At 34.7% G+C, this 122,765-nt stretch overlaps 2 protein-coding genes across 3 annotated transcripts; one reads left to right on the top strand and one right to left on the bottom strand.

The window, feature by feature from the left end:
- The first annotated feature begins 36,592 nt into the window (after positions 1–36,592).
- Positions 36,593–91,181, top strand: LOC129789673 (opioid-binding protein/cell adhesion molecule homolog). Of its 2 annotated transcripts, XM_055826671.1 has the most exons (12): positions 36,593–37,410; positions 38,490–38,816; positions 61,462–61,559; positions 67,503–67,643; positions 68,120–68,186; positions 68,922–69,080; positions 70,075–70,203; positions 70,370–70,504; positions 71,653–71,802; positions 79,692–79,787; positions 88,251–88,355; positions 90,069–91,181. In XM_055826671.1, the coding sequence occupies exons 2-12, from the start codon at positions 38,732–38,734 to the stop codon at positions 90,260–90,262; spliced, it is 1,359 nt and encodes a 452-aa protein (XP_055682646.1). In that variant the 5' UTR covers positions 36,593–37,410; positions 38,490–38,731; the 3' UTR covers positions 90,263–91,181. The 2 variants fall into 2 exon arrangements, with proteins under 2 accessions (XP_055682646.1, XP_055682647.1); XM_055826672.1 differs by lacking the exon at positions 88,251–88,355.
- A 3,759-nt stretch (positions 91,182–94,940) lies between these two features.
- On the bottom strand, positions 94,941–116,634 carry LOC129789691 (opioid-binding protein/cell adhesion molecule homolog). Its single transcript, XM_055826694.1, has 9 exons — positions 116,416–116,634; positions 106,142–106,239; positions 105,736–105,943; positions 101,851–102,009; positions 98,687–98,815; positions 98,471–98,608; positions 95,912–96,061; positions 95,218–95,349; positions 94,941–95,083 (listed from the first exon to the last, which is right to left on the bottom strand). The coding sequence occupies exons 1-9, from the start codon at positions 116,501–116,503 to the stop codon at positions 94,956–94,958; spliced, it is 1,230 nt and encodes a 409-aa protein (XP_055682669.1). The 5' UTR covers positions 116,504–116,634; the 3' UTR covers positions 94,941–94,955.
- Positions 116,635–122,765: the final 6,131 nt, after the last annotated feature.

The following is a 122,765-nucleotide window of genomic DNA, read 5'->3' as shown; positions in this document are numbered from 1 at the left end:
ACGTAGTTTGGTATTTTACGTAAGCGCTACGCGCTTGACCATAGCAATTTGAGTAAAAGAAAATACTTTTTTACGTAGTTTTGTACTTTACGTAAGCGCTACGCGCTTGACCATATCAATTTTAGTAAAAGAAAATACTTTTTTACGTAGTTTAGTTTTTTGCGTAAGCGCTACGCGCTTGACCATATTAATTTTAGTAAAAAAAAATACTTTTTTACGTAGTTTAGTTTTTTACGTAAGCGCTACGCGCTTGACCATATTAATTTTAGTAAAAGAAAATACTTTTTTACGTAGTTTGGTATTTTACGTAAGCGCTACGCGCTTGACCATATCATTTTTAGTAAAAGAAAATACTTTTTTACGTAGTTTAGTTTTTTGCATAAGCGCTACGCGCTTGACCATATTAATTTTAGTAAAAGAAAATACTTTTTTACGTAGTTTAGTTTTTTACGTAAGCGCTACGCGCTTGACCATATCAATTTTAGTAAAAGAAAATACTTTTTTACGTAGTTTAGTTTTTTGCGTAAGCGCTACGCGCTTGACCATATCAATTTTAGTAAAAGAAAATACTTTTTTACGTAGTTTTGTACTTTACGTAAGCGCTACGCGCTTGACCATATCAATTTTAGTAAAAGAAAATACTTTTTTACGTAGTTTAGTTTTTTGCGTAAGCGCTACGCGCTTGACCATATCAATTTTAGTAAAAGAAAATACTTTTTTACGTAGTTTTGTACTTTACGTAAGCGCTACGCGCTTGACCATATCAATTTTAGTAAAAGAAAATACTTTTTTACGTAGTTTAGTTTTTTGCGTAAGCGCTACGCGCTTGACCATATTAATTTTAGTAAAAGAAAATACTTTTTTACGTAGTTTAGTTTTTTACGTAAGCGCTACGCGCTTGACTATATCAATTTTAGTAAAAGAAAATACTTTTTTACGTAGTTTAGTTTTTTGCGTAAGCGCTACGCGCTTGACCATATCAGTTTTAGTAAAAGAAAATACTTTTTTACGTAGTTTTGTACTTTACGTAAGCGCTACGCGCTTGACCATATCAATTTTAGTAAAAGAATATACTTTTTTACGTAGTTTGGTATTTTACGTAAGCGCTACGCGCTTGACCATAGCAATTTGAGTAAAAGAAAATACTTTTTTACGTAGTTTTGTACTTTACGTAAGCGCTACGCGCTTGACCATATCAATTTTAGTAAAAGAAAATACTTTTTTACGTAGTTTAGTTTTTTGCGTAAGCGCTACGCGCTTGACCATATCAATTTTAGTAAAAGAAAATACTTTTTTACGTAGTTTAGTTTTTTGCGTAAGCGCTACGCGCTTGACCATATCAGTTTTAGTAAAAGAAAATACTTTTTTACGTAGTTTTGTACTTTACGTAAGCGCTACGCGCTTGACCATATCAATTTTAGTAAAAGAAAATACTTTTTTACGTAGTTTAGTTTTTTGCGTAAGCGCTACGCGCTTGACCATATTAATTTTAGTAAAAGAAAATACTTTTTTACGTAGTTTAGTTTTTTGCGTAAGCGCTACGCGCTTGACCATATTAATTTTAGTGAAAGAAAATACTTTTTTAGTAAAAGAAAATACTTTTTTACGTAGTTTTGTACTTTACGTAAGCGCTACGCGCTTGACCATATCAATTTTAGTAAAAGAAAATACTTTTTTACGTAGTTTAGTTTTTTGCGTAAGCGCTACGCGCTTGACCATATTAATTTTAGTAAAAGAAAATACTTTTTTACGTAGTTTAGTTTTTTACGTAAGCGCTACGCGCTTGACCACATTAATTTTAGTAAAAGAAAGTTTTCTTTTACGTAGTTTGGTACTTTACGTAAGCGCTACGCGCTTGACCACATTAATTTTAGTAAAAGAAAATATTTTTATACGTAGTTTAGTTTTTTGCGTAAGCGCTACGCGCTTGACCATATTAATTTTAGTAAAAGAAAATACTTTTTTACGTAGTTTAGTTTTTTGCGTAAGCGCTACGCGCTTGACCATATTAATTTTAGTAAAAGAAAATACTTTTTTACGTAGTTTAGTTTTTTGCGTAAGCGCTACGCGCTTGACCATATTAATTTTAGTGAAAGAAAATACTTTTTTACGTAGTTTAGTTTTTTGCGTAAGCGCTACGCGCTTGACCATATTAATTTTAGTAAAAGAAAATACTTTTTTACGTAGTTTTGTACTTTACGTAAGCGCTACGCGCTTGACCATATCAATTTTAGTAAAAGAAAATACTTTTTTACGTAGTTTGGTACTTTACGTAAGCGCTACGCGCTTGACCGTATTAATTTTAGTAAAAGAAAACACTTTCTTACGTAGTTTAGTTTCAAAACGGCGGACAGCGGCCATTTTGAATTTTGAGAATGCCAAAAAATGACCTTTTTCACCCACATTTATATAGAAAACTTCAAATCGGATGTCTCTATCTGTCACCGCTCTCGAGTTATAAGGCAAAAACTTTCCACCACCATTTTTTCGTAGTATGGGATGTCTAAAACGTGCTTATATAAAGTTTGAAGCCGATCTGAGATGGTCGGTTTTTTCGATGATTACAATACTTGGTATGCCACGATTGTGGTATACCAACTAAGAATTGACTTTGGCATGTATATGGAATACCAACTACTTGATTTGACATGTTTACATTTTTTTTGCAAAAATATGTATTTTAATGCAAGTTTTTATGTTTTATATGAATAAAAGTTATAATTCATTGCATTTGGAGGTCATAAAATCATATTATTTGATAAATTTTTAAGATTAGAAAAAAAAAATTTCCCGCCTAAATGTTTCAAACATTCATGAAACCAGATGAAACAGGCTTCATGAAAATGCATTAAGATGTCCCATACGTCCTCACACCCGAAATTTTTCTCGAATTAAACATTTTTCATAAAATATTTTTTATATTAAATAAATTAGATAGAAAATTTCTTAATACCTTAAATGAAAGTCCATTAACTAAAGTTAATGCCTGGCCAAGTACGATTTCTGTGGGTGCAGGAATAAAGAAATGGTGGCCAAATGAAAATCGTCAAAATGGGCCAAAATCGCATTTTCAAAATTCAAGTGCAGGAAAACTAGAGCACCTAGGGAAAAACCGGAAGTAGATCTGGACTCAGGAAGTCAAAATCTACAAGATAGCGTTGAAAGATCTTGCGCACGCTAATCGTGTTCTCCTGTGTTATCGTGTGCTTTTTAGTGGCTTTTTTTTCTTTCCTTAAATTCCATTTGAGGGAGGGCTTTTTATTATACTGATACTTTTTTTTTTGGAAGGGAAGAGATTCTTGGTCAGTGCCCCTTAATTGAGACTTCAGTTTTGCGGGGATTTTCGTGAATTTTCATGGTGGGAAACGGTGAAATATGGATGTGGTTTGCTCTGTGGTTTAACTGCCACTGAAACGAAGAACTTTTCACAATGACTCCCTTGCATGTGTTTACTTTAGCCCTTCTCTGCGCATCCTCGTGCTATGTACCATCCCCGCCACATTTATCCCCACTTCAATTCATACCCCAAATCGCCCCAATCATTCTGCTATAGTCGCATGCACCTTTTACACACAAAAGCTCCCCGAGCGAGAGAGAGAGAGGTCAGGGGAGATGGCGAAATTGAATCTCACTCGGTACACTTTCTAATGTATTTCTAATGATGCTTCTTTGATTTTGGAGGGTGCTTGCATAAGCTCTCACCCCTTCACATGGATAAATTTAGTATTCCCCTTGACACCCACACACTATATACGGTGCAGTGCAAATAGAAGAAGTGGCGCCAAAAGAGAAACTCTTGCTTGGTAATATATTACGAAGGGAAATGCACGCTAAAGCCCTTGATACCATCCCCAACTTTTGAGGAGGCAAAAGGGGTTTATTCCATACGGTTGAGTGATTCCTAATCTCTCGATGCACTACCTGGTACAACTCTGTCACGGCTAATTGGTTTCAATACTCTCCTCTTACTCCAATTTTCACCCGTTTTGCCTTTTGATCTCCTTCAATTTTGCAAACTTTCTTCTCATTTCTGCATGATGTTTTTCAGAGTATAAAGGTTTCTTCGTTAAATTGTTTATATTCTTTATTTCTCAGACATTTTTAATTACAAAGACCTCGCGCTTCTTTTTAAATAATAACACCTCCTCTAATTAATATTTACTTTTTCTGCGATACAAAAGCTGTCTGGCAGAGTTTTTTTTGTTGCTTTTTAATAGCGCAAACAGCGTAGAATCTAAAAATATATATTTGCATAATTGACTGCTTTCCTCTTTGACTCTCCTTTTTTATAATTTTTATTAGAGACTAATCTTTTTTTTATGTATTCAAACAATCGAGTACAAATTGATTTAATTCAATTTAATCGTAATGATTTCACACAAAAATAATATTTGTAAGAGATCCCAAATATAATTGGTTCGATTAAATCAGTTTTCTTTTGATGTAGTTTTAGGGGGCTTTTGGGAAAGTAACGAGAGGGTATTTTTAATTACGAGTGCATGTGTATTAATCTCTCACACAAACCAATTAATCAAAAATTAAGATTATTTGAGATGTTTGAGAAAAAATGAATTAAATTATATGCGTATTTAATTCCATATGAAGTAATTAAATAAATTTTATATTTAATTTTAGATGGTTCATAAAGCGCTACAATTATTTTTAATCAATATTAATATTATTTTAAAATATCAATTACATACTACGGATAGTACACCTACCTATTTTATCATTGATATTGATATGTACAAGTTTGATTCGAGAGCAATTAGTTTTAATGCATTTTTGGATATGAGGTATCCAATATGTACTTGGAATTTATATTAGGTATGTCATTGTTTGTAATCTAATAATAATAAATAATTAGGTACGATAAAACTAGCTTTCATCAGTGTCACATTTCACTATGGGAGTTGCATGAAATTCAAGCAAATTAGAGTTTTAATATTATGGAATTTAATTTTGAACACATTAAATATTATACATAGATGGGTACTAAACTATTTACATTTAAAAATTTTTGTTAGAAAAAAAAAATTGAATAAAATTCCAAAATTGTATTAAATCAATCCGTTAGAAAGGATATTATTTAGACTTTATTATGCAGACGATGTGAACAAAAAATATCTTCGGGGATATCATCTTCTGGATGGAATGCGTTTAACCCGTATCTTGTTAACAATCATCGACGGAAGCATTAGCATGAATGTAGACAGAAACTTATTTTTAATTTATGGTTTGGACGAAAATTATACAAATTGATTGAGACGAGATATTCTCCATTGATCATTCCTGTATATAGGCCTGTCAATTTATATATTTAGCATCTTTGAAGAATAATATCATAAATTATTTCCTAGTGCAATACCTTCTTGTCTTTCTCCCAAGATAGAGAATGTGAAGAATAAATAAATTATAAACAAAAAAAAATATTCACTACCTTTCATAAACATATCAAAAAAGTTTCCGTATTGTTTTGCTCTTCAAAGCTGAATAATTAAGTTCTCCTCGACACGCTTTTTCTCTTTGATAGATACGATAGATATATTCTTTTTCGCACCAAAGAGGAAAACTATACCGAAAATAGAGGAACAGAAAATGGGAAAACAAACGCAGATTCTCACAAATGGGTGAGTTACAGGCGGGGGGTGGAGATCATGAGGAGTTGGGCTTGTCGGTTGTTGTGTCACATGGCATTGTGTGAAAGTTTGAGGAGCTTTCTCGCCTTCCTCGCAGTTGTGAAAGTTTTCTTTGTACTTTGTTTGCGATTCTTCTGCCTTTTGCCGTCTTGTATCGCTTTTTTGCTCTCATACTTGTCTGTTGTGAACTTCCATTCGTGTTACCCCCATAGACCCCATGCTCCCTCCCACTCCACTCGAAGGCAATATACCGCGAAAAGTTGCAAGCAAATGAAGTGACTTTGGGAGGAAACCCAAAAAGATTTTCGTATTTTCTGTCATGAGTGCTCACTTTTTGGACATCCGCTTTTCCGGAGGAATCACCCAATTTCTCACTCAATCCAACGTGATAGCTTTGGATGGGACTTTAGCATCATACTACTTCTGTTTTGTCCTCTCAGCGATTTTTCTGCTCTGCTAGAAACATTATTTTGGCACAATCAAATTTGACGCAGAGACGCAAACAGCGGAAGCAAACAAAGAATGGAAGCCTCTCTTTCGAAAGTTCTCTTGTACTATGTATAGGAAAAGGAAACACTCTTTGGAGTATCGACGAAAGCTTGCAACAAACCTTCGATGCCAGGGGCAAGCAATTAGCTGCAAACTATGAGAACTCTTTGTGATTTTTTTTCCTATCTTGTTCAGGATATGAGTTTCTCTATATTTTTTCGTGGTGCTTTTAGAATTCATTGCTTTTTTTATGTTATTTCTTTCAGTTTGTTCATTTTAATTCATTTAACTCTTTTTTTTTTAAAACTATATTCTTCTGTTCAATTTCGTTATGCTGCTGATACAATGTGCATAGATATTTTGTTTAACAAAAAAAAATCATTAAATCGTTCATTAACAGATTTTTCAAAAGAGAAATTAAAAAAAAAAAAAACTAATATAATTTTCTTGTTCAATCTTCTCTTGCACGAAATTTTCCTTTTTTTGAGGTAAGGGGTTTTAGTTATTGACCCAAAAATCACTTTTCACTTCCAAGATAAATCCTCTCTATAAATATAATCGGTCGGTAAGTCTTAAATATTTCACTGAATCGAATTTTCTGCTCCTTTCCACCCCTTACTCACACTCTTCTTTCTCTACTAGAACGTACACAAGTGCATGGAATATATTCTATGAGGTAGACACTCTTTATCACTCATCCACCTTCTTTGGTCAACAAACTCCATCATATTCTTCTCAAAATATATACCCTTGTCTGCATCCCTTTTGTTCAGCATATTTATTCTGTTCCCCAAGTGTTTAGTTCTCCTGATACTTTCACTCCGGATAATCCGGTGAGATTTTTCTGGCAGGACATAGTCCTCGATTTTTTTTTCGTTATGAAACACAAATGGGCAAAGGTTGGTTGAAGAGGTGCAAAAGTTATCGGAATGCATGTTCATGGTACGGCTGTAAGGGTGTGCAAAAAAAACAGCCCCAAGAGTGAGCAAAAGACGCGCGCGAAAGGAGTGAAAAATGGCAAGTCTGCCGTCCGCCCACCTTTGGAGGCAAAAGCAATTTCCACTCTCGATTGATTCATTACCATCCTCCCCAGGTGGGATGTATTACGTGCTAAATAAGCGGAAGTGGGATGATCCCGTCCGCGTGTAACCCGTGAGAAAGAATTGAAAATCTCACCAGTTTGCGTGCAGACGCCCATCGTGCAAAGCGCCGTGATTAGTTTTAGGCTGCCATAGTTAATCGACTGATCCCATCGGGTTATTCAATCTCAGACCACCCTAAGCTGAGGAAATTTGTGGGAGACAGACCTAAATATTCCCGTGAATACGTCCCATTACTCTTTTTATACATACCTTTACCTCTTTCTACGTAGTTTTATTAGATCGAGGGAAGGTTGGTTGGTAAATGCGGTATGTAACTTCAAGATGAATTAATCTAATAGTTGAAGGAGTCCTACTGCGACCAAATGAGAGAGTTTCTTTGATGCTGAAATTTTTTCTAGTGTCTTTAGGTGTAGTTTCTAGGGATTTTTTAGGAAGATAAATAATGAATCCACAAAATAACAAACTAGTTAATTAGAAATAATAAATAGATATTGAATTTTTAACTTGCCTTTTGTTTTCTTCAATTACAATTCAATTACATTTTTATTCATTTGCTAATTTATTCCCCCAAAAACCACCCACAATGTTATCATCCAATTACCATCTCATGAAAAATGAAACTGAAACTGACTCGAAATTGCTTAAATAAGTGAAAATGGAAATTTCATTAGAAAAAATATCTTTGAGCATTTCAGACTCTCAATTAAACTTTTGTGTAAATTCACTAAAAATTTCACTTCGTTAAATGGTGGGGTTTTATGCATATAATGGGGGAACGGGTTGAATGTTCCATTTGACGTTGGTGTTGCTATAGCTGAAAATTCTTCCATTGTTTCCCATATCTTTGAGCCTCCCTCCGGTTGGTGGTGCAACTTTCAAAATCCCTACAGCTATTTCCATCGCAACTGCAATTCGGGTTGAATCTACGATGCTACAATATTTGCTTTTCATCATCCGACTTGAGAAAATTATGAAAGTTAACTCTCAATTTTCGCAACAGAGAGCATGAGAAAAAAATTTATTTATGCGACATTCACCCCAATTTTTCTCCATTTTCGTCATGATTTTTTCATGAGCTTTTTTGCATTCTGGAATCTCATATCTCAAAGTATACTTTGAGGATGCACTTTACTTTTTTTTTCATTTCACTGCTGTCCCCAACAATTCCCTAATGAGAAGATGATGTTTCTTACATTTTTTTTTCGCCTTAATTAACTCGTTTGTGGAGTTGTTGAAGAAATTTGTTATGAGAAATAGTACATGATAAGATGAAAAACAATATGAATAAAATATTTAGAGTCGAAATTCAGAGTTATGAGACTGAGAGTCGAGGCTACTGGGGTAGTTGTGACAAGGCAACACGAATATTTTTTTCTCACATGTGAAAAAAAATCAATTTTCTTTAAAATAACAAAGTCAAATGAATTTTAAAGGTCACATTTTGGAACATCCTCCTCTGCGGATACAACTCCAATAGAAATGAGTATTTAAATATTGCTGTGGAAAGTCAAATTAAAAACATGCCTGTTGATTTTCTAGGTACATAATACAGTATGTAGGTTGTACAGTGGGGATCCGTAATAAACATGGCTCGAAGTAAATATGGCCCGTAGTAAACATAATTGAAACCGAGCTCGGTTGGCTCGAAGTAAACATTGTGTGACCACTGATCCGCTTTAAACATTGCAAGAAACGATAGTTTGCGATTTCCATATATCGAACCTAAAAATCGATATATAGGGAAAAATTACCTATTTATAAATATTGTAAATTTTTTCAAAAATGTTTTTTCATAAAATTTTGAGACATTTTCTGATAATGGAGGAGGAAGGGGCAATTTTTCAAGAATATTCGTAATAAAGTCGCTTAAAATTCTTATTTACTACTGAATAAAGAAAATTGTGGGTGTATTATAGGAGAAAGTTTTAAATTCTCATTTTTCACATTTTTAATCTCAAATTATATGGCGCTGTAGTTTTAAAAAAAATATTTTTATGGTCCTATTCACGAATCTCATGTCAGGAAAGAATGATGTCGGAAACATATGTGAGAGAAAGACGAAAGATAGGAAAATACATTAGTGGGAGTGAGATGGAATGAAAAAAAATGTCATGATCATTTTTTTTCACATGAGAAACGTGAATAAAATTTTATTATTTGTAAATGTTACAAAACCTAATTTCGGAGCTAAATAGAAAAAATATGAGGAATAAAAAAATTGTATTGAGAAAATAATTAATTTAAAAGCAAATATTGTATTTTAAAAATTGATAAAAAAATACGTTTCCACAAAATATTTAAAAATAAAAAAAAATGATAATTAATCTGTGAATTTGAAAAATTATGTAATTTTTGAATATTACATCGTCAATTCCTAGTTTAAAAGAACAATATTTTTATTTTTTTTTCAATTTCTCGAAAATAAACGTAATTATCTTTTATGCTGTAATAAAAAAATTTGGAAATTTGGAAATTTTTTCGTAAACTGAATGAGAATTCCTAAAAGTTTCATAAATTTTCAAACCTTGTTTTTTTGTGAATGACATATTCAAATATCAAGCCTCTAGCTATTATAGATCTGGAGTTAACAAAGAATAATGTGAAAATTACGGTTTGAAACCATTTTGAAGACACCCAGGGAAAGTAGGAGTAAGAATTAACCGATAAAGCTCTAGGGTTTCACAGAAATTGAGATTTAGTGCTGAGATTCCCAAAAATTAAATTTAATTAGATTCATGCTGAGTAAATCTGCATTTTGATGATACCTAACTTTTTCAAAAATTTTTTATTTATAATTTCATTAAAAAAGAGATAAATTCTCCTGACCAAAAAAGAATATTCTTCTGACAAATGAAAAAATTTACTGATCAAAAGATTTTTTCCCTCTAGTGGGAAGACGTATTCGATATATCGATACTTCGGAATTCATCGGGATGCTTCGGAATATATCGAAACGATTTGTTAGCTGATCGGATTTCCAAAATGAAGTTTGACTTGTGTTTTTGTGTTCAATTTGATCGACTACAAAATTTGTTAAAATTATTGTGAAAAATGCCTTTAAGTTTAGTTTAGTGATAAAAAGAAACTTCTAAGGAAGTCTAGGAAGGGGCCACAGTGATTTAATTCAGAGAAAAATGGCAAGAATTAGCTTTTTTTGTGCACTGTTTCCGAGATGTTTACTACGAGCCACCCCTTAATTTCAATTTTAGTGCTTTTTTAATATTATTTAGCTAAATAAATAATGTTTTTGTACCTAAGATCACTTTGTTGATCTTACAGAAGAGGCCTGCATAAATATTTTGGATATTTATCCACCAGTTTAGATTTTGGCCCGTAGTAAACATTCCGGAACAGAACCGATTAAATATTTACTACGGATCCCCACTGTATATTGTAAAATTGAATTTTCATTTCATGCCAATTTTGCAAATATAATGTTAAATTTCTTGCTGATGGCGCATAAAAGTCACGCCAACGTGTACTTTCGCATTGAAATCAATTTTACATGATTGTGCCATATCTGCTGAAATTAATCGGATGATGGCTTTTCACAGAAAATTACAGAGGAACTTCACAATTAAATCAATTCCTTTAACTAAAACATGTTGGCCAAATTTATTTCCTGGAATTATATCGTATAAGTACTTATTTAATGCAAATGAGAATTGATTTTCTGCAGGCAGTATTAAGTAAAATGTTTCAGTTTTGATTATATGGCTTCTAGCTTACAACCTACACTTTCATATATTTGAACGCTTTAATATCACCCAATAAATTTCACGATTCGCCAAAATCAAGGAAATGAAATCGAGTGAAATTTGCTAGTAGGATAAAATATATTTTGTATCATTAAAAAAAAATTCGATGCAAGGTTTTGATATTATAAAATGCAACTTTTCTAAACGATTAATTCTAAAACTTTTTTCTAAATTTTTGTGAATGCGTGCCTAAACTTTCGAAAAAAGACGAAAAGCTCTCAAAAAAAACGCGCCAAGATGTTTTCACACACATTCACCAAAATGTATAAAAAACGCGTAGAAAAATAGTACAAAAAGTTTGCATTTTATAGATTTTATATCACAATCTATCCAATGACTTTAAAATTTTAAATAAGATTTAAGAAGCATTAAGAGATCAAAAAACTACATTTACATAAAAGAAGCATATTGTCAGCGCTTTTCTCGCAGATTTAATTCTTTGAATTCAATTGAAATATTTTAAAATGTTTTTCATCACAAATTGAGCTATTTCATATCGAGAATTAATTGGCTTTCATAGTTTTCTCTCACGTGCACATCTGTGGGTGGAATTTTTCCGTAATGGACACTATATGGAGAACTTTTTTGTTGCTGGTGAGCAATAAGTGGAATAAAATTGTCACAGAATGGGTTGTAATTCTACCCTCACGTTCTTGCTGCCAGGAAGTGCATATTGACGTCAAGAAAGGGATCTTCGTGTGGCTCAAAGAAAAATCCACTTGTGCTCCATCTTCTTTTCGGAGGTGTGTGGCTTTTTGGCGCGGAAAGTATCTAGCGCGATGGGGGAGGATGGAAATGTGAGATATGACGTGAGAATGCCACACAAACCACGCTCTGACTGAAGAAAGTGTGCTGCAGAGATGAAATTTATTTCGATTCCCATACAATTTCGCTATACCCCTTATATGCGGGGGAGTGTGTTTGGCGAAAGGGCGAGACACTGACATGAGCTTATACTGGCGGGAGAAGAGGTGGAGATGTTGGGGGCGGGAGGAGTAAGAGAGATTTGTGCGATCAAAACGTCATGTTGAAAGTCACATAAGGAGTGACTTGAAGTGACAAATATCTCCCAATGGTTTTTCCACCGCACTCCACCCACCCCCAGGAAGAGTCAAGAAATTGTTGCCCCACACACACACAAGCCCTATGTATGTGCTCTCGCCTTCATCATCATCCCCAAGATAACGGGCTTTCCGGATATTTTTTTTGTGCTCATCCCTCATGGATGAATTTCCGATTGGGAGGGAAAATGTGCAATTGTCTCTAACATTTCCATTACATCATATATATTGCTATATGTAATTGAGACAATGCATTATATGGGGATGCGACCGGGGGTGTGAGATGAGAAAACGAGAAAATTGACAGAATCAGCGAAAATCCACGTGAATAATAAATCGAAATGGGGAAGCTATTGGAATTAAATGGGAACGAAGGAAAAATGATTCTAGTTTTGTGAAGGACAAAAAAACCAAGACTTCCATTTCATTTATTACATCCACCCCCTGTTTCCCATACCGAAAGTTTCATGTCATTCTACCCATATAGCAAACGTAGGTTGGATCCACCATTTAGTTGGATGAGATTATTTCATGTCAATTTTTGCACATGACGCGTCAGAGAAAATTGCTTTAGTTTCCTCATCTTACTGGACACAAATATGGTGTATATAGAAAATTCATAAACGCATGATTCTGCAGCAGAGCTTCTTCTTTTATAAATTTGAGGTGAATTTATTCATAAATTGGAGGTACCTATGTTATGTATGTTACGGAAGAACAAGAAAAGTACATCTTTATAGTATAACACTTGAAGTTGAATATATTGATGGTTCGTGTTGAGTTTATTCCTTTAAAGTTTCAAGTGTATTTTCCGCAAGGAAATTTTGACAGGAAGGAAAACGAATTTTCCTTTCAAGAACTTTTACTATGTATAAAGGATATTCTTGCATTTTACACTAATAAGGAGTAAATCTAAACTTTTTTTTTCTATATTCCACTAGTATAAGAATATTTTCTTCAAATTTATTTAAAATTTTACTTTTGATTAATAAGACCAATAATGACGTCATTATTTGCATTTTTAAGCAAATCTACGGCTATTTTTCAGCTGACTTCTTTCATTAGTGAGTTTTTATAATTTTTTAATATTTTTCTTAGAAGATACGCGTATTCTGGTTGTTTTCTCGAATGAGGGATTTTCCCATACAAATACGAATAAACTCCTTTGTATATTACAGAAAGATCATTATTTTCAAACTGTTTAAATTACGGTCCATCTCGACGCCTTAGAAAAAATTCTTTTAATTAATTAGTACATGGTTAAAGAATTTGTGAGAGATTCTCTAATTTGTTGTCCATTCTGTTTATCACTTTTCATCTCATGAAAGTAAATTTTCCATCCATCCTATGAATTATTCCATCGCTCTGGCGACCCAGAGCTTTTTGGTTGAAGCCGGGTGAGAAAAAAAGCTCTGTGTAACGTTGGAGGGAGAAATGGGGTGGATGTGGTGAATGCTCTGTGGGGCGATAAAGGGAAAATAAATGATGTGGATAGTGTTGAAAATTAAAATTTTCATAATCCACGGACATATATCTCGTGGCAGGAGGCATTCCCGGTGGTGGGTGTCAAAAGGATGAAGATTGCAAAGGGGCGGCCAGAATGGGGTGCAGAATGGGTAGGCTATTCCCATTCTCGGTATACTGTGGGGATCGTAAATAGGAGAAATATTTTCTGGTGTGAATGTGTGATTCGACTGGCTTTGAGCCAAATTAATTCTGTCTCACTCTGGCGCATCCACCTCTTGAATATATTTTGTGGAATCCCCTGTCAAACATATCATCCCGTCGGCAGGATACGTATGTATATACCAACAACGGCATGGTCTTTTCTAGGGCACAAAACCTTAAAAAGGAGATAATCACATTGAATTGTCATAGAAAATTTAATGTGGCACCAGCCGTTTCTTCCGGAAAGACAAAACATACAAAGACGCCAGATGATGCAAAATGCGCCGAAATTGTCGCGGAAACGAAAACACCCTAAACCCATTCCAATGAAGAAGTCAGCATAAGGCATGATCCTATACTGTGGGGTATGTGTGCGCACGCTAAGATAAAATTCCCATTCAGTTTCCTTTTCAATTCCATACATGTAAGATTTCATGAGAAAATTGCATTTTAGAGATGCCAGAGGGTTCTTATATAACAAGATTCTTAATCACTCAATCATGTCATGAGTATTGGTTGATATCTGTGTACATACAAAAGAAATCTCTTTAATGGGTTTTTTCCTTCGGTTTTGTATTAATTGGTAATTGGGGGATATTTATCGGTCATATTGACCTATTAGGAAAATCATAAATAGCTCAAACTTACTATTCTTTGAAGTTTCTAGGAATCAAGGGTTTTTGTAATGAAAAATTGAAAAGAATTCTTTCTGAGATAACAACTTTATCGATTTCCTCTATTCCAGACATTTTAGATTAAATTTTTATTTTCTTTTAATTAATTTATTTGTCAACTGCGATAACAACCTAGCACATAACAACTTTTTAAGAAACCTGTGTAAAAATAAGAGCACCTTTTTATAAAATATTTAAATTATCTATGATAATATGTATTTGGCACAAAATAGACAAATGGATTATTATTCTGTTTGTATTAAAGTGTAGCACCTGACTGACAAACTGATGTTGAATGATGTCCGCTTTTATATTGATGCTGTTTACTTCTCATTTCTTTTCTACGACAAGTTTATTATTATTAATTAATGTCTACTTAATTGAGGGTTATAAGTATGAAGAACACGAACTTTCTTTAACAAAAATATGCATAAAGTCTAGTATAGGGGAGATCGGGGTAAAAAAGTCAATTTCATAAATACATATCTGCAGGATTCCCCAAAGGCAAGAAATTTACCTCGGTATGTCATTTTTATAGGAATTTTCCTGGCCTACAATTTTGTCTCAGACCATTTTACTCTATCTCTCCGGGAAATATGAGTTTTTTAGGTTTTTCCGAACCTTTCCATATTTAATTTTCTTCATAATCGGCGGGTAAAAGTCACCAGTAATCAGCTTCAAAAAATTACACTTTTCTATCCACTAAAACAAAGAGATTTGTAATTTTCTCTATCACGTTATTTTGTGAATGGTTCTATAGGGTTCTAATTGAATTAATTGAAAAGAATTCTTCTCAATTAAGATCGTAAATTATTTTAATTTTTCAAAATGAATATAAATAAAAGTTTTAAACACAATTTAAATTTAGTATCAGAAATTTTGCAAGTTTTGAAATTCAATCAAAATTTGAGCTATTCAAGAATCAGGGAGTTTTTATGAAAACTGAAATGGGACACTAAAAATTTTAATATAAAGTTTACTTTTTTCTGACAAACTTTTTTCGTTTGTTCTCTGGGTTTGCTGTCAGTCGAACTAATATTGATGAATTCATTGCTAAAAGGTGACGCTTCCTGTACATTTAATATGTTTTCTACGAATTTATAAGTTTTTTTTTTGGATAATTTAGTACATGAAAAATATGCAGACAAAGAAACGGGTATAGAGGACAAATATAAGTGGTTTCAAATGTTGGAAGAAAAATTGCTTTCGTTTTTTTTGTCCAATGTAAATTTTTCATGTGAATTTTCCTCAATCCTCTGCAAATAGCACTCTCAACGGGGCTTTTCCGTTTTCCATTTCTCACCTTGTGTTTGATTTTTCTGCATTTGAACAAAAAGGTTTTTGGATGAAATTGAAACGTGCAAACAATAAGCGATATCTTGGCATTGGTTTCCCAGCACTGATGGCACACCCGAGCACCCCAGCTGGGAGAGAGCTTTTCTCGGGAAAAGCTCCGCACACCCAAACGGGGATGTTGGGGAGGATGAATGAGGCGAGACACTGGAAGCTATATCACGTTTTATTCCACTTGCTCCTCACAAAAGGTAATTCGCCCGATTAAGCATGTCAACAATTCTGTTTTATTCATCACTGAATGTAAATACGACACCCTGTGCTTTCACCCCCACAGAACCCCATCATGGCCATGAAATTCAAATACAAAATTTCCGAAGTGTACGATAGACGATCGTGTATGTGTATCACCCCTCAAATTTGGGCCTATTGTCGAGGGGTTAGCAAAATGCAAGTGAATATGCAAGGGATGCATTCAACAATGAATTCAAATTGTCGGAGATGCATTTGTAAAAGTGATACAACCGAGATGAGAGGCTACAAAACGTGGGATTTAATTACAACAAAAGCTCCGCGTGAATTACGCCAACATTAACGAACTTCTGCGTAGTAACAGATTAAGCTTCAACAGAGTTTTGAACATTGTAACCGTTCACGGGGTGAATGTCCAACCAAAACCAAAGAATTTCCTAGGGGCTTAGAAATCTATTACTAAAAGATGGTTTTTTAGTTAAAATCTTTTTTATTTAATTTAAAAGACATTTAACCTGAATTTATTTTGAGGCTGATTTAAAGATCTAAAAATCCGAACTATCTGGACTTTTAACGTGCTTGGCTCTCCTTGTCTGTAGGTAATTAAGAAAAGAAAAGTTGATTTTTTAAAATGATTTAAAAGAAAAATCAAACTGTTCTTCGATAAATTAAAAAAAGAATCACAGCTAAAAGATGCAAAATGTTTTATTGCAATGAAAGCAACGGGCTAAAGCATGCAGATTCTTCACTAAAAAAAAACTAGCACCCCTCGGTTTTTCCCATCGCAATGATGACACTCCACACCTCGACATTGATATGCGAGAGTGCAGATGGTGAGACGGCGACGTAATTCATTTCATCCACCCCTGGAGCTATTCTCTTTCATCACCAAAAGCTCCCTCACCCCTCATTCCATGGTAATATATCTATATGTAGTTGAGCTTGGGAACGGCAGCGAATGTTGCAATTTACACAATTCATACAAATGGCGAAATTGCTTTCGAATTTCTTCAGGCGCCGTGTGCATACAGTCATTCGAAGTCTCCTTTACTGGGATCCCACACACTTTTGACTCTGTCGAGATCAATCCGAGAGGAGCTTTCCGTGAAGGAAATTGGAAGTTTATCTATGTGTATGTGCGTCTCTATGTATGCCTATTTAATCTTCAGCTTGTATATAAATGCCACACCACTGCATTTGCTAGTCATGGAAATAACTTTTATGCAAATGAAAATTAGAGTTGTGGAAAGCCAATGATGATAAGATTAAGTCAAATTAATTCAGAGATGATCGCTTACATTTTAATTGATGATATATAATGCAATGTGGGTGGAAAAGATGTGAATACAACTAAATTATTTTTGCATTAAGCTAAAGAGGAAAATTGAAACAAGAAATCAAAATGGAAAGCACTAAAATTATGCCAATCCCCCATTGTTGTATGCGAGTGCATGAGAAAATCCGCAATATTAATTTAGTAAATGAAAATACGTCGTCTTGTTGGTGGAAAATGATCTTCTCCCTTGGAGACAAATTGCTTATCCTTACCCTCCGACTTTCATGTTTGCAGTGAAACTGCAAAATTAACTTTCCCATAAGAGGCTTCTAGCTTTGCAATCTGTGCAAATAAATCCACCCCGCAACGTAATGGCTAAACAATAAAATGCATAGTACAGCGGTGCGGTTAAACGTAATACCTGGAGGCTACAAGAAAATATTTTTGTGGTATGAGTAAAGCATACACTAAACATATGCGTTTCTCTTGTTTTTCTTTATACAAACTTTTGTGACTTTTCGCATGAAATAAAAATGTCGGTGTACAGCACAATATTTGCACTTTGTGTCCCTATTTTGCCATTGCAGGGACATTTCAATAAACAAACATTAATTAAGCTGCATATGACCCCAATTATCTTTATTCTCTCTTTGCCGAATTTATTTTCAAACACGGGAAATTTGTAGCTTCTAATTAAAAGTAAATATAGTTTTTCTTTACCCTTTTTTTTCCTCCAAATAGCTTCCACAGCAGATGCAGCTAAAAGACATTTCAACTCCCTAACATTGAAAATCACGAATGCAAAGTTTTTATAATTTTTTTCAATACCTAATCAAAAAACAAAATTATTAGGAGCATAAATAAAGAAAAATTAAGAAGAAAACTGTTGATTTGTGCCTAGGATCGTTTAGGAGTGCAAAATATTTGAGGAAAATTTTTATTAAGACTAAGAACATATGATCTCATTATCATTAAGTAATATTCGTCTCATTATGTTAGTATTTTTTTCAGTAAAGTAAAAAACAAGATTTGAGCTAATGCATTGCAATTAGGGGGAATCTTCAAATATTACGGGGGGAATGAAGGCGTAATGGATAAATCCAAAACCTCTCTCCATTTTAGTTATTTTTGCAATTAAAAAGTCTCCTGTTTGTCTGACTTTTTCACCTTTCCCTAAATGCCAAGGCAGGCGAGTAGATTGCACATAAATTACCCAAAAGCTGTCTGGTGCGGCAAAAAAAGAGTGTGGGAGGAAATTTAAAATTGAGTTTAAATGGTAAAATGGATGAGAAACACGCGTGCCACGGTGCTTAAGAAGAACAACCCTCTTTGCGCCAATGTGTGAACTAATCTGCAAATCAATCGACCGACAGTGAGTAATTTATGTGATCACGCTCTTCGAGGTAGCTTCCGTAAACCACGAGGAAAATTTAGTCTTTCGCGGAAATTTACAATACATTCTGTCACTCACACTGTGGAATGACGTGCAATTTATTGTGTGGTGGAGAAATGTGCAGAAAAAAAAACTAATTTTATGAACTTCAAAAAATATACAAATGAAAAGTATTTTATGGAACAAATATTCATTTACAAAAAATTTCATATTTCATTTGAATTCCTGCATCAAAAGTCATCTCTCTCAATTTTCATTTTTTTGTAAGGTATGGAGCATAAAAATTACAATCACTGTAGCTGCATCATCAGTGTGGAAGAATGAAGTTATTGAAGGGGGGTAGTTTATCAAAAGGAAAAATAATCACGTGCCTTCCACTTGAATAAAATCTCACAATTGCTCTTATCAGAATCTTCACGGTGTGTTCAAACGCAAAAAATATACTTTACCATTGTCATTTATTTTATTTCTCCCTTGTGCTTCTTTCTTTCCTGCAAAGGGATATTTTACAGTGGGTATTCAAATTATACAATCTACATGTAACAACAGTTGTTTAATTTCTATAACATTTCGGTGGTGTATACGTTCTTCCCCAGGTCTGTTAAATGAGTATTGATCATAGACAGATATCAAAAAATATATAATTTTTTAAATTTACTTTTAAGATTTTTTAATTATGTACAATAAAAATATTGCAGTAAAACACCACTGTAGCATAGAAAAAGTGCCTCACTCGGATTGCAAAAGATGCATAGGGGTGTGTTATGGTATGTACGTACATATGTAGATGGAATAAAAAAAGAAATATTAAATTTCGCTCTTTCTTCAACTCATCGCCCACCCCACCCATCCATTAGTTGGTAAATTCCAAAGATGCGCGTGCAGTCTGAGAGATGAAAATAAGTTCATCAAGTGGAAGGTAAATTCAATTTATTTGCCTTGTGTGAGCTAAATTTCTCCTTTTGCAAAATTCACTCATTTGTGAGGCTGTGCGGGGATGCACTAATTGTATGTATATAGGTGGGCCCCTCACACCCTCCAGGAGTCAGTGTTTGTATGCCAATTGCATTGAACACAACTCATCCACAAAAGGCTTCCGGGGCGGCAGGAGGGGAGGTGTATACAAGAAAATTCATATGCTAGAGGCGCAAGAGAACAAAATGAGATGAAGAAACACACCTCAAACCCAAACTTCGCAAACAGAGAGACTTCTCATGTATTTCTTTCCACCTCATTCCACATGGAGGAGCTCATACAAAAAACCCATCCTCCCACATTTAGTGGCGATGCAACTGCTGCTCGAGTGGAAAGTGACTTTTCTTCTATGCATCATACACCCACATAGTGCAGTGGAATTTAAAATTCAATTGGGAGCTTTTTTTACAGAAGGATTCACCAATAAATTGGTCAGAAAAGTGATTGTTGGTTTCCAAAATTGCTTCTATACTCTTTTACTGATTCTTTGGAAAAGATTGGATGTTTCTATTTCCTCCTGTAAAAGCCAAACAACGAAGAATTTAAGTATCTTCTTGCTTTATATTGTTTCGTGATTCTAATTGAGTAGGAACGATAGAAGTTTTTTTTTGTAGTTTTATCACTTTTACTCCAAGTGATTTTTTAGTTGTGATTCTTTCTTTTTATTAAATACCCTGTATAACTTTATTCTCGAGCCTGAATCCTTAAGAAAAGCTTAATTTAGGCTTAAACCAATCGAACTTTTTTTCTGATTAAAGTACTACGGGGATAATTATTTAGAATGCCTCTTGTGTGATTGAGATCATTTTCTTGAGATTGGAGATAAAAAAATTAGCTGGCAAAACCAATCAATGAAGAATTTAATAAGCTTTCTTTAATTTTGCTTACAAAAAAAATAATAAGGTGAAAAAAGAAATTCAAACGAAAGTTAAATAGCAAACTAATTTATGTTAAAGCTACTCTCGAGATTTACTAAATCCTTTTTGGGTAGAAACTATAAAAAAAACTCATATTAAAATTTAACTTGCTTTTTCACGGGAGGAATGTGTTAAAATACATACAACAAACCATCAATCTATTAAAGAAGTTTCATAACACTCCAACTCCTAGCAAAATATCGCTTTAACGTGAGAAAGTTTTTCTCATGGAAAAAGTAAAATTTCGCTGCCTTACTGTAGAAACTTTCTATCTCCTGATGCATTGCAATACAACGATAAAGGGGTTCCAGGGGTAAGTCGTCAATTTGCATATGGACAAGGAATTTCAACTATACAGAGTGCACCAATAAATTCTGTTAAACATGGAAGAGAAAGTTGTGGGGAGATTGTTGGGGTATTCTTTTGGAATTTTCAACCCCATAATACGGATGAATTCCTTTTCGAAATTCCACCACGCAATTTTCGAACCTTTTGACGCGTGTTCGGGCCAATTTTGCATTTAGTGGCTTCATTCGCAAGCATCGATGACCCGATGGGTTTGATTGTTGCCCGGAGTACCGTGGTGGGTATACGCTCTTGTGGTGCTCAACACCCCAACAAAAGTCCCCATTGTTGGGGGAAGTATGGTACACTGTACATAAGGCTTGGATTTTGAGATGGAAATTTCAGGCAATGGGCTCTTTTGAGAGACGCCAACACCCCGCGTGGTCGCTGTGTGCAACACTTTGGTGCATTTCGGCGGTTGGGGAGGGAGGGTGAAGTTCAAAAAGCACTATAGGAGAACATAGAGACGAATATTGTGAGCAAATCAACCGAAAGCCCACTGACATTCATTCATGAGATTCATGAATATCTCAAATAAAATTTATTTGTGAAATTTCTCTTTCAACTATTCATTTGTATAATTCAGCTTTATAAAGCCTTTGCACAGTGATTTTTTAAAAAAAATTTTTTAAACTCAAGAAAATTCCATTTATGGAGGAAAAGATGTTGATAGTAGATATTTTATTGGAATTTTGTACTGAATTCATTGAATTAGAATATTTTCTCTTTTGAAGAAATTCAAGAGAATCTAGCAAGAGATATTTTTGAATAGTTTCATAAAACGTACGGGGAAATTCTAATAAAAATGTTTAGTAAAAAGTTTTCTTTTTATTCCGCTCTTCTTCTCAAAGCTTACTATCCAGTCCGTGCTTTCTTCAACTTTTTTCTCCTTTTTGGAAACAAAAATGATGAATATTTTGTATTTTGAGTATATTGATTTTTAATGATCATTAACCTGTGAACTTTTGTAGTTTACAATTTATGTAGTTAACAGTCTTAAGAATAATATGATTTAGAGAAATAATTTTTATGATTAAAATAATCTTTTCTGTATTGATTTTTTAAAAATATTTTCCGTTTACTTAAACTTGGCATTGCCACGTATGTGGAATATCGATTAATACTAATTGTTATCACATCATAAAAAACATACTTTGCAACGTTGTCATAGTACGAGTTATGAGTCATCTCAAGAAAAATTCTTCACCCTTCAAGAAAGATCAAATGACTCCTCGTTCTTGTCGTACGAAAGTAATTTCGGACAGAGTTGCAGAGCACTTTGAGCTTTTTTACGGTGGGGGCTATCTAATGGTTTCGGCGGTGCTGTACTTTTGTGCAAAAATAAAAAAAAGTGGGGATGTCACAAGACCAAGAGTGTTTTAGCAATGAGGACATTGGAACATCCCTTGAATATTGATGCTGCTGAAATTAGGCTGAAAATCCATTTTTATGGGGGCACATGAGTTTCTTGTTGCTGGTGAATCTGGCACATGCGAAAGGATGAATTTCTAGCTTAATTTCACCCCCCGCGTGCTGGTGGGATTGCGCTCACCCATTTAGTTCATTTTAATGGTTGATGTGCACAAGGAGTTTGTCTCCTCTTTGCACGCGCGGCAAGTCTCGTCTTAGAACTTTATTTTAGCTTTTCCAGCACTTTCTCACCCGCTCTCTGTATATCTTTCCACCACCCACCCATGAAATATGTTATTATCATTCCAAAATGCATTTTATATGAATATGTGTGGTGCTTTTACGGCCTGGAGGGGTGTGCTATTTCTGGCTTCGCTGACATTGAATGAATTATTGTCCCAGAGTTATATAGTCAGTGAATCATAATAGTCACAAAATTTAAACCACAAATCGATATCCGATTGGATGATGAACTTCCCGGGAAGCTTTCAGATAAAGCTCATTTTGGTTGTTTTGTTTGAAAATAATAATTTGTGCAATATGTAGATTGTTTAAGCAGTACCTATAAAAATTATTTGCATATAGTCTATTGATTTATCTTACTGTTTGATCTCTCTGGTTGGGCCAAATATGGAGGCAAATGCGGATACATGACCAAACGGCTGGTAGTCGTTTGAAACAGCCAATAGCAACGTTCTAAATTCGTTGGATTAACAATTCTACCAGTAAGCTATAAAAGCTTCAGTGGCCTTTCTATGTCACTGAGTTCATGGATTTGATCATAAGATATTCATGAGAGAAAGCCCACCAAACCCTCGGCTGACAAACCCTCATTTTCCTTGCTCTTCACTTTGCCTCTGGGTGCACTCTCTGTAACATGTCTAAAGGAGAGTTGGGTGTGAGCTTTTTCTTTGGCGGAAGAGGCAAAAGAAAATGCATACACGCTATTAATTTGCATAAATGACTTTTGCTCATGGAAGATGTACAATGTGAATGTTGGAGGAATTTTCCCCACAACTTTTCTGCTATTGGGTGTATGTGTGGAAGAAAGTTTAATTCCACCACATCCTTCCCTTCCATCTACTTTTCTCATTAATGAGTGGAGTAATTATACAAATTGCTTATTTAATCGTTTTTTTTTATTCAAGTTTCTCTTCCGTCTCTATATGTTCATGTTTTTCACATTTTGATGTGATGGAAGTGGAATGTCTACTTTTCATAAGATAGTTTTCACGGAGTAATAATCCTTGTTGGCATGGTAGGAAGTACACAAATATGAGGAGGATCTAATGAAATTTTAATTTCTTCTATATCTGCGTTTTTTTTTAATACATATAAAACGTACTCTATTTTCTAGTAAAGCAAAAATTTTAATCATCCTTTAAATTTACACTAGATTTTGAGTCGGGAGAATACACAATTTATTCAGAAAAGGTCGATTTTACTTTACTCTACGGTTCACTTAATTCTCATCAAATTTTAGAGTTCTTTAAATTTAAAATTACGAACAAATATCAAACTTGGGTTAATAATTCTATTTTATAAATAGCTGATTCTATCGGCGTGTTGCTCCCACGACGCACATGATGATATTCTCAGATGAATGTTGAGAATCTTCTCCGGACGTTCAGACAATGCCCGAACGTTCCATTGCCGCACAGTCAAAGTCTTGAAGTCGCAGACGTCTCTGCTCCCATGACAATGCGGTTTCCATGTGGCCGCGCCGATCCTCCTTTTGGGGCTTTCTTGTCTACCCCATTGCCGTCGTCTGGTGGTGAAAAGGTCTCACGGATGCTCCCTCCAACTCTGAAGAGACTTCCGTCATTGTAGCGCCCCCAGGGCGGAGTACACCGGCTCACGGGTGACGATTTTCCGTTAGCGGGGTGCGTGCATTTTCCCCGTCGATCACCAAGCCCCTTTTTCTCCAGGGCGAGACCAATCCTTTCACAGGACCCAGTCCGGCTTTGAGGGTCCTCACAGAGCACTATAAAAATCACCCACATGGGAAATTAATGAAAGGCAATTAAATTTACAATAACCGCCGGCACAGTGACCGTGCCGGACGGTGATTCAACCCAAACTGATCAATTTTATCTTCGTGCGAGGCTGGTAGCTCTACTCGCGCTACTCACTTTAGCGGATTTCTTGAAAACTAATTTATTTCTTGCAGATTTGAAAAAATATAGAAAAAACGAACGTTACACATAGATTGTTAAAATTTGATTAATTTCCAGGCATTCAATATGAAAATTATTTTTAACAGAAAACTGTAATTCATTATCCCTACTTTCTCCTCTACTAGCATCTATGACCTGAAAGTAAAATTCAATAAAATATTCTTTTTTTAACCAGAAAAGAAAGAAAATATTGATTGATCTAAGATTTTTCTTCGGAAAACTCTTACGACATTTTAGGTCGTTGAAACTTGCAATAGGAGTATGATGAATGACTACGAGAATAAGGATAGAAAATGTGCTTTTCCCGTGACACTTCGTGTCTCTTCAACTTGTTAATTAATAAAATTAACTCTGCAGAGGAATTTGTAATAGAGAAAATTACCTTGTTCAGCATCCAAGATGGAAATTTTTGCTATGCTTTTAATTGGTAACTAACTACAAGTTAAAATTGCACGTGTTTTTGCTTAGCTGAGCATTTGAATTTTTCTCTCGTGATAAGACACGCGTTTTCGTTTAAAAAGTTTACAAGTAAAATTATATAGAAAGGGTTAATAATTACCTTTAGGTAAAAATTCAGAGAAAAAATGACATCCTTTCACGTTGGAAAATGGTGGAAAGGAGAGAATTGAAGATAAATCATTCCTTTTGAAAAGTTCGATTTTCTCAATTTTCCCCATGTTGTAGCTTTTCTTGAAAAAGTCAATAAGCATATGCAGTAAATTGCGGCAATTTTTCATATGGAATAGAATGGTGGTTGATGGAGGGCATAAGGAAACACCAACAATGCATCATGAGTTACAATTCACCATGTAGGAGTTGAGATGCACAAAATACTGAAAATTGGCTTGAGAACATTGGTTAAAATTGGTTACAGTGGCCTTTATCTCCATTTTATGCCATCCGGAAAATAAATTTTATTCAAGAAATGCATCACTGTATCGTCTTTGTAATACGAATATCTCGGATATGCTGTTTTATGTTAAAATGTTAATATTATGTTTGTAATGCAATAAGAATGGCATTATCCCACAACCTCGAGTTGGCCTTTCTGCAGTATTTGGCAGAGATTTTTCTGTATGGGATGCAAATAAAGCGTGTAATTGTAAGAATTTTCACTGCGGTATAAATCTTGGAAATATATAGCGATACACAAAAGACGACGAGAAGGCTGAAAAATTGAATTGGCATGAAATGATACTTCAATTCAGCCAAACCATAGTGTAAAACTGTAGATGCTAAGACTACAAAAGGGCAAATAAATGTTAATTCTCAATTCCAAACTTTTAACGTAAGATAAGAGTTGAAATGTGCTTTAGATATGACATTTTGAATTTGATTTACTTTATCTCATCAGGTATGAAATATTTTAGTACATTTCCTTAAACATTTCCGTGTAGAACACGATATACCTATCTATATAATAAAGAAAGGCCTGTTTGTTGGTAATCGTCGTTCCGACTTTTCTATACAAATCCACACCGTTTGTCCGATCGCGATGAAATTTGGTACAGAGACCCCTTATAACAGGCGGTTTCAGATGGCTGTATTCATTTTCCCCCCAAAGCCCCCCTTCAGGTAGCCCCCATAGAGATTTCATGCAGTTTTTGCAAATTTTTGAATTTGGCGCCTAAAGTATTGTATGAAAATGATTTCTTCTCTTTGCAAATTTTTTTCTTTTTCGTTCGATGAGAGCTTCCCATCTATATAATAAAGAAAGGTCTGTTTGTTGGTGAACGTCGTTCCGACTTTTCTATACAAATCCACACCGTTTGTCCGATCGCGATGAAATTTGGTACAGAGGCTCCTTATAACAGGCGGTTTCAGATGGCCGTATTCATTTTCCCCCCAAAGCCCCCCTTCAGGTAGCCCCCATAGAGATTTCATGCAGTTTTTGCAAATTTTTGAATTTGGCGCCTGAAATGTTGTATGAAAATGATTTCTTCTCTTTGCAATTTTTTTCTTTTGGGATCGATAAGTGGCCCAAATCTGCCTTTAAACCATCACAATTTATTATCTCTCTAAAATTTGCGCGAAGCGCAACAAATCCCCGCGAAGCGGGGCGAGGTAAATTGGAGCGAAGCGACAATTTACCTCGTTTGTCATATTTAAAGAAAAAAAAAAACACAAAAGTATCTCAATTGTGTTCCCTTTGCACTTTTGCGACAGTGCCTTCAAAATGTTTGAGAGAGTGTTGAGAAAACTTCGCGATTCAATGATCTCTGGCGCCCTCAAGATATTCTTCGAGGAAATTCATCTTGTTTTCTTGGCAAACTTTATCCAAATATTCGCCATACTAAATACAATAAATAACACCACACTCCTCTATCGTCCTTCATTGTGTCATCTCTCACATGCAAAATTGAAAATTTCTATTGCCAACGCATTTCTTTCACTATCTTTTGTGCTCCATATAGCACCAATAGATGACCCCCAAAAGAATCTTGCAACACCACCATAAATATTATTTATAATCTTCCAACCCCTTTTCATCCTCGAATTTCAGTTTTCTCTGCCAATTTGTGAAGGAGGAATATTTCAAAAAAAGTTCAATATAATATGAAAAAAAAATGTATATTCATGCATTTTTAAGTCTCATGCGGATAGCAACATTATTAATATCTTTCGTAAATAAAATAGATACTAAAACATAGAAAAAAAATGTAATGAGATAAATTAATTTTTTCCTTAGCCATAAACTTTCTTCTTTTGTTTCTTGGGGAGAATCATTCAACAAGGATAGAGAAAAAATTTAATTGAGCAATTTGCTCAAATGAAATAATCTGTGTGACTTTTCAATGAAAAATGGTTGTACTTTCTTGGCAAAGCGGCTGAAATGGTAGAATCATCCCAAAAGAATCTCAAGAGAGAAGTGTTAAAGGAAGAAAGATGGGAAGTGTGCTAATGAGGAGTGGAAGGAACACATATTTTGGACCACGATAAACACAGACAAGTGCTAAATTTCGTGTGCAGTGAATTTTGTTCATCTAATTTTCTCATCCTCTTTTCTGTGTCCTTTTTTGTAGCTCTCATTCAGATAGACTTGAGAGTATTATTGTAGGTAATCTATTAAATTTTCAGAATTCCACAAAATCCTCGTAGTTGTCCCGGAAGCATTAAATCCTCATAATGCATACATAACTTCACGTTTCAGCAGTTTTAAGAAATAAAGTTTCTGTTATTTATTCATTTCACTGTTTCTCACATCGTCAAAAAATGTAGATGATTAAAACAGCAAAATTATTAGAAATTTTTTTTTGTCATTTTAATAAGATCTTAAAGTTTAGGAAAGACATACATATAATAAAATTTACTCACAAAGGTAATCTCTGGTAAGAGAAAGAAGAGTTCTGCGAAACTGGCTGGTTTTCGTCTAATTTTTACCGCCAAACTCACTCTAACAAATAAATCAATTGGAGCCCTTACACAGGGTCCATGGGAAGAAGGGGCAAAATGGAAATTTATATTCAACATGGAATTCTACTGTAGGGAAAATAGGTGAGGAGGAGGAATAAGTGAGAAAGACAGGGGAAATCCAAAGGCAATTATTGGGCAATTACATTAATAAAAGACCAACCCTCTTTCGGCGAGTGAATAAGCCACGAAAACACGAAGAGTGAGGTGAAAATGAGAACTGTAATTTCCTCTCTAATCCAATTTCACCTGTCTTACGGTGAAAGCTCCCCCATTCCTAAGCAGAGGAAAATGCTTCCCAGTGATTCGTAACACTCGGCAGATTCATCCATTCGACATTCGCACCGATGGGGGGTAGACGCACTTTTATAGGCTTTCGCACAGCAGGAAGAGACAAACAGGTAGCCGCGCCAACAATCCCATTTAGATGTTCTTTCTCTTGTCTCAAACGCCCACCCATGGGGATATTTTATCTCACGATGTGTTACGGAAAGATATTTCACGAGAGTACCTCCCCTGTGTAGAGTTGATAAGGCATAGGAATACGTTTTTAGATTAAGGAATAGGAAGTATTGAGTGAATTTAAGTATTTGTATAACTCTGATTTAATATTGAATATTTACGTAAAGCTTCTTTGGAATGTCAAGAGTTCTTTTTTCAACCATAATAAAATAAAGTCAATCATAACGCGTCCAGTTATAAGAGTTGGTGTCCCACAACGTGTAAAAGTTTGTTTATGCGTTGTAATGCGATTTGTGAGCAGAATTAGTAGACAAATTTGATTTTTTTTGTAAAATTCGGCAATTTGATGGATAAAAATGGTCATATCTCTGGTTCTATAAGACCTACAGAAATTTCTTGACTAGTTTTGGAAAGGTGTTAAAACAAGCTATAAATTAACAAAAATTTCAATAATTTTCAAGGTCACCTCCAAAACAGAAAATGGCGGATTTTTGTTTTACGAAAAAAGTTTTTGGCATTTTTTGTTCTGAAGGAAAGGTTTTAGAGGTTTCTAATGTTCTAGAAAGTTGTAGAATTTTGTAAAACCTTTAATTTGATACTAAGATGAGTAAAATCGGTCAAGCGATTCAAGAGATATAGCTCTTAGAACTTTTCAAATTCAAGAATTTTTCAAATGGCTATATCTTACAAACGGCGACATAGATTTTCTTCATTTTCGGACTGGTGAAAGATAATAAGTCAGGCTACAACATATTAAAATTTAAAAGATTTGCCTAATGGGGATTCGGAGATATTGCCCCTTAAAGTTAGGCAATTTTTGTTTTTGAATTTAGCGTCTCTTGCGGATGTTTTTGAAACTTGAAATGTTTGAGACAGTTGTAGGGCATCGCAATACCTTTCATTTGATACCAAGATGGTCAAAATCGGTCAAGCCGTTCTCGAGATAAATCGAAAAAACACTTTTTGCTTTAGGCCGCCATATTTGCTAAACCGCTTGACCGATTTTCAAGTATGAATTGTTGATGAAAATGTCTCACTGAGCCCTACAACATACTAAAATTTCAGACCTCTGGCTATAAAGGAAGTGGTTGACGCTATTTCAAAATGGCGGATGGCGGCCATCTTGGATTTTGAAAATGCGAAAAAATGAAAATTTACACCCACATTTCTATAGAAAACTTCAAACCGGAAGTCTCTATCTGTTACCGTTCTCGAGATATAATGCAAAGTTCGGGCCAGACCCCGGCAGGCCGGCAGGCCGGCAGGCCGGCCGGCCGGCCGGATCAAAAATTTTCCACCACCAGTTTTGGAATGTGGGTTGTCTGAAACGTGCTCATACCAAGTTTGAGCCCGATCTGAGGTGGTCGGTTTTTCCGACGATTACAATACTTGGTGTTGGCCACGAAGTGGAACACCAACTAATTCTGACCCAAAAAAATCAAACATAAATAAATCTCCGAAAAGTCTATGAAACCTTATACAAAAATACAAACCATTAAATTGTAATAAAAAAAAAGAAAAGAAAAAGAAGAAATTTATAATTACAATAAATCCAATAAATTAATTAAATTAGATGAATTAAAAATAATAAGAAAGAACTCAAACAAAATTTCATATCTTTATGAATATCAACTCATTCTCCACAAGCAAAACTGATGGCAAAAAGTGTCTTTTCCTCCCTTCGAATGTTCCCTTTGTCGTGCTTCTATATGGGGAAATGAGTGTGGGTGGGATAACAAGACACTGAATGATTCTCCACACAATGTCCTCCCTCCGATTGCCACATATTTAACCTTTTGCCCTCACCATGCCATCGATTCTTGCTAGTCTGCATTGGGGTGAATGTGGTGGAGGGCCAAAAGATCGACGACTATTTTATGTTGTGGCACCCGTGAAGTGATTTCACATAAATTTGAATTGATATGAATTTTTTATGGGGCGACAGCTCCACCATAGGGAGAGGAAGACTCACTTTATCCTCGACAATCTTGTGTGCGCAAACAAAAAGAGGAGCACACGAAACGTCGGGGGTATATATGTATATAGAAAAAGATAGTCCGTGGTGGAGGAGATAGAAATATTTCCACATCTAAATGATCAACTGTGCTCAGTAGGATTTGATCGGAGAAATTGAAAATTATTGAATGTGCTTTTTACTCACGATTCACTGATCTATATTTCCCATCGCCCGCAGTTCACTCCTTTTTGGAAATTTATTCAAGAATGATTCAAACAGATTGCACTGAGAGATTATTTTGCGGAAAGTGAACAAATGGGATATGCAGGTGAATTTTCAACGAACGATTTAATCAATATTCATCAAATATTCAAAAAATTTTATTTGCCAGATATGAGCTTTCTATAAGAACATATTCTCTTTTTTTACCCAAAAAGTTTTATAATTGGTTCAATGAAGCTTGATAAAACTAATAATCACTGAAATTATTACGACAATATTGAAAAAAAATCCTAAAATTGCAAAAATTTTTAGAAAAAAATCTCTTCATGGTTTTTTAAAGTAAAAGTAAAATGAAAGTTTTGTAAATTAAATTTTCTTGTTTTTAGATTTCTCAGTAAAGATATTTTCTGTACGAAAAGAAACTTCTTTCCAGATAATTATTGCGAAATGAGATAATTGAACTTATATAAATCCAATTCACTGATCAAAAGAATGTCAAAGAGTGTGCCAATGATGAAGTGCTTTGTTTGTTGCGAAGCAACTCTTCCGTGGAAAAGATATTACATTGTGCAAGAGATTGTTTGGTGTCATTATCTTCCTCATTATTTCTTTGATTTTCATTGATAGTCATGATACAAGAATTGCTCCATCACCTGAAGATATTTCTCTCACAGAAAGTTCAAAAGGGCATGAATTCGTGCATCAATGACTGTTGACAACAGAAGCCATCTCAAACGTTTGAGACGTTTGAGATAATTTTAGATATGTGAGTGTTGGGGGTCAACGCATTCAAATTCACTTGAAGATGTTTGTATTTATCTTTTGGATTGGAGATTTGGTCTAGAAATCCTCTTAGAATGGCAAATTTAATGAAACATCGATTGCCTCCACATGTGGAAATAGTCATTTGTGGGTGATCTCAGAAGTTACACTTGGTAGGAAAGGGGAATATTGTAAAGTTTCAGGCGCTTAATTGAATGTGTTTGAAAATTGGCTCTTTGACGATTTGAGTGGAATATATGAAGTCCTTAGGAGGATTGAAAATTTCATTTATATGCAAGTTTCATGCGCAAAGGCAATAAAATTGAAGAGACCAATGATGAATTGTCTAGTAATGCTCTATGAAAATTTAAACAACATCCCTTCCTTCAACCCCCCCCGGAAAACTCAAACCATTTATGTTTTCTCTTTCTCCTTTCAAATTGGCAAATGCATGAATTTTCTGCTTTTGCATAAGAGCCCCCAAAGTAGTGCATTTCATTTCGTAACTCACATAGACTGTTTGAGAGCCACAATTATTGTATCCAGCAGACAACCTATATAGAGCGAATGCTCCCTTTTTGGGGCAGCTTTTCAATCTCAAGGTGTGTCCAGAGAATGTCTGCCTGCATTGAGATGGGCACGAAGGTATGGGCTTCATGTTTCCTAATTCAAATTGTAAATTTGAATTGATAAATCGGAATTTGAATACAGAACACCCCCTCTCTGTCCTACTACCTCCTTTTGCTACTATTTACTCACCACACAGCAGTGTGAGGGAATCGCCATGTCCTCAAACCCCAGTGAGATGAGATGGTTGGGAATTTCCCCCTAGGGTTTATTTGCCGTTTATCTCCTCATGATGTTTTCTATGCTGGATCGTCCCTTGGTGCCCAGCTTCCATTACACACACATACATAAGGATGGCAATAATGAATTGGATTTGGTAATGTTGGTAATATATACATGAATACCCATCAATTATGCAAATTTTGTTGTAGTACCTACATATATATCGTTGAACATTCCGCGCTCTCCCCTTAAAGGTATCTTTTGGTCTGTAACTTTTCCTCGGGGCTCACCATCTCAGAATCCCAGGTATTAGTGCTGAATTTGTATATCAAAATTTTATGGTGTTATTTTAATTGGTTGCCCTATAACTTTTGGCTACAGATTTAATTGAAAAATAGATAAAAATATAATTTTTAATAAGATTTTTCAAGACGATTAAGTAGATCGGGAAGCTTGGAAATGATTTTCTAAAATAATGAAAACTTGTTATGAATAATAATGTAATCTAAAAGATTTTTTTATTTATTGAAAAAAATATTTATATGTTCTTTTTTTATAAAACCTAAAACAACAAATTGAAATTTATTATTGTATATCTTGAAAATTTAAATTGACAATTCTTATGTTGTTACACTTGTAGTGCGATTCTAGTGTGGAATATTATATTCCTATACGATTTTTCAATATTTTTTTTACATTGTGGGAATGTGTTACCAAAGTTTTAATACATATAAGAATGTTAAAAATTAGAGGAATATTTTCTTTTACATTAGAATCTAACCATTCATTGGTTTTTCTCAAAGAATCCACAAATATATAATCATATCTAGTGTTTCTTCACGCCATGCTTCTCTGTGGCTTCACTTTTTGAAAGGAGGCAAATGAAAATTTCAACTCTTGTTCTTCTCCGACCACTTTGCGTCATGGTACTTAATTTAATTCATTACCCTTTCACCTCTCTCTCTCTCTCGCACACCCACTTGGTATTTCCTCCCTAAAAAGGGGGGATGAAATTGTCACCCCATTCTCCGCTTATGTCGTGGGTACGAACAAATTATCACCAGGTGGTTGAAATCTCTTCCGACCCCATCCGTTCCTTCACACAGAAAAAGCTCCCCCAATCGACTGTCGGGGCGGCACAAAAAGCCGAGAACGTTTGATAAATGCAGAAATTCGTTTTATGGACTTGCGTGCTCAAATGTCGTTCTGCAATTAGAGTTTTTTTCACCATATATATTTTTCTCATCCACTTCTATTGCTGGGGAGAAATTCAGGCCGTTTGGGAGAAAATTACTGCAACACCGGCACAAAGGTAAAACGTAGAGGCAAAAATGCCAATTTACGCATTCCCTTTGGAACTGAAATTCACCCATTTTCTCCAGAGACATTTTCTCACACACTTTGCCAGTTCCATGAATGACGACATTTTCCTGCCAAGGGAAAATTGACTCAATTTATTAGGGGCGCCCCTGTGCGCCGTGTGTGTGTGGCAAAAGAATTTTAATATCAAACTGAAGTGATTGTTTTATATGCACCATCATTGAACATGCGAAAGTGCATTAAATTTTAAGTGGAAAAAATTCTACAATGCTCCACAATGGTGGAGTTCATTTAAATGATATTTACAGTGCAAAAATGGGTGGAGAACACTAATTGCATTTTTCCCCAATAAATCGCCAACAAATTAAGCCCCAAGTGCTGCGAATAAAGTTAGACACACACGTGTAATTAGCATCTCTAAGTAGGGTATTTAACATGGATTTTATGGCCCAAGTGGTGCGTTTGTTATATCAAATGATCTTTATGAGGGAAATTAAATGAATCAAAGGAAATGCATTTTTGTAAAAACTAGTATCAAAAGTCTTGTAACACTTTTACATTATTTTAGGAAGATTCGAAAATGGATTAGAATTCATAAAGGGCCATAGAACCGGATTATATTTAACCCTTTCGCGTTGACACGAAGTACGAAAACATTGAAACCATTGAAATATTTGGTGTTTTATCACGATATTTATTCTGGAAATGCTCTCATCAAATATTTTGCAGCAAAAATTTCTTCATTGATTTTTTTTACAAAAATTAAAGTATTTTTTGTTGGGTTAAACAAGGTTTGTTAGTATACAGAATTTGCAGATTTTTTTATTTTATTAAGTTAATTATTTAATAAGACAATACACTCCACCATACGTTTAATGAAATCGTTAACTTTTCCATACTTTCAATAAGTGAGAAATAATTGAAACGAGTTCTGTGAAAATTCACTTCAACACTTTGTATTTCAAAGGATTACTTCGAGCCTGAAAATTCCGGAAATGAACATCAGGAATCATCCCTTAATGTCTTGAGGAACATTCCTGCAAGTTCCCTTTCAATTATCCTCCCGGGGAGAAAATGACAATTTAATAGGAGAAGAGGCGAGGAAAAATATATAAATCAAATTTCCACGAGGATTCGCTTGAAGAAACTTAATGAATGAAATCGGTGCTGGTGAGAAGTGGGATGAAATATCTAGTTAAAGACTGCAAAACGTGTTGAGTTTTGCTGTTGTGCTGTGTGCCGTGAAAGGCGAGCAAAAGCATCAGACACAAACACGGCGGGGTTGGGTGGTAATTAAAAGGCTGACTGGGTGGAAGAGTCATTATTAGTGAAACATTTTCTAATTCGCTAAACGCCATAAAACAACACGACGCGTGTTTAAATTCAAAAGAAGAGAACCTAACATACCAAACGTGGAAGAACGCTTGTATTATGCCAGGGAAAATGGAGAATGAAAAAAAGGTACGTGAACACTTTCTGAGCACAAGTTTTTCATCATTTCCGTGTGGGTTGGGAAAATGAAAGGGAAAATATTTTCCTGGTAATTTTAAAGACATCACCTGAAACGTGCAAATTCATATTACACATCTTGCTACAAATTTTAGCTTACCCATTACACTCACTTTTTCAACCCCTGGGGTTGTGAGGAAATTTTTTCCAATAAAATTTTTTTTTCGTATTACATACATATTTTGCAATTGTTCCACTGAGGCTTCTTCTCCCATCTTTTTTATTAACATTCCTTTCACACTACCACCATACCCATTCTCTTCCATCAGCCCCCTCTCTCAACCATTTCGCCACAACAACGAAGAAATGAAGAGGAAAAAAAAAGGAATGCATTAGAGAGTTGCTTTTCCATTACATTTTCCATACATGTAAGACATAATGCTGGAAAAATGCTCACGTTTTGATGGATTAAATGAAACTTCAAAGCTGAAAGTCTGCAAGTGAATGAACTTTTGCGTGACGCTGAAGCTTTTTCCATGCGAAGCGTGAGATTTTCGCATTCACCTCACACTTTACAGCCCCACGTTTGTGAAGAACACCTCCAATTTGTTACGTCTCACACTTCAAGTGCATTTTTTACATTCACTCACCTCGTTTTAAGAATTCTTCCGGCCTTTTTGCCTTTTTTCGTGGAGCTAAAGGACCATATGAGGTGCTCTCGGTGAAAAAATGTATTAACATTTGAATTAAATTAGTCAAGTTTTGATGAATTGGAACTCTAATGAACTTATTCTTTTTGGAATCTTATATATATATTCTTTTACATATTAGGACTTTCTTTGCTTATTTTAGTTTGATTGGAGTGTATGCATAATAAGTGTCCACACTTATTATGCTGCAAGACAGGTCTTTTAAACATAATGTTTTACGCTTATAAAAAAATAAAAACGTTTTCTTTCAACGGTGGAAGATATAAAAATTCATTAGGAAAAAAAATAAAAATATTAAATAGACTTTAAAGTCTTAAGTTCAAACTAAAAATATTACTTTATTTATTTTTACCTTATTTACCATTTAAAAAAAAATAGCCTTAGCATGTGAATTATGTACCTATAGGTAGAGATAAAATGAGGTTTAAGCAAAAAGTACCACATCGTTGCATTTTATATCAAATGTATCCAATTAAAGTGCTAAATTGACATCTTTTCCCATAGGGTCGATTTCGGTTGGTAGCATGGGGTGTAGGAATGCGGTTTTTGAGGGAGAGTTTCGTATGCAAAAAGTCAGAAAATTCACACTTTTGGTGTCTGTGGACTTGCTTTTTTGCTACCCTTCTTCGTGCGAGAATCAATTCCAATTATTCCACAGTCTTGCATGTTCCATTCCCCTTATTTGGCCCACATTTCACATACAGCCCTCCTGAATACTACGGTGCAGATGCACGACTGTCGGCATCTTGGTGCGCACGCCCGCATGCCACGAGTTAAGGGGTAAAGAATCATTCACAAAGAGGGGTGATAGCGCATCCAAAAGGGGACCCCGGGGTGTATGTATGTGTGTAGGCAAAAGCATATTTTTCTAATTGCAACCGAGTCGGTTAATTTAGTTGACTCGCAACCACGGTAGAAAGCAGCCAGAACCTGAGGAAAGCTCCCGCTAACTTGGAGGGAACTTTTTGAAGAGTTTCCAAGTTGACGAATCCATAGACACTGTTTCTTTTGTGTTTCCCTTTAACACTATTTTCCTTTTTTTCCCATTGTGTGCCACGCGACAGAAACAGTAAATCATCGTTGGAGCTTTTATCATTTAAAATACAAAATGACTCTTGAGACAAAAGAGCGGATTCACACGCTTTCATTAATTAAAATGCATTTGCATAAGCTTGTGCCGTCACAGTTGAGACGATAGAACTTGAAAGAACTGTGTGTACATTCGACCACTCTTCGGAAAATTCATCATTTTGTGGAAAGTCCTTTTTTTCTCACTGGGATACCAACTGTGTGGCATGATGCAGACTTGTGTGCTGTAGTATTAAGTGTTTGACACTCATTGGAGCAAAGACAAAAAATACATTTTAGAAGGAAATCCATGTGAGAAGTGTGGGAGGGTGCACAGAGCGAAAGAATAAAAAAACAGGCCGTGTGGGAAAAGCTCGTTGCGTTTAACTTTGTGGCGGAAGTGACTTGAAAGTCCTGTCGGAAGTGGGCAAAAGACACTCACTCACATAGTTCCAGGCATTATATCGCGGGTGAGGTGGAAAATAATTTCACCAAATGGAATATTATTATTTGTACTCTACAAGTCCATTTACTCTATTTGTGCGGCATCAGCACGAGGGGGTGTAAAAATAAACCCCCAAACAGTGAGTGGAAGGGCCAAAGGAGGGAGAAAAAATCTTTATTACGATGGAAAATAGAGTTTCGTGACAGTTGGTAATAAACAGAATGCTGAAGTGAGAATTACCCAAAAGCCCCTTTTGCCGAAAAGCACCCCCCCAAAAATCCGCATGTGAAAGTGGAAGTGAGACGAGAAATCACAAGAGAACACCAAGAGAAGAAATTGCTGTGCTTTGGTGTATCGAAGTGAATTGTGTGAGCAGAGTTGGAAGGTGATAATGAATTGTAATTGATAGATAGGATCATTGCAATGCACTCAGACAGATATTTGGCATTAATTTACGAGAGTCGTCTCTATGAATATATTGAAGTTAAATGTTTTGCTACATTTATCCCACTCTAATTGCATTCAAAATGCAAAACCGTCTGATTTACTCAATTTACTAAATATTAACAATTACAAATGATTTATTAGACTTTGATGATTATTAGTTAGGGATTTTGGTATATTATGTATCGTTATTGGATGCATTAGTGACTGTCAATTATCTTTTTTTTTGTTTATAATCCGTACATGTTTTTTTGTACCACCACTGGTTGACAACTCCAATTGTTAAACTGATAAGAAATTTAAATCTAGCTTAAAATTAGGAATAAAAACCTTGCTGTTTCGAAGGATTCTCAAATTCAATAAAAACATAAAATAAAGTTTTTTGCGATTTTTACTTAAATTTAAAATAATTTATTATCAAACTCTTACTCTTGGTTTCGTGTATTATCTTTAAAAATTTATTAAACGAAGCTACTAGAATTAATAACTTTTGACAATTTATTTGAGAAATTGAAGCATTTGACTTTTCTCCTTATTATTCAAACATTTGAACTTTTTATTTTATTACGTTTGATTTTTTTTCAAAGTTTGATATTTTAATAACTTTTTCCAAAAATTTATAGGTAGGTACCAAAAACCTTTGACTTCTTATGCTCTTTTTTTTTTTTCTTTTGAAAGATCGATTTCTTTTCAACGTTTACGTTTCTTTTCTAAAAGTTTTTTTTAAAAAAAAATTTTATATTATAAAAAAAAAATTTTTGACTTAAAGAAAAACTAATCTGTTTGAATTCCTAGTGTGTTTTTAGACACGTATATGTACCTAAGAACCTAATGATTTAAGTTTTACTAATTAAATTTTAAAATAAATTGTCAATTGATTTTTCCCTCAATTGTATTTCTTAGTAGTTTATTCAAAATTTGTTAAATAATTTTCAATTTTTTAGTTTGCTAAATGAAGTCTTTTATTTATGCTATGTGATCATATCATTTGCAATATTACATTTTCTATCTCTTATCTAGAAGCCAACCAACTCTGTTTTTGTGCGTGAACATTGATCTAAAAAGGAAAAAAAAAGTAGAGTGTGGGAAAGACTTTGTGTGTGCCCATCATCCTCCTCATGAGCCCAGAGTGCGAATTGTACAAGGGACTGAGCGTCAAAACCACCCAATACGATCATCATCCACCCCCTCATCGAAGGGTGACGACTACCTTAGTTTGAGCATCAAACTAACGACCCCGAAGAAAGACAAGGAGGGACGCTATGAGAGGGCTGAGTGAAATATTTTTTGCACAAACTCTTTTTCTACTTAATGGAATTTTTATGACCACAATACACGGAGACGAAGGTAATAATTGTATATAAATTTGCAAAAAAAAGAGTGCCAACTCGTAATTTCTCATATCTAATGGTCCCCATTTGCCATTGTGCGGTGGCCCATGCAAAGAAAATTGCCTCGAATTGACCTTTTTCTCTACCTCATACCCCCATGAGATTATCATGCATTTCCTCTAATTTAAGCCATAACCTCCCATGTCAGCCTAGTTCCCTATTCTTGCCCCTTTAATTTGCTTGTATACTATATCATAAGGAATTTCCAATAAAATTCCCTCCTGGGGTTATGCAATTTTGAGTGAATGGCTATGAATGCGCTCCCAGGAGAGAATTATTTGGGTGTTGTACTACAAGATATTTGAGGTCAGGGGTATGGAAAATTCCCCCGAGACCTAATCAAGAAGTTTCGTCAAGAAGATTTTTACATTATAGAAGTTCTCTCATCTCATCTCTGTGCACAACAAAGTATAAACATGAGTAGGATGCCATCAAATAAAACCAAACTATTTCCTCCTTAGAATCCTTTTGAATTTATCTATTCATTCTATGTGCGGGAATGATTCCCATAGAAACAGGCAAGACTAATAAATTCCTGCGTATTGAACTTTCAAAGGCAACCAAATTGAATAGTTTTTAAAATTCGACATGCCCATTGCACACTCAAAATGTCTGTTATTTTGCAAAATTTCTCAACAAATGAAATTACTCTTGTACACGACATTTTCGTTTTTCGTGCACATAAAACAAAGTAATAAAATGCATGGAATGATTCATAGTGGGGGTATATGCTAAAAGGATTCTCTATGCAACGACATGGAATTGTTCCGTTGAGTTTTCATGCAGGAATCATCAAGTAAAGTGATTTAAATTTGTCTATCCGGTGCTTGATGAACTTTCCTGAATTCTAATTCTTCGTAAAATGAGCGCAACTTAATTATTTCTCTCGTTCGGGAACATTTTCAAATTTATTTCATAATGAAATTTCGCATGAAAATCATTTTGGAAATAATTTTGGTTTTATTTATGGGAATTCAATCGCTTTTAATTTTATATATATTCTTTATGTTTTATTTGCTACACTGATCTTAATAATGAAAAGAAATTTTTAATGTTGTTATGCTACAATATGATTTAATTGTTCTTTATCCGCATCTCTTTGACTTTACTTTTTTTTTTTACATATTTTCCTATGAGAAATTATCTTCTTTTCACTTTGTGATTTCCACATAATTTTACCTTTACTGCTTCAATTTCAAAAATGATTCAAAACAAAACTTTAGAAAAAAGTCCTCCCGTTTGTTTCCGTATATTCATTTAGAAACATATTTGAAAAGTTCTCTCGCAGAATCCAATATTTATTTCCGTCGGATAAAATGTTGCAGCAGGAAATTAGTTTTCTGCACAAATAGATCGTCGCTAGAGAAAATTGGAGGAGCGCGTCACAAAGTAAAACAGAGATTTCGAAGTAAACTTTTAGATTGGTGCCTTTTAGAGAGGGTATCCACTGTGTGGGACCTTTATAATTGTTCTTTTCTTAACATTCTAGTGATGGTTTGTCTGTGTGCGAGATTATTAGCAAGAGAATAAAATGACGATTGGAAAATTCTCTTGTGATCTGAACTTTTTCTGTGTGGGGTGTGTGCTCCTTGAATTAATTGGGGGTGGAAAATGAAAATCAATTCTTATCGTCATGCCAAGGGTATCTTTTGAGTAGACTGCGGGGGTGGGTCTTTTCTTTCCAGTTTTGTGGGTGTAAAAGTCATTGGGGCATGGGATGGTTGAAAATGAAGAGGTTCCATCATTTATTTTGCCATTTCTTCCGTTTCATGGAGCAGAAGACGTGAAAAAGTTTGTGCAATAAAAGGCCCCGATAACAAATATTGATTCAAAAGTCATGGTGGAAGGTAATAATTCCACGGTCAAGTTTCTCTCAAGACGATTGTCACGAACATGATGTCTCCCCCCGTCCGCTCCGGATGCCAGGAGGAGAGAAAATTCCCAAACATCCCACCCGGAAAACGATCAGTGAGGTCGAAAAAGTAGGGTCGAAGTTTAAGAAGGAAGAAATGTTTTCTGGCAACTGCATGACTCCCATGTAATGGGCCCAAGATTAGGGGTGAAAATTTGTGACCTCTTCGCCGTCGGGACAGGCTGGGAGTTTTCACACACTAACACACATTCCCATTCCATGTGGGTGGGAAATTGATGAAACGGAAAATCCCGTGCAAGCTTCCCTACTATGCCCGAGAGGAACTCAAACCCAAACTCATACAAGGAGAATGATTTCAATCATTTAGGGAGGGAATTTTTTGGCATGGGATGGAAGTTGACGTTTAAATGTGGATCGCATTTATGTGATTTTGGTCAGAGGAAGTGATAAAATCAAATTTATTTATTTTTTCGTGTGTATACTGCAAACTCCCACTCCTTCCGTTATTATATGATATTTTATGATTTCCAACAAGGGGTCGTCTGTTTTGCACACCGCGCACATGTTTTCTCCTTCTTCTCACTCAACCTTTGATACACTAACTACCATTTTATATTAATTTGATGCGAGGGGATGGAAAATTTCTTTGGAAAAGTATTTAAATGGGCTGAAACTTTGAAGAAGAATCATTTAGGTTTTTTAGGGAGATTACAAAGAAAATGTTTTAGCTGTGTCGTTTCTCCTGAACATGTTCTTTTATTTTCACAAAATATGTAGGTACACAAATTATTTCACAAAAGAAAATTAACTATCGGTATATGTTTATGTACAACGATTTGTATATACAATACATATATTACCCTAAACAAGAACAATGCATTTAAATGCAGGTGCTGGAAAAGAACTTCCCAATAGGTTTTATAAATAATTCTGGCTTTGTTTCTGCTCCTAAATCTCTCCTCAACCGTGAAAAAAAACTTTCACTGCCCAGCAACCATTTGAATGAGTAACCTTTTTTGCACTTTTCACAGCATATACCAACCGTTAACAGGGCTTTCAGTTACGCTGAAAAATGCATCAGGAAAGTTCAGCGTTTAATTTGTTTGGCGGGAAGTATCTCTTTTCGCTTTGCAAAGCACAAAGTGACGAAAAAGCGTCAGGTTGGATGAAAACTCCGTTGGTATTTTAAATCCTCCCTATAAACTGTACGGAATATTATATAGTGTAGAAAGGGGTGAATATGACATTGCATTTTAAAGTTTTATTCTCAGCTACTATTCAATTTACCATATTTTCAGGAATCCGATGCAATTTATTTAGTTTTGTTTCTAATCATTTCATTGCATTTCTATTTACCCTAGTTTAGTAAAAAAAAAAGAATTTAACGTGAAAATAAAATACATTTTTGAAATCAAAATTAAATTCTTTTGCTGGCAATAAACAAAAGTAAAATATTGAGAAAAAAAAAGTTAAAAGCTGAAGCTTGAAATTGACATTTTTGGCGCTATTGATAACTTTTTGAACATTGGGGCGAGGATTTCTAGGTATTATTGTGTACAAAGTGAAGTAGAAGCGAGAGACATAACTTCTTGCCATATATACAACATTCTTGGAAAATCAGACTAAAGGGTGTGAGGAAACAAATAATGTTTCAAACAAGAGGGAAGACTGATAAAACTCCACAAAGATTTCTTGCACGAAGATTACTTCTTCTGGCAGGACTGTGTAGTAAGAAATAGCATCACAAGATGATAATTACCTGAGTTTAATTTCACGACAATCTCTCAAGAAATTCTGGCGTAAATCAAATATATGGAGAATGAACGAGAATGTGGGTGGAACAATTCCCGAGAGAGTTATGAAGAAAATCTTGTTCTTTTGCTATTGTGTGCTTTATTGACGGAAAGAGCTTTTTAAATTAAATGCCATGGGCTATTTTGATCTTTCTATCGTCCACCCACCCCCCATTCCTCTGCACCCCATCACCAAGTTTTATTCTGGCAAATTGTCGAGTCATTTCGTTACTTATAGCTCCTTCAATTTTCCCAAATGTGTTCACTCCGACACATTTTGGCAAGAGATATATTTGGTTTGCTGGGAAATTCAATCGGTTGAATTTCCGGCAATATTTCCGGACAGCTAAATGATTCCGCTGAAAGCTGCTGTTTCAACTAAATATTTTTCTTGCCTTATTTTAGGGTTGTTCCCTTTTTTAATAATCCATTTTGAGATCTCTATTAAAGATATTAAAGACCCATTGCCTAATAAGTTAGGGTATTTCGTGAAATATTACTTCTTTTTGCCTGTGTGGTTTATTTACGGATAAAGCAACGAAATATCCGATTTATTGCACTCTCTCAGCAACAATCCACAAAAGCATACTCAAAATCCCACTCAAACCACATTGCTTTAGAACTCCTCATAATGTTATTTATCCAATAAAATGTCTCCCCTTTTTCATTCCATATATACCCCTCTGTGTGTCTTTCAAAAATATGGGAAAGAAATGTGTCTGGGAATTTGCACGATAAAAAGCTGATATTTTACCCACTTTGCAGGATGTTTTACAGCACTGCCGTATATTTTTCTCCTCAAACTCGAGAGAATGAGGAAATTCCCTCAGCACCAAAGTTCCTACATTTACTTCTTATTCTTTTGGAAAATTTTTCCATGTGGCCATATTGCATTTGTGGAAAGAAAAGACTCAAGAAATGAATATCCTAGGGATATTTGTTAATAAAATAGATTTTCCCAATACAGTTACACAAGAACAATGTATAGAGACCCCCTCCAGTGCATTTGCCAACCGAGATAATTTATCGTGGAAATACAAAGCAAATTGTTTCTTTTTTTATTATAGAGATTTTTCCACTTGAGAAAATGTCATGGAAGTTATGGGGTATGTATACTTGGGACACATATACGAATATTGCAGAGTAAAGGCAGAGCACAGCGAAAAAAGTGCATTAATTGATCGTGGACAATGTGCATAAATTTTGCATAATTCCGAGTACAACAATTATTTTTGCTGGAAAAGCCTTTGAATGTAAATTGAGTGAAATGTGAGCGTGCAGAAAAAGCTTCTCATGGTGCGCGAGGAGAAAAAAGTTCAAAAGGGGAGTGAAATTTTAATGTATTTCTGGTGTTTTTGTCAAGTTTCATTGTCATTTATTTCACCTAATTTTTCCAGCACATAGTCTCACTCTGCGGGGTGATTCAGTGAGGGTAAAATTTTTAGTTTTTTTTTAAATATATACAGCATCATCATTCGTTGGTGGAGTAGTCAAATAGTAAAATGACATGGTGCATTTCCGCCACCACATGTATACTCCAAACAAATATTATACACGGGGCAAAAGCAACATGAATACAGCTTAATGTTCGTTGAGAAAATTGAGAAATTTTTTAATCTCACTTGAACTCATTTTCCAAGACAATTTTTCAATCTCATTCATAAAAAAAACTCAATCACAATTTAATTAATTTCTGCAGGCTTTTAAGATAATTGCCCCATTAAAGTGAAAGCTTCAGGGATAATTTCTTGGCAATTGGAAGTTTGTAAATTAACCAGCAATTTTTAGATCATTTAGATTATGGAATATCACAATTAAGAGTTTTTTTTTACAAAATAGGTAAAAAATCTATTATAGAAGAAATGTGTTGATTTTTAAGTTAGAGATGTGTTGAGTTAGTTGGTCTGTTTTTTTCCCAATGAAAAGTAAAAGCTAGTTCTATACACGGTCAATAACAATATTTATCTACTTAGACACCATAGCTTACGAGTTCTGGTGTTAAAAAATCCAGTTAAATAAAAATCTCAGTTAAAAAATCAGCTTTACCCTCAAATGCATCCATTTCACTTGACTCTCTGTGACATTTACTCAGTGACTTGCGATTTTGCAACATTTTATTTGATTTTCGGGGGGGTATGAGGGGGATAGATATGTTAACCCAGAAAATCATGAAAATGCGCGCTGTGATCCACCTTTTTGTATCCCGCTGCGTTCAAAATAAAAACGTGGTTGTGAAAGGAGAATTTTTATTGAGACTCGGGAACGAAATGTAATTTAATAATGCCAATAAAATTCCAATAAATAAGCGTGGAGTATGATGCACCGTCAAACGAATACCATGGGGTGAATTTTTATGGCAAAGCTGTGCGTGAAGTGAAATAGGAAAATCAGGGTGAATTCTTTTCTGTGTGGTAGTATGAAAAAGAAAAGATATTTTTTGTTATGTATTGAGTTTCATTCAAGTCAATTTCACCTGTCTTTGGGAGAATTAATCGAAATTAAGAAAAGCCAGATTTGGAAGAGAATTATTCACAATCAATTGACAATCCATTTATTGGTTAATTCTTTTTCTTGTTTGCTACTCAATGATAATTGACTTGGAAATGTGGGTAGTTCATTTCTGTGTTCATCTCAATTCCAGTTAATTTAGTATTGTGCCAAATCTTATGGCATTTTACGTGTGGAGGTGTTGCGGGGGATGGTGAAAAAAAACATGGAGACAAATAGAAGCAACATGAATCTCTGTTTGACTCGTAATTAAACCCTCTTCTCTAATTACCGCCACTTCCGCATAGCGTTGCGCGAGGACTTCACAGGCAACGTTGGAGAATAAATAAAATCATTTGTCTCGGATGTCAAACAATTAAAAGTTGCCCCAGCTTCCGGCAAAAAAGTCAATAAGGCGCTCTCATTATCCACTTCCTTTCCTGAACCTTTTGTAAAATGCAAGATGTCTAGAGATAGGTGTTAATTATAATACTGCTATTTTTGAGTTTGTTTGCAAAATGATGTCGTTCAAAGGAAAATACGATAATATATGTATGTATATTGAAAGAAATTTAAGACAATTTCTCGTCATTGCATAAATTAGAGATTTATTTTGTAATACGAGTTAATTAATGATTTAAATTGGATTTAATATCTCGACATTTTCCAATATTGCCAAAATTAAAGAAAAAGGCATAAAAATTATGAGCAAGATGTTTAGGAAAATTAATTGAAAACTTAAAGAAATAAAATTTATAAGGAAACCAGCAGTGAAAACCAATTGTAAAGCATAAATTAGGAATAAATAATTTTATGAGGTTGAGCTCCTGTATGCAGAGTCATATGCATTTAATAGAATCACAGGTAAAAGCTCTGATATAGATTTTGACAGTTGTATGAGAAATGTGCATAAAAGCTTCACGATAAAAGCTATAAAACATTCAAACCATAAGTTTATCCCCTCTGTCTCATATTTCATCATACAATTTTTTTTGTTGAAAATATGCAATTCGAGTAGATTTGCCAAAGTTTTCTGCAAACACCGTACGTGTTTCACTCTCGGAATTCCCGCCAAAAGTTTTTATTCCTGTGAAATCTTTTTTTTTTACAAAAATAATTTTCTGATAATCAATATTTTCAAAGCTTTCAATATTAGAGAATGAAAATTATTTCAATTGAATTATTTTGCATAAAAAAGCCATATAAGAAGATTTTGCATGAAAATGACATCATCCAATTAGCCGTATAGTCGGATATGTCCTTAAGGCATATAGAGCGCATTCACATCCCTTTATCTCTGGGAAATTAAACTTGGCACAAGGTATTATCTCGATGGCAATTATATAGGAATTTCAGAGATTATACAAACCGTTCTTGCAAAACGAGCCTCATCCAGAAAAAATGAAATTAATAAATTGTGCAGCATATTTTTTTCTGATCTAGATATAATTAGCTTTTGCATATATATGTATTTTATATTAATTCTTTTTAGATCTCATTAATTAGCTGGAGTTTTCATTTTAGTGGGAAACGTATATAAAAATCAAAATTCTGTAGGGTTTTGAGCAATTTACTCAATATTGCATGAAAAATATTATGTAATAAATTTTTCTTTATGATTTCACAAATATCCAAAATTTTCCAACAAAAAAAAAGTTGCAAAGCTGCTCAAAAATCTGATATTAAGACAGACAGTATAAGAACGTTCTGGTGCAAGAGCAAATCATTAAATCGATTTTCCTTTTAATCCCAGTTCAGGATTAGTTTTTTCCCCCATTTGGTGACGGTTTCCCTCCATCGAGTTAGTGTGCAGCATCCCCATATTGAGCTCACGGTCAGTGCTTTTTGCATGGCTATGCAAAAATTTTCCCCCCACAAATCCCTATGAATTCTGTAGAGAATGAGACACGCGACGGGGCTGCAAAACTCCATGAGTGGTTTGGTGTCGACCGCATGATAGTTGGCGAAGCGATCCCCAGTGGAGCAATGGGGGTGTGGGATGGGATGTGTATATGTAGCGAAAAAAAGCTGTGGCAAAATTCACCCACAGCAAGAAGTTCAACGCAAGGCGATGGGTGCAAAAAAAAATCCTCGCACTGATGTCGAGCAGAAAATCTGTAACGACAAAATGAAGCCAAATTACATAAAAACTCACAGAACTTCCACCTTCTCGCCGTTTGCGCGTCAATTAAAAATTTCTCATTTACCCTGATGTTCTTTCCACGAGGGATAAACTTTTTTTATGAGAGATTTTTGCAAATAGAATAATCTTTTTTCATTTTGTGATTTTTTTTGTTAAACTATTAATCTGTAATTTGATAGTTTTGATAAAAAAATGTTTTTGAAATAGGGGGCTGATTTGAATATAGTTGAAATATTAATTAATATTATACTTATTATAGCAATTAATTGGTATTTCACATAAGTAAAAACACCTTCTATTTATTTTTTAAAATGGAAAATATAGGTATATTCTGTGCAGCTTCAATAAAGATATAAACATGTTTAATTAAAACTTATCCACAGTTTTCCTTGTAACTCAATTCAGTTTTTTTTTAAATATCACAGTGAAATAATAGACGGTCCATTGAATGAAAATAATAATAATTTTTCTCTCACGGGAATTAATCTATTATACTAAAAACACTCGGGCTGTTCATTAAAATTATCTACCCATTGGAATACATATTTTTTGTGTATGAATTTTTGAAGTCAATACTTATATGTGTGGGGATGAATTTTCGCAAATGTGCTTCCATTGTTTAATTTTAATTTGTAATCATTTTGTTATATAGCCAAATAAACCTCTGTGTTGGCAAATGGAAATATTATATACAGTGGAAAAGGGACTTTTGTCTCATGGAAAAAAAACTCATTCCGTCGAACTGATGGGTGAGCAATTTCTAAAGGCATATTGTTTTCATATTAATGGAAAATAAATTGAGGTTCAATTGATTATACACCAGGGAGTCTTTTTTGTATCTTTCTCACTATACCATTGTTACATTTCATTCGGCGAAAAAAAAACCACCCAAAATAAACATCTCTCATTTAGGGAAAAATGTTTATTCAAAGAATTTTACTTTTTTCGTCCATCATCCCAAAAAAAAGGACATGAATATAAGCTTCCCTAGGCAACGTGGTATTTGAAGAAAATCGATTGATTTTGTTAAAATGTTTATTAAAGCATTTTGAAAAGTTTCTTCTTTTTTATAGCAACAACAAAATGTTGAAAAATTAATGCAGGAAATTTACCCATACATGCCTTATGGAGCCCCCGACCCAGGACTGAATTTATCAAGCTTGAGAGTCGGAAGTTTTGTGCAAAGAACTTAAACTCTGTGTCGTACGATCTGGAAGATGTGATTTTTAAATTATTAATAATATTACACAGACTTTGCTTGCATTTTAAGTACACCTCATGAACTTTTCTTTGAAGAAAATCAGCTTTAAGGCTTAACGTAAAATTATTAGAATTAAGTATGTTTAATTCCATGGGGATTATAAAACTGAGAATGTCAGATGAAGAAGGTCAACTTGTTAACATTTGATAATATCCTAAATCGATCAGCCTTAGGTAATACCTACTATATTCTTAATAGACTCTGAAATTGAGTATTTCAGAGCTTTTCTAAATCCATTTATTTCCTCAATTAATTAATTTTTTTAAACAGATAAATAAAAAATAAATCGAAAGAGTTATTTAATATTTAATTCTTTTGGTTAATTTACTGCTGATTATGCTAAATTTTGAAAATTCTTTTTATATGGGTATATCATTATGTTACAGTACAACTAAACCACAAGCTTCAATAGAACTCAAAATGAGGTTTCGCAAATCATTCTCCTATTTTTGGTGCTATCAATGTTTCGGTAATGCATCCAATAAATCGCGAATAAAATTTATTGTGTGCGTGGTGCGAAGGATGAAAACGGAATATAGTAGGTATATCAAAAGGAGGAAATAGATAAATTTACGCTGTTTCTAACACGAAGGTTTTTTTTTTGCTTTCGTGTGTCCAAAAGACAGCAGAAAGCTTCTCAAGTTCATGACTTCCCAATTGTCAAATCGATTCTCCGGGTGCTATCAAATATTTTCTTTCATATTTCCGTTTCGGTTATTATTGTTGGAATTGAGCGTGTAATTTTCTTATGGCAATTTCTATCTGCTTTTCGTTCCACCCCCGCCTTTGCTTGGTGGTGTCTCTCCTAAACCATAAATTATTGCTATAGCACGACGCACACCTCAAATATCGAAAGACACAGCGAATTATTTCTTTTTTTTTCGCCTTACTTCTTGGCATTTCCTCGAGGGAAAGGCGCAAAGGAAATATTTTCACTTTCACCCCTCATGATTTTTGTGGTGTGTGTCATTTGTGGGTGGAAACGAGTGAGAAGCGCCAAATTTATTCGACATTATTGGCAGTATTAACCTCGATTACCTCAATTCCTTTCTCGTTTTTTTTTCTCTCTCTCTCGTCCCCTAAAATCCTCAACCCATCACCCCAAAAAGATTGTGAGTCATTCTTCATTGTCACAGGGTTTATTTCGCTAAATAAAATTCTCGATGGCTGAGAACATTTTACCATTTTATTTCCTATCTCGTTGAGATTTCCCTTCTGCACTCACATAATTTTTCTCTATTGTTTGCGATATATTGTGTTTTTTTTCGGTACGTATAGAGTCAAAGAAATTCTTTCAATTGACATCGTGATGGATTTGTTATTGAGTGTGAATGATGAATGTTATTTTATCCCATAGCGAATACCGTCCTTTCAATTAAAATTTTCACATTTTGTGGATGTTTATACGGAATAGTAAATGAATCCCTGATTCGTAAAAAGATAAGTAAAAAAATCGTTTTTTATTGTATAAAGACAAATATTTTTTAATTAGTATCTTCATGTTAGTTGCTGATAAATGCGTAAACGTGAGTTAGAAAGAAAGGAATATAGAAAAAAATGTGGGTAAGGGTTAAAAGATCTAAAAGGTTTTGTCCTATTAAATCAAAAATATCAGGGTATCGTAAAAAAGTTAACTAAAAAAAATCATTTATTTATTCAAGAGAAAAAAAATTTAAGCCGTAGGCATTTACATGTATTATATTAACAAGCGTAACAAATTATGAAACAATTATAGTAATTCAATTGAATTCATTTTAATATATCATGTTTCCAGTTATAGATTCCTACAATATGTGTTTTTATTAAAATAATACAAAATTTGAATTTACTATATTAACCAATTTGTACTAAATATGAATATAATATGCAAATCAGTACCCACAAAAGTGGGTAAATATGCCTATACGTACAATATAATGATTAAAAATACTAGGTATTGTTAATGCTTTTACGTTTAAATTTAAAATTATTTTTCGGAATTGGAATAATGAAAGCGTTTTTGGTTGCGAGTTTTTAATACGTATTTCATATTATTTTGAGCCATTATATTTTATAATATCAGTTATTCATTGATTTAATCAGAATATCTATGAAAAAGGGAATTTTTCTATTAATTATCATTAATTTTAGGAATTAATAATAATTTTTCTTTTATGTTTCTCGCTTAACTCTGCTACATTCATGGATAAAATAAGACGCAAATTTTAACATCCTTTCTCTTGTTCTTTTCAAAGAAAAGCCACATTTTCAAATAAAGCCGCTTTTTTATACCAACTTGGGGAGTTGCGTTTTTGGTGTGGATAAAAAAAAGCTCCGCACATGGGGTGAAAGTAAGCACACTGGGTGGGAAAGTTTAAAGCGCCCACCGGAAAAGTTTTAATCATCTGCAAAACCACAAAATGTGAATGGGGGTAGGGCGAGAAGCAACATAATTATGCATTTTTATGACTTTTGAGCTCCTATCCTGACGCCTTGGGCTTGAGTCTCGTCGCGGCGGCGGCGCTTCTCTGTAAGGTCGACCTCAAGTTGCAAAATTTCAGCAGCAAAGTGCGGGAGCAGTTGTTGTGCTTAAATAATTAAAGACAATTACGGAAGCAGGAAGCGGGGTGTAAGAGATGTGATTATATTGTATATATAGAGCATATTTGTAGAGATTTTCCCCAGCCATATTCGAGAGGATATTTCACCAACACACTGCAGTATCAGGCTGAGTAAATTCAGAGAGTCACACACTCTGTGGCTGCCCAGCAAAATGTGGAGCAATTAACAAGCGCGAGATTCACGGTGTATCACAAAAGAATTTTAATTTATTTCAGACACCTTTTGCATGGAATTTCGCGATGTGAATGAAAACAAGATATTAAGAAAAGTCTGAACTTGCATAATTTAACTTAACAATTGCATCTCAATTTGCTTATATACAGTACAAGTCCACATCTAAGAATAAGAGAGTTACATCCCATTATTCTTAGATGTGGACCTCTACTGTAGGCATGAAAGAATTAGTACCTACTATTTAAATTTTGCTTGAATATTAATAATTCAATTTAGTTCTCTTTTACTTTCTTAAACTGAATAATAATCAAACATTAAAATGAATAATTAACAATTGATATTGCAGTTTTAGTCTATTAGGAAAATGAAAACAATAAAACTTTGACAGTAATTGAATCCAAAATTCATTTAAAATCACTATTTATTTCATTTTCCATAGAACCATTACTTAATCCTTTTCAATATATACATACATGAATGTGTAAAAATCGATAAAAATTAAATTTTTGGAATGTTATTAAAGCTGCTATATATTTTTAATAAATTAAACATGTAATGAACACTTGAATAAAATTTTATGAACTATGTGATAACTTGATATTCCATATTCCAATGGATTAAATTTCCATCGAATTGAATATCAAAAAAAAAATTTTTGATGTGTAATTATTTTTAAAATTAAAATAGTATCTAGGTGAAATTTGTAAATTTCATTATTGAATAACGGAGCTCTCTTTTACATAATTGAATTTTATGAGTTTGGAGAGTAGAAATAAAAAGAAAAAAAAACTGGACGTAGAAAGTAGGAAGTGCTGAGAGTACAGAAGGACTTGGACTGTAATAAAATTCCTACTTCAACAACTTTTCCGACTATTTACACTTTCAACAGTTCTGCTAATTTGATGGTTTGTTCCTCATTGTGCAAAATTATTTTTCCATGGGATAGAAAAAGCACTTTACAACTCGCGTGCTAAAATTCAAAGCTGCAACGAAACTTTATTGAATTTCCCCATTCTTCACTTCATGGAGTACGCGCTCCTGGAGTGTTTCGACGGGTGAGCTTGAATGGTTTTATGAGGAGGTTATTAGTGACGCATCGTTTCACATTGCGCCTCTTCTCTTCTTTTTGGAGAAGTCCCCAAAGGTGGGCAGTCTGTCGTGTAATTGCGATTTCTTTCCTAGTGCGGGCTCTATCTTCCTATGCTGCTATTACGAGCATACGCTATGCGCACAAGATGAAGATTCCAATAGGCCAGGAAGCGAGGGGGATGAGGGAGTAATTTAATCGGGGTAAGTGATGCTCATTAAAACTGGGAAAAAGTTGAGAAAGAGTTGTAAAATTGTCACTTTAACTTTGTTACGAGGTTCCCATGGGGGTTGGGAAGTATGGAGCACCATGGAGAAAAATAAACGGGATATAAGACAAAATATTATAAAATTGTATAATTAAACGCAGGGACTTCCTTTGTGTTACATACACACCCCAAAGGCAGACCGTGAGGAGAAAAAAATTATCATCCCCCGGGATCTCACGGGGAAAGGGGTAGAAACTTTCTCTTTTTACCAACCCGGAAAGATGGTGGTAAAACATATTTTCCCTTGGAAAAATATCATCCAACACTCGTGTGGAAAGTTCGTGAGTACGGCATGAAATATTGCACGTAATTTAAATTAATTACATAACACAAGTCATAGAAAATTATTGTTCAAGATAAGGGAAGACCTAAATTTGATAGTTGGTGGTTGGGCGGTGTTGAAACCCTATACGCCACCTCTATCAAACATCACTTCCTGGTGAGGATATACATATATATATTTTTTCACAGTCATCCCCCAATAGCTAAGGCGACAATATATGAGAAAGTTTTTGAATAACAAAAAGGAGCCCCCTGAAAGACATCAGTTTTCAGGAAACTTTGAAAAATTACCACGACAATGAGGTATTTCTTTTCTATGTATTCTTCAGAGTGCTATAGTAAAAAAAATACCCGGAGCACTATCCCGGAAGCACCCAAAAGGGGTGCTCAAGGAATTCCTTTCTGTCATATAGTCAATTTTTATGGGACGACCTCGAGATCATTGGCAAGATACTTGGGGATTCATGGAATTCTTGAGATAGTGGCGCTCTCATTTACAACAACCACACATTGTGAGTGAGTCAACTACCACTAGGGGTAATAAAAGAGTTATATGAGGCCAATGAAAATTCACTTTCAATCCCCAAAGTACATCCTTCACTTGGATGATTTAGTTATGGAAACACAATTTGCAAAAATGTAGTGGAAATAGTGGAGTTGTAAAAGAAAAGTGGTTTGACGTATTAAATCTAGCGACATACAAGAAAAAGCATTTTAATCCAAATGAAGTCCAATTTTCAATGAATAATTGTATAATAGCTTAAAGGCGAAGTGGGGTTGGTTTATAATGTACATAATTGTGGAAACTTGAAATAATTATAATAAGAATTATTTGACCATCTCTTGAATATATTTTCTTTAAACAAAATTGTTCATATTACCTACATTACCTTGCGCTAGATTGTGGGAAAAGCGAAATGCAAAATTCATCACATTATACACCACAATATGTACTAATTTGCTCATAAGGAGGACGACGGGAAGGTAATAATTTAATAAATGAAACTATATGTAGTATCTAAATAATGAGAGAGTAGAATATTCAATTTGGAGTACATTATAAGAGGCACTTTAGCATATGATAGAGTTCGTCAACTCGAGATGGCACAGCACGAACTCAATAACAATAATAAAATGAATGAAAAGGGGTGAATTCCGCGTGAGAATCCTTGGGTTTTGACGACAACCACCGGAAGGAACTTCCCAATGAATTTCATTCCCTTTAGGAGGGATGCCATAGGAAAATTTTACGATGTAACACTAATTAATGTCACTTCAATTTCTCTGGGAAAGTTCACTTAATTCAAAATATTCAACAGTTTTCCACCCCAATTCTGTACTTTATATATCCGTTTTCACAATGGTAAAATCACATTTTTTTTAGCTTCACCTCCATCCCCCAAAGCAGTGGCTTCTTTTGGCAGTTCACCCAATTTTCATGGCGGTTTATTGAGGGGTTTTCTTAATTTTGCAAATTAACTCTCGACTCGATTGCCAACTAATTTATTCTGCCGCACTCTTAGGGAGAATCGAAATTTTCGAGCAATGGGTATTATTACCATAAAATTCCCCGAAGCTCTTGCAAGTGACAAATTTCATCCGCAGTTCAAAATTCCTCTCTCTCTCTCCCTATTATTTATTAAGTTTCCCATACAGACCATAGAGAATGAATTGTCTGAGATGGATTTCCTGCCATGAATTGTCATCCTCTCATGGTTGGTATATTTTTGAGAAAATTGCGCGGAATTACATAATGATTATGCTGAAATTAAACTGACCCGAAAAAGGGCCATTCTTGCACTTGACTAAATTCGACGAATTTGTTTTTATTGACTTCGCAAAGCACAACAAAGAACGCTTTTCCCGCCAAACATTAAACTTGTTGAACTTTCTGCCTTTCATCCCGTCCCTAAAAGCTTTTTCCCATCCATAAGCGACAACAAATAAATCAATATTGAATTACAATTCATTATACAGCAGCAATCTATGAATTAATTTAATGGTACATACATATTGTTTATTTTATTGGAGTTTTTTTTAGAAATTCAAATAAAATAAGTTTCACTTACGGGCTGTGATTCTTCCTTCAGACGCCAAGTTAAATATATGTAAATGCAAAGTCTAATAGATAGCTGCAGAGTATGGATGAATCAGAAAAGGGAATGTACTGGTAAGTTTCACTTACGGGCTGTGATTCTTCCTTCAGTGATCAGTCTAAGTGTGATATTTGATATAAGTTTGGTGGTGCAAAACTCTGGGGGAAGGCTAACTCGCGCATTGGCTGTGATTCGTGGCGCGAGTCATCCTTCCCCAGAGTTTGCACCACCAAACTTATATCAAATATCACACTTAGACTGATCACTGAAGGAAGAATCACAGCCCGTAAGTGAAACTTACCAGTACATTCCCTTTTCTGATTAATCCATACTCTGCAGCTATCTATTAGACTTTGCATTTACATATATTTAACTTGGCGTCTGAAGGAAGAATCACAGCCCGTAAGTGAAACTTACCATGTACATTCCCTTTTCTCCTTAATCTGTACCATGTAGCTATATATATTTATATTTTACCGTTATATTTTACTTTGCATTTACATTTATATTTATATACCTTATATATAAGGCGCCCCGCTTCGCGGGGCGCCAAATAGTTAGCGTACTAATTAAACATGCAACTATATATATTTGTGTGGGCCTGGGGTGCAATGGATAGAGCGCTTGAGTGCGCATCCAAAGGTCGCCGGTTCGAATACAGGACCCGGCAAACGCACCCCATCCGCCAACGTGCAATTAGATCACGTTGACCGGTTGGATCAGGAGATTGATACACTCCTATCCGTAAAATGGCCCACACGTGGTAGTATCTCGCAAGCCGCCCACTACTTCTCCGCAAGGGGAACAACAACATAATAGGGTGGCCGGCCCTGTTCCTAATATGGGACGTAGTGCCAAAATATTTTTTATTATACTATATATATTTATATTTTACCGTTATATTTTACTTTGCATTTATATTTATATACCTTATATATAAGGCGCCCCGCTTCGCGGGGCGCCTAAGAATTTGTGTATTAATTAAATAACATATTAAAACCCTTATATCTCCTGAACGGCTCCATAGATTTTCTTAAATGACCTATCGTTGGAAAGGTATTGACCTCAGCTATAACATACTGAAATTTTAACGAAATGCATAGTACAGTTTTTGAGATAATTAGACTTAAAAATTTTGGATATGCAAAATATTGACTTTAGCGCCTCTTGCGGTCATTTCTCGAAATTGCAATGTTCTAGACATTTGTAGGGCTTCACGAAACCTTTCATTTGCGCTTGAGTTGATCAAGATCCGACTTGTAGAAACCGAGATATGACATGCCAACTTTGGAAGGCTATATCTCGAGAACGGCGACATAGATTTTCTTCATTTTTGGCATGGAGCTAGATAATATAGTCAGCTACAACATACTAAAATTTCATTCAAATCTATCGTACAGTTTTCGAGATATTCATCGAAAACTAATCGAAAATTTTGTTTTTGATTTTTGGCCCCCTAGCGGTCACTTTTGAAACTTTCGATGTTCTAGAGAGTTGTAGGGTTTGTTGAGAGCTTTCATTTGACCCCGGGTTGATCAAAATCGGTCAAGCCGTTCTCGAGTTATGATCGATTTTCGATGAAAATTTGTGACAGCCATACAGGCTAAACCGCTTGACCGATTTTCGAAAATGAGGTATCGTTGGAAAGGTCTTGATGGCCCCTACAACATATCAAAATTTCAGACCTCTAGCTATAATAGGGGTTGAGATATAGGCAAAACAAAATTCAGGGGTTATTTAAAATGGCGGACGGAGGGGTGGGGGGGTGGATTTGACCTCATAATTGGATGTCTTCCAGTTGATATTTAAACTTTGCCGTTTACCGCAAGTCTCTATCTATTACCGTTCTCTTGCAATTAAACTTTATGCCACGGCCGGACGGACGGACGGCCGGCCGGACGGACGGACGGACACTTTTTTTTGGAGCATACGTTTTTTGGAATGTAGGGACCCTAATTCGTGCTCATCCCAAGTTTGAGCCCGATCGGACAACATTGCATTTTAGGTGGTACACAGAAGCTGTGCTATTCTTTTCTTCGAAAGAATCACAGCTAAAAAATATTTTTGAGGATAATTGAAGCTGTTAAGCTCAAATATATAATTGTATTAATTTGATATGAAAATATTATCCAAAAAAAGTTAAATGAGTTGAATCAAAACAATGACAATATTAATATTATTACCTACACATATTGATTGACAATGTTGGAGATTCGGTCAAGTTGCAAATGTTGTGGGAGTCAAAACGCGGGATCTGACCTTTTGTAAATACTCTTTTATTATTTTTGCGACGTTTCGGAGCTTTATTTCTCCTTCCTCAGGCCTGCAAATACATTATGGACAATTTCTTTAATATAACTTTCTAATTTTCTTTAACACTTTGAACTATTTTTTTTTTTTTTTTTTTTTTTTTAAATTACATACATACAACATACTCATACAACATAAAAGAAGCATAAGACAAGCCAAAGAAGATGAAGACGAAAGAAATGATGCATCAGCATTAGCTACCCACTCACGGGGAAGAGGCCACAATTTTGAATTTGAGAGAGTGAAAGTATTGGATAGATGTGAGCAGAACAAAAAATTGGAGTACTTGGAGAGTCTACACATATATATCACAAGATCAAAAAATGTAAACAAGAGAACGGACACCAAGTACATCAGCACAGCATACTCATCCATTCTCCACAGAGTGAAGATGAGAGAAAACACCACGAGAGAGGATCAACAAGAGTTCTTCAGCTGTGATGAGGAGGAATGAAAAAAACCAGAGGGATCTCTGCAACTCAGTCCAAGTCAAAAAGCCATGGTGATGAGAACCGTAATTGGTGCAAAGTGGATGCAGAAAGTGAAAATTAATTTGACAAAAATACCCTCAATTATTGATGTAAGAAAAATAAAAAATCCCCTAATAATTCCCAAAATTTTCCCCAAAAATGTGAATCAATCTCAATAACAGAAATGTAAAAAAGCCTTGACTAGATTTATATAAAATCATTAGAAAAAGAAAAAAAAATTTTTCCAATTAATTTAAAAAAAAAAAAAAAAAAATAGTTCAAAGTGTTAAAGAAAATTAGAAAGTTATATTAAAGAAATTGTCCATAATGTATTTGCAGGCCTGAGGAAGGAGAAATAAAGCTCCGAAACGTCGCAAAAATAATAAAAGAGTATTTACAAAAGGTCAGATCCCGCGTTTTGACTCCCACAATATTGATTGACTTTCTAATATTTTCTTTATATGCCGAAAATATCACATGTATCAAACAAGCTTCCTAAGATAATGTTCTATTGAAGTTATATCGGTGTGATAAATGTGTTTGTACTTAATTAAGTGATGAAAGCATTTAATACCCAAAACCCATATCGAAAAGTCATTGCGAAAATTCCATAACGTTTATGCATGATAACCCAATTTCCCCATGACCTTACTATTCACCAAAAGTGGAGAGCATCGTGTGAAATTTTCTTCACCTCATTCATGTTCTCTATGAAAAACATACGAAAACTTTCTCTTTCCCCATATCAAAGAAAGTCCAGTTTGATGCTTGCGAGCATTAAAGCTTTCCCGTGCGGAAGAGATATGAAAGTTTATAAGAGCATCAAATTCACAGCTTTTTATGGTTAACTTTCTCATCAACTTTTCAATATTATGTGAAGAACTCACCCCCCCCAAACAGCGGGTAATCTTTTGGGGGTGGTATGTGTGTATAAAGTCCTTCGCAAAAGGGAGGATTTTCTTTGCACACCACACACTTATGAAGGGAAGGCATAATCCAAAATTACATTGATTAATTTACTTTTCTCACCCCAAAAGCGTGGGGAAAATTGAGGAAGTAAATATTGCTTCTGGGCGCGCTAGATGTATATGTGTAAATTATTAAACACGATATTTCATTTAATTCAAGGCTCCTTCGCGCTTTTCCTTATCCTCCGCCCACCTTATCACCTTTCTTTTCCCCCGTGGACTTTTTACGGGGTGAGAAAAGTATCCAACAAATCATGTTATTAGCCATAATGACTTGCCACTTGACGCTTAAACTTCTAATGCTCACGATGACAAAGCTCCACGGGTATATAGGCTTACGTTCACCCCGAAAAGCTCCTCGCAATGGGAACTTTTAATTCGTGCAAATTATATCCAATTTTCTTTCGTGCCTTTTCAACCCTCTCCTATACGTATAGGTGGGAGAGGGTTGTTGGTTTATTCCTTTTCTTTCCACTACATGCCAATTGTAAGGGAATATCTCAATAAAATTTAATTTATATTCAGAATAGAATATTATCAAATAATGCAGATCTCATATAGAACGTCGTAATCGTAAGATATTACTCGTGTAAAAAATAATTATAATCTGATTATTAATTAAGTAATAAAATATCTATTCTTTCTAATTCTTACTTTTATAATTTGTTATGTATTTTCTGGCGCTTTCACATGAAATAAAAAAACCTGAAAGGTACAAATTAAAATTAAATTTTTGTTATAAAGATTTAATATACCTACCTACCTATGTAGTTTATTTATTATAAATATTTTTACATTTCTAAAGAAAACTTTGTGGAGCCGAATTTGAAGCAATATCTACAAATCTACATGTTAATAAATAAAATTAGAAAAAGGATTTTCATACTACTAATATGCATAACGTGCAGAACTCACATTACATAAGGGACAATGTTCCCTAATATACATATATACATACATGTATTTGCTATATACATAGGTAGGTGGACTGATGTTGAGATTTGAATTTGGGACTAAATGAATAAAAGTGTTGCATGGATTTTGTGAGCGAGTAGAATGGGGAATTGTTTAAGCAAACGACTTTTAAGGGCTTTTGTTGCACCACAATGCAGTTTTCCGGAAAATAGGTCCTCTGGTGTTGTGGGAGATGGGGTTCTTTGGGACAAGGAAAAACTCTTGGGGTGCTTGGGAAATACTTGAAGACTCTCCTTGTGAGTCTCCAATCCACTCTGTTGCTGTGTCGAATGTGTGGGAGGGGGTGGGTGAAAATAGCAAGAGAAGAAGAAAATTTCTCTGTAACACTCTCGGTTGGATTTTAGTGGGTAACCGATACTTTGTTGAAAACTTCATTCCACCATCGAGCATCCTTTAGGGGAGGATGGAAATTCGCATCAAATGAATTTTGATGTGAAACTCCCTCATCTGAGCCAGTCTGTGTCAGAGAACAACAAGAATTCCCAACCCTATGAATGGGAATTAAAGAATTTGCATTTGATCCCCATATTCGGAGTGTCATTCATGATTTTTTTTTGCATCTCTACGCTTGGATTTCATACTTCCTTCTTGGTTGCATAATTAAGCCTTCGAATTCTTTTTCCACAAGTGCAAAAAACACCGCATGTCGAGAAAGTTTTTCTCTCAAGCAAACACAATGTGAAAAATGAAAATAAAAAACCTCTGTAGCACAAATCTCAGCGATTTTTATTGAGGAAACTTCTCAATTCAATTTTCCCATAAATAATTCTCTATGCGACCGCCGTGACTTTCAGCAAGAGTAGAAACAAGTGGATTTATGGTAAAAAATCGTCTTGCGTCGCTTCAAGAAATTTCTCCAAAACAAATATAGTTTTCTCAGCGTACAATCCGCATTGCATTTTTTTGTACATACCTACATATAATACTGCATGGAAAATTCTTGAGTTGAAGCACTCGTTGCTTTTCGAAAGTCAACAACTTAACAAAAAAAAAGAAGATTTTTAAAATGTATTTTAATGCTCATTACAAGTCTCGTAATTTTAATTCTGTATAAAAAATTATATACATATATCTATACTGTATAGTCCGATATATGTACTCTGGGCATATTTTAAATAAATTAATAAATAATAAATAATAAGAATATTTATCATGGCTACAAACTAGTAAAAATGATGTAGTAATCACTTTTTTTTTAAAAATCATTTTTAGTTTAAATCAGTAAAAAGCCGTGGAAAAATAATGTGTTGAAAATTGAGACGTTGGTGGAATCATGAGAAAAATTAACAAAATTTGCAAAATCCCATTAAATTTTCTCCGTTTTCTTCTCATGCACGTTTACTTCCGAAAATTCATACCTTTTTCCATTCACATTTTCCATCTCTATTATTTTCAATTTCACTTCCAATTTCAATTGTGTATTAATGCAGTGCAGAGGAAACGCCACTAAGAGAAGGAATATATTGAATGGCGAAAAAGAGGATGTTAAATCAATATCCAAAGTATGAGAGAAAATAATCTCAGGCACATATGCTGCCAACCCTCGTAGCAATTCCTCAGGGAAGGTACCACGTGACATAAGAAGAAGTATCTCCTGGAAATCCTATTGCCTCTACCATGCTCACGTGGATCTTTCATACTTTGGCAATTTTATGCTTCACTGCAGTGAAATAATTGTAGGGAGAAAAATGTCTTTTTTGCCCATTGATTTTTTTTTCGAGTATTACATGTTTTTCTATGTAGCACAAAGAATGAGAAAATTCCCCAACATATTTCGATAATTTTTCCCATTTCTCTCTCTCTCTCTTTGCAGATTTACCCAAATTTGGTGAACCCATACAGAATGTGACTGTTCCCATTGGTCGGGAAGCAACACTCAGCTGCACGATAGACAATTTGCAGACGTACAAGGTAATTTTTAATATTTTCCAAGCCATAGAATTGGGTACATAATGGGGTGAAGTGGAATTGAATGCAAATTATTCCGTTTTCTTGTATTATTTCCCCACAAAACGTCGTTCATTTGAGGTTTCCAATTTTGCAGTATTGGAGTTTTTGCTACGCTGCAGTGTCTCTTTGATTGCATTTTCACGTGCTGTATTAGAGCTTTACTCTACCTTTTGAAACTTTGAGCATTTAGACGCGACATTTTTGTTTCTTTTACCCAATATCTCTGGTTCTGCATTGTGATATTTTTTATTCATTAAAATAAACAAAATTGCTTCATTTCCATGTTATCACCCTGTATAGAAGGAAAATACAAATTCATAATGTCAATAAAACTATTTTAGAATTGCAAAGAAAATATAATTAACCCGGGAAGTTATATGAAAAGGAATCCAATTAACATCATGTTCAACAGTCCTCACATTTTCATTTTTAACCAGGGACGAAACTAGATTACTATTCAAAGAAGTGTTTCAAGAGATTTTTTTTTTAAATTCTAAATTCAGTGGTTTATGAAAACAGTTGAAAAATCGAAGTTTAGGAGTATTGACATTTTAATAAATTCATACTAAAGGCTATTGTTGTTTATTCTAACGTTTGACGTTCCTTTCCTGAAATTTGACGTTTCCTTTTAACATTCTACATTTTTTTACTGTTGGAAAATCCCATTCTTAAACTTGATTTTTTTTCTTTTTGGTGTTTAAAATTCCACGCATTCTCCTGGGTACGCCACTGATTTTTACCGCACATTTCTATCTCCTGTTGGCAAAGTATATTACATTTTTTTATCGCACTTCCTGATCCTGTTGCAGTTCAATACCGGAAAAAATCACCACATATCGCGTTATAAATTTAAAATTTGAATTAATGTGACAACATAATGGGACAAATGCGAAAGTGTTGGTGAGGAAAGCGATAAAAACCAATAAAAATGAAATAACAAAAAAAACATTTCATAACTTCCATTTGATGTTTTTTTTTGTAATTTTAAGGACTTTTTTTTTATCAAACAACCCTTAAACATTATTCAAACGTTTAATAATGAAACTTTCCCTAACCTATCGAAGCTTTTTGCATCTCCATCGTTGTGCTCCTCTTCGCACAATGCGTGTTTTAATCGTGGAGTTTTAATTGACTTTTTCTCAAACGCAATATTCATTCTTCGTCTATTGCCCTGCGCCTATTCGCTTTGGTGCGCCCCCATCGGGAAATTAAACGGAACTTCATGGGGGTTGGGTGGTGTTTTTTCCACCCTCGGAGGCACAGAGCAAACAATTAGTGTGGTAATTGGGGTAAAAATGTTTCAATTTGGCCACCAACACGCACTAAATAAATTCTTGAATCAAATTTAAATGAAAATTAATGACCGCCTCGGGCTGAGCAACGAATGAAGCATCAATGTGGGTGAGCCTTCGGCCCGATAATCATTTTTTGCACTCCACCGGCGAAATTCTTCCATCTCACACCCTCATTTCGCGTTGCAAATGAATCCGCGTGTTTATTTCATTTTCCCTTTCCATTTGGGTGTCTTTCACCCTCCCATGGATTGCCCTTTTCGAGGGTGATTCATTTTTTATGGTCAAAATTTGGGGGGTTTTCAGCAGAATTTTCAGAATTCTTCACACAAAAAAAAAACATTTTGTAATGTCTTTTGCTTTAAAATTAGATATATACATTATGGGCTGCATTTTTTGCGAACAAGACTTTGCCTTGCTTTTGTGTATTTAATAAAATGAAAAATAAACAAAAAATGTTCGTGAAATTTACCAATGATTGCCCTTTTTTCTCAAATGCCATCCCTTGAGGTTTGTCCCAAAACTCAGCTTTTGATATTGTTAGAAAATACCGGGGGAGCTAATTGAATTTATTAACATCAATTACAATATTCTCCCACATTTGAGTTATTCAACCCCATGTTTTATACCCTCTAACAAAAATATATTCGATGTGGTCTGATTTGTGGTAACTGTAGTATAGTATATGTAGTTTTAATGAAAATTTGGAAGTTATCAATTAAATGAGTGTGGCAGCTGAATTTCCATAAAATTAAACATCGATATGTTTAATTTGAAAAAATCAATATTTAAATAAAATAATTAAATATTCTTTCTGTTTGTAATTTTTTAAATAATCATATTTCATTCATTAATTTAATGAAATTGAAATATAAAACCTTTGAGAACTATTAATAATGCATTGGAATTTATTTTATTGCACATACAAGGGGATAATTTAACACATCCTGAAACATCATTATCAGATAACTTTATCACTAATATTCTGAACTATGTTTTTTTTAGAAATACTTGCAACTTTTTGTCAACAGTTTAACCATGAGAGGGAAGTTAGCAATTTGCACTTATATTCACGCAGGATTTTGTTTCAATTAATGTTCATTAAATTGCAAGTTATAATGTTTAAATTTATATATTTTATTGCACTTTTTCGTGTTTAAACAAATTACTTTTTAATATCATCATAAAAATTAATATCCTATTGCATTTATGGAGTGAGAAATTATTATCCATTTTGCAATATTGAAAATTAAAAAAAAACTGCATTCAATATATTTTAATACACTCTAATGTGGTTTTTATTTATTTTTAATTTACAAGTTAACATGGCAAATTAACCAAAAATACAGAAAACCATAAAAATGTTCACTGATTCGAAAATGTTTGCCACATTTTACTACAAGGGGTGACCGAATGAGCTGAATAAGGTTGAAAATTTATATAGAATAGTCAATAAATTTACAATTGGGCCAAGTTTGTCGGGTGCTACTGGGTGGGGAACTATATGTAGGATGTATAGGTACATTTTTCACCGTCATGGGTAAATGTTGAGTGTGGAAATTGCAAAATTATAATTGTAATCAACAAATGTTATTAGGTCTGTAAAATTGAAAATGCAAATTACTTTGATATTGTTACAAAACCACATAGAATTTCATTTTCATCCACCACAATTATTTTGCTTCCATGTCCTCCATATATACCTCAGTTTACCACGGCATTGGTGTGCCTATGGAAATGATGAAGGGGTTACAAGAGTGGTGAAAAAAGAGTCACATGAATAAAATTTCCATCATCATTCATACCGTCACAGTGTTTTAATATAAATTGAAGAGTACCCCCATCGTGTTGTTTGTGTTTTCGAGCCCTTGTACCAGCCAAATGAAAACCTCTTTATCTGCTGTATTGCAACTAATTATACTACACATATTTTTACTGATATTTCTGTTAATATATTTGAAAAAGTGAGATTTTTTTGTCTTTCTCTTGAAAATACTGACACATTGATTATCACTGAAAGCTCCACGATTAAATTCATAAATATTTTTTCTCTCAAAATGTAGTTAATTGAAATGTGCTTTTGATAGGAAAATCTAGAAAAAAGCTCATTTTTTATTTGTCACTTTAGCTTTAGCGGGTGAAGTTAACGAGTCTTGCATGTGAAGAAGAGAAAAATACGGTGGGTAAAAGCATTTTATGAGAGTCACCACAGAATTTTCCACAAAAAAAAACTTTTTATAACAGTTGGTTTTTCCTTTCAATTTTTTTCGTTACCTATATCAATTTTTGGAGTATTAATGTAACTTTAAAAATCTAGCTTTCAAAATTATTGTGAAATTGACGAGTAAAATTAATTTTTTGATTGACTTTTTAATAAATGCCATTTTAATGTTTTTATATCATTATACCCTTCATAGACTTTTGAGTATAATGAAAAAGAAGAATTATAGCTAAAATGGACCATTTATCTGCATGAGATTGAAATTATAGCAACTTAGCTAAAATGCAATTACACTACCCTTTAGCTACATAAAGTCCAGTCCAGATTCTCTCTAAAGATACAAAATAAACTTATATTACATCCACGTAATGACAAAAGTGTGCCCCTTGGCTTGCCACGTGAGTTGAAAATCATTAAAATATCATCGCCAATGGTGGAGCGTTTTTTGTGGCTGATAGAGAGTGAGAATTGCCCCCAAAGAATTGCTCGGCGATTCATCGTTGGTCTAGTGGGTGGTTATTTTCTCCGTGATATCAATTAGCATGGTGTATTTGGGTGGGAAAGTAGAGAGGTAGGGGGGTGAAAGCATATAATCAACAGGAAGACGAAATACTTCCTGTCATTCGCTCACACAAATTTTCGTCCGCGGAATTTCTTCCTCTTCATTTCCACCAAGAGGGTAAATTGAAATCCATTAGAGGGTGGCTCAACATGGACATGCCACCCGCCCCTAGGCCCTATATATTTTGGTTTTCCTCCGTCCTTGCGGTAGCTACATTCAATTGTGTGTCTTCCGAGTGGCGCCAATCTTGAATTTTCACACACCCACACACACAAAAACACGGCGCAGAGCTTAAGAAATCCCCAATATATATCTCGCGTATAGTGGGTGACAATGAAAAGTCATAAGGAAATAGTAAAAAAAAGGGCGGCAAGGAAAATGAGGAAAAACACAAAGCGTGTGGAAGGCTGGGAAGGAATTGCTGATAGAAGACCACGATAAGGGGGTGGAAGCGCACCCCAGAAAGAAATGTAATTAGATCAAAGTGCTTTTGTTCTTGTCCCTCGCACATTCTGCCTCCTTCTGGCTTTCATCACTGCCACCAAACACTTGGGAGACGCTGCCGGCAGAAAAAAAAAGTGAAGGAAGTCTGTGTGTGGGAAAAAACCTCAATGACCACCCACGCCAAAAACCCCCACATGAAGAGCGCGCCACAAGTGATAGTCAACGTAATTTAGATAAAGTATCCAAAATTGTTGTTGTCACGCACTGAACATAATTAATTGTTATTGAGTTTGTCATCACATTATCGCCATGTGAAGGGTATTGCGAGATCGCAGCTGTTGCAGTGAATGAGATTTTTGTTGGAGATGCTCCCCGAAGAGTGAGTGTGAGAACTGATACAGAAATCCTTAGTTTTTCTATTACACATTCTCGTGAGATTTTCCTTATCATGCGGAGTTTCGTTCTCGAGGAAGTTCTTCTTTAATGCAACAAATTAAATTACAGCAAATTTTGCGATATTCAATCGGTTTAACATTTTTTGCTGCTCAATATGGGGGTTACAAAAATTAATTTGAGTTTATTTTAGAGATGTTTGTGTTGAACGATTTTATTAGTTCTTATTTTTTTAATTTTCAATTATGTTTTTTTTAAATAAAATATTTAAGAGGTAAATGATGAAATTACATTTTAATTTCATTTTGGTAATTGTTTTGTAAATTTTGAAATTTAAAGCTAAACAATTTTTTTCAATAAGAAATAAAAAAACAAACGTTTTTATTTTCAGAGCTTTACAAAAGTGATTAACTTTTATCTGTGATTATACTCTTTTCCAATTTTCCTTTACAACGGAACCTGCAACGGAATACATTTTAAAATAAAACATAATGAAAATTGTAGGTATCAATTAAATAGCCACATTATTTCCATCAATACACTCGTATTATATTAATGGCATAGTTCCATGACGGATTGTTTGGCTTTCTGGCATTTGTGGTTGCGTGATATTTTTGAAAGTGCCGCGCAAATACAATTTGCTTTGTGTGTAGTGGACCACATTAATGGGACACTATCTCTTCCATGCAGAATGATGAGTGGGGAAAAATATTTAAATTCATGCGGTTTTTAGCTTTTCAGGAGAGAATTTGCGGAGCTTTATTGCGGAGCAAATTCATAGAGGTGGGGAAAATGTGTGTGTATGGATCAAAACCCACAGGATTTGTGGGTGATTCTGCCAGAATGAAGTGTGAAATTGATAGAGGAGTGTGGGTGATGGTGTGGGAAAATAGATTGAGTGGTGGAGTTTAGGTATAAATTAGATACCATGGGGTATTGGATACAAATACATTAAATATATATCTTATTTTGCTACCTTCCTTTCCTTTCAGATTGCGTGGCTCCGTGTGGACACGCAAACAATTCTCACGATCCAGAATCATGTTATTACGAAGAATCATCGGATGAGTATCACGCACGCCGAGAAGAGATCATGGGTTCTTAAGATTCGTGATGTTAAGGAGTCAGACAAGGTAAGCAATCTTATCAATGTTTTTCTTCACCACTACGAGATAACAAATTCTGATCAGAGTTAATCGTTATACAGATGAAAGATTATTATACTTTTAAAATACATGAGATAAAAAAATACAAGAACAACGTTGAATTCTTAAGAACCTTCCTAATCTGTACTATATTTTAATCAAATTGTTTTCATAGAACTCAATTCCAAACTGAAACTCATACGAAAAAATATAGATATGAGAATAAATCAGGATCATTATGGGGCAACCCAATATTTAATATGATTTTGGATAAGTTATTGTATTAGAGGGATTAGGGGTTAATTGCATCGAGTACAATGATTTTTTATCTAAAAAAAATTTCACTTATCAACTCTACATGCATTCCCTATGGCGCATAATACTCTATCATGGTCCAAGAAATTTTTCTTCTTACCCTCTCATGGATATTTTCTTCTCAATCTTATATATCTCTCACCTTGCAGGGATGGTACATGTGTCAAATAAACACGGATCCCATGAAGAATCAAGTTGGATACTTGGACGTTGTTGGTAAGTTCTCATATACTAGTTGATAAAATGGGCATGAAGAAAATGTTCATGAAAATGAAGGAAAGGAATTTTCCTATTTACAAAACACGTACACTACGATGGTTTTATTTCCCACCCACAAAAAATCCACTTTCTGTCTCTTGAATTTTGTGTGGCATTTCCCATTTAAACTCTGAAAAAAAAAAATGCTACTTGGGACTGAAAATCCTATTTAGAAGCTTATTTTCTGCATTATCCTGTGGGGTATATTTAAAACATTTACTCACTGATCTTTGTAAAGTGCTTTTAAGTTTTCATTTCAGCACAACAAAAAATTTCAGCATAAAAGAGTGCTTTTATTTATATGCCGCAAATAAACTTCCATTATGTTTCATGAGAGCATTTTATTGAATACAGCGGGGAAGAACAAGAGCTTATTGTTTAATAGCAAATGAAAGCTTTTATTGCAATTCCATATTGAAAAATTTATTAGAGGATTTACTTTTAACATTGCTCCCAATTCATTTGAGTTGCATTGTTTTATTTTAAATTCAAGAATTCCATTTTTTGATTTATTGCCAGGGTAGAAATAGCTGGTAAACAGCGTATAAACAATATTTCGTATTTCTCTGAATTTAACACATTAGCTCTAAAGTTTGAATATGAATTTATTAGTTTGATTTTTGGAAGAAAATTGTAATAACTTTACGTTAAATATCATTTTGTTTTGTGACTATATCTGACACATTCACGCAGTTCCGCCGGATATTTTGGACTATCCAACAAGCACGGACATGGTTGTGCGGGAGGGAAGCAATGTGACGCTAAAATGTGCCGCCACTGGATCCCCAACGCCAACAATCACCTGGCGTCGAGAGGGTGGAGAACCCATTTCTCTAGCTGGCGGAAAGGAAGGTAAAAAGCTCTATGAATTTAAACCCCTTCAAGTGCCAGTATCTGTTTCAATTTCTCTTAACAAACTAATTGTGTGTGTGTGAGAGGTTCAAAATTTGGCAAAATGGAAAAGAGATTAAGCAAAATATTTTAGTTTCAAAGGATTGGAAATGGCAGAGAAGACATAAGAGATTTCATATTTCTGCATATTTTGGAATTTCGGAGAGTTTTCGCCTCGCAACAACTAAATTATTGCATTGAATATAATTTTCAGTATTAACTGAAATAGAAAATCCAATTGAGGATTATGCCCTGAGAGGTTAATAGTTTTTGTGCTGGACTTTACAGTTGAAATGCATAATTTTATGATGCCGGATTTGCTTTCAATGCAATAGTTTTCAATGAAATTAGCCTTATTCTTACATTTATTGAGTTACTTTCATTTATTCTGTAACGAAAAAGCATTTATTCTGTGATGGAAAAGAAATATTAAACTGAATTTTCCTTTTCCATTAATGTTCTCTCAGCAAGGTTAGAAGGAAATTTTATTCCTTTATTCGAACTCAAAACAATTCTTCTGCTTCTTTTCAATTTGGTTTTTTTTAACTAAAATATTGACAGAGCTTTTTTTTTAATCATATTTTAAGCTACTATTTTCATTCCATCACATTTGAAAGCTTGGAAACTTTCATTCTTTTTGGTTTAAAATAAAATATTCCTGCCAATTTTATGACTTGTGTTGTGTTATTAATATAAACGATTTAGAAACAGACACAACCAGTTACTAAAACTTTGATCAATAAAACTTTAAAAGTTCATGCATGTTGTCAATTTTTTATGACGGTATGGTAAAATTCTCACAGCAAATTTCTTCAATGGATACACAAGCATTAACTAAAAGTTCCCCTCTAAATAATTCTTGATGATGGTTTTTGCTCTCACAATTTTAACCAAACACAATTCCCCCTTTGCGCACAAGAAGTATACGGATTTACCATTTGCTTCTCCTTTGCAGTGACCAGCTTCAATGGGTCCGTGCTTACAATTCCACGAGTGAACCGACTGAACATGGGAGCTTATCTCTGTATAGCATCGAATGGTATTCCACCAACAATTAGCAAAAGAGTCATGCTCATCGTACACTGTGAGTTCATTTGCTGTGTGAACCACTGACTGCTTATATACCGGGCGGTGTGGTGGAAAAAGCTCTGTATCCACGGGAATCCCTACCTTCCCCCGATTCAAAAAAATACCCATTACTGTGACTCTATATGTTAGTTCTTTTTCATAATCACCATCTCTTCCTGCAGTTCCACCAATGATCTGGATCCAGAATCAACTTGTCGGTGCAGCACTTGGTCAATCGATAACACTCGACTGTCAATCGGAAGCTTTTCCCAAATCCATCAACTACTGGATGCTCAACGATACAATCATCACTCCAGGTACACACTCTTTTGGCTCTTGCTTTTCCCCATTCACGATGGTATGCCCAAATGGTGAATTATGCAATGCAACCGAGCTGAAATAAATACAGCACACCGTCAGATCGTGGCTTGCAAATTTACCCACCATCCACCATCTGACACGAACTCATGTTCAGTGAAACAGAAAGCTCACTTCTATGCTAGATATATTGTACATATATCCTTATATTGCCTGGCGGCAAACTTCATGTAACATACTTATACAAAAAAAAATTCCTAAAAATATAATACATAGATACAAACAAATATTAGCTGAGTATGATAACAATTAAATTAAAGTGATCGAGATTACAGAACAAAAATAATAATTATTTCAGCCTAATTGACGAGGAACAGTATTTTGAACTTTTATTTGAATGAATAAATTTTATTTATGAAGCTTTCCTTTATGCAGATGTATGTAGGTAAGGTATCTAACTAAAAATATAATTTTCATCTATTTTTGTCTCAAATTCGTAAACAAACTTGAAAATATAAATAGGAATTAATTATGTATAAATACAGGGCATTTAGAATTAAATTTAGGAGTATTTTTGCATCCTTTACAATTACCTACTTCAAGCTAGAAACATTTCCTTTGTAGGTATTTGCCGTGAATGGAGTATTTCATTGACAAATTCCTCAACTTTTCGTGTTCTTTTTGCCTCCTTCCCTTATAAAAGCCGAGTTAGCTAATATGTGAAGGGATCTACTAAGGTATAAAAGCTCCATATCGTATCGCTTTTCTGCCATTCATTGAGAAACTCCTGTTGACTTTCTTCACCCACACTCATGCGGTATTCCCTTCCCCCATCCACGGGGGAGTCACTTAGTGATCATTCGAGCAAAGAACGAAAGGAAATTCCTTGAGGGCAGGAAAAATGAGCTCCTGAGACTGTGTGGTGGATAAAAGAGACGAAGAGTCACATTAGAAAATAATTTTGTGATGAAAACGATGGGATGGGGCTTGTTTTGCAAAAAAAATGAAGTATGAGGGCAGAATTATTCAAATGAAAATTTAATTTTCTTCCAGTTGTAGCAGAATTCTTTTCATGTCCTCCCCGTGTGCCTGTGACGTCTATTTTATATATATTATTTTTCTCCTGTGCTGCTTATCCATTTGGCAGGAGAACGGCACGAGCCCACGACGTACGAGAACACCTATCGAGTTGTGATGCGACTCACGATAAAGAGGGTAGAAAATGCAGACTTTGGATCCTACAAGTGTGTCGCGAAGAATTCACTCGGAGACACCGATGGAGCCATCAAATTATACCGTGAGTTTATCTTTTTCTTCACTCTCTTCTCCATCCAATCAATCACAGAAAAATAATTGATAGGAAAAAGTTTACCCAAAGGGGAGCTTTGTGTTGCTACATACATACTGTGATCAATGGATTTTTTTTCTGCTTCGCCACTAATGCAACACCTTGTTGAATCTCACCTGTTACGAGGTTTTACTTCATGTTATCCTCACCACCCAATGTCAGAATATTTTTACACATGTTTTCGGTTTTTACCCAAGCTAACAATATTACACAAGAAATATTTGGGTGAATGAGCTGGGAAATATTAGCCGGCGGAAGTTTTATGCAAAGTTTGAAATATAAGAAATGTTGTTCAACATTTGAAACCAAATTTTAGAATAAAAGCTTTAAGAGCTTTCAGGTGTTTTTAGAAGAGCTTTTATTTTTTAATTTCCAAAAGGTATAACGGGCGTTATGATTAATTATGAAATTCTCCTAACGAGTTTTAAGTCATTTAAGATCTTGTGTCAATAGATTCAAATCCAAATACTCAACTACTTAAATTACTAGGAAACTACCAAACTACATTGAGTATCTAAACAATTTATATACACATAATATATTTAACCCATAGTCAGCCGCTTGATGTTTGTATGGCTCTGTCGTCTGCATCAAAATCCACTTTGTTGAGGGAAGAGCAGAAATGGATGGAATGTGGTGGTGGGTGTAAAATGATGAAGGGAATTTGTATTCAAAGTTTGAAGTATAAGGACAACGTGAGAGTGGGGCTCATAAGGGGTGGATGACAAAAAAAGGGTGGATTGAGAAAAATTATATTTGAGAACATCATTATATTGTTACACATGACTTAGTACATCGTTTTGTTAAATTTTCATGAAGTACACGCGTCATTCTTGTCTGCCGGGAGGGCCAACAGAAAGCTTTTTTGCGCAGTGTGGGAGAGATATCATAATATATACCATAGAGGGATGTAAAAATGTGACACATCGAAAGGGGTTGGAGGGTGTTCTTTGTCGTGTTGTCTCATTCCCCAAAAGGAGGAAAAAAGTGAATATTTGCGTAAATTTAAATGTATATTTGCGTGATATGTTGATTCTCGTATGTCATTGTTTGTCCTGCAACCCGTATTTCCCAATTTTTTTTCTTTTCACTCATACCCTCTCGCATCAGTGAGCTTTTTTATTGCAACCCCATCCCACATAAAAATTGTCGTCCTCAAGCCACAACCCCAGTAATAATATTGTGGACCAAATCGTGTCTCTTTTGTTGTGTGTCAACAATAAAAAAAATTATCACTTCACCATGATGATGGTGCAAGAGCTTTCGAGAGAGCTTTTGCTGTAAATAATAGAGACCGCGTGAGAAGGCCGTGACGCCTGCAAATGCATTCGTGAATTTTTTAGCGCGAAGAAAACTCTTACAACTGAAGGGGGTGGACCGATCCAGGTCTGTCGATTGGTGAGTCCCCATGGGATGAAATAAAAATAGAAACAAATTTTTGTAGCAATTCCACTCAATGTGAGGGGGTATTTTTATTTATACAGAAAGTCCATGTTTATTGTTTGTTTATTAGCCACTAAACTCACTCACTACTTGAGCACGTTTCTAGGACACCCGTAGAAATGACCCTTCGCGCATACTTCCATTATACTGCAAACATGTCAAAGTGGCAGGTAAATGTCCCTGGAGAGAAAAAAAAGAGCTCTTTTCCCCGGCAAAGTAATATTTATCTCTATAAACAACATTTTCATTATAACATTAAATGATGTTTTTACTTCCATTTTAATAAATATTAATAATTTAATATTAATTCCATTCCAGATTATTATTTTTTTCCTTCTCAAATATTGAGCTTTTGTTTTGCGATGCACTGGGCTATGTAGGTTATTCAAATAGCTTAATTATGAATCTAGGATTCGCAAAATACCCTAAAAGCACATCGAAAAACTTTGAATTTCAGTTGAAAATATGGAAATGTTTTACAAGACTTGTAGCATAAAATATCTCAAATTATTATTGAACCTTGAGGGTTGAAAACGTTTAAAGTTTCTCCATGAGTGCTTTTGGATGAAATATGCAAAATATAAAAGCAGCAAAAGTATATACATACATAACTCAGACTCCACAGTTTAGTATTACAAAATTGCTGAAAATAATCCTTACTAAACCATCCATAATTGCGATTATTTTACTGCAAGAGCAAGGAAGTAGGAAATAGGCGAACGAAGCTTTCTCGGCTATATACTTTGTAGTAATATCCTCAAGAGGATGGAAAAGGCAAACTCCAATGGGTGGTTTTAGCTGAACTTGTATGCCGCATTGGACAGCCCCATGGTCACGAGATCAAGAGAGAAAGAGGAATAAAATGCTCTTCTAAACTCCACCACCATAATCATTCATTATACATGCGACGATGCGAATGTCGTCTCACTATATATGGAAGAGTTATAATACTAAAGTCCGCATACCCCAAATTTTATTATCATTTGCCATCCACAAAATTTACCCGAAAAGTCCAGCATCTCTGAAATTGTTTTTCCAGATGCACTCATAATGCTATGATGTATCCCATTTGCAATTTTATCCCATTGGATGTTTCTTTTGTACATATGTATGTACATATGTACGTACATTATTTCTATATGCGAAAACAGCAAAGCCGGCAACACTCAACTCACACAAAAAAATTAATTTTCAAACTCCATCCAAGTGCAATAAAATTCTATGTACAAGTGCAAGAAACCATACACATTAGGATAAGTTTATTTGTCTCTCCACACACGAAATTCCAATGGCTTTTTATTTGCACATTTGTTTCAATTCTATAGCAATTCAATGAGTATCTTCACCCCAATCGGTACCGCATGCTTTTCATCCCTCAGCCCCCCTCCTCACATCTAAATACAAATTTATGGTCAATTCTTTTAGTGTTCTTACATGCTAAAGAGGAACGAGGGGAAGAGTAGCGAATTTATGTTGCACAAATCCATTCAATCTATCTCAATTGAATGAATTTATATACATACAGTAAAGTTTGTGGGGGAGAAAATTAACTTTTCAATTAGCTTTAAGACAATTTGGGGATGAGGAATTTGTTGCCGGATTTTCTTCGTAACGTCGTGAAAATGCTTCAGGATTAAAATTGATGTTGCTGAATAGTAGGAAATTTTTTATGGGAATGAGAATTAAGAGATCAACATTTGAAGATTCTAAATCTTCCCCCAGGTGACTTTTCTAATATTATTTTAATTGCAACATCGACTTCATTTTTAAGATCCTTTAAATTCAATTTAAAATCCATATGAAAAAGTATTATTATTGTCTGTAGCTTTGTCAATTTGCTGGATATATTTTCAAAAGTGATTTAACTTTTTTTTAAATCAATAATAATATGAAAAGATATCCATTGTGCTTTAATTTTCACTTCAATTTACATTTTCATAGAATCCATTAAGTTCATTTTTACATTTATTTTTAGAGAAATGCAATTGGGAAAGACTGCAAACCACTCAAATAGAAGATATATTTTCATATTAATTTAAAGTCATTGCCATTTATTTTTAAAATTGTTCCCACGTCACTCCAAAAAATATGATTGTTTGCAGAAGAGAGCACAATAAAAGTTATTTTTGGAGTCTAATTATTGATGACTTTTGTCAGTATGATTATTTCATTAATAAAAATACCATATTTTGATGCCTAATCGCTGAATTAAAATTTGAATGACAGCTTTTTATCTGCTCGCTCCACTCAAAGAATATTTCTCACAATATATGTATATGTATGTATAGATGTATTTAAGTAGGTACAATACAATATATTGCATTTATCTCATTTATCAATAAATTTGAAATATTCTCTACATAGGAAAAAAGTTCTCTGTTTTCACTTAATTTGTGATTAATTAAAACCCCTGCGGTGGATCAATTAACTTTCCACGTTGTTCATTATGAGTTGAAAATGAGTAATAGTTAGCGAGAGCTAAGCAGATGGGGCAGAGAGATTCAAAATTTCCCTCAAACAGGAGGGTTGATGCAGGAAAATGGCTCAATCTGGGCGAAGTGGAATATGTGGGTTAAATGTTCCTCACCACACACACCCCCATATAAAATAAGAACAAAAGTCCAACTGCAGAGACACTTCAAGCGTAGTGCTTTCATATTGTTAGTGTTTGGTGCGCGGAAGTTGGTGTATATACCTTCATGGTGGGATGGGGATGGTGGGGCGAGGTGGTGTATCCATGTCTCGTGGAGTAATTTCACACGATGCGCATTTCAAGAGAAGCGCACAAGATTCATGCTCCCAAGCTCCCGTCCCACATTTTGGTGGCACCCCTTGATAGATGGAGAAGGCTACAAGCTGAATTCTGCAGATGTGGCTTCTCTACGGGAGCAGCAGCAGTGTTGAACTTCTTCTTATACCATTCACGCAATGTTCATTTTGCTTCTCAAACTTGCATGAACTCCGCACTTCCTATTCTATCAATTTTCCCACGATTTTCCGCTTATTTGAGCACCAAGTATATCACAAGAATGCTTTTCCATACCCCCACCCTAAAATTTTCCAGAAACTTGACCCCTATTTTCCTTTCCCTTTATAATTTATATGAGAGCGAGCTCATGAATATGCAAAAGTTCACAAATTTTTGGTTTTTCATCCCAAAAATTGAGTTTTCTTTTCAATCTCTTGCAATTACAAATGATGTATAATATGTATGAGTTCATCTATATACTTTGGGACTTTCTACAATCCAAGAAAAAAAACAATTAAAATCCCGTAAAATAATATAGAGAAAACTGCATGCTGAGAGCTGTGGGAATCAATATAAATTTTATTAGTGGCGCATGGATGGAGACTACTAAAGTATAATTGCAAAAGATTCCTGTTAATGTTCATTGCACTTGCTTAATCGGAATTTCCCTCCTTGAGTATTCCATAGAGCGGTATTATATGTATGTAGTTAAAAAAAAACTTTCGACATTTCGTTGGAGAAAACATTAAATATTTTCTTCTTATTGATGGAAAACTCTTTGAAAATTCTTTAAAAAAAATTAAAGATTCTCCATTTGAATGATGCTGAAAAATTAATCGAAAGAGTCATTGACAGAAAGTTCTATGAATGCAATGGAAAAGTTACCAAAGTTTGCTGCTATACTTGTACCAATTGTCAGAAATCATCTAAACTTTTATGCTATAATATTCAAAAGTATTGGCACAGAATTCTTTTTTTGCAATAAAGTGAAATTTTGAGATTTAAGAAAGAAATTCATGAGTTTTGCAAGAAATATTTTCTAAGAAAAGAATTCTATTTAATAAAAAAATCTGACACTAAAAAAATAATTTTTCAGCAATTTCTGGGAAAAATCATTACAATGAGTTTGCTTATGTACCAACCCAGATAGATAACATTTATTTAGCTTTTTTTTTTATTAAAAATTGGAACGAGTAGATATTATTCGCCTTGAAGAATATACTCTCGGTGTATTAGAAAAGTAAAATCTAGGTGAATGTCCTGAATGTCCTCATGCTCCTCATGAACTTTCCGTACACTTTTGCCATTAATCACCTGCACTCTAGTTGCACAAGTCTCAGATTGAGCTAACCCGCCCCGAAATATTCCTTCAAGTGTGTGCTCATGAGTTTTCCGGGAGAGCATATTTATGTGCATTATTTATCTCTGAGAGATTTTCCACGGGACTTTCTCACGCCACGGGGATTTTCCGGCACACCAGTGAGGCTCACAGAGGGGTGAAAAATATTCACCAGCTACTCTTGGTGTTTCTCTCCATGTCCATTCATCGCGAGGTATATACTTCATGTGGCGCCACAATAATAAAAAAAGGAGAGAGAACAGAAATTAGAGTGAGAAAATGCTTAGGGGTTGCGATGCATCACGTTCGACGCGAATGAAAGAATTCAATGGGGCAGGGGGGAGTTTCAAGTCGTTAAATTTGATCCTCTGGCTATTTTTCTGTGCCATACTCCAGCCGGACGCTCACGTCTCATACCGGCGTCACCATCAATGAATAGAATTTCTACACGACTCTTGTCTCGCAACCCTCTGGCTATGGAGCATCTTGGTGCATTCACGACGTCACCGGAACGAAGTTGCCGTGAAAATCTCTCCAACATTTCTCAACATAGCGACCTCGTCTTCCACGCCTCTTGGCGTGGAATTCGTGGAAGCTCAAGTGGCTGTGTGACTAAAATGAAAAATAGGAGGAAAAGCATCAGCGACACGGACCTTTCACTAAAAGTACATAAACTGAAGATTTTTCCGGAATGGCGAAGAGATTTATTGCTGAGGATTTTTAATATCCACATTTTAATGCACTTACACGGATTATTTGTGAAATCATTACACAGAGATTAATGCTACTACATGACGCTAATTCCACGATAAAAGCTTCACCAAAGGGCTAATAAATGGGAGTTAAGAAAAACTGTTTTTTTTTCTATAGCTCATAATTTTTTTAGTTGTGATTCTTTCTTCAAAGAAGTACAGTAGAAGTCCACATCAACCAACAATCGGATGTACTACTCTCGCGTATTAAAAATAATGCGCGAGAGTAGTGCATTTTATTGTTCGTTGATGTGAACTTTTACTGTACAGCTTCTGTGTATACTGCAAAATGCATTTTATCAAGTATTGAGTAAAGATTTGGAATAAAAACACAATGAAAACATTGACATTTCAAATTCTGCATTAAAACTTGGTTTCAAATGAATTTTTTATGAGTAATCTCTACTTGTTCTTCTTGGAAAATCCAATGAATATTAAAAATTAAGCTTAATATATTATTGGAAAAATGTGAAAATGACACTTAAACGCCTGCCATCATTTCGTATTAAAATCCATTGCATCGCCTAAAATGTATTTAAGCGCTTTAAATCATAAAGCTGTGTAAAACGATCGATGGTCAATTTGTGGAATATTCACAGGACGAAATCGCACATATGAAATGCAAATTTTATTAAAGTCCACGAGGATTTTTTTTGATAAATTTGTACTAAAACAAAGCTTTCAATCAAATTTTAAAGAAAATCATATAAATATTTTTAGTCACTTTCTTACACAGTAGTTCAAGAGGCTTAAAATTGATATACATATGAACAATGTTTTGAGTCTCAGACTCTCTTCTGTGTAACATACAATTTGTTTGGCAAAGCTTTTTAGATTGTAACAACTTCTTGCACACGTCTTTCGGTACCATCCACTCAAAAAGGATGCACTTTTCCACGATTGTTGGCAAATTTCAATTTATTGAATACAAACAAAAGCTGTGGGAGGGAAAATCTTGAAAATCACTTCGATTTTCAAACTAGACAAAGTGTGTTCCTAAAGAAGTTGCCAAGAAATTGTTTGTAGCTCTTGTATTTTCCTTGGGATTTCCGTATACTTTGGGTGAATTTATTGCTTCAAGAGGTTTTTTCCGCCCAACACCGAAGGAGTGAACGGGAAATCCGAAACATACTCACAGAAGGACACGACTATTAATTCAATTTCAATTAGAGTGTGTGTATCCCTTTTTTTTAAAGCTCCAAAGCGGTGTCAGTCTACAAAAAGGAGAACGTGATTTGGATTACTTAATGCGAATTAAATCGTATATATATCGGATGAGATTCTCAAGAGATATATATTGCAAAAAATGCGAGGACTTTTTCCGTCAAATCCAAACTCTTCCTGCTGCAAGTTGTTGGTATTTGAGGGAACTTTTGTGGAGTATGCGATTCGTCGTTTTTTTTTCTCTCTATTTTTATGTATATATCTTATGTATACGAGAGCTCTTTCTCGAGAGCACATCGATGCTTGTATTTATAACATTTTCTTTAACTTTAACTCCCCCATCCTAAACACCTCGCTCTTTCACCAATGAAAGTCTTCTCCTTTCTTGCAGATATTCCGCATTCAACGTTATTGACTACATATCTTCCAACGACTGCAGTTGAGACGACCCCATTGATAATTCAACAGCAGAAGGAGAATCCCGAAGGTCTGTATGTGCATCCTTTTTTGGGTCTCCCCTCTTTCTGTCTTTCCCACCCATATGAGTCCTTTCCACCTTTTTCCATCTCAAAATGCAACTCATCTTCATCAAATCACTTGCTCAGATGCAAAGAGATTATGAATTCAGTGCAGGAGCATATACCTATACGTAAACGAATGAGCGCCTCAGCCAATTTATCTGAAAAGATTCCACCGTGCATGGCCTTTTTGTGCCTCTTCTCTGCCATGAAATTCAATTATGGCGGCATTTATTAAAATTAATTACTTTCACGAAGATCGGTATTTGAATTTATTGCACCGAAATTCTCCGGGTGGAAAAATTTATTGCATTTTTTGTGTCTTCCTTGAAATTAACGTTCAAAACGGATCACAAAAGAAGTCATTTTGAATATGATCGTTGTGGAATTTTGTGATAAATGTTATTAAAAAAAATGTTATAAATTACATTTTCTTTGGTTAAAACATGCGTTTAATGTAGAAATTATTTATGAAATTTATGCTCTAATTGATTCCAAGAGAACAGCGGGTAGTCTGTGTGACGCAAACTTTTTTACCTTCATATATAATTCTGTGGCTCTCTTTGGATGATTTTTGTCTCAATTCAATCAGTTCTAAACAGAATTAGTTGGTGTTCAGGATTGGGCAAACGTTATTTTGAATTTAAATGAGCGATCATCTGAGCGACATTCAGTGTAGTTTGCCCCCTGATTCATGTTTCACCCATGGCTGTCACTTTGTCACTTTCGTTTGGAAAAAATAGCCCCACGTTTTTTGGCTAGAATAAAAATTACAAGAAAAAGTGAAATTATCGTTTATTGCTCTACCCCAAGATATTGAAGTTTGATCCTCCTCACCGCCGGATTAATTGTGACTGTATTTACAGGTGAGAGAGGCCGGATAAAGGTGCCCATTGATGCCAATTTACTAATTATTTTCTCGTGGATATCACCCATAGGTGAGAGAGGCCCGGCTGAAGTGCCCTTGTGAAGAATATTTATTAATTAATCTTTCACGGATATCCCCCCCAGGTAAATATCCCTACCATATTTGATCCTCCTCACCGCCGGATTAATTGTGACTGTATTTACAGGTGAGAGAGGCCGGATAAAGGTGCCCATTGATGCCAATTTACTAATTATTTTCTCGTGGATATCACCCATAGGTGAGAGAGGCCCGGCTGAAGTGCCCTTGTGAAGAATATTTATTAATTAATCTTTCACGGATATCCCCCCCAGGTAAATATCCCTACCATATTTGGCCCATCGAGTCATCGGGAACAGTTTGAATCCCACAAGAACCATGGCATCAGTTTGCAAGGAGGCCAGCCGGAGTGCATTCAAGGGTCAATTGACGGTCGTCAAAAATCTCCTGAAGAAGTACCAAGCCTTGAAACCTGAGGAGCTCAAGGACCCTCAAGTGGAAATAGGTCTCATGTCTCAACGCAATGTGATCAATCGCATTGAGGACAGATACCGTGCTATTCAGATGGAAATCATCGCAGAAGCTCCTCCCGAATCAAAGGAGGAGGAAGAGACCAGGCTTATCAACTTTCTGAACGATTGTCAACAGGTTGATGAAGGTTTGACGAAAATTATTGTGCAGATTCAACTATTGTCTGCACCAAAGGGAGCTGCGGGTAGCAGCCAAGTACAAACCTCCACAAATCAACCTATGCATCAATTGATCTCTCTCATGACACTCCACATTCAAGAGCAGCGTGCTCAACGCGTCAGTGAGGATTCAAAGTTGAAGGACATCCTTTCAGAGCAACGACATGAGCTGAAGAAACTACTGGACAGCTCAAAACGTGATATCCTCAATTCTACGATGAGAGAAGACGACGCATTTGAAACTCCTGACCCTTGCATGAAGCTGGAACCAATCAAATTGCCAATTTTTTCTGGTGATTATTGCGAGTGGACCACGTACAAAAATTTATTCCTCGCAAGTGTTCACAAGAATGGACGTATCACCAAATCCCAGAAAATGCAGTACTTGAAGACGTCGACCACTGGTGATGCTCTTGCTCTATTTAGCAGTTTGCCTATTTCTGATGAGAACTACGATGTTGCATGGAATCGCCTGGAGAAGAGGTATGACGACAAGATGATCATCATCTCAGCTCACATGGAGAAATTTCTTGGGCAGCCCATTGTGACCAAGCCCGACGTATCAGCAATCCGTAAGCTTCAATCATCAACCTGCCAGGCATTGGAGGCAATCGACGCTTTGGGTGTTACAAGCCGAGATCCGTGGCTCATCCACATTGTCCTCAAGCATCTCGACTATCAAACCCAAGCACAATGGAGTGAGAAGAAACCAGATGGTATCCCTACATGGAGGGAGTTTGAGGACTTCCTCGACAAGAGATGCAGGAGCCTTGAGACTTGTCCGGTCTCCAATCCGAGGTTTCAGAGTAAGTCCAATAAAGCTTCGTCTCTTGCCACTGAAACCAAGGTCAACAAGGAGAATTGCAAATTTTGTAAGCTCAATCCTCACAAGTTATTCAAGTGCCGAAAGTTTCTGGGTCTTCAACCCAAGCAAAGATTAAGTACTGTAAAATCTTTGAAAATTTGCATTAACTGTTTAAGTGAGTCCCACGCAATTGATTCTTGCTCTTATCAGTCTTGCAAACATTGTAATCAAAGACACAATCATTTGCTACATGATGCATTGAATCCTCCTACTCCTTTACCCACTGACGTCCAGAATATTCCCGAATTTGTTCCGAGGAACACTGAACGACCTCCCACGAATTCTGCCACCGTGAGTTGTACTGGGGCATCACAGGGGGGAGTTAAATCGAATGTTCTGTTCGCAACGGCTGTTGTGAAGATTGTGGGACGACATCGTGTGCAGCAGTGTCGTATTGTATTGGATCCAACGTCTCAAATCAACATCATCACTACACAGATGTGTCAGCGGCTAGATGTGGTTCCCCAACGTACAAACATCATGATAGAAGGTGTGGGATCCATCTCAGATAAAAGCCAACAAGAAGTTGCGGTGACTCTACAAGTAGGTTCTGATTCTTCCCATGTCAATGAAGAGATCCACTGTGTTGTTATGCCCAAAGTCATTGGTGTGCAGCCGAATTTCCCAGTAGACCTACAACGAATCGCAATTCCGCCTCAGTTTAAATTGGCAGACCCCATGTGGTACAAACCCCAAAAGATTGATCTTCTCATTGGAGGGGCGTTGGCATGGTCGCTCTTTGAGCCCCAACAGCATCATTTGGGACCTGGATTGCCAATCCTACAAGCAAGTCCGTTCAACTGGTTAGTTGTAGGCCCGTGTCCCACGCAGAATGACCCAGTCTACGCATCATGCCACGCGACGACACTCACCAGCATTGATCGAGCTGTTCGAAAATTCTGGGAGATTGAAGAGGTGCCCAAGGAAACTGTGGCACAAACTGAATTCAAGGAAGTAGAAGAGCACTTCTCTTCCACAGTTTCACGTCATCCAAATGGTAGATATGTAGTTGAGCTGCCATTCAATTCCTACGTCCATGAATTGACCAACAATCGTGAAACGGCTCTTCGTCAGCTGAACTATATGATTAGACGACTGCAGAAGAACCCTACGTTGATGAAAGAATATGATGCCATCTTCAAGGAGTATTTATCTCTGGACATCATAGAAAGAGTCCCAGCTCAGGAATTGGACAACAAGTCATATTATCTTCCTCATCACTGTGTGATCAAGGAATCTGCGGTTTCAACAAAGATACGCATCGTTTTCAACGGAGGCTCTCGTGCAAGAGGTGGTCTAAGTGTCAACAATTGTTTGAAGGCCTGCCCAACTGTCCAGCCCACTCTGGTGTCCATTTTATGGAGATTTCGGATGTACGAAGTTGTGTTGACATGTGACATCGTCAAGATGTACTTGCAGGTGCTTCTTAGCACACTACACCGAGATTATGTGAGATTTGTTTGGGAAGAGGACGGCAAGGTGGTTCACTACCGCTTTCGTACTGTATGCTTTGGAGTCTCAGCGTCACCTTACCTTGCCACTCGAGTGTTGCTACAATTAGCAGAGGACTACGAGGATACATATCCACTGGCAGCTTCCATTCTGAGACAATATTTTTATGTGGACGATTGTCTGTTTTGTGCCTCTACCGTTGAGGAAGTTATTGAGGCAAAACGACAGCTTGAGGCGCTACTTAAACATGCGTCAATGGAATTATCAAAATTCAGATCCAATAGGATTGAAGTTCTTGCTCCTGATAGTCAAACGGCACAAGCCATGGAGTCTCTGACCTTAGATGAAGAAGCGAAGACGCTGGGTATCTTATGGAACCCCCACATTGATGCGTTCCAGTTTCGAACATCAAGCAATTTGCAGGCAGAAATTTGGACCAAACGGCAGTTGATGTCTACAGTAGCACGAATATTTGATCCCTGTGGTTTGATCGCACCTGTTGTGACCACAGCAAAAATCATCATTCAGGTTGTGTGGATCAGGTCGTTTGAATGGGATGAACCTCTTCCCCAAGATATCCTAAAGGACTGGAAGGCTTTCATATGCGACCTGCAGAACATTGACCAACTACGTATTCCAAGATGGATATCTAATATTTCTTCACCCCAAAGAATGGAATTACACGCATTTTGCGATGCAAGCAAGGTTGCCTACGGCGTTGCAATCTATCTTGTGTACGAGGATTGCCAAGGGAATCGTACGTCTGGACTTCTGACATCAAAATGCCGATTGACTCCAATCAAAGACAAAGGAGATGACAAAGATGAGGATGGGAACACCCCAAAACAACCCACTAGGATTCTCACGACTCCAAAGGGGGAGCTATGTGGTGCAGAGCTCGCTACTCAACTCATGACATCAGTCTCGCAAGCAATGAGTATCCCGAACATCTATTTTTGGACAGACTCCACAACAGTGCTTCATTGGATTCATTCTCCTGATAGTCCGAAGCGAGAACCATTTGCCAGACGCCGTGTCTCTAATATTCTCAATCAGTCTCATTCTTCTCAATGGAGGCATGTTGGCACCAAGGAAAATCCCGCTGACATTGTGTCACGGGGGAGCAAGGTCAAAAATCTGATTGGGCAAGATTTATGGTGGCATGGACCACACTGGATTGTCAAACCGTCTTCCGAATGGCCTCCAGAGTTCAACCCAGCGGAACATCTCGACTTTCTTCCAAAAATCCTGTCAACGTTGACTACCTCTGCACAAGAAACCTTGCCATCTCATCCTCCAATTCTGACCATTTACGAGCAATTGACTTCTCGCTGCAGTTCCTTTTTGAAAGCTGCAAGAGTCTTGGTTTGGACACTACGAGCTGTGCACTTGTTCAAGCTCAAGAAAGGGCGCCAGACACGCAGCAGGACAACTCGCATTTCAGAGCTAGTGCCCGAATTTGTGAGTGTGCCGGAGCTACAGCGTGCGGAATCATTACTCATCACATGGGATCAGGAATTCCTTCTCAGTAAGGAAATCACTCTGTTGAAGGATAGAAAGCTCAACGATTTGTCAGCACACATTCGCAAATTGACGCCCTTTTTGGACCCCAATGGTATTGTGCGAGTAGGAGGACGCCTTCAAAATTCTCTCTTATCTTATGATGCTCGCCATCCTATTTTACTGGCCAAAGGAAAGTTAGCAGAATGGATTGCTGAACGAGAACACTTTCGCCTTCTGCATGCTGGGCCCCAGTTGACTTTGTCATCTATTCGTGCCAGGTTTTGGCCTTTGAAAGGTCGCAATTTGGTTCGGCATGTCATTCACAAATGTATCATTTGTACAAGAGCCAAGGCTCGCCCTGTGGAACAGTTGATGGGAAACTTGCCGCCATCTAGAACCAGACCGCACTCGCCATTTGAACACACCGGGATGGATTTCACTGGACATTTTTTCATCAAGAGATCACCAAGAGGATCAGTCTGTGAGAAAGCATATGTGGTGGTGTTTGTCTGCATGTCCACTAAGGCAATACATCTGGAACTTGTGACATCCATGACGTCTGCAGCATTTATTGCCACTTTCCGGAGATTCATTAGTCGTCGTGGGATTCCCAGTCATTTATACAGCGACAATGGAAAAAACTTTGTGGGCGCAGACAGGCTATTGAGTGAATTATTCCAAACCCACAACTTTCAACGAGACATCATTGATTTTTCCTCGCAACTCCACATTCAGTGGCACTTCAATCCACCATTTGCCCCCCACCAAGGAGGATATTGGGAGGCTGAGGTCAAATCGTTCAAGACGCATGTCACCAAGGTGGTTGGGAGTGTCAGGCTCACTTATGAGGAATTGTACACTGTTATGGTGGAGATAGAGGCTGTTCTCAACAGCAGACCTCTAGCTGCAATCATGGATGATCCCAATGATCCTCGATGTCTGACACCAGGAGATTTTCTGCGTCCTGGAGGCGCACCCACTCAACTTCCCGTTGATCCAGGAGTTGTTGCGTCAAATGTTGACCACCTTCAGCATTGGAAACTGTGTACAAAGCTCCAAGCTGACTTTACAAAAAGATGGAAAACGGACTATTTGCATACCCTCCAACAGCGCAACAAATGGAACAAGGACCAACCCAACATCAAGATCGGAGACGTCATTCTGCTCAAGACGGAGGATGCTTCAAACGTGGATTGGCCTTTGGGATTGGTTGTGGCAGTGTATCCTGGCAATGATCAGCGAGTGAGGGTGGTTGATGTGAAAGTTCGCGGCAAAGTGGTAAGAAGATCAATTTCCAAACTCATAAAACTCCCAATTGATTCCCAGTAAAATTATTGATTTGTCTTTGAATTAAATTTTCCTCAATTTTCTTTATTATATATCTTGAATTATATACATTGTAATTTACGCCATGGATGAAAGGGGGAGTATGTTCAGGATTGGGCAAACGTTATTTTGAATTTAAATGAGCGATCATCTGAGCGACATTCAGTGTAGTTTGCCCCCTGATTCATGTTTCACCCATGGCTGTCACTTTGTCACTTCCGTTTGGAAAAAATAGCCCCACGTTTTTTGGCTAGAATAAAAATTACAAGAAAAAGTGAAATTATCGTTTATTGCTCTACCCCAAGATATTGAAGTTTGATCCTCCTCACCGCCGGATTAATTGTGACTGTATTTACAGGTGAGAGAGGCCGGATAAAGGTGCCCATTGATGCCAATTTACTAATTATTTTCTCGTGGATATCACCCATAGGTGAGAGAGGCCCGGCTGAAGTGCCCTTGTGAAGAATATTTATTAATTAATCTTTCACGGATATCCCCCCCAGGTAAATATCCCTACCAGTTGGTATACTACAATCGTGGTTATTATGCTTCTTAACACTTATAATTGTCTATTCATTTAATGGTGTCTAAAATGATTGTTATTTAATCATATTAACTAACCAAGAGAAAGTGTGAGATATTTATGATATTTAAACAAAGTTTAGCACTTAACTAATGCCTCAAAGTTGAGAATATGCAAGGAAACTTCTTCTTTTATGTTTTAAAATGAGGCATTAGGTGGAAAAGTTTTCTGAAGCATCACTCAGGCAAATAGAGTCATATAATATTTTCCTCACTGTGCTAGAATGCACTTTTATCACCTTTAGTTTAAGGGCGGAAGAGATGGTTGATGAATAAAAAATGAAAGTTTTCTTCCCTATATGACAAGATAAATCATTTATCATTATATACTCAAGGGCGACATGAAAGGCAAGAGGATGTTGGGAAGTTAAGGAAACTTTAGATCACTTTTTTTTTCTAAGAGTTAAAATTTTCTTTATAAAAATGGAAAAATGTTTTCACAGTTTTTGTTTTTGAATATATAAAAAATAAATAAACTTTACTATCATTTCTTTGAGGTAGGTAGGTATATGTCTCGTCAAGTTTGAAAATTCAAAAAAAGATATTTTTTTCAGTTTTACATTATATTCTTTTTCTTTTTTTAATTGTGTTTTTTTTGTATTTATACATAAAAACTATATAGTTTTGCTCAGCATAATTGCTTCTAGACTAGAATATGTCGAAATTAAGGTGGAAGTAATATACCCTTCTTTTTACATAATTTTTGATGGTATATTAAAAATAAAATTAATACGCTATAAATTAAAAAAAAAAGATTTTTTCTCTCGTATGAATACATATTGAAAGCAATAACCAATAAAAATTTTCTAAAATTATTTTCAATATTCGATATATTTTTCCCATTTTTTTGTGAAATTCCACTCTGAAGTGTGTTGAACGTTGTTCAACTGATTAAAATTTTATTTTATTTTTCAATGCATTTTGTGACAAATTATATGACGTCAAAAAAATTTTTTTCCTCATAATTGAAACTCAACAAATTCAGATTAGTTTATATTTTAACGAGAAAGTTAAATTAATGAAAATTTCATAATTCTCTCTCTCTCTCGCTTCACCTCCCGGGGGATGCGTCTATATGTATATAAAAAAAATATGGCTGAAAATGAATTAGATCGAGCAACGTACTACAAATCAACCGCTGGAGCTTCTGTAGCAGTGAATAAAATTCTAATCGGATCAACATCCGGCTCCTGGAATTCGGATGGTCGAGAAAGAGGTGATGTGTCAGCAAAAAGGGAAGCGGAAAGAGAGAAAGACATTCACAAAGGGGTTTGGGGTGGTCTATGGAAGCATCTGGCTTCTTGCAGTGGCAAAAAGAGAGCACCAAACAATAAATTTTAATCCAAAATCGAATTTTATTTCTTGTTCAGCTTCTCTCGTAATCAATTATATTCCCTCCCCTTTGCCGTCATTTCTCTCTTTCTCTCCCATTCTTCTCATAATATTTATATATAGGAAACGTTTTGACAAATCCAGGGGATAGCATTCGTTAGAAAAAATTTTTTCTATAGCCCTTGCATTCAAAACTAATTTTTTGAGGTTTTTGGGTCAGGTCTAGTCAATGCTTTATTGAGGAAAGGTAGACTTTTTTTTTTAAAGTTCACTTCTTCGTTAATCTTATTTCTATCTACGAAGGACTTTTTTTTTCAACTGCCTCTTGAGCTTAAAGATAGAATTCAAAACATAAAATAAAGTTGATATGTTCTATGTGGGTGTAAGTATATGCGGAAAACGGAACACATTTTTCATATAAACACAATATATGTAACTTTACTTCCTTCTATCTTCACACATAGTAGGTCCGGAAAATTGTTGAGAGAGAAATTATATTGCATATGACAAGATTAAAAAAAAAGCTCCTTATGCTATAAAATAAGAAAAATCCTTAACAGAATAATATGCCCACGACATCCTATAGGAGATAGGACCAAAGCATAACGTTGAATTTAAGTAAATAAGACATTAATACTGGAATTAGAAGGTATTTAGAAACTAAGTTAATGGAACTAAAAGAGCAAAATCTTCTTAATATTCTTTTATTATCGGATTTTAATTTACTTTTTTCGAATTCCCTCCTAATTAAACGAATCAAATAATTTTTAATAAAATAATAAATGATTTATAAAATACTAATTAAAAAAGTATTCTTTAACTTTTGAAATTTCTTGAAATCAATTGAAAGTTTCGAAACAACTCACCAAAACTACTAGAAACTCAATATATACCTAGTAATATTTAACATAGTTATATGGTAGTACTGAATGTTGCGCTGCATGCTTCCAAAGTTCTGCGGTGGATAAATGGGAAAATAATAACTGCAGACATAGCAACTGCACAAGGGGGTAATTAAATGGGGTGTGTGTGTGCGCGCGGGGTTGGTGAGCTCAATTTTGTGAATGAAAACGTGGAAAGACAGCATCAAAGTGAATGAGATTGCATTAATGAAATGACTCCATTCGCGTGATTGCAGAAAAATCGCGATACCCCATGTTGGAAAATTGCACATTGATGCTGAAACTGATGGCATAATAAATAGACAATGTTGCAACATTATGGGCACCTTTGCAAAAGGCTTTGCGCTTTGGAAGTTGAAAGGGCATAGCTTTTCGTGACATAATACCTTAATTTGAAGGTTAATTGCCACGCTCAAAATGGAAGGGTCAGTTTGTGTGCTCGTGTCTCCATCAATAAATGATAGTGCATCGAGATTTATTGGAACTATAAAAGTTTCAAACGAATGTCCCCAGTGGGGTTCCGTGATATTTTTCTTTAGCGTATAAGGATTGATTCACGAAGGGTGGATTAGAGCTTTTATTGATGACGTGGTGTTGAAAGTATAAGTTTTCTTTTTCCATTTCAACACTTTCCAACACCCTCCTTCTGTAGTATAGCTGACTGATGAGTAATTCATGACTGTTTCTCACTGCAGATCATCGCCATCGGTTCGACAGTGTGCCAAGCACGGAGGTCCAGAGGGACGTGGATCTCATTACAAAGGAGCAATATGAAGCCTCATCTAAGGCGTCAAAAGCTTCCCAGCATCCATCCCAATTCCAATGGATTCACTTAATGCTTCTCATCGTATCCAGCGTGGCTTCCAATTGTAGACGATACACCAAGTGAATGGCTCCTCTATATGTATATGATGGGCAATTGAAATGAGATTGGCATTGATGGGTGCAACATAATTAATTCCCCGCACACAGCTTTAATTGAAAACTGCTCTTTCCTCCCGTCGCGATAAATCTCACAGATTATTTTCACCCTACCAATTCCATGCTGGGTGTAGCACATAAATGGACCAACCCGTGGAATCTAATCATCGAAAGTGAATTAAAAAAGAATCGCAGTGAAGACGCTAAGGGGAGAATAAATCATTTTTCAATTGATTTCTGAGTGCATTCCTTTGCTTGGCGTTATTAAATTTATCTCCCTATTCGAGGATAAAGAAAAAAAATTCAAGAATTCAATGAGCATTTCTTAATTGGATTTTCCTTTCATACATACATATATGTTTTAACTCAAAGAGTAAAACTTTATTTTTTTTTAAATTTAATTAACTTTTTGTGATCAAAGAATTTTTTCATAGGTACCATGCGATATTTTGTTAAAGTCAGAGTAAAGAGAAAATTTGATTTATTAAATATGGATCGATGCTTGTTTTACACAAAAAAATAATATGTATACCCTATCTAAAATATCATAAATGAAAAACAAATAGCTATTTAATACTGGTCGCTCTGTGAATGCAAAAAAAATATGAAATACAAAATTGGAAATTTATGGACGTACCAATTTCAATGCAAATTAGTCAACAATTCCAATTGAGTGGAAAAATATAAACAAAGAATAAAAAATTCATTGAATAGATGCGATAAAAAAAACAAATGAATGAGACTGCAGTAATCTACTTATATGCAAATATACATCCCCTGAACAAAAAGGACTAAACTCACAACCAAAAATATTATTGAAAAGCAAACGATTTAATTTAAAATAGAATATTAAGCAAAATAAAGTAATGTGGGGAAGTTTTGTAGCAGAAGCTTTTTTTCTTAATCCAATCTATTTTGATTTATTGATTGATTGACAAGACAAGTAAGTGTGTGTGATTAAATAAATTTAAAAAAAATGATTTTTAGTCTGATTAATTTCGGTTAAATTAATTAGTTCAAAACTGTGTTTTATTGTGAATGTAATAATTTTTGAAAGTTTGGACGTGGTTGAAATTGATTTATTAAAGACCTTGAAAAGAAATTAATTTATGATCTGACCGGATCTGACGGAAATCCGTCTTTATTTTTTTACTCTTTGCAAAAGATTTTTTTTAACAAAATAACAATTATATCGTTAAATATGGTCTAAAGTGCTTTAACTATATTGTTAGAATTATATATGAGTTACTACAGATTTTTTGAAACTTAGGTATTTGTTGTAATTAAATCTTTAACAATTTACTAAACAATTTGCTAAATTTATTTACAAGCTTTTAATACACCGATATTTATTTTAAAAACCGAATAATTAATTGAATAAACATGCAGAATAATCTTTGTATGAATTGCAACAAGAAATGATCAATAAGTTACAAAACTACCCCACTTTACCCTGAGGACAGCAAATCATTGGAAATCATGATAAATATATAAATTTGTTATATGATCATTTGAGTCGATTACCAAAGCTTTAAATGGATAATTTATAGTGGCAGTTTGGAATATTATTTAGCTGTAATCCCTTAATAGCCCACTAATGCACGCGTAATTAGTAAATTAAGGGGCAAAAGTCGATGTCATTTTATTCTATTGAAATGATTGAAATTCAAAAATTTCAGCATTCAATAAAAGCACTTTAAAGCTAATTTAACATGAATACTGTTTTATAGAGTAACACATTTAAATATTTTATTATGAAAAAATATGTTGATTATGGTTCTTCTAAATGAAGTCCTAAAAAAATAATCCAATTAAATGGAATTAAACGAAAAATTGATCGAAATTATCATATTTTTGATAGGGATAACGTATAATTCAAGCAAAAATTATTTTTTTATATTTCATTTGCGAAATAAAAGCTGGAAATAACTAAAGAGTTTGTTACTTAACTCATATTTTCTATTAGTAGAATAAGAACAGACAAAGAAATTATGAAAATATTATATTTCTTTATTTTCTGTATTTATATTTATATGTGAGAGATTTGAGGTAGAAAAAATAATTTAACAAAATTAAGAAATTCAAATAATAATGTTAAAGTTAGAACAATAACTCGTAAATAATTCAATTGTTTTCGAACTGACATTTACTAAATTAATTCACATAAAAAAATATTAAAATAATTTTTCTTCTTTACTAATTTTTTCACGTTTTGTAGTCATAAAAATGTTATAAAAACTCATATTACAAGAGAAATACATAACGACATTCATTTTTTTTTAATATGCTCAAGGTTACAAAAAGAAAAAAAATTATCCTCGAATGCTGACGATGTAAGGAATACGTAAACACAATTAAGTATAAGAAATGAAAGACATTAAAAGAGCTTTTTCCCTAAATAAAATAAGAGAAATCCATTTCTTCGAATTGAATCACAAGAAGAAATGAAGAATGTTTATAAATAAACAAAGAAGAAATAAGAAAATTAGTTGTGATTTGATGACATAAAATGACAAAAATGAATACTCCATTTAAAGAAAATGTAGTGTAAATGTTGTAGTGAAATATTTGTAAATACATTGGTTGGGGATGTAAAATGGGGAAAAGTATTTATATAGTATGGTATACTCCTGAGGGAATAGTCGTTGGGAGCTATAGTAAATTGATAAATTCTATGGGAAATACCTCTTAAGAGGGAGGAAAGTTTGTAGAGAAGAATGGTTAAATATAGATATTAAGTGAAAAAGGTTATTCCCGAAGGAGGATAAAAGAAAAATTTTGTTGCTTTTTGCTACGAAATATCTGCTTTCTTCAACATTTTATTCAACTGTCTTCTTTTTACAATTCCGTGAATAATTTCGTTATAATCATTTTGTTCGGGAAAATATTGTGGCTTCATTTAGAACGTAATATATTGTATTTTTCTTCTTCATTGGGGATCCTTAATCCTTATCTATTACATACCTTAACTGTTAATTAATTCCATAGAATTTACCAGTACATAATGTTAGTTTTAAACTTTAGTTTTATGAAAGGAAAATCACACTATTGTGTATAAAATTACTTATTATTATAAATAAGGTGAGAAAATTAAAAATAATATACAGAGTATATTGAGAAGAAAGCAACATGGTATCTCTTAGCACAAATGGAATATTCACGCAAAAAATTGTATATAATAGTCTCTTCTTCAAACACCTGCATTGAATTTTTTTTTCAGCTAATCCCTTTTTGTGGGAAGAACGCAGTCCCAAAATAACATACTATGTACGACAAGTTGTCTCCTTTAATTCGTATTAATTTCGTAAAATTTTCCCAATTTCACCATTTGATATTTCTTTAATTTGACTTCCCGCGCAAGGTTGAACTTCATGCAAAAGTTTTTATACTTTTATCTCTATACAAAGGAGGATTTAATTAAAATATTATACAAATGTGTCGTAATACCTTATGACAAAACTTTAAAAGCTTTTGCCAAACTTTTGCTGCCGTATAAATATTTGCAGAATTAGAGATATTTTCAATGTTGAATTTTTTGAATACAAAACCTGTTTTAGGGAATATTAAGTTATGATTCAATAACATATTATTCCTAAACAAAACTATATCACTTCGATTTAGTTTAAAATGTAAGAGCTTTAAGTGGGTAGATTTAAATATAAAATGTAATTTTGGTACCTACGCGATTTTCTTTCAACTTTCTTTTACACATTTGGAATGTGAGTTGTGTGTGTGTGAAAGAATTTTTAACTGTTCCGTCAGAGTTTTTCTTTTTGAGAATTTCCAACATGTAGACAGGATCAAAAAGTCTGGAAAATGTATTAGAAAAATCGTAAAGCAAGATTAAGTTTCATATCAGAATTGAACCACAGATATTTTTTTTAAAAAACTTATGCTTGGATGCCTTACATATTAAAGCCTTGAAAACTTTTGCTAAAAGTTTTCTATGATGCTCTTTTTAATTTTTTATCTCTTTACTTTATGCTCAATAAAATTTTAAAATGGAAAATAATGGAAATAATTGTTTATTATTTATTTTTTTAATAGCAGTTTGGAAAATTAAAAATGAATGTTGTATAATAAAAAATATGTTTTTAAAATATTCATATGAAATATTATTATAATATTTTTAATAGGAAGCAATCAATAAGGTAAATTTATGAATTAAATATAATAAAATGATAAATATTAATAAAAAAAAAAACAAATATCAATTGAAGCAAAAAAATCACATCTAAAAATTAACTTTTGTATGAAATTCAACCATTTTGCATAACATTTCTATTCAATATTTGACTAAAACTGCCTTTTCATGATATGTATTCACAAGAAAATTAGCCTTTGAACTTTACATAGCATCGCATGTTCGATGCACTCAAAGATCAATTTTATTTTTTTTTTCTAGGGAAAATTATTCAATTAACCTTCAAACGGAAAAGTTTTAGCTATCTTATTGGCCTAATTACATCATTTTCTTTGTCTAACAGTTCGTATATATTTCCTCAAAATACTCATTATTATGTACAGAATCTTATCATCTATATGTATGTAAGTCAATTCAAAAAGGAGCTTTTTTTGGGAGGGGGGTATATAGCACACATTCACCCATTTTACTGCGAAAATTTTCTTATACAATTCACCGTTACATTCAAAAATTATCATCAAAGCTGATCTATATGACAACAAATAATTGTGAGAGATACAACAGAAAGGTGGAAGATATGGAAGAACTGCTTGGAGCTAGCTGAACTACCATAATTAACGTCATTATTGCCCCGGAGAGCGATATCTGCAAAAGAAAGTGAAACGTGCATATTAATGACAAAAGCTCAATTGCAAAATTTATATTTCAAAAAAGGGTGGACTTGACAAAAAAAAGTTGGGGAACTACACTTTTGTGCAATTTTTCCCAACCTCTTTTACCATCGCCATCTACAACGACCCCGTCAACAATAGTGTTGGCATCCAGGAGTCCATTGCCATCCTTCCGCAACACTTTTCCACGCGGCCGTGATACCTGACTTTCTCCAGAGCCAACCGTATGTGGAGGAATGGCTAGAAGGAGAAAAGATAATTACTTTATGTTTCAGACAAACATTTTTTATGCATAATTGAGAATCCTCTTTATTGTTATGCATGCAATGGGAAATTGAATTAAATGGTAAGATGGCACGAAATTGTGCTGCAATGAATGAGATTCAAATCTAATACTGCTTTTTATTCGTTACCTCATGAAAAAGGAAGTTGCTTTATGAGATTGGGGAGAGTCTCTTCATATTGTGTAAATAATTAAATACAGGTCTCTCAGGCAATAGCCTTTAGGCGTTACTTGAAAGCTAATTCAAACTATCTTGGACTACGTTCATCTTTCTATTTATGAACGGTTCAATTAAGTTCAAATACAGTTTTTTTCATGACTGTCAATTTGTTGTTGAGAAATAGCAGTCAGAAGGAAATGAAATTGCACCATTTCTCTGTCATATGTATAGCGATGTTTCGACAATCTTTTATTGTCTTCTTTGGGTTGTTGATTATGAAGGATTCAATTTAAGCTCAATTTTTATGCAAGACAAAACATACAAAGTTCTAAAATAAATTAATTGAAAAATAATCTCACCGTAAAGCTTAATGGTTCCATCAGTGTCACCTAGACTATTTTTCGCCACACATTTGTAGGACCCAAAATCAGACTGACTTACAGATTTTATGCTCAGTTTCATCACCACTTTGTATGCATTATCGAGGAGTACAGGTTCGAATTTTCCACCTAAATTAAATTAAAAAGAAAAAAACGAAATTATTATTGTTTTTTAAAAATATTTTTGCACATTATCATTTTATTATTATATTTAAAACTTTCAAACTTTATCTTTTCATAACAGTTGAACAATAAAACAGTTTTTTTGTTGATTATTTTCTGTTATTAGTTCACAATAATTTGTATTGTTGTGTTGGAAACTTTCAGTTTATTTTTGAAAATAATAACGTCAATTGAACTAGAACAATTTACATACAAAATTCCAATTGTTTGATAAATTGTTACAAAGTAAGTTATAAAATAAATTTCAGTGTATTGTACCTACATTTTCATTTTATTTTCAGATCAATTTCATTGTACACAAACAAACCAAATTGTGCATCAAAATTGTGTTGATTTGAATAAATTTATCTACAGCTCTGAATATGTTTTGTGAACATATAACATACATATATCGAGTGGTTAAGCATCTTTATATTTGGTATGCACGTGAAAGCCTCGATAAAAGCAATTAAAAGGGGTGGTCATTGCAAATAGCATTAGTTTTCCTTCCAAACACAAACTGCGGTAGAATTGTTGATGGAATACCAATGGTGGAAAGTGATGTACGATAAATTACCAGCAAGAGGATAATTTTAATGCTCATCACAAACCGACAGTTGACGTTTGTGTATGATTTGAATAACAAATTATGATATACATATAAATATAGAAGCATAAATGATTCGCGATCCTCCTAATATAATTGCGTGGAAATTGTTTAGATTTGTCATCACCATCACCCACCCATACCATTCGATGGAAAAACACATCGTGAGCTTCACTTTATTTAGTTTGCCCAATTAAATTTTGTATTGGCAGTGATTTGGAGGGAAAGGTCAGGAGAACGATGAATTATCCTTAATTATGCGATATTTCAGCACGACAGAGAATTGATACGGAATTTTAATTGATGCCCACTCTAATAGGAAATATTAGAGCACTTCTCGTGCTTCTCCAAAACCTTTACTTCGTGGAAGGGATTTAATGCGCCAAAAGTGACATGATAACGAGCTTTATTGGGTGCATTTAAAATATGATTCAGATGTACATTATGTACTTCAAACGTTTATTCAATATTTCGTGTGATATAGCTTTTCAAAGAACAAGCTCGCAAGGCTATAATTAAAAAAAAAAAGCTTATTACAATTCGTTCAAAGAGAATACGACAGGTATATAAATGGTGGTGATTTTTTATAAAGTCTCTTTTGTACACCTTCATATTCACAAGCGAATCAATCAACACCAATCAACAATTATTTTTAGGATGTCGAGTTATTGTAGCGAAAATATTTTGATAAAACAAATAAATATCAAAAAGAAAAAAGAGTATAAAAATGTCGCACGTAGATACACAATTTTCATATAACAAGAACTGAATAAGAACTTCCAAAGAACTTCAAGAGATTGCGATAAAAAAGGAACGACATGGCCGACAGTGAGACAAATTGCCTACAAGGTGAAAGCAACTGTGGGGTCGAAGACGTTGGAGGGTGGTAGGAACGGCCACAAAAAGGCATGTTATCTCTGCTTAGTGAAGCAAAAAACTGTTGAAGCTTCATTATAAATATGACGAGTGAATTTATACAAGAAGGTGATTTACCCCCAATTTTCACCCCAATTGACTGGGATCTCAACACCAAAGATGGGCCAAGCGGGAATAAGCAATAAATTAGAAACTTTTCTCTGAAATTTTCCCCTTTTCACTGCCAAATGTTTCCCTTTGATTGCAAATTTTCTTTGCCATTCAGCATTTTGAAAAGCCAAAGAAGGCATAGACAAAGTTAATTCCTTTGCTTTTGGCCATCATTTTACAATACATCAAATATATTTTTCCACTTAATTAATAAATCATTTTTGATTTCCATTTACATAATTGGAAAATATCTATTAAACTCTTTCACGAGGGATTCTTTTTTTTATAAAAAGAGTGCTCTACCCTTTGATGTCTGCAAACAAATCATTTAATAGGTATCTAATATTTTTTCTCATGTTTTGTTTTTAAGTGAAGAAATGGTTAAAACTAAAAGGGAAGGGACGAATTGTCAGACACAAAAAAATAAAATAATATGAAAAAAAAAGATAAAAAAAAGAACTAATACGTAAAAGAAATATTTTAGATAAGAAATATTTTTACAAAAGATTTTAAGCAACTTTTTTTTGGTTTCCTTATAATTCATCTTACGACCTTAATAAGCATAACATATTTTCCTTATAAACTTATTTTTTTCCAAAATTTAAAGTTTTTCATATTTTCTCTAAAACATTTATATTCCTAAAACTATTATTATTACAGTGAATGCAATAAATGACCTACATATACATATTAAATACAACAAAATGTGATTTTTCTTTCAGTCATCCTGTCATTGAATTTACCTTGCGGAACGATTTCACCCTTTTCACGAGTCCAGTAATTAATGGACTTGGGATATGCTTCAGACTGGCATTCGAGGGTGATTTTTTGTCCCTCGAGCGCGCCAACGAGTTGGTTTTGCACCCAAATCATCGGTGGGACTGCAAGAAAAGACCATGAATTAGTGCCAAAGTAGGTGAGAGATTACATGAGGAAAAAGCCAGAAGAGGTTGCCTCACAGTGAATTATGAGCATTATTCTTTTGCTGACAGTCGGTGGGACTCCATTTGAGGCGATGCACAAGTAAGCTCCCATATGTAATCGATTGACGCGTGAAATGGTGAAGGTTGATCCTTCGACGCTCAGTACTGAAAAGAAAAAAAAAAGGAAATTTTCTGTGTTAATTGAGTTCTATAGCTGTTTTTTTTTTGCTTGACTTTCCACCCCATCGGAATTCCTATTTTTTTTGCTGCAAGCACTTTCTCTCTTCCGTACACATTTTCATGGCTTTTCCAAAGTGTGGAAAATTAGCAACAATCCCGACACTGATTGAATCTTTCCCGTCTCAATTTGACCCACCCACCGGCACCGTCAGCTTTTGATCCTGTCACCCCATTTCCACTCTATCATCACCCCAAATTACTCTAATAATCTCATCCTCAAACACTCCCTCATCAGTTCTTTAGCCAGAGAGTAAGGGGTGAATGTGTACACACAGAGGGAATAATGGAAGGTGGTGAGGTGTTAAATAAATTATTTCATAATCGTCATAATCATTTCCTGACGCGTAATTAATTCAAGAACATCATGAAGCTTCTTCAAAACTGGATTAGGAGGAATGGATTAATTTCGCCCAATAATGTCTTTATTAGGACAGTTTATATACTTGTTTTTGAAGTGCCCCTAATTATCTATGTAATCAAAGGTTGATTAAATTACACCCATGTAAAATCTTTTGATTTACTTGTCTAATATCTCTCTTATAGTCAAGGATCACGTCTGTCTTAGCTAAACCTGTTTTGTTTTTAAACTAGATACAAAACAAAAATTTTGATTACTTAATTAGTCTTCGAGTAAGAAACTAATTTTATACCCATTGTAACCCATTTTTCAACACTTTTCCTCAACAAATATAAAATTTCTTAAATTACTCGTTAATTGTGCCAATGTTCTCTGCATACTGTATTGTATATAATAATCAGTTATAAAAGCACAAATCTTTAACTATTTGTATTAAAAAAAAATTAGAGAACTGAAAAAGCTTTTAAGAGTTAAATCTTGTAAGAATGTATGATTTTGAGACGATTAAAAGTTACATAGAAGCCAAAAACTGTTAAACAATCCCGCTACATTTCCTGGGAAACCAATTACACTGGTGAGACACAAGAAGCGGTTTATTGATACTTTCAGTGTGGCTCTTGGTGGATAATTTTCCTCAATTGTGGCTCATTGGAGGGTGTAATTAAATAGGTGTAATTGCATACAAGAGCACGATGTAATTTAATAACACACCCTACTAAGGATTAGTCTGAAGCACGGAGAGTAATTCGTTTCAGTAAAAATTTCTACATGGTGGTGGTTTTTTCCCCTGTTAGTCCCCACCACCGGGAGTTTCGGGAGCTTTTGCCACGCTTCCATTGCTCCGTTGGGGGTTGTATTTGGCAACAAAAAAATTGTTTATTGACAATGAAAGCACGCGCGAACGCGGCATAAGTAGCGATATGGGAAACTTTGCACGTGGCAGTGATGGAAGGAAGGGAAATTACATTCCCATGCAATATTATTGTCTCTAAACAACCCTCCCAAAAAGATAATTTTTACTCCCAAAATTTGGGGTGGGAGCACTAAAAATGTAGAAAAAAAAAATTACACGAAAAACTTTCAAATGAACTTTCTTATAGAACTGGATCAAATATCTCTGCTGTTTTAATCTGATTAGAGATTGTAAAAAGAACTAACAGATTTATTCAAATTAATGTTTTTCTTCTAAAAATTCTTAGAATATTCGGAAATATATAATATCAAATTGAGACTTCTTTGTCTGTAACGAGATAATGAAAGCTCTTTTATGCTATATGGGTTGAGACTGTACTGCAGTCTCATTACATACACCACTGCATATACATAGTGTCTATTGTTGCAAGAAATAGCCACAAATCCCACAAAGGAATGAGTCGGATGATCAATCAATAAATCATCTTTAGGGATTATAATTTTCAAATTATGAACAAATCAAACTACCATTTGAATATACTATTCAGAAATGAGAATTTTCGCACTGTTGCGTGGAAACAGGGTGAAACACTTTTTACGCAGGATAATTAATTATTGGTTTTAATGTCACCATCAACAGTGTCCCAGACCCCCAGAGTGAAGTCATTAAACACTCAATTATGGATTAGGAAATAAATAAAATTTATTTGGGGTCTCACCACCGCAGGAAGCAATAAAAAGGCCAATATTATTATTTATAGCAACACATTGGCAATTAATGAGCTCAATACACGCGTCACGGAATTTTTTGCCACACTGACAGAACCTCCCCTGGCTTTTTTGGACTTGGAGAGAGATTTTGGCCATCGTCAATTAGACGATAAAACTCTTTATATCCGCGAACATGCCTTCCCCGTTCCTTTGTTTTTATACCAAACCCCGCATGAACGAATTTCTCAGCCTTGAGTGATGCCAGACGACGAGGGAAATTGCATTAAAAGTCACTCCATTTCATTAGTTTGAGAGAATTGTGTCCCACTTTTTGCCCCAAGGACCTCCATATAAGAAAATTGGGGGTGTCTCGCCTTCAAGGGGCTGCCCTCGGAAGCAAGAGAGCAAATTGATGTCCATCATCAATAAAATATTATCGTCTCTCTAACCCTCGCGTATAAAGGAATTTTATTATTATTAACAATATATCCCCTCCACTCCACTGTCGAACACCATAAAATTGTCACCAGTTTTTCAACATAACACAGATCCCTCATCCTTACTAAATATTTAAGCATATTTTCCACAAAAAGGATCACTTTTACTGCGAATTATTGTGGAATTTCAATTACATATTCATTATTCCATTTGAAGGTGTCCATTTATAGGCTCATAAATGAATTTCATTTAATATATCTGGCAAACTTTTGAGCACAATTCTGAGTTTTTCTTTTAACTAAACTGAACTACTATCTAAAGCATTCTAAAAAAGTTTCTTAACTAATAATTACACAGAATCTATTTTAGCAAAAAAATACAGCAGAACTCTATAGCTAGACTCTTAATAGTTATTTTGTATTTTCATACTTTTAGATTTTAACTTAATGTTAATTTTTCAATATTATATAAAATATCACTTAGCTTAAGTCTCAAATAAAGTAAATGATGTAAGACCTTTGTTGTAAGAGCGCTCACTCACCTTCAGCACCTCCGGGAAGCGTGATTGATTCTCCGCCCTCACGACGCCAGGTAATTGTTGGTGTTGGGGATCCTGTGGCGGCACATTTCAGCGTCACGTTGCTACCTTCCCGGACAACCATGTCTGTGCTCGTAGGGTAATCCAGAATATCCGGCGGAACTACGTGGTAGGCAATGAAAGAAGAAAAAAAGAAATAACTAAAAAAAATATCCCCACATGCTATATGACTTAAATTTCATGGGACAATAAGCCAGTGTCACAACATAAGGGAAGCAAAATTGTAACCAGAAGAGCGGAATGGAGACGAGGGAGCAAATCAACTCGAAAATCTCCGTTCGTCACGGAATGCTTGAAAAGAAAATTCCCAAAATGATTCCACATCCCAGTGCGGTGTCCCTCGACAACTCCCTCGTGAATTGACGTTGTCCCATTGTTCCAGGCATGTCTATCTGAGGAAAGCCACAATTCCGTGTCATTTTTTTGCCCTGGTGGTGCATCAGCAAAATTTCAGGAAGGGATGGGATTTGTCCAGTGGACAGCATAAATAAAGCCCCTCAACAATCATCAACAGCAATTTCCAATTGAATGGTGGGGAGAGACCATTTATCAAAATATCCACCCCACTGTATTGAGCTCTTTTTTCCGCCATTCATTCTCTTGTTTTTCTTTCATTCATCGTTTCGCGTCCTTTTTCCGCGAAAACTATAGATAATGTCTCAATGGGGCATAGAAATATAGAAGTGTACGAGTTTTATTTATATATTATTTTGCAAACTGCACCGAGGAGGATTATATTTTTCATAAATTTGTTGTTCGCTGACAATGGTTTCGAGTTTCACAAAAATCTAAGAATAATAAGAATTAGAAATAGAATAGCATTTGTTCCATTTTTTCTCAGCCCTTCAGTGTGTAATAATATGAATGAGAAATTAAAGAGAGAAGATTAGTTTTATGCTTTAAAATTACTTGATGAAAACTTCAAAATCGTTCGTAGAATCTTTTAAAATCTGGAGAAAAATTTTATTTTCGTTCAAATTTAGTTTTTGAAATGCTTTTCTATGAAAGAAGATTTTTCTGAACTTGGAGGATTTTTGTGAATCTACCATATCATTTTTTTGCATAATCAGTACTATGTAATGTTATGTAATATCCGTACATTTGCAATGCAACTCTTTTTTGTTTATAAACGTCTGTAAGAGGCAATGGTATAATTTTCCTTTCGATTGTTCAACCCTTTTGATTTTTCCTGGAAAAATTTTTATTGCAGAGGTTGCGATTCACTGGAAAAGTGTTGCTTTTACAATCACTTTCATATCCCTCTTTCATTTTTATTTCTATATAGTCGGGCGTGAAGTGGATGAAAATCATTGGGACGATGATTGGAGTATTGACATGCGAGAATATTCACCCAGATTCATGCGGCCATGTGGTGTAATACGCCTAATTGAGTTCCATGGTGAGTGTCCATCATGTCTCAAATGAATATTCATTAATTTCTCTATTTCCACACCACAATACCACTCCACCATTACCATGTGTTCTCACCCCACGACCCATTCACGGCTGACGTTTAGGCACAAAATTGTGGGACTTCCCTAAAATTGTTCCAGAGCTGCATAAATTTGCAAGCGCGGAACTTCAAAGTGTCGTCAGGATGAAATTGTTAAAATCGCATTCTTTGCCATCTATCAGTACTAAATAAATAAACTGTATATGGTATGTTAAGTATATATCGATGTGAAAATTTCAACGTGTGGCAGATAAATTGACATTATAATGCAACGTATCCGCTTAGTGGGTTGTTTGTTGCATATGAAAGGTGCCAAAGTGCTAAATGACTCCCTTCGAAGCACGATAATTGCTGTGCTTTTGATATCAATGTCCTAAGGGCAAAATTTCACACTATACACTATATTTAAATCAGCATCCCTATACGTAGGTATTATTTACTGTTCAGATAGTAAATGATTCTATAGAGACTCTCAGCCTTTGGGGGATGCATGAGGGTGTATTACCTCCCTTTAATATGACTTTATTTCAGAGAAATTAAATTTTAAAAATCTTTTAACTTAAACGTTTCATTTTAATGAAATTTTTAAATTTTTTCGTTCTGCAATGGTGGTTGATATTTACAAAGAAATTGCAATTGGTATCAATTTTCAATTTGTTTTTTCAAAGGATTAAAACAAAATGTTACATAAGTCTTGACGAAAATTTCCGATATTTTATACTTTTTTTTTCATAAAATAATATCCAAAAAAAACCCAGAATAATAGAATTATACCGACATTAATTTTTTTGGACTTTTTACATGAAAATTACAGTGTTAACATACCGGAGTTTTCAATTAGGAGGGTGTTTTTAATAAAACACGAAAGTTAATAAACACAACATTATTAACACATTAAACACAAACGGGGTATCCAAAAAGATTTGTTAATGTGTTTTATATGAATTGCATATGCAAATAAAATTAATTTTATTATTAAGCTTTTTTTTTACTATGCCGCGGTGGATTATTGTAGCTCTGTAATGGCATCCATTAGCAACAGTGCGGAAAGTGTTGGCATGACGTTTGGTATGTAGAGGATTTTGTTGATCACTTGCCAGCATAAAATGGTACATACATGTATCTATATACTACATATATTCACCTTGTATGCATACAATGGATATAATGAATTTAATCTGTCGTTATTCTTGATGAAGTTTGTAATTTGGGATAATAATATAAAATTGAGAATATTTTAATTGAATTATCTCAATATATTCTTAGTGAAAAGCTTTCTCTGATATAATTTAATTGTATGTAGATCAGCGAATTTCCATAAACATAATTATACATGGCAAATGCATAGGAAAATCATCTGTCAGAAGATCAGAAACGTGTCAGAAATATGCATTAAATTATGAAAAGTCTGATCCAACAACATACATTTTACATTTTTCATCCTGACCATGGAGAAAATATTATAGACGAATATATAGATTTTGAAAAGGTTAGGCGAGGGTTGATGGGTGCACTCGCGAGTCCTCTCGGAAGCCCCAACTACATCCAATCCGTATGAGTGCATCATTGCATAAAAATGCCCGCAAAAATGAGTAAATTATTCAGGAGGAATTACAACTTCTCACCCCCCTCTAGACTACGAGAGTTTTTTTTCTCCTCCACATTTTTCCACGCGCGCGATGGAGGTGGCAGATTTAGAGGTTATAAAAATTCACCCACCCTCACATGTTACGAGTTGCACGCTGTTGTGGCAAAAATAAATGAAACAAACAATCGAACTCCGCCCAAAATAAAGTATTCAACCGCTTAGAGTCGCCATCGATGTGTGGGGGATTTAGCACGACGTTGGCTACCCTCACCCCAACGCAGTCATCCACTTCCGGCGGCGCCTTTCATCGACCAACTCTATTATTTAAATTACACAGAACGCCACACTATTTCAATGTTACCGACTATACAGTCAAACTATGCAACCCCCCATCGTCACTCACCTAGAGGAAAAATCGACACTTGTCTGTTAAAAAAATTGGTCATACCAAACTGGAAGCTTATTCTTGAAATCTAAACATATGATACAGATTAAAATATCTGGTAAAAGTTATGGCAAAGGCGAATTAAAATATGCACAGTAGGTACATAAAAGAGAATTAAATGTTGGAAATTTTTTGGAAGAAAAATAAGAAGATTTTTTTTAATTATACATGTAGATAAAGTTCTCAGTTTTAAGTCTGAATTTCCAGACGTAAAAATGCACATTTAATAGAACTTTATAATTCTTTTTAGTCCAGTTCATTGATGTTCTTTTCAAGTATTGTACACCATAAGCCTAAATTATTTCTCCCTTGGTATATAGGCAAGTAATCAAATCAACTCACCAACAACGTCTAGGTAACCCATTTGACTCTTCATTGGGTCCGTGTTGATTTGGCACATGTACCATCCTCGATCGGACTCTTTGATATCCTTAATTTTGAGCTGCCATGTCTTCTTTTCTGCCCACACAATTGCAACGCGATGATTCTTTGTTATCACGTGATTTTGGATTGTAAGAATTGTCTGTGTATCCACTCGTAGCCAGGCAACCTATTTTAAAACCAATTCAATATTAAATTTTTTCATCAAATTAATTTCAGTCTTATTATTAAATTTTCTATTAGTTTTATTTAGAATGAAAAAAAATCAGTTAAAATTTCAAAAAGTCTTTTCAATATATAAGAGAAAGAAAAACATTCAACAGAATTTAATTCCACAAATTGTATATTTTTATCAGTTACAATATACCTTGTAGCTTCCCAAATCCTGTACAACACATGTAAGGATTGCTTCTCGTCCAATGGGCACTGTCACATTATTTATAGGCATACTGAACTTTGGATCCACTGAAAAGAAAAGTAAAGAATGAGTTTCTATTGTGATATCCACCCCTTTTTCCCCCGAAGAGCATCGAAAAGATATCAACTTAACTCCGAAGACATTTCAATCAACTTTTATTGCTTTCAACAATTTCTCAGAGGTTTTATTTCAATTGCGATGCCAGAGAGATGCCAGCATTTCTTTTTTTATATACACATTTGTACAATATGTACGTAAGCACATACATACATATATACACTAATTTTTCCTTGTGAAAATAATTTTGATATCTTTCTCCGCAAAACCTTTCCACAAACATCATTCGAAGATGGAAAATTGAAGTGATTTTTCCATTAAAGGAAGAGTTTAATGTGTTGCAATAGAAGAACCAATTATGAATACGGAATTTCCTTCTACTTTCGCAGAAATAACATTCGGATATGCTAACTTTCAAGTTAATGGATGTAAACAAAAATATCTATAGGAGTTTCACGGCATACGAGTGAGAAATTCTGGGAATTCCTCTTGAAATGATAAAAGAAAACTGGGTATATCCATCATGAAATTAATCGGAAACTTTGAGGTTCCTTCTAACTTTTCTTGAAAATTCTTTTTTTTTTACTCAGCTTCTTCCCAAATTATATCCAGGTAAACAAAAAGAAATCAGTTTGTGTTTTTCTTTTTTTTTTCCTCCCAAACAACGTTGAAGAGGTTTCACCTAAATTGATTGAATACACCACAGAGAATCATCTATCTCTTAGTTACAATTTTTGGGCTAGAACTTTCTCTCACAGAAAAACTCTCATATCCTAATTCTTCGTGATACGCTGAAATGGTACAATGGTGCAACTAAAGGAGCTCAGGGGAACTCGAAGGGAAGTGCACACATTTATCAAACGCCATGCATTCAGCTGTACAGCAAAACATCCCTTACTACCAACACCCTACTCTATAGCCTTGGAGGTTCTTGCTGCTCAGAATATTAGGTGAATTAAAGTTTCCATCTCATACTTTTATATTCATATTTATTTGCAAGCAAGTTTGTACACTGCTTAACATATTTACTAGGGCCCTTTTTAAAAGTAAACTTTTTGATAATTTTTGCTTTTGAATTAAAATTATTTTTAGTAATACAACAATTTTTTTTATTAAAGAAATATACAAGAAATCACGTTTTTCTTACAAAAGATTGCTTAACATGAGATAATATGCAAGTCTAGCTATTCTCGCTTAGATTAGATTGATATACGTTGCTCTCATGAAATTTTTAGAGATTTGTATGATGGTAGGTAACCAAAAATGCATCGTAGTTATTTCTATGTGATCCAAAAAATGTGTCACCCTGTGTATTTCACAAAAAGTCATGTGCAATATTCCGCTGAAATTGATGGAATATCCCTCTTATAGCGTACTGCCTTCATGTTTTTATCTCACACCACGAAATATTTTTCCCAACATATTTTTCCGTTAGTTTCCTCCAAACATTTCAATACAGAAGTATTGAAAAAGTGGATGATTTTCAATCTCATTTATGTGCTTTTTTTCCTTTTGAGCTCTCTGGAAACATTTAGCGAAAAAAAATCCCTTTTACAATTTTGGGTAAATTAATTAAATATTGGATGGACCAGTTTCAATTTTTATCAGATATACCTAATTTAAATAAATGAAAGGGTTGTTTATGGATGCGCTCGTTTAAAATTTTCCCCAAACGCTTTCTCTCCATTATTCCAATGAACTCCACCGTGTCGGTGAGAGTTTTCCGCTGTGTCAGAGGAAGTTGGTTGAGTTTTTTAGCACCCGGACGGAGGGAAAAGTTTCACTCTTTTATTTATTGCTAATTGCTCCACAAAGACTAAGGGGTGGAAGAAGACAAGAAATGTGTACAAATTAATTTTTTACAAAACTCTTTACTATCTATTCGCGTGTCATAAAACTCGTATAATTGACAATGGTTTTAGAATTAACTTCTAAACTTTTATTTCTTTGTAGCCTTTATAGGGTGGCAAGTGAGATGAAATGTGAAGAGCAAAAGAATTTATAAGAATTTATTTAAAAGAAATTTTTTTTGTCAACTTTGGCTGGATTCGGATGTGAAATGCAACTTTCCTATACCAATGATTTTCATTAAAGTGTATTTCTACACTTCTGTGACTGTGTATGTAGTAGCGTTATGTTGCACCTTTCATCGTATTTTTTCGGAAATTATTTGCAGTAAAAATAAGTTTCACTTACGGGCTGTGATTCTTCCCTCAGAGGTCAGTCCAAGTATGATATTTGATGAAGATTGAGGTGAAATGTGGCAGAAAATTCAAGTGTGTCATAAATTGTGGGTGGCAAACTCTGGGGAAGGCTAACTCGCGCATTGGCTGTGATTCCTGGCGCGAGTCATCCTTCCCCAGAGTTTGCACCCCCAATTTATGACACACTTGAATTTTCTGCCACATTTCACCTCAATCTTCATCAAATATCATACTTGGACTGACCTCTGAGGGAAGAATCACAGCCCGTAAGTGAAACTTACCAGTACATTCCCTTTCCTTGATAATCCATACTCTGCAGCTATCTATTAAACTTTGCATTTACGTATATTTAACCTGGCCTCTGAAGGAAGAATCACAGCCCGTAAGTGAAACTTACCATGTACATTCCCTTTTCTTAGTAATTTATACTATACTGCTATATATATTTTACCGTTATATTTTACTTTTGCATTTACATTTATATGCTTTATATGTATATATAAAGCGCCCCGCTTCGCGGGGCGCCAAAAGTTTTCAATGCTACTTTATATTTTTATGTATTTATATACTCATATATGTATATATAAAGCGCCCCACTATTCCACTATTTGTTCATACACTTATGTATATGGATTTAAAATTTCAACATTCATTTACAAACCCTCACATAATAAAGATCTGCTCAAAATCGGATTAGTAGAGCCCAAAATATTATATGCTAACTTTAGAACGCTATATCTCCGTAACGGCTCGATAGATTTTCTTGAATGACCTATCGTTGGAAAGGTCTTAACCTCAACTATAACATACTAAAATTTAATCAAAATTTATGATCTAGTTTTCGAATAGTTTGAGTTTGAAATTTTGGAAAATTTTGTTTTTGATTTTAGCGCCACTTGCGGTCTTTTCTCGAAGTTTCAATGTTCTAGACATTTGTAGGGTTTTACGAAACCTTTCATTTGCACTTGAGTTGATCAAAATCGGACCAGTAGAACCGGAGATATTTAATACTAACTTTAGAGGGCTATATCTCCAAAACGGCTCGATAGATTTTCTTGAATGACCCATCGTTGGAAAGGTCTTGACCTCAACTATAACATACTAAAATTTAATCAAAATTTATGATTTAGTTTTCGAGATATTCATCGAAAACTCATCGAAAATTTTGTTTTTGATTTTTGGCCCCCTAGCGGTCACTTTTGAAACTTCGGATGTTCTAGAGAGTTGTAGGGTTTGTTGAGATCTTTCATTTGACCCTGGGTTGATCAAAATCGGTCAAGCCGTTCTCGAGTTATGGACGATTTTCGATGAAAAATTGTGGCGTCCATATTGACTAAACGGCTTGACCGATTTTCGAAAATGAGGTATCGTTGGAAAGGTCTTGATGGCCCCTACAACATATCAAAATTTCAGAGTTTTAGCTATTACAGGCGCTGAGATATAGTGAAAACAAATTTTAGCGGTGTTCCAAAATGGCGGTCGGAGGGGTGGGGGGGTGGATTTGACTTCATAATCGGATGTCTTCCAGTCGATATTTAAACTTTGCCGTTTACCGCAAGTCTCTATCTATTACCGTTCTCTTGCAATTAGGCCTTATACGACGGACGGACGGCCGGACGGCCGGACGGCCGGAAAAGTTTTTTGGAGCATACGTTTTTTGGAATGTGGGGACCCTAATTCGTGCTCATACCAAATTTGAGCCCGATCGGACAACATTGCATTTTAGGTGGTACACAGAAGCTGTGCTATTCTTTTCTTCGAAAGAATCACAGCTAAAAAACTCGTAGAATACTTATATACATAATGTACCTAAAAAGGTGGCGTTTCACATCAGAATCCAACCACGATGAAAATAAATTATTTTTAAAACAATTAATTGATCTAATAGAAATTATTCGACACATCAAATTATTCACAAAAATTGCAACTTTATCAAATTTTATGAATATCTGGCAGTAATTATCACGTTTTATAATTTTTATACCTATAAAATATATTACAAAATAAACTGGATATAACATTCAATTGATTTAATAATTAAAATAACTAGGTTAGTTGTAAAAAAATTAACGTTGTAAGTAGGTAAAAAAGAATTAACTTTTCGCATCATTTTCTATTATTTTTTATGAAACACATTTGCAAGAAATATAAACAAAGATTAAGGAATAATTTAATAAACTTTCAGTGAAATGAATATGTTAAAAATAATTCATGCAAATTTATTGCAATACCAAAAAATCTCCCATTCAATACGATTCATTTTTTTAGTGCTGAAAAACAATGCTGCAATTTGTATGATTTTTAGCTAAATTTATTGACTTCACATATTTTGGTATTTTACAAAGTTGACAGGCAAATTGATATTCCTACCAATCTTTCAATTTATCGAAATCGCTTTGTTTTCATACTTTGGCTCTGTGTTTTTAGGTCAAATTGAAAAAAAAAGCCATTTAATTAGATTGAATTAATAAAAAAAATCAGAGTGTATGTTAAAATTATGCATATTACACCATTTGAATGAATGAAAAAATTAATTATATTTTTTTGTTAAACAAACATACACTGAAATTCTTAAAGCTTCTACATATGACCTATTTTAGATTTAGTGAACTAAAATTGAATTGTTAGACCTCTAAAACTCCTTAGTTTAATGGTCATTAAGCCTACTGTGCTGGCTTTTCTAGTGTAAGTGGGTTAATTTTCTATTGCTTGTAAATTTCGAGGTGGCGAGAAAGAAATGTGTTTCCAACTTTTTCGCATAAGTGCATTCCTCTTTATAGTTTTTATAGATTCTTAAGTCTATGATCTCATCTCATTAATAAGATCTTTTCTTGCTTAAGAATTTCACCAGTTGGATTTATATATCATGCACTTTACAGATACTGCATAAATTAATTTTCATTGATCAACCCTCTTCACCCACCAGGATGTACAAAATAACAAGACTTGGTAATGTCACGTTATGTGGAAAATATGCGAAATAATTTATCTAAAACGAACTTGCAAATTCTAATTTTAGCAACACTTAAATAGCAAGACTTTGCAGCAACATTACAGTGAAAGGGAGAAGAGAAGTGGTATGGGGAGCGTGGAAATTCATTGGCGGAAATCAGGAAAGAATATGCAAATTTCACTTTAGAAAAGATGGCGAGCGTGATTTTGTGGCAGGTGCAAAAAAAGGGAGATGGGAAAGGAACACACTTCTCGATTGTTGCATGACAAAATTACCTTCAATTTGTATCTCATGCCATACCCACCCAAGACCCCCAAACCAACATGGATGGATTTGTGTGTGCGCTCACAAACAAAATGTGTTGTGTGGCCAATATATCTCCTCTGGCATTCTTGGAACAAGCTGAACACGACCAGAATCGAACATTCTCCCACATTGGACACATTACCATGTTCACATGTTTCCGGACGAACGAAAATCCACCTGCCGGAGCACCGAGTGGGTGGGCTCCTCCACGGCAACAACGAATTATTCACCCTGATTAGCATTTGCTAATATAAGTGACGTGAAGGGAAATCGATACTCATAAAATGTTTCGTCTATTCCATGGGTTTTCCTCCACACCCCATCCAAGTCACAAGTCTATGCCTGATTTTGGCCACAAAACCACCCCCAACCCTCTGTCTCCGTATGTGCCCTTAGAGTTCCTCACCCTCTGTCCATACGACCCCTATTTAATCCTTCACCACACCCCACCACAGACCAAACGGTCTGTAAAATGCAATATTGCAATTATTTTTGGGTAATGTTTGGCGCCCAAAATTATTGAGGTCACCTCCATAGTGTTGAAGTTTTTCCTTGGCAACTTTGTGCAAACTCTCACATCCGCCGTCATTTTTTTACATGACGGCCTAAAGAATATTCTTACTAGAAAAACACTTTTTTTCGAACAGAGCCTAAAAAAAACATTCAGTTCACCACAAATGTTCAGCTTCGTTATGCACCACCGTGATTAGCTTTAACGGATTAGAATGCATTACATTTTCAATCTAAATGATAATTTTCCACAGCAAATGAATAAGATTATTCTGATGGCCATTGAATAAAAAATTTTGACAAACTTCATCTCACATGAATGAAATATTTTGCCATAACTTACATATGTTTAAAAATTATAATGATCAGACATTTTAAATATTAAAGGTGAACAGTTTAAGTTTTGTTTAGATAGATTGCTAAGGAATACAAAAGTATAGCAATAAATTAAAAGCTACTATGTCTGAAAGAAACACAGCTACAAAATCAAGATACAATCATAAAAATATACCAAACGTTTTTAATTTTTAATAGTTCTAAATGAACTTTTCAATAGACCAAAAACTTTATCAGAGCTAAAGCAATACGGTTTGAATAGAAAACGAGTAATTTCAATAGATTTGTTTCAATTTGTTTACATCTAAGAATTGAGGATGCAACCTCCATATACTAATTTTAAGCTTGTCGTGCATTTTGAGAGTATATTCGGTATTTTGGTATTTGATGAAGGATTCAGCAGAATGAGGATGCAAAGTGCAATACAATGTGATTGAGATTTTGGGATATTTCGTCTGTTTTTAGCCTGAATCTCCATTGCAGGTAAATCTTCCGCAATTGGTGGCTTCCAAGTTTATTTACCCAACAGAACACGAGAGTGAAATGGCCCTAAAATCCTTGACTCATCCCAATGGGGCCACCTCATGTGGTACCACCAAAATCACTTCATTCTGGCTTACAATTGATTTGTGAAAGAGCTACACTGTTGGATAGGGCTATATAGAAGATTTGAACGGGTAGATGCTTTCGGAATGTGAACCAAACATCAACCGTATGGCATGAATGAGTGACAGGATTTTCTCCCTATATATGTGATCAGGCAAAGAGGAATTCAACCTCTTGCATCTAACCACTATATTGTCTGAGCAATCATACTGAAGTAGGTATATTTTCAATAGTAGCCAATTCGGCAATGTTCTCAGCATTACCTTCACAAGAACAATATTTTCCCACATGAAAATCCCCGAAAATTCTGTCCAATTGAGACAGTGCATGTGCACCTCATATTTAGAATGAGATGCACAAGCTTTTGGCACACGAAATCCATAAATGTTGATTGTATTGCTTGAACATGTTGAGATTGAAAATGGGAAATACATGATGCTTTCAAGACTATTTTTCAACCCCTCCATCCGCCAAATGATTCACAAGAGATGAATTGCATCCCATTGAATTGTTGAGAATCCATGAGAAATCGCAACAATAGTCTGGATGGATACAAATCAATTGTCCATCATTGGATTCTTTTGGAGAATCTCAACTGATTCAGCTAAAAAATGCTACCCATGAACCCCACACCGCAATTTCTTTTCAACATATTGATGGAATTAAATAAATAGAATTGGGAGTGTGTAGAAACTTTCCATATTTTTAATACAAAAATATTGACTTGATATTTTTACAAGAAAAACTTTATTTTGTTAAAACATAACAGCGTAACAATATGCAATATCAGTCTTTAAATATAATAATTTGTTAAAAAATAATCACACAACTCTGTTTAAATGTGATCCATTGGGAATAAATGGGATTTTCACACAAAATATGCTCTATTTCATAACTGTTTGTGATTTGAATGTAATTTTCGATATTTGAAATTTGATATAAGAGGCTGTCTAAACTTTTCCAAACTGTAACTCTTCCTGACATTGTTGCAATCTCCTCCCCCAAAATAGGTTTTTATCACATTTGCTCTTCCTCGCTAAGTTTGAAAGCTTATTTTCTCATGAGATGATTTAATCCATATATTATATGCAATGATTTGAGAGACTTCCTATGCCGCCAGAGAGAGGAATGCAAATAAATCTCATTTGCTTTCCCCTTTAGTAAATTTCCATAGAGCTGATTGTTATTTGCATCACCCATAGATCCATGACTGAAATCTGATTTAATAATTTTATAGATGATAGATAAATTACAAAAATCTAATCAAAAGGTTCACTTTTATTAGTAAATTTGCACATCGATTAAGTTTTAGGTAGGGCTTTATCTTTATTTGTGAAAAAGTACAAATATCTCAATCATTTTTTAAGATTGACCCTATTCACCCCAATGATGGTGATATTTAAGATTTCGCCTAATTGCACTTCAAAATAATTGTTATTTGAATTATGAAAACCACAAAAAAATATTTTTAATTTAAGAAAAATAATTGAAGAATATTTTGCATAAAAAACTTTATTATTAGGTATATTTTACACCATTTACAACAATAATATCTACAAAACAAATTACATTTCGAGGGCTGCATTGTAAAACCGGCTAAGTCGGTATGAGCTCCGAACCGACTTATTAGCCGGTTTTACAATGCAGCCCTCGATTTACATTTTCCTCAAAAAAAGTTTTCGAGTCAGTTTAGTTTACAAATTATTTTAATCATGAATTTTTCAAGTCGACCTTTCTTGCAAAATTATTTTGCAAGGTATCACACGACATTCTTGACCTCTGTGAGACAAAACCCCCTTGGTTTTGCCAAGAAGTTCCAGGAACGGAAGTTTGAGGGTGATTTTACCCCGATAAATCTCACCGATAAATAATTAAATTCCCCGGCGCCCTCATGTTCTAGCAGCACCACCCACTCTGCAACCCCTGCGAAGGCCATAGGAGGGCGAGGCATTGGGTGACCCCTCCATAAGGAGTTCCCGGGGGTGAAGAACACGATGGTGGGAAACAAGGCAATATTGGAGTCTTGTTTTGATTGATGTGGCTCTTCTCCCACACCCCCTTGATGTCTCATACCATCGATTCGTATACTAAATGCAAATTTTGCAATTCTTGGTTTCACCTCCCATGGTTGATCGCCCCTCTGGGGAATTCCTCGGCAATGTGTGATAGACAGCAAACAAAATGTAGGTGTGATATCGCACCACAAGACACTATCTCGTGTATAGAAAATGAATTTTCACACCACCGCACTGTCTTTTGCCGCATGTGGGTGCGCAAATTGTTTTGATAAAGCATGAGAGGGACCTTTGAGAGATTTAGAACAAGTTAGCCACATAGTTACCCCACTTGCAATGTGTGCCTTATATATACAGCAGAAGAACTTCTATAAGTCAAGGAACGGAACATGGTGTTCTTCAGAAGATAAATCTTCATTGAATCCATTGGGAGACAAGTTGTTGAAAAGTTGTTAGCCACTTTGACAGGATATTCTGGGTAAATCAAATCGAAAGACATTACTTCTGCATGAACTCTGATTTGCCTTTAAACATTTACTTATTGTTTGTTGATTTTGGTCACAGTATTGCTCCATAAAATCAATTGCCATAAAGTGTAACAAGATGAAATGTTGCAAACAAGACATTCAAGCTCTTGTTAAGAGTTTAGGTAGGTATATGCATTTTGGTGATATAAGTTTATATTGCATCAATTATGTAGATACCCACCTTCATTGCATCATTGTAGGAGGACTCATAACACTTCAAAGGTATGATCAAATGCTGATAATTTTCTTAGATAGAAAAAAGACTTAAATTACTTTCGATAATTTTTTACTATTTTACGGGAAAGTTTCTATTAGGATTTTACAATATTTTAGCACATTAGACATCAATGATTGTAAAAGCAATATTAAAATATTTTCTAATAATTTCCAATACATATCAGGAAAAAAAATCAGTAGATATTTAGAAATAGTTTAAAATAGCAATTAACCACATTGAGATCACTAACAGAGCACTTTATGTTACAAGCCACTTGACCATTATAAACTTTGCTAGAAATTTCCGGGTTGAAAGTTGGGCAGGTGGTAAAACTACATATGTATATACATAGTGAAAGAGGGGTGCCAAAGGGAGGATTTTCTGTGGTAAAGGTGCTCGTTAATTAGCAAATTTATTCAATGTATGTTCGTGGGGCGTCTTCTCGATGCTCTCTTTCCCAACATTCAAAAGAAATTTCAAATATGAACTCACCTGTAACTTCCGACGAGGTAGTTCGCAGCAGCGATGAGTGCAGGTACAAAAGTATCACGAGTGGTGCAACACCAAACTTGAAATCCATTTTAAATTATTTTTAGCGTTTGTAGTATTCACACCGAGAGAAACAACTTTTTCTCTGCACGCGAACTAGCATCAAGCATAAGCACGGCCTTAGCATTCACAGAACTTTTATCAAACGTGTCCTCTATCTGGCCTTTTGTTTTTTTTTATTCCTAGGTCTTTACTCTCAGTAGTATTCTTATTTAGAGTATGTAAAAACAACCCTTTTAGAATTTTTTTTCACTTTACTTCGCTACAAGATCTCTGTGATATCTCATTAGAATCCATTTAGATTTTTCACCTGAAAATATTACCCCAGTAAAAAGTTTATCTTTAAATACGGTCAAAAAAAAAGTCCGCATTAGAAAACCAAAGTACTTTATTGTGAGTCCACGTGTTCTCTGCCAAATTCACACATTTGCACTCGTTGGCAAATAGTGTAAAAGTTTTCTAATTAATTTTCTGGCTTCTCCCACACCCACATGTGCAATGTTCGCGCTTGAGTAGTGAAAAGTGTGTTCCCAGTAATGGAAATTGTATACCTTTTCTATACACTGAATTACTTCCATTTGTGCATTTTTTTATCTCACATTCCATAACAAGCTGTATAAATAAAACTAATTATTATACCTTTTATTCAATGAAATTAAACTCATTCAATGATCCATAAAATTGTTTCACACAAAATTATCTCATCGTTTAATATGTCAAAAGATAGGCTTTACATGAATTGTGATAAAAAGCAATTCATTTATTTTTGAGTAGTATATATTTTGGATTAATTAATGTACGCTGTGATAATAATAAATTAATTTCCATTATGTTATAAATATGATTATTTTAGACGCAATGAACTGTAACAAGCATTTTTTTTTTTACTTAATTAATTAAATATTTATTTGTATGCCTGAAATGCCTTAATGTCAGGCCAAGAATATATTTAGCAAACTCGCCATTTTAAGTTTGACCGTATGAAAATGGAAACAAAGTTGAAATTTTCTTTACATGAAAACTTGAAAACAGATTTTTCTTTAATATTTTTTTTTATGTTTCACAATATTTTGTTAGTTAAGTTCGTATTTCCAGAATGATAACATGGAGACCTAAACTAAATAATCTCCTTTGGTAATGTACCAAAATTAGTCAAGCTAAGCTTTCTAACACGTTTCAATATTTGAAATCTTTATGGAAATTTAGATAAACCTGAAGCTCTTGAAGCCTTTGGTAACACTGTATACTCTTTTGTGCTGATCCAGTAAAAGCTTAGCCGGCAATATGAGTCGAAATGCAAGCCTAGACGCAATGACAAACAAATAAACCATGGAAACAGACGAATCGTTGAAAATTATACAGTGAAACGAAGCACCGAATTGACTCATAGTGTTTCAGACAAATAGGTAGGTATTATAGTTATATATGGAGTAAACAATATTATCACCGATATGTTCTTCAGTAAACATGACGAGAAAACCATGGATTTTGATCGAATACACGAGAAGCTTCTGGTGCAATTGCACGTGATTTCATGCACGATTCAGTGGATGAGAAGTCAGCGTGGAGAAGAATTTGATTCGCCCCAAATTCACATTAGAATTCACCCTCAGAGGTTTTCCACCCGCGGCAACTCCTGAGGGGGTGCGATGTATGTATGTAACATCACTAGTTTGTGGCTTTTGGAAAACGGCATCATGTCAATATCGTAAAATTCTACTACTTCATTCAATATTAATTTCCCACTTTTCCACCATGAAGCATTCCGATCGGGAGAATTTTTCCCCAAAAAGTGGTACTCCCCACGGGGGGTGAATTGTGAATCAAAATGTATATTGGAGGGAGTTGGATGTGTGGGAGAGTGAGATGCTCTTTAAGGCACCAATTGAGATTTATTGCAGATAAATTTGCTCCCAAGCTTCGGAGGAAAAACTTTCAATTTGTGTTTGGTTGAGAGCTTTTCTGCGGCAAACCTACCCCATCCCTCGTGAAAAGCATGAAAGAGAGTGAGAATGCAAAATTCATGAGAAGATAATTCTGATCCTCAATTTGTAGCATTGAGATTGATGTCAAATGGGGGTGTGTAAAATCAATTTGTCCTCACGGTGTTTTTTCTTTGGATCATCCCTCAAAGCTGCGTATCCTATCCCCACAAAACAGATGATACGAAATGAAGTGAGAATGTTTAAATAATAAATCAAACAGGTCGTTTTTGCGGGTTGTTTTCTCATCCAATAAATTGTCTCTGGGGCAATTTACCTGCGGGAATGCTGCGGGCCCTAATCAAATTCCTCGTGAGTCTGTCGATTGAGAAGAAAATTTAGGGGTGAAAACCAGCAGTGAAAACCACTCTAAATGATTCCCAATCCTCTGTCAAATTTACCCACACTACACTATTTAGCAATTTTGCCATAGAAAAGGAAATTTGTGCTTTTTGGAGTGTTTCGAGAGAAATACTGCAAATTCCTCGAACTATTTTGTGAAACCATATATACCCTCCCTCACCCTCCTATGCTAAAAAGGGCTTTTATTCAATGCAAAACTCTATTCATTCAGCTACACTTTTTGGCGTCTATTTTGACATTTTAGCACACAAAACCGTCGTCAAGGAAGTTTTGTGAATTTTTTGGGTTCACCCCGTTCATCAATTGAACTAATATTCTACCCCTCTATGATGCCGCTAGAAAGTATCCTATGTACATATATGGGGTGAATTTATCAAAGAATTTAAGTCACGTGAGAAAGGTAGGGTACAAGGAGGTACCTCCTTGGTAGGGTACAACACTGCTCGGGGGGCTTTCATCGGTAGTTTGTGGTGTATGTGGTTGAAAGACCACAGAAGATGATTTGCCTGTGACACAGAGTAACAGACCGACGAATCTTGTAAGTTTCAAGTCCATCAAATAACCACCCACACATTTTCACCAACATCTCCAAATGGATAAACCACTAGGGGGATGACAATTAATCTCTTAGGATAACACATTTATGTACTAAGGGATGGTCACGTTATTTTGGAAACTCGGGGACTTTCAAGAGCGATTTTCAAGCCAATTTTGAAAGCAAAAATTCGAAATTTGCTTGCACTCTTGTTAAATGGCCAAAAACTGATAAGAATTCAGTATTTTCAATTTTGAAAAATAATTTTTGTGCTCAAAAAAATTATTTGAAATTCTCACATTTTGGCCATTTTGTTCCTGTAGAGTTTCCAAAATAACGTGACCATCCCTTACTTGTGATTATCCTTAATAGATTTTCAACAAATACCTAATGATTTATACATGTCCTGATGCCCTGAATGGGATGGAATAGAAAATTTAATTTACAATTAATTTAGATTTCTGGAACACATTAGAACTTTGTCTTTATTACAGTGCTTCATGGAATTGTGAATTCAAAACCTAGTTACATAGATGTTCTGGTAGTAACAAGAAAAGTGAAATGAAAAAAAAAATTAACCAACCATACCATTCGTAATTTTAAACACATTTTATGGTATTAAAAGAAATTTTCTTCTTTATGATGCACTTTAAAATGTTAGTGAGTATCCCCTTTGCAAACAACACAAAATAGCTTAATTAGTTCTCTGTGTGAATTAGTATTTTGTGGTCAATTGTCACCTGAGAATCAGTCACCGCTTGTAGGTTGCTCGCACTACTTTCCCTCCCTCAGACAGCTCAGGCATTACTAATTCATCCCCAAAACCTTTCGTTTCTTTGTCCCCTTTAATCTCCACACAATTACGAAGAATCGCCAAAGTGGCGACAAGAATCTCTCACAGTCGGGAAAAGATTTAAATGGAAAACAGGAAACCCCTGGGAGGGTAAGAGGAAGGTGTATGGGGAAAAAGAAAAAAAAATCCCCAAAGGCGGAATACTACAAACCCAACATGGGGACAATTTAGCCACGCTGACTAAGCGGCAAAAAGCAACGTTTTTCACTCGCAACATTGGAAAATTAAACAATTCAACGCGAAAAATACGGCAATTGAGTGCTGGTAAATTCAGTGCAAATATAAAGGAAAGAATTTTATGATGTTGTCGCACGCAAACACAAAACGAGAGACATCAATTCTTGTGCAGTGTGGGTGGGGAGCTTTATATGCCTTTTCTTTCATTCACCCACGGGATATGAACTTTTTTTTGGGAATTCCACCCGCGACTAAAGCCAAGCACAGGGGTTGCATTTCATTGGATTTTTAGTCACATTGCCCCACAAAAATAATCTCCACCGAACGGGTGCTATCCTCAAATTCACAATTTTTGCAATTTCTCTCTGTAAATTGGGGGTGCAGGAAACTTATTTATAGACTTTTTGGCACTATCTCTCACCCGCAATCAGCTATATACCTTTTGGTGGACTTTTTAATGCACCATGTGTTGTTGGTCAAAAAAAGCAGGTTGAAAAGTTTTATATCCCACGAAGGTGAAGAAAAAAGAGCACGCTGAATCGTAAAACAACACGAAAAAGTACACGAGAAGTTGTTGGAGAAAATGACTGTTTCATTTGAAAGCTCGAGCCAATTATTATTTATACCGCGAGCTTTTTCGCTAGCTGGGCTATCATGGTGCGAGGAAGCTTTCCCGCGGAAAAATGAGAATTTCTACATGTGACTCTTAATTGAGTTGTTAGTGAGGAAAGTGGCAAAAAAAAGAGGTAAATTTACAATGCTGATCACATCACGTAGAAAATATTTCTATATTTTGCTTTTTTAATGGTTACCGTAAAATGAGCTGTGTAGAATATATTTGTACAATCAATGTAAACATAAATGCTTAAACTATAGATGGGTAAGTTAATTACAACTCATTTCTACTCAAGTACCTCTAAGGTTTGTTTTTGCCCTTAAATGTTGCTATGCTTTATAATATAATCTTATACAAAACATAAAATGTAACAAAGTTCTTATACTTTTTTTCCAAAAAATGTTTTTCTTGGAAGAATAATTATACTTCTGGTAAAAATATTTTTTCAATCTCAGTTTCACTTAACCCCTTTCAGCTTCAATGTTTTAACTTAACAACCAATAGGACATTTTCGTCCCATAGCTCGATTTTAAAGTGCACAATATTGGCTAGTTAGTTTTTATTTTTTGAATCAAAATCTATGCAGGACTATATATATTTATGGTTCTTTAACATTTTGAGAGCACAAAAGAACATTCCCAAAAATTCACAGGATCAGAAGGAAACAGTCCAAAAATTTTAAAATCGGTTTTTTTGCCCAAAATTTCTTATTTGAGCTCAAAGAAACCCCCAAAAATTATTTTTACGTCATTCCACATGCTGGATTCCTCATGGTCATTATGGGTTAAAAGTAGGTAACTTGATTTATTACTAAAATCAATCAGATCGACGCAATACTTAATTAAAAGTTTCTAAAAATTTCAATTTTTTAGTAACAAACAGAAAATGTTTAAAAAAAATTCAAAATAAAACATTTTTACTTGATTTCCTTCTCAAAAATTTGACTTTAGTCAACAAAAGCTTTAAAAATGCAAAAAAAAATGTTGATTATTTCTGAGTTTTCAATTTACCTCAATTGAAACATCTTATCATTTTTTTTTTATTTTTAAAAACTGTCTAGTTAAAAAAGATTAAATATAAGATTTCAACATTAAAATATATTTTTTGTAAATTACTTGTTTTTTATTTAATCTCGATTTCTAGGAAAATTAAATTTGGAAATAACGTCAATATGTTCACAAAGAAACACACATTTTGTGATTTTAAGCAGTGTAAATGGATTACACAGAAGACTAGCAAGGAATCATTTAAATCACTCAAAGTCCACCACAAAAGCACGACCTATAACCGAACTATAAATCTTGGGGAGCTTCTGCTGCTGCCACAGCAAATCGCAGGAAGCAACTGATGCCCATTTGGCGGACTTCTTCATGGTATTCCGGTGCGAAATATCGCGTGGCATCGAGGTGCCAAAGGGCATGCGCCGGTGTGGCCGCAAATCAACAACAATCTCTCCTCAAACACCCGCCGCGGCCGCCCCTGAATTCTCCGCACCTCTTCACATTTTGATAAGAGAAACATTGCCGCCGCACCTGGAATCAGTTGCAGTATCAATTGGTGAGGCTGTGCTATTTGAATATTAATCAACTAATGTATGCGACATTCAATTCCACGATGAAATGACGTTATAAATTATTCACGTGCTTGCGGACACACTTGTGTCTTCTGCCAAACGGGCTGTGCGAATGGGTTGGTGCTGTGTAGGATCACAGGTTTGGGATACATTTCTTAAAGGTTATTGTTGACACCATGAATTGCTTTACATAC

Source organism: Lutzomyia longipalpis, chromosome 2 (assembly GCF_024334085.1).
Source record: "Lutzomyia longipalpis isolate SR_M1_2022 chromosome 2, ASM2433408v1".
In the NCBI taxonomy this organism is placed as follows: domain Eukaryota; kingdom Metazoa; phylum Arthropoda; class Insecta; order Diptera; family Psychodidae; genus Lutzomyia; species Lutzomyia longipalpis.
Note: the sequence above shows the minus strand (reverse complement) of the source record. Positions and strands in the feature narration are given on the sequence as shown.

Excerpts from the sequence above, each read along its gene's own strand:
- LOC129789673 (XM_055826671.1), top strand. The coding sequence starts at position 38,732 with ATGAGAGGGCTGAGTGAAATATTTTTTGCACAAACTCTTTTTCTACTT. Across the intron at positions 38,817-61,461 it reads CACAATACACGGAGACGAAG|ATTTACCCAAATTTGGTGAA; the intron begins GTAATAATTGTA and ends CTCTCTTTGCAG. Across the intron at positions 61,560-67,502 it reads ACAATTTGCAGACGTACAAG|ATTGCGTGGCTCCGTGTGGA; the intron begins GTAATTTTTAAT and ends CTTTCCTTTCAG.
- LOC129789691 (XM_055826694.1), bottom strand. The coding sequence starts at position 116,503 with ATGGATTTCAAGTTTGGTGTTGCACCACTCGTGATACTTTTGTACCTG. Across the intron at positions 106,240-116,415 it reads TACCTCGTCGGAAGTTACAG|TGGATCCAAAGTTCAGTATG; the intron begins GTGAGTTCATAT and ends TTTTCTTTTCAG. Across the intron at positions 98,816-101,850 it reads GCTTCCCGGAGGTGCTGAAG|TACTGAGCGTCGAAGGATCA; the intron begins GTGAGTGAGCGC and ends TTTTCTTTTCAG.